The following is a 144179-nucleotide window of genomic DNA, read 5'->3' as shown; positions in this document are numbered from 1 at the left end:
TTTGGACCAAGCCTGAGAAAACTTGAGTGACCACCCTTTTCCTGACAGGAATATTAGCTCTACCTTCAGAGACTTGGGGCTTGACTTAAAAAATGAATTCAATCAGCTGTCAGACACCTGTACAAACAGGATGCACCAGGGTTCCTTCACCTTCTTTCTGGTGTCACAGATCGGGGGAGGACAGATAACAAGGACTAACAATGATTTGTACTTACTTATGCAATGGGTGGAGAACAGGAAGCCTGAATGCAACTGCCTCACCCCTGTCAGGGCTCGTAGCTGGAGATCGTGAACATCTGAGAGCGTGTAGTTTTCCACTGTTTCACAGAGGAACCCTTCGGAGTATATTGTGCCCCGTAGGTCATTTCATAAAGCTCCTATGGGTAGAGTGAGGCTATGAGGTCTGGAAAGCCACCTGCTCAGCACCCTCCTTATCCCATGCAGTTGGTAGGGGTGAGAGGAAGGGAGAGAGAGCTGGGGAAAGGATAAGGATGCTGTGGTTCCTAAAGAGAAACTCACAAAACAGCAGAGCACTGAGGATTTCATATTCTTTCAGGGTTTTATACGCCAAAACAATGGTGAATGAGAATGGTCAGGAATGAATAATAACTGGCTGCCAAGAGCCTTGTTAACCATGGTGATTATCTCCCAGCCAAAGTCAACAGGCAGCAGACTGATAAGAGACACATCAGTTCTTCTGTTCACAATTCATTCAGAGCTTTTTTTTTTTTTTTTTTTAATGTGGAAGCCAAATAATTCAGACTTCCAATCTAGGTCTCTAGTCAGAAAGAAAGCATTTTCCCTTATCCCTCACCCTCTCTGATGCTTCAGAACCAAGGAGGAAAAGGCACCAAACCAGCTGGTCAGAAAGGTCTGCATACAGGCAGGAGCTTCCTTCAAAGGCTCTGGAAGCAGAGTCCTGTGTAACTGTATCTGCCTGTGGCCAAGCATCTTCGGAGGCCCCCTTTCCCACCTCACCCCAGCTTTGGGCAGCGGCTTCTCAGCTGCAGTGGTTACCAACCCTCAGACTACAGAAAGGGTAATAAACGGTTGCCATTTATCACCTGTCAGATATTCAGCCACCATTAGTCCTGAACAGCAAAGTCAGACACAAAACGGCAACTACTAGTCTCTTTCGTGTATCTTGATGTCTTGGGGGTAAATGCTCAGGCTTTTGGCTTTCTCCTCCTACTTGTAATCCACCCCAGGAATGGTATTTGGATCTGTGAGGAGGGGGTTACACAGGTCCGGGGCAGCTGGGGAGAAAGGCCCTCATATGTCTTCAGGAAGTTCCTTATGCATCACCCTCATGTCTGGTCCCTAGACTGGTACACACAGAGGTGTTGTTGATGCCATCAGATCTTTGGGGATATCATATCAGTGTCTGCTGCTATTAAAGTTCAAACTATTAGTCATTTGCCCATGGTTGCAAAATTTCTATTGCTATCTGCCCTATTCTTTAGTCCATCAAGCTTCTCAACACATCTCAGCCCCATCACCAACCCAAGCAGAAACTTTTAAATTCCTTGTGTTCTTTACAAGCCAAGGGAACCAGCAGTACTATCTTACACCATCTATCTAGACCAGTTCTCAGGTACTGTTACACTGTACAGTTCCTGACTCTGGTATAGTACTAACCTAAATGCACAACTTCTCCTAGAGACTTGAAGCGTCCCTAGGCCCTGCACCCAGGCCACTAGTTCCAACGCTTACCGTTCCCTCATACCTATCTGAAGACTTCTGTGGTACACGTACACACTCATACACATACACGTGACATACACACACCTCAAGCTTGTACCCTAAATAAGCAGGGGCATGATGAGGACTCCAGTGTTTATCTTACCCTACCTCTTCCATGGTCTCTCTTCTTCCAACATTAACAATGCTAAGACAGGTGGAATTTCTTCAGTCTCATGAGTCAGAGCCTTTCCCTGTGTACTCTGACTGTTCCCTGGACTATGATTTATAGTAGCTATTTAAATTATGTTATAAATTATTAATTTGTTGTAAAATCAATTTAATGGGTCAAGACTAGCATTTTTGTAAATGAAATAAAATAGAATTAAACAGAATAGAAAATATTAGAGGGCATCCCCTGAAGTAAGAGTAATACTATTTTCTGAAAATTTTTTGAAGTATAATTATTTACAATATTATATTGGTTTCAGGTATATAACATAGTGATTCAATATTTTCATACATTATGAAAAAATCACTACAATGAATCTGTTTATCATCTGTCACCATACAAAGTACTGATTATACATATTCCCTATGTTGTACATCAAATTCCTATGACATGTTTATTTTATAACTGGAAGTTTGTACTTCTTAATCCCCTTCACCTATTTCACCCATTCCCATACCTCCTCCCTTCTGGCAACCACCAGTTTGTTCTTTGTATCTATGAGCCTGTTTCTGTTCTGTTCTGTTTGTTCTGTTGTTCTGTTTTGTTTTTTAGATTCCACATATAAGTGAAATCATACAGTGTTTGTCTGATTTATTTCACTTCGTATAATACCCTCTAGGTCCATGCGTGTTGCCACAAGACAAGATTTCATTCTTCATTCTTCCTTGCTGATACTTGTTATTTCTTGTTTGTTGATAGTAGCCATTCTGATAGGTGTGAGGTGATATCTCATTGAGGTTTTGATTTGCATTTCCCTGATGATTAGTGATGCTGAGCATCTTTTCAGGTGCCTGTTGATCATCTGTATGTCTTCTTTGGGAAAATGTCTATTCAGGTCTTCTGCTCATTTTTTTTTTTTTGCTGTATGCGGGCCTCTCACTGTTGTGGCCTCTCCCGTTGCGGAGCACAGGCTCCGGATGCGCAGGCTCAGGGGCCATGGCTCATGGGCCCAGCCGCTCCGCGGCATATGGGATCCTCCCGGACCGGGGCACGAACCCGTATCCCCTGCATCGGCAGGCGGGCTCTCAACCACTGCGCCACCAGGGAGGCCATGCTCATTTTTTAATTGTACTGTTGTTCGTTTTTATTTCCTGAAATTTTTGTTTCAATTTTACATGAATATAGGCATGTGTGTGTATGTTGGGTGATGATTTTAAAAATGTATTTCCTACCATGGGTTGTGGTCAAAAAGTCTGAAAACCATGGCTAAAATTAAATGTTCACGTTAGGAAATCTAAGCTTCACCTTTGATATATAAAGGTAGCTCAAGACCTTTAGAAGTCAATATTTTCTTTCAAAAATGCCTGATCCTCAAGAATATTCTCCTCCTAAGGATTCATCAATGAATTCAGGTCTGAAACTGAAAGCTGAATAATAGACAATTTGTTCTAGGTGGTATCTGCCGTCCCAGTGCTTTTGCCCTGGGTCCCGGAATACGCGAGACCTTTTGTGCACCCTCCAAGAGTGGAGTCTCTGTTTCCCCAGCCCTGTGGGGTTCTTGCAATCAAGCCCCGCTGGCCTTCAAAGCCAAATGCTCTGGGAGCTCTACCTCCCGATGCTGGAGCCCTAGGCTGGGGAGCCTTACGTGGGACTCAGAGCTCTCACTTCTGTGGGAGAACAACTGCAATATAATTTTTCTCCAGTTTGTGGGTCGCCCACCCAGTGGTATGGGACTGGATTATATAATGAGTGTGTCCCTCTTACAGTTTCACTGTGGAGGGTCAGTGAAACTGTCCTTTATGTCCTAAACTTCTTTATGTCTTTGGGTGTAGAATACCTTTTTTTGGTAGGTTCCAGTCTTTTTAATCAATGGTTGTTTAGCAGTTAGTTGTGATTTTGGTGCGCTTGTGAGAGGAGATGAGCCCAAGGTCCTTCTACTCTGCTATCTTGTCTCTCTGCCCTCCTAATGAAAGAGTCATTGAGTCATTAAGCAAGGAGCTACAAGGCAACAAGATTTATATTAAAATTCATCTGAATGTCCAAAAAGTATATTTTTAGAAAGGCATGTATACCATTAGCAGATCTGGCCCAAGGAACATATTAAGATTCAATGAACTGTTACTCCCTAGTGTTTTGCCAGATGTCTCAAAATCAAAGATATCCTGGCTCAGTTCTATCCTATCACAAATGTTCTATTTTAATCTAGTGATTCTCTTTAGCCAAATTGAGTTATTCATTATTCCTAGAGTCAAATTTAGGGGCAGGCCAACCAGGCCGCTTCCCAAGACCGCAATCTATCCAAAGAGCTAAAGCAGGTCTATATTATATAATATCAACACAGATGGTTTTAAAAAGTGACAGCAACCCAGTTTCACCAGAAAAATCCACCAACAAAGTCAGAAGAAAGCCTCAGAGGGACTTTCCTGGCAGTCCAGTGGTTGCAACTTCACCTTTCAGTTCAGGGGGTGCAGGTTTGATCCCTGGTCAGGGAGATATGATCCCACATGCCTCATGACCAAAAACCCAAAACATAAAACAGAAGCAATATTGTAACAAATTCAACAAAGACTTTAAAAATGGTGTGCATCCAAAAGAAAAAAAGAAAAAGAAAGCCTCAGAGTACCTTGTGCTTTATAAATGAGAAGAGTGCTTTGGAGGCTGGGTTGAAACAGACAAGACTGCCTCTCTCCGAATTCTGTGCTTCTGATGGGACCCTGATCTCCCCCTCCTTCCCCTTTCTAACACTCACAGCCTCACACCACTGTCTGCCTTGAGACCTTCAAGTTTAATCTCATATGCACTTTATACCTGTTTAAGTCAGACGCCCTGTGGTCAGGGCATCCTCATCCTCTGGGCTCTAATCCCCCACTTGGCTCTCTATATCTAAACTTCTGATGCCTTTGACTTCAGGAAATATCTGAGGAGACCCTTCCACTGTATCCATCTGGAAGTCAGAGCAGTCATCAGCAAATCCTATATATCCTCAATCTAGTACTGTCCCTTTGCCTTCTTATTCTAACAGAAATCTGACTCTCTTGGCAGGGCATTGCTTACCCATCAATGCTCTCAAGTGGTTTTTGTCTTATCTCCAAACTCCTTGTACCACAGACCCAGGTGAAGTAAATGTTCTCCTTTCCCATCCTAGTGTCTCTTAACCAACTTACCCTTTCCTCCTAAAACTCCCAACTTTGAATAATGTTGCCAGACCATACTACCCTCTACCCTCTCATTGTTGCTGTCACCTCCTGACCTTTAAGTCATGCTCTTTCATTTCCTGGAGACTGTATCTCACTTTTATTCTCAGTTATAATTCAATAATTTCAATAATCATATAGCTGTTCTTCCCCATGTCCTGGCTTTTGTGTTCCTTGACCTCATCTCCTCCAGTGATATTGTCTTACACCCCAACGTAATCACTCATCCCCATAGTCATATCCTACACCTTATTATTACCAAGAGTTGCAACTTCTACCTCATCTCAGTTCCAAGCATGCCAATTCTGATCACCACCACCTCTTATCTTTCCAGTTTGGGTATTCCAATTCCAACAAGTCTTTGACCCCACAAAGACCTACAATCTATAGATCCTACTCTTTTTCACTATTCCCCACTATATTTCCTTTTTTTTTTTTTTTTTTTGCAGTACGCGGGCCTCTCACTGTTGTGGCCTCTCCCGTTGCGGAGCACAGGCTCTGGATGCGCAGGCTCAGCGGCCATGGCTCACGGGCCCAGCCGCTCCGTGGCATGTGGGATCTTCCCGGACCGGGGCACGAACCCGCGTCCCCTGCATCGGCAGGCGGACTCTCAACCACTGCACCACAGGGAAGACCCAACTATTCCCCACTATAGCACCTTGCTGTGGCTTCCCTCCCATCTCTATCCAGCTTAGCGTCTATAATTCAACATAATAATTTCTCTCTTACATGCTCCTTCGGCTCTCTTCTCCTTTCTCTCTTCATTGTACTCTTCTTGAAAAATTCCAGCCTCAGTGAGATCCACCTCTTCACTTCTCCTAGCCGGCACCTAAGCAGCTGAACCTGGTTGGAAATAAACACACAACTATGCTGACTGGTCTGAATTAAGTTCATGACTCCTAAACTTGAGCAGACCCTCGGAGCTCAGGAATTGTCTCCCTGATCCATTCACTCTCCCACTTTCTCAGATAAGTATTTCATATGTTTTCCTCTCTATAACCTCCACCCCTCTTCCATCATTGCTGCCTTTCACATAGAACTTCAGAAGCTGCATCACCACATTTGCCCTCACACATGTGTCTGTGCCCACGTTCTCCACTTTCCCTCTCATTACTGTGAATGGACAGTCTCCTCCTACCAAAGGCCAACCTGTCTACTCCTATAGTGATTCTTTATCCTCTCCCTATAATCAAGGGCATCACTCCAGTAATTCTCTTCTCTCTCTTTTATGTCATTGATTACTATCTTTCTATAAAATCATCCCCATCTGCATAAAATCACCTGAAACTCTTCCATTTATTAAAAAATATTAATTTATTTATTTGCTGTAAAGCAAAATTCTTAAAAGGTTTGTCTCGTGTTCATTTTCTCCAGTTCCTCTCTTTGTGTTTTCTAGGGAATCCATCTCAAACAAGAATTCACTCCTACCATTTCATAGCTACTACTCTTATCAAGGTCTTTAGTAATCAACACTACCAAATCTAATGACTAATTCTTAATCATAGTTTACTTCACCAATCAGGAACATTTGATATATTTGGTTCCTCCCTCCTTCAAACATCGTATTTACTAGGAATCCAAGAAACTGAAAACCTCCTCATCTCACTGAATGTTCCTTCACAGTGTCCTTTTCTGGTTCCTCCTTATCTTCCTGACCTCTAAACATTGGCACACCCCAGGGCTTAGCCCTTAGATCTGCTCTCTTTCCTTCATATACTCATATCCTTGTGATCTCATCCAGTCTCACGATTTTAAGTACAACTGCCTGCCTGACAATTCTTAAATTTATAAATTCAGTCCAGACTTCTCACCTGACTTTCACACTTAAATATCCAACTGTTTTATCAAATAACTCTATTTAGAAGTCTAATAGACATCTGAAATTAACATGTCTGAAGCCAAACTCTTGATCTTCCCTTAAAACCTCTACTTCCAAAATTTTCTCTATCTCAATTAATGAAAACTCCAAACTTCTGGCTTCTCCTGTCAAAAACTTTGGAGTCAACACTGACACCTTTCTTTAATACCAGACATCGAATCCACCACCAAGTTCTGCCGTCTGTGTTTTCCAAATATCTACAATCCAACCTCTTCTCCACACCTATATTTTTAGCTCTTTTGTCCAAGACAACAAACCTGGTTTATTGCGATAAAACTACTAACCAGAGTCCCTATTTCCTCCCTTGCCTTGCCCTCTAAATCTATTCTCCAAACTTTTTAAAATGTGTAAGATTGTGTCACTTCTCTGCTCAAAACTTTTCAGCAGTTCCCATCGCACTCAGAGTAAGAGCCAAGGAGTTCCATGAGGGATAAACTAGTCTCTATTTCCTCTGAGTCCTGTATGTACCTGTAATAACACTTATCACACTGAATACTAATAAGCTTGTTTACCAGTCTGCCATTGCCTACTCTGTTAATTCCTTGAAGACGTGGAATGTGGACACTTTTTTTTACTTTCTCATTTCAGTATTCAGTATGCCTAGTACATAGAAGCAGACCAACACATAGCCATTGAATTCTAATTGCTCATGACCACAGTCAGTCCTCCTAAATACCCAATTTTTCTTGAAAAAAGGCCCAGGTACATTCCCAGATAGACTATAAGCTCCATGACGAGAGAGACTGCATCTCCCTCTTTCACAGTTCTGTCCTCAGTACCTAGTGTGATGCCTACTACACAGTGGGTGCCAGGTAAATGACTATTGAGTGAATAAATGAATAAGTAATACAATAAATGTCCCACAGCTCAGGCTGACTACACCTCCCCACAACTGTCATCTCCAGAACAGCTCCCTGTACTTTTCTGAAAGAAGGCTTCGAGCTGTTAGCTTCTTTCAGAAGTGCCGTGTTGGCAGAGAGAAACTGCTAGCCTCGTTTCCCCGGCTCAGCTGGCCGGGCTCTGAGCTGCATGGCTGGCCCTGGATTGGGGGAGAAAGGGAAGGGCAACTATAGATCACTGTTTCAGTGAAGTGAGCAACACTTGCTTCCGCAGGGAAAATATCTTCTTTATTCACTTTCACCTCGATTCCGAAGCGCTCCCGACCAGCCAGCTTTGTCCCCAGACACTTTCTCCTCCATCTCAGGAAGCCAGGAGCCAGGGCCCACTCTCTCTTTTCTGGTGTGTGGTCTGAGTTTCAATTCTGTCTGGCAGACAGTATGGAGGACTCCAGGTCAGCAGGGTCATCAGAATGCTAAGAGGAAATCTGATTGATGAGCAAGTGTCAGCAGGAATGAATGGGACCCTTAATTAATGACTTCTGCCCTGTTTCAAAGAAAGGTTCCCTTACACCCAGTTCTCTCTTTTCTCTGAAAAAAAATTGGGGTGGGGTAAGGAACTGAGGAAGAAAAAGAGGAAAAAGCACCCCTATAATCCAAAGTTTTCAAAACGACATAAAGGAGACTTCAAAGACAGACATGGTCAGTTTTTTATGTACGAGACTGGTTCAGTGATTCTCTCCTCTCTTTGTTTCCACGGACAGCTAGGCTCCATTCCAAAGCTAAAAAATAAAAAGCCACATTGTTCTGAGGGGAGCTCGCTTTTACAAGAAATTTCCTCCTCACCACTGGGGCAAATTAACTGCCTCGGGCCTGGGTGCTCCTGGAGCATTTCTTCCCAAGCTGGCTCAGCAGGCCAGCCTCCCACCCCTGCCCGCTCAGACCAGAAGAGGAGCGTAATCCATCTACTCGACTCAACAGACTTAGAAAACTGACCTGCCTAGTGGAAGATCACAAGTCAGAGTGATAAGGGTGATAACAGAGGATTGATCAGGATTTATGTGCAACAAAGAGGTAACATGAGGGTACAGAAGGGTACCTAGAACAGGTGGTATCTAAACTGAGGTTTACATTCAGGAACTTTAGCTTGCCACTCAGCAATGGACATCTGCCACATGCCTGGTAACTGAGTTGGATGAAACAACAGAATACAAAGAGGACATTTCCAAACCGCAGCTCAGCAAGTCACTTAAACTGTTCTGGGAGACCAGATCAGTGCTTTGTGACCACCTAGAGGGGTGGGATAGGGAGGGTGGGATGGAGATGCAAAAGGGAGGGGATGTGGGGATCTATGTTTACATATAGCTGATTCACTTTGTTATACAGCACAAACTAACACAACATTGTAAAGCAATAAATAAATAAATAAATAAACTTTCTGTTCTTATAATCCTCACCTCTAACCTGGACTCATAATATCTATTTCCAGGGGTTGCTGAGGAAACAATAAAATGAGATAACATAGGTACAATTCTTAAACAGTACTTGGCACATAGAAGTTCATCAATAAATGATAGTTTAAAAGGGGGGAGGGGAGTTAATCCCTGTTTGAAGGCTTTCCCAGCCTAGTGAGAACAACAAACATGAAAAACAAGTAATTACATTGTATCTCAGTTCTAGTTAACAAATTACCATAGACTGGGTGTCTTATAAACAACAGAAATTTATTTCTCACAGTTCTGGAGGCTAGAGGTCTAACATCAGGGTGGCAGCAAGGTCAGGTTCTGTGAGAGTCTTCTTCTGTGTTGTAGACTGCTGCCTTCTCACTGTGTTCCCATTCATGAGGGCTCCACACTCGTGACCTAATTACTTCCCAAAGGCCCCATCTCCTATCTCATTGAGGCTGAGGATTTCAACATATAAATTTGGTGGAGGACACATTCAGTCCACTGCACATTGTGATATTATGAAGGCTACAAGAGGTGTGTACAAAATATAAGTGAATATATATACAGATGGCCAACAGGCACAAAAAAAGATGCTCAACATCACTAATTATTAGAGAAATGCAAATCAAAACTATAATGAGGGGGCTTCCCTGGTGGTGCAGTGATTGAGAGTCCGCCTGCCAATTCAGGGGACATGGGTTCGTGCCCCGGTCCAGGAAGATCCCACATGCCATGGAGCGGCTGGGCCTGTGAGCCATGGCCGCTGAGCCTGTGCGTCCAGAGCCTGTGCTCCGCAACGGGAGAAGCCACAACAGTGAGGGGTCCGCATACCACACACACACAAAAAAAAATCAGGTAACACTTCACCAAATAAAGGAAGCTGGGAGGACAATCTGAGGAGCGGGCCCAGTGAAATCAGATCAAGCTGCTACTATGGGCTTTATGAGTGGAGATGAACAGATGAGACAGGTATTGGAATAACAGAAGAACTGACTTGGCAATGGGTTGGACGTGGGGTTGAGGTCAGAGAAAGAAGTCAAAGATGGCTGAGATTGGGCTTGATGGCGGGAAGCTGTTGATGCACCAAATTAGTCTCAAAAGGAACAAGGCACAGTCAGGACAAAAATGAAAAAGCAAATTGAATGGATCCAAAACCCAAACAAATGGGGTACTTTATATTCTCTTATGCTTCTGGAAGTGATGAGCTAGAGGGAGGACACTTGGCTAACTTTCGCTTAGCAGCCTCAAATGATAATAGACCCCATTCTACAATTCCATTACACTTATGAATTACTGATTCAGCACTGCTCCCTTCTGTGGCAACCGTCCCAGTGAGGAGAGAAGGGAAAACACACAATTAAAGGAAACAGAGCCAGCTTGGGCCAGACCCTCAGGGCTTCTGCTCCAGCAATTGGGATTAGATCACACCCCCAATGGAGTGGTGATAGCCAGAGCAGAGGGGATGTCTCACCTTACAAAGGGCTCCAGCTCTAGCACTTCCATCTCTAGTTGTGATAACTGCCATCACAACTTGAGGAAAGATGTGACTTGGGTCCACATCAAATCCAACTCTCTCACCAAAGGCATTGGGCACATGCAGTCTGTATATGAATGCTCCCACGTAAGAACACCGCTTCAAGACCACAATAGGTAATTGTTTCACCTAAATTCATAGAAGCAGAGAAAGTTAGGCAAAATGAAAAGTCAGAGTAACTGCTTTCAATTGAAAGAGCAAGAGGAGACCTTCAAGATGGTGGAGGAGTAAGACATGGAGATCACCTTCCTCCCCACAAATACATCAAAAATACATCTACATGTGGAACAGCTCCTACAGAACACCTACTTAACGCTGGCAGAAGACCTCAGACTTCCCAAAAGGCAAGAATATCCCCACATGGTAGGGCAAAAGAAAAAAGGAAAAGCAGAGACAAAAGAATAGGGACAGGACCTGCACCAGTGGGATGGAGCTGTGAAGGAGGAAAGGTTTCCACACACTAGGAAGCCCCTTCACTGGCAGAGACGGGGGGGGGTGGGGGCGCAGGGGGAAGATTCGGAACCATGGAGGAGAGCTCAGCAACAGGGGTACAGAGCGCAAAGCAGAGAGATTCCTGCACAGAGTATCAGTGCCGACCAGCACTCACCAGCCGGAGAGGCTTGTCTGCTCACCCTCCAGGACAGGTGGTGGCTGGGAGCTGAGGCTCCAGCTTCGGAGGTCAGATTCCAGGGAGAGGACTGGGGTTGGCTGCGTGAACACAGCCTGAAGGGGGCTAGTGCTCCACAGCTAGCCAGGAGGGAGTCCAGGAAAATGTCTGGAACTGCCTAAGAGGTAAGAGACCATTGTTTCGGGGCGCGTGAGTAGAGGGGATTCAGAGCACTGTCTAAACGAGCTCCAGAGACGTGCATGAGCTGCTGCTATCAGCACGGACACCAGACACCGTCATGAAACGTTAAGGCTGCTACTGCAGCCACCAAGAAGCCTGTGCGCAAGCACAGGTCACTATCCACATCTCTCTCCCGGGAGCCTCTGCAGCTCATCACTGCCAAGGTCCCGTGATCCAGGGACAACTTAGTCGGGAGAACAAACAGTGTGCCTCAGGCTATTGCAATTTCACGCTGGCCTCTGCAGCCACAGGCTCAACCCACATTCGATATCCCTCCCTCCCCCCAGTCTGAGTGAGCCAGAGCCCCCTAATCAGCTGCTACTTTAACCCCCTCCTGTCTGGGCAGGGAACAGATGCCCTCAGGTGACCTACACACAGAGGAGGAGCCAAATCCGAAGCTGAACCCCAGAAGCTGTGCAAACAAAGAAGAGAAAGGAAAATTTCTCCCAGCAGCCTCAGGAGCAGTGGATTAAATCTCCACAATCAACTTGATGTACCCTGCATCTCTGGAATACCTGAATACAAAATGAATTATCCCAAAATTGAGGTGGTGGAATCTGGAAGCAACTGTAGACTTGGGTTTTACTTTCTGCATCTAATTTGTTCTGGTTTTATGTTTATCTTACTTTAGTATTTAGAGCTTATTATCATTGGCAGATTTGTTTATTGATTGGGATGCTCTCTTCCTTTTATATATATATATATTTTTTCCTTTTTCTATTTTGTGACTGTGTAAGTGTATGCTCCTTTGTGTGACACTGTCTACATAGCTTTGTTTTTACCATTTGTCCTAGGGTTCTGTCTGTATTTTTGTTGTTGTTGTTTTTTAGTATAGTTTTTAGCACTTCTCATCATTGGTGGATTTGTTTTTAGCTGTGGTTGCTCTCGGCTTTCTTTCCTTTTATTACTTTTTTATTTTTTATTTTTAATACAAGTTTTTTATTTTAATAACATTAATTTATTATATTTTTCTTTCTTTGTTTCTTTTTCTTCCTCCCTTCTCTAATGAGCCGTGTGGCTGACAGGGTCTTGGTGCTCCATCCGGGTGTCAGATCTGAGCCTCTGAGGTGGGAGAGCTGAGTTCAGGACATTGGTACACCAGAGACCTCCTGGCCCCACATGATATCAAACAGCAAAAGCTCTCCCAGAGATCTCCATCCCAATGCTAAGACCCAGACCCACTCAACGACCAGCAAGCTACAGTGATGGACCCCTATGCCAAACAAATAGCAAGAGAGGAACACAACCCCACCCATTAGCAGAGAGGCTGCCTAAAATCATAAGGTCACAGACACTCCAAAACACACCACGGGACGAGGTCCTGCCCACCAGAAAGACAAGATCCAGCCTCATCTACCAGAACACAGGCACCAGTCCCCTCCACCAGGAAGCCCACACAACCCACTGAATGAACCTCACCCACTGGGGGCAGACACCAAAAACAACAGGAACTACAAACCTGCAGCCTGTGAAAAGGAGACCCCAAACACAGTAAGTTAAGCAAAATGAGAAGACAGAGAAATACACAGCAGATAAAGAAGCAAGGTAAAAACCCACCAAACCAAACAAATGAACAGGAAATAGGCAGTCTACCTGAAAAAGAATTCAGAGAAATGATAGTAAAGAGGATCCAAATCGTGGAAATAGAATGGAGAAACTACAAGAAGCATTTAAAAAGGACCTAGAAGAATCAAAAAGCAAACAAATAATGATGAACAACACAATAAATGAAACTAAAAATTCTCTAGAAGCAATCAATAGCAGAATAACTGAGGCAGAAGAACGGATAAGTGACTTGGAAGATAAAATAGTGGAAATAACTACCGCAGAGCAGAATAAAGAAAAGAAGAATAAAAACAATTGAGGAAAGTCTCAGAGACATCTGGGACAACATTAAACTCACCAACATTCAAATTATAGGGATCCCAGAAGAAGAAGAGGGGAAAAAAGGGACTGAAAAAATATTTGAAGAGATTACAGTAGAAAACTTCCCTAATATGGGAGAGGAAATAGTCAGTCAAGTCCACGAAGAGCAGAGAGTCCCATACAGGATAAATCCAAGGAGAAAAACGCCAAGACACATATTAATCAAACTATCAAAAATTAAATACAAAGTAAAAATATTAAAAGCAGCAAAGGAAAAGCAAGAAATAACATACAAGGGAATCCCCATAAGGTTAACAGCTGATCTTTCAGCAGAAACTCTGCAAGCCAGAGGAGAGTGGAAGGACATATTTAAAGTGATGAAGGAGAAAAACCTACAACTAAGATTACTCTACCCAGCAAGGATCTCATTCACATTCAATGGAGAAATGAAAACCTTTACAGACAAGCAAAAGCTAAGAGAATTCAACACCACAAAACCAGCTTTACAACAAATGCTAAAAGAACTTCTCTAGGCAGGAAACACAAGAGAAGGAAAAGACCTACAATAACAAACCCAAAACAATTAAGAAAACGATAATAGGAACATACAAATGTATAACTACCTTAAAAGTAAATGGATTAAATGCTCCAACCAAAACACACAGACTGGCTGAATGGATACAAAAACAAGACCTGTATATATACTGTCTACAAGAGACCCACTTCAGACCTAGGGACACATACAGACAGAAAGTGAGAGGATAGGAAAAGATGTTCCATGCAAATGGAAATCAAAAGAAAGTTGGAGTAGCAATTCTCACATCAGACAAAACAGACTTTAAAATAAAGACTATTACAAGAGACAAAGAAGGACACTACATAATGATAAAGGGATCAATCCAAGAAGAAGATATAACAATTGTAAATATTTAAGCACCCGAAATAGGAGCACCTCAATATATAAGGCAAATGCGAACAACCATAAAAGGGGAAAGCAACAGTAACACAATAATACTAGGAGACTTTAACACCCCACTATCGCCAATGAACAGATCATCCAAAATGAAAGTGAATAAGGAAATACAAGCTTTAAATGATACACTAAACAAGATGGACTTAATTGATATTTATAGGACATTCCATCCAAAAACAACAAAATACACTTTCTTCTCAAGTGCTCATAGAACGTTCTCCAGGATACCTCATATCTTGGGTCACAAATCAAGCCTTGGTAAATTTAAGAAAATTGAAATCATATCAAGTACATTTTCTGAACATGATGCTATGAGATTAGATATCAATTACAGGGGGAAAAACTATAAAAAATACAAACACATGGAGGCTAGACAATACACTACTAAATAACCAAGAGATCACTGAAGAAATCAAAGAGGATATCAAAAAATACCTGCAAACAAATGACAATTAAAACACAACAACCGAAAACTTATGGGATGCAGCAGAAAGAGTTCTAAGAGGGAAGTTTATAGCAATACAATCCTACCTCAAGAAACAAGAAAAATCTCAAATAAAAAACCTAACCTTACACTTAAAGCAATTAGAGAAAGAAGAAAAAAACCCCCACAGTTAGCAGAAGGAAAGAAATCATAAAGATCACATCAGAAATAAATGAAAAACAAATGAAGGAAACAATAGCAAAGATCAATAAAAGTAAAAGCTGGTTCTTTGAGAAGATAAACAAAACTGATAAACCACTAGCCAGACTCATCAAGAAAAAAAGGGAGAAAACTGAAATCGATAAAATTAGAAATGAAAAGGGAGAATTAACAACTGACACTGCAGAAATGCAAAGGATCATGAAAGATTACTACAAGCAACTCTATGCCAATAAAATGGACAACCTGGAAGAAATGGACAAATTCTTAAAAAAGGACAACCTTCTGACACTGAACCAGGAAGATAAAGAAAATATGAACAGACCAATCACATGCACTGAAATTGAAACTGTGATTTAAAATCTTCCAACAAACAAAAGCCAAGGACCAGATGGCTTCACAGGTGAATACTATCAAACATTTAGAGAAGAGCTAACACTGATCCTTCTAAAACTCTTCCAAAAAATTGCAGAGGAAGGAACATTCCAGACTCATTCTATGAGGCCACCATCACCCTGATACCAAAACAAGACAAAGATACTATAAAAAAAAGAAAAGTACAGACCAATATCACTTATGAATATAGATGCAAAAATCCTCAACAAAATACTAGCAAACAGAATCCAACAACACATTAAAAGGATCATACACCATGATCAAATAGGATTTATCCCAGGGATGCAAGGATTCTTCAATATATGCAAATCAATCAATTTGATACACCATATTAACAAATTGAAGAATAAAAACCATATGATCATCTCAATAGATGTAGAGGGCTTCCCTGGTGGTGCAGTGATTGAGAGTCCGCCTGCCGATGCAGGGGAAACGGGTTCGTGCCCCGGTCTGGGAAGATCCCACATGCCGCGGAGCAGCTGGACCCGTGAGTCATGGCCGCTGAGCCTGCGCATCCGGAGCCTGTGCTCCGCAACTGGAGAGACCACAGCAGTGAGAGGCCCGCGTACCGCAAAAAAAAAAAAAAAAAAGATTTAGAAAAAGCTTTTGACAAAATTCAACACCCACTTATGATAAAAACTCTCCAGAAAGTGGGCATAGAGGGAACCTACCTCAACATAATAAAGGCTATATATGACAAACCCACAGCAAACACCATTCTCAATGGTGAAAAACTGAAAGCATTTCCTCTGAGATAAGGAATGAGACAAGGATGTCCACTCTCACCACTATTATTCAACATAGTTTTGGAAGTCCTAGGCACAGCACTAAGAGAAGATAAAGAAATAAAAGGAATACAAATTGGAAAAGAAGAAGTAAAACTGTCACTGTTTGAAGATGACATGATACTATACATAGAGAATCCTAGAGATTCCACCAGAAAACTACTAGAGCTAATCAATGAATTTGGAAAACTTGCAGGATACAAAATTAATGCACAGAAATCTCTTGCGTTCCTATACACTAATGATGAAAAATCTGAAAGAGAAATTAAGGAAACACTCCCATTTACCACTGCAACAGAAAGAATAAAATACCTAGGAATAAACCTACATAGGGAGACAAAAGACCTGTATGCAGAAAACTATAAGACACTGATGAAAGAAATTAAAGATGATACCAAAAGATGGAGAGATATACCATGTTCTTGGATTGGAAGAATCAATATTGTCAAAATGAATACACTACTCAAAGCAATCTACAGATTCAATGTAATCCCTATCAAACTACCAATGGCATTTTTCACAGAACTAGAACAAACAATTTCACAATTTGTATGGAAACACAAAAGACCCCAAATAGCCAAAGCAATCTTGAGAAAGAAAAACGGAGCTGGAGGAATCAGGCTCCCTGACTTCAGACTATACTACAAAGCTACAGTAATCAAGACAGTATGGTACTGGCACAAAAATAGAAATATAGATCAATGGATCAGCATAGAAAGCCCAGAGATAAACCCACACACATATGGTCACCTTATCTTTGATAAGGGAGGCAAGAATATATAATGGAGAAAAGACAGCCTCTTCAGTAAGTAGTGCTGGGAAAACTGGACAGCTACATGTAAAAGAATGAAATTAGAACACTCCCTAACACCATACACAAAAATAAACTCAAAAGGGATTAAAGACCTAGATGTAAGGCCAGACACTATCAAACTCTTAGAGGAAAACATAGACAGAATACTCTATGACATAAATCACAGCAAGATCCTTTTTGACCCACTTTCTAGAGAAATGGAAATAAAAACAAAAATAAACAAATGGGACCTAATGAAACTTAAAAGCTTTTGCACAGCAAAGGAAACCATAAACAAGACGGAAAGACAACCCCAGAATGCGAGAAAAGATTTGCAAATGAAGCAGTTGACAAAGGATTAATCTCCAAAATTTACAAGCAGCTCATGCAGCTCAATATCAAAAAAACAACCCAATCCAAAACTGGGCAGAAAACCTAAGTAGACATTTCTCCAAAGAAGATGTACAGATTGCCAACAAACTCATGAAAGGATGCTCCACATCACTAATCATTAGAGAAATGCAAATCAAAACTAAAATGAGATCTCACCTCACACCGGTTAGAATGGCCATCATCAAAAAATCTACAAACAATAAATGCTGGAGAGGGTGTGGAGAAAAGGGAACACTCTTGCACTGTTGGTGGGAATGTAAACTGATACAGCCACTATGGAGAACAGTATGAAGGTTCCTTAAAAAACTGAAAATAGAACTACCATATGACCCAGCAATCCCACTACTGGGTATATACCCTGAGAAAACCATAATTCAAAAAGAGTCATGTACCAAAATGTTCATTGCAGCTCTATTTACAATAGCCAGGACATCGAAGCAACCTAAGTGTCCATCGACAAATGAATGCTTAAAGATGTGGCACATATATATATACAATGGAATATTACTCAGCCATAAAAAGACACGAAATTGAGTTATTTTTAGTGAGGTCTATGGACCTAGAGATTGTCATACAGAGTGAAGGAAGTCAGAAAGAGAGAAACAAATACCATATGCTAACACATATATGTGGAATCTAAAAAAAAAAAAAAAATGTATGGATGAACCTAGGGGCAGGACAGGAATAAAGACGCAGATGTAGAGAATGGACTTGAGGACATGGGGAGGGGGAAGGGTAAGCTGAGACGAAGTGAAAGAGTGGCATGGACATATATACAATGCCAAATATAAAATAGACAGCTAGTGGGAAGCAGCTGCATAGCATAGGGAGATCAGCTCAGTGCTTTGGTCCACCTGGGCGGGGGGATAGGGAGGTTGGGATGCAGACGCAAGAGGGAGGAGATAGGGGGATGTATGTATATGTATAGCTGATTCACTTTGTTACACAGCAGAAACTAACACACCATTGTAAAGCAATTTTACTCCAATAAAGATGTTAAAGAAAAAAAAAGAGCAAGAGAAAACCCCTGAATAATATGGAATAAAACAGAAATAAATAAATTACCATGTAAAGAATTCAAAGTATTTGTTATAAAAATGTTAACTGAATTAAGGAAAAGAGTAGATTTACACAATGATAATTTTAACAAGAGACTAGAAAATATAAAAAGACCCAATCAGAAATGAAGAATTCAATAGCTAAAATTTAAGAAATAAAAACGACACACTAGGAGGAATGGATAGCACAATTAGAGATGCAGAAGAATGCATAAGTAATCTGGAAGATAGAAAAATGGAAATCACCCAATCAGAATAGCAAAAAGAAAAGCAACTTTTAAAAAATGTAAATAGTCTAAGAGATCTCTGAGGAAACATTAAGCATACCAACATTTATATTATATGTCTCCAAGAAGGAGAAGAGAGAGAGAAGAAGATTAATTATTTATTTGAGGAAATTATAACTGAAAATTTCCCAAATGTGAAGAAGGAAACATATATCCAGGTACAGAAAGCACAGAGAGTCCCAAACAAGATGAACCCAAACAGACCCATACCAAGGCATATAATTAAAATGGCAAAAGTTAAAGAGAGAATTTTAAAGGCATCAAGAGAAACACAAAGAGTTATACATAAGGGAATACCCTAAGGCTATCAGTTGATTTCTCTTCAGAAAATTTGCAGGCCAGAAGGGAGTGGCATGATATATTTAAAGTGCTGAAAAGGAAAAACCTGCAATCTAGGATACTCTACCAAGTAATATTATTATTTAGAATAGGAGGAGAGATAAAGAACTTCTCAGACAAGCAAAAACTAAAAGTGCTCATCAATACTAAACTTACCCTAAAAGAAATGTTAAGGGGTCTTCTCTAAGAGGAAAAGAAGTAAGTATATATAAGAAAGGGAAAACCCCACAAGGAAAGGCAACTATAGAGTAAAGACCAAGGATCAAGCACCTAAATAAGCCACTATGAAGATTAAAAGACAAAAAAAACTGTAAAAGCAACTATAATAAACAGTTAAGAGATAAACATGAAGATGTAAAATATGACATCAAAAACACAACGTGGGGGAGGGTAATAAAAAATGTAGACCTTTAAAAATGTGTTTTAATTTAAATTCATACCAGTTTTAAACAAGTAGATATAGTTATAGTAGACATATATGAACCCATGGTAACCACAAATCAAAAACCTATAATATAGGGCTTCCCTGGTAGCACAGTGGCTAAGAATCCACCTGCCAGTGCAGGGGACATGGGTTCAAGCCCTTGTCTGGGAAGATCTCACATGCCATGGAGCAACTAAGCCTGTGTGCCACAACTACTGAGCCTGTGTGCCACAACTACTGAAGCCCGTGTGCCTAGAGCCCATGCTCCACAACAAAGAGTAGCCCCCACTCGCCGCAACTAGAGAAAGCCCACGTGCAGCAACAAAGACCCAACTCAGCCAAAAATAAATAAATAAATAAATAAAATTTATTTTTAAAAACCCTATAATATATACACAAAAAACTAAAAAGAAAGGGACACAAGCATACTACAAAAGAAAACCATCAAACCACAATGGGAGAAACAAAAAGAAGAAACAAACTGAGAAGAACTACAATAACAACTGGAAAACAAGTAATAAAATGACAATAAGTTCATACCTACTGGGACTTCTCTGGTGGTGCAGTGGTTAAGAATCTGTCTGCCAATGTAAGGGACACAGGTTCAAGCCCTTGTCCGGGAAGATCTCACATGCCGCGGAGCAACTAAGCCCGTGCGCCACAACTATTGAGCCTGCCCTCTAGAGACCGTGAGCCACAACTACTGAGCCCACATGCCACAACTACTGAAGACTGCATGCCTAAAGCCATGCTCTGCAATGAGAGAAGCCACCACAATGAGAGATGCCTGCGCACCACAGCGAAGAGTAGCCCCCACTCACTGCCACTAAATAAATAAAAACAAATAAATAAATTTATATTAAAAAAATAAGTACATACCTATAAATAATTACTTTAAATGTCAATGGACTAAATACTCCAATCAAAAGACATAGGATGGCTGATTGGATAAAAGAACAAGACCCGGGCTTCCTTGGTGGTGCGGTGGTTGAGAGTCCGCCTGCTGATGCAGGGGGACACAGGTTCGTGCCCCAGTCCGGGAAGATCCCACATGCCACAGAGCAGCTGGGCCCGTGAGCCATGGCCGCTGAGCCTGCACGTCCAGAGCCTGTGCTCCACAATGGGAGAGGCCACAACAGTGAGAGGCCCACGTACCGCAAAAAAAAAAAAAAAAAAAAAGAACAATACCCTTCTATATACTGCCTACAAGAGAATGACTTAAGAGGTAAAGACACACACAGACTGAACATGAGGGGATGGAAAAAGATATTTCATGCAAATGGAAACAACAAGAAAGCACGGGTAGCAATACTCATGTCAGGCCAAATAGACTTTTTTAAAAGGTTATAACAAAAGACACCATATAATGATAAAGGGATCAATAAAAGAAGAGGATATTACACTTGTTAACATATACACACCAAATACAGGAGCACCTAAATATATAAAGCAAATACTAACAGACATAAAAGGAGAAAGTGACAATACTACAATAATAGTGGGGGACTTTAACAACCCACTTACATCAGTGGAGCAATCATCCAGACAGAAATCAATAAGGTAATAATGGTCTTAAATGACACAATAGACCAGTTGAACTTAATAGATATCTACAGGATAATATATCCAAAAACAGCAGAATACACATTCTTTTCAAGTGCACAGGAACATTCTCCAGGATAGATCACATGCTGGGCCACAAAGCAGCCTCGGTAAATTTAAGAAAATTAAAACCATAACAAGTATCTTTTCTGACCACAATGCTATGAGATTAGAAATCAACTACAAGAGGACTTCCTTGGTGGTCCGGTGGTTAAGACTCTGTGCTTCCAATATAGGGGGCATGGGTTCAATCCCTGGTCAGGAAACTAAGATCCCACATGCCACGTGGTGTGGACAATAAATAAATAAATATATACTAAAATAAATAAACAAAATAATTTTTAAAAAATCGAATACAAGAGAAAACTGCAAAAAATACAAACACCTGGAGGCTGAACAATATGCTACCAAACAATAATGGATCACTGAAGAAATCAAAGAGGAAATTTAAGAATACCTAGAGACAAATGACAATGAAAACATGATGATCCAAATCCTATGGGATGCAGCAAAAGCGGTTTTAAGAGGGAAGTTTACAGCAATACAATCTTACCTTAGGAAACAAGCAAAATCTCAAATAAACAACCTAACGTTGCACCTAAAACAACTAGAGAAAGGAGAACAGACAAAACCCAAAGTTAGTAGAAGCAAAGAAATAATAAAGATCAGAGCAGAAATAAATACAAGAGAGACTAAGAAAACAATAGAAAAGATCAATGAAACTAAAAGCTGGTTCTTTGAAAAGACACACAAAATTGATAAACCTTTAGCCAGACTCATCAAGAAAAAAAGGGAGAGGGCCCAAATCAATAAAATTAGACATGAAAAGAGAAGTTACAACTGACACCACAGAAATACAAAGGACCATGAGAGACTACTAAAAGCAATTATATGCCAATAAAATGGAAAATTCTAAGAAAGGTACAATCTCCTAAGACTGAACCAGGAAGAAATAGAAAATACAAACACATCAACTACAAGTACTGAAATTGAATCTATGATTTTAAAACTCCCAACAAACAAAAGTCCAGGACCAGATGTCCTCACAGGCAAATTCTATCAAACATTTAGAGAAGAGTTAACCCCTATCCTTCTGAAACTATTCCAAAAAATTAGAGTAAAGAACACTTCTAGAGTCATTCTAAGAGGTCACCATCACCCTGATATCAAAATCTGACAAAGATATCACAAAAAGCGAAAATTACAGGCGAATACCACTGATAAACATAGATGCAAAAATCCTCAACAAAATACTAGCATACCGAATCCAACAATACAATGAAAGGATCATACACCATGATCAAGTGGGATTTGTCCCAGGGATGCAGGGATTTTTCAATATCAGCAAATCGATCAGTGTGATACACCACATTACCAAACTGAAGAATAAAGACCATATGATCATCTCAATAGATGCAGAAAAAGCTTTGGACAAAATTCAACACCAATTCATGATAAAAACTCTCCAGAAAGTGGGCATAGAGGGAACCTACCTCAACATAATAAAGGCCATATATGACAAACCCAGGGGTAACATCATACTCAAGAGTGAAACGCTGAAAGCATTTCTGCTAAGATCAAGAACAAGACAAGGATGTCCACTCTTGCCACTTTTACTCAAAATAATTTTGGAAGTCCTAGTCACAGCAATCAGAGAAGAAAAAGAAATAAAAGGGACCCAAATTGGAAAAGAAGAAGTAAAACTGTCACTGTTTGCAGATGACATGATACTTTATATAGAAAATCCTAAAGACACCACCAGAAAACTACTAGAGCTCATCAATGAATTTGGTAAAGTTGCAGGATACAAAATTAATGTACAGAAATCTGTTGTATTTCTATACACTAGCAATGAAAGATCAGAAAGAGGAATGAAGGAAACAACCCCATTGCAACAAAAAGAATAAAATACCTAGGAATAAACCTACCTAAGGAGGCAAAAGACCTGTGCACCAAAAACTATAAGACAATGATGAAAAAAATTGAAGATGACACAAACAAATGGAAAGATATACCATGTTCTTGGATTGGAAGAATCAATATTGTCAAAATGACTATACTACCCAAGGCAATCTGTTTCAATGCAATCCCTATCAAATTATCAATGGCTTTTCACCGAACTAGAACAAAAACTTTTTTAATTTGTATGGAAAGACACTGAATAGCCAAAGCAACCTTGAGAAAGAAAAATGGAGCTGGAGGAATCAGGCTCCTTGACTTTAGACTATACTACAAAGCTACAGTCATCAAGACAGTATGGTACTGGCACAAAAACTGAAATATAGATCAATGGAACAGGATAGAAAGTCCAGAAATAAACCCACACACCTATGGTCAATTAATCTACAACAAAGGAGGCAAGAATACACAATGGAGAAAAGACAGTCTCCTCAGTAAGTGGTGATGTGAAAACTGGACAGCTACACGTAAAAGAATGAAATTAGAAACTTCTCTAACACCATACACAAAAAAAAACCTCAAACTGGCTTAAAGACCTAAATGTAAGACCAGATACTATAATTCTCCTAAAGGAAAACATTGGCAGGACAGACTTTGACATAAATCACAGCAATATCTTTTCACCTCCTAGAGTAATGGAAATAAGAACAAAAATAAACAAATGGGACCTAATTAAACTTAAAAGCTTTTGCACAGCAAAGGAAACCATAAACCAAACAAAAAGACACTGGCTTCCCTGGTGGCACAGTGGTTGAGAGTCCGCCTGCCAATGCAGCGGAGACGGGTTCGTGCCCCGGTCCGGGAAGATCCCACATGTCACGGAGCGGCTAGGCCCGTGAGCCATGGCCGCTGAGCCTGTACATCTGAAGCCTGTGCTCCGCTATGGGAGAGGCCACAACAGTGAGAGGCCCACGTACCGAAAAAAAAAAAAAAAAAAAAAAAAAGACAACCTAAAGAGTGGTAGAAAATATTTGCAAGTGATGTGACCAACAAGGGATTAATTTCTGAAATATACAAACAGCCCATACAGCTAAATAACAAAAAAACAAACAATCTAATCAAAAATTGGGCAGAAGATCTAAACAGACACTTCTTCAAAGGAGACATACAGATGGCCAAAAGGCACATGAAAAGATCCTCAACATTGCTAATTATTAGAGAAATGCAAATCAAAACTACAATGAAGTATCACCTCACACCAGTCAGAATGCCCATCATCAAAATGTCTACAATTAATAAATGCTGGAGAGGGTGTGGAGAAAAGGGAACCCTCCTACTCTGTTGGTGGGAATGTAAATTGGTACAGCTACTATGGAGAACAGTATGGATGTTCCTTAAAAAACTAGAAATAGAATTACCATATGACTCAGCAATCTCACTACTGCACATATACCCTGAGAAAACTATAATTCAAAAAGTCACATGCACCCAATGTTCACTGCAGCTCTATTTATGTAGCCGGGACATGGAAGCAAACTAAATGTCCATTAACAGAGGAATGGATAAAGAAGATATGATATATATATCACATATATATCACAACAGTAATGGAATGTTACTCAGCCATAAAAAAGAATGAAATTCTGCCATTTACGGCAGAATGGATAGACCTAGTGAATATTATACTTGGTGAAATAAGTCAGACAGAGAAAGACAAGTACTATATGATATCGCTTATATGTGGAATCTAAAAAATAAAACAAAGGAATGCATACAGTAAAATAGAAACCGACTCACAGATTTGAAAAACAAAGTAGTGGTTACTAGTGGGGAGAGGGGAGGAGGAAGGGGCAAGATAGGGGTATGCGATCAAAAGATTCAAACTATGAGGTATAAAATAGATAAGCAACAAGGATATATTGTATAGCTCAGGGAATTATAGCTATTATCTTATAACAACTTTTAATGCAGTATAATCTGTAAAAATACTGAATCAATCTGCTGTACACTGGAATCTAATATAATATTATAAATCAGATATACTTCAGTTTTTTTAAAAAGGAGAGAAATTGGGAAATTGGCTTAGAAGAGATCAACCTGCTGTCATCTCACAGCCAGTGAATCCTTAGGCCCGGGGTAATTTGCATGCATCTTGGAATCCTTTGGGGAATGCTGATAAAAGGGGCTTCACTTATCCAGATATTTTAATAGGAATCTGGAGGCAACTGGAACTGCTGTCTTTTAGAGAATGTGCTCTTGTAGGCTGCTCTTGCTCTGGCCTTTCCCCCTCCACCCTCTCCCCAACACGCTACCATCAGTACATTTTATAAGAAAAAGAACTGAGAGATTTCATTTCCATAGGACATAGAATTTGGAGAAATAACTTGAATCTCAATCAAGAACCACCTTCCACTTGCCCATCAAGATTGGGAAATCAGGGCTCCAAACAGGAAGTGACTCTATACATCTTCTTTCCATAGTGAGCAGACCTCAAAACTTTTACCTTGGTTCCCACTTCAGTACTTTTTATACTGTTGGGGAAATATAACTAAAAACAAAATCTCTTCCCAGCCCAGAAATCTTCACAAAGGCCAAAGAGAAAGAAAACAATTTTATTAAATTGTTTATTGAACAATTTAAAAATTGAATAAGTATTAAACCAGAATATGATGCAAGAACAGGCAATCCCCTGAGAGATTACAAAGACAGAAAGAAATCTCACCCTTTTATACAGCTGTTACAAGCTGAATCTTTTCCTCTTCAAAATTTATATGTTGAAGTCCTAACCCCCAGAACCTTGGAATATGACTGTATTTGGAGATATGACCTTTAAAGAGGTGATTAAAAGGAGGGCCCTAATCCAATCTGACTCGTGTCCTTATAAGAAGAGGAAATTTGGACACACAAAAAGCCACCAAGGGGACTTCCCTGGTATCGCAGTGGTTGAGCATCCACCTGCCAATGCAGGGGACACAGGTTCAAGCCCTGGTCCGGGAAGATCCAACATGCCGCGGAGAAATTAAGCCCGTGCCTCACAACTACTGAGCCCACGTGCCACAACTACTGAAGCCCGCATGCCTAGAGCCTGTGCTCCGCAACAAGAGAAGCCACCGCAGTGAGAAGCCTGCACACCGCAACAAAGAGTAGCCCCCGCTCTCCACAAATAGAGAAAAGCCCGCAGGTGGCAATGAAGACCCAACACAGCCAAAAATAAAATAAAATTTAAAAAAATAGATAAATAAAATAAAAGCCACTGGGGTGTGTGTGCACAACAGAAAAACCATGTGAGGACACAGCAAGAAGGCAGCCATCTGCAAGCCAAGGAGAGGCCTCAGAAGAAACAAAACCTGCTGACACCTTGATCTTGGACTTTTAGCCTCCAGAACTGTGAGAAAATTAATTTCTGTCATTTAAGGTGCCCAGTCTGTGGTATTTTGTTATGGCAGCCCTAACAAACCAAAGCAGATGCAATCCATTTCAAACACGTTCTCAAGCGAAAAAAGAGCTAGTCCTCAGGTAAGAGGACTTGTCCCATATAGTTTATCCTATATTCACCTGGTAACTGAGGGGGCCATCTATGTCTGCTAATTGGTTTTATCCAAAAGAAAAATAAACTTCTCATATCTTTATGAAAGGAGGAAGCTTTACAACTTGGAGCAGGTCACCCACTGAGGTTAGGCTCCTACCTTCTCCCAGAAACTGGGATATAGGTGTTCTGTCTCCCTTAATGGTTACCTTTCAAAGAGAAGTCTCCCAGGATGGATGGTGATTCAATTGTACAACAATGAGAATGTATCTAATGCCACTGAACCATTCACTTTAAAATGGCTAACATGGTAAATTTTATGTTATATATATTTCGCCACAATTTTAAAAAGAGAGATGGTTCCCAGGTCCTTGAAAGGCATTCCTGGGTTGTAAAACTGGCAAGATGCTTTTTAAAAGACTTATATACATCTCAAAGGGGTAGAGAAAGAATTTGTAAGTTTTCTTTTAAAAATGCTGTAAGGAAAAGGAGGGGAGAAGTCTCTTTTCTTATTCTCAACAGTGCTCTTACAACTTAAATTCTATTCCTTAATTTCATACTTAAGGAAACTGAGGTCCAGAATGATAAAAGAACTTGCCTGAGGTCACACTTGGTGAATTGCAAAGCCTTAAGTTGAATTCCAATGTCCTGATACTCAGGCTAGTTCTCACTTCTGAGATACCTCCAGAGAGAGTAGGGCCCCTATACCTATACCTGGACAAGCAGCATCTTATCTTGAAGCTCACTGCCTGGCTGCTGTGCATATTAAGAAGTCAATGTCCTTTGGCAATGTCTGTGTGGCTAGAGACAACACAACAACTCATCTCAGTTTAGGCCAAATACAAACCACCAAGAAGCCTCTCCGGGCCCTCACTCCCTGCTGCAAGGGAGTACCTGCTCACAGTGCTTAGGGAAGTGTCCCTGCCTTCCTTTCTAATCTGTCTTGACTTGGATAGATGGTATAAATTCTATACTCCCCCTCTGCTTCTAGGCCAAGGAGAACCCCTTTGAAGGCAGGGCTTTGAAGAAGCAAAGCTTTGAAGGGGTTAGGAGAGAAAATCCTGGTGCTTGGCCCAACGTGGTGCCACTTCCAAGAGGCTGGCTTAGATTGTTCCAGGCACTAACAGTAATAGCGACTACATTTCTACAGCACCTAACAGTTTCTAAAATCCTGTAAAACCGCCTTTATCATCACAATAACCTTCTGAGTAAAAATGGAAGGCTTTATACACATCCACTACCTACCTTCTCCTTCCCCTAATACACACACACACACACACACACACACACACCACCACCACCACCACCACCACCACACATACCACTTCACCCTCCTGTCAAAATATACACATACATCTTTTCCCTCCACACCCAACCTATTATTTTTTAGTTAAAAACCTTAAGGACAGGGTTTCCCTGGTGGCGCTGTGGTTGAGAGTCCGCCTGCCGATGCAGGGGACACGGGTTCGTGTCCCGGTCTGGGAAGATCCCACATGCTGCGGAGTGGCTGCGCCCGTGAGCCATGGCCGCTGGGCCTGCACGTCTGGAGCCTGTGCTCCGCAACGGGAGAGGCCACAACAGTGAGAGGCCCGCATAACGCAAAAACAAAAACAAACAAAAAAAAACCTTAAGGACATTCAGGAGTTTGACCAAGTTGCTGACATAGGAGGCTCCTGAACTCCTGTTCTCCCACGCACACTCCAAATATACAGCTATAGACAGAGTAGTTCCCTCTGAAATAAATACAGAAACTAGCTGAGAAACTCTTACATCAGGCAAATGAGAAAACACCCATATCAAAACAGGTAGGAAAAACTGAGACACACTCTCACCATAGACTCTACTACCAGCACAGCATCATGTACTTGGGAAGGAATTCCCAACATCCAGCTTCTCCCTGAAATGCAAAGGGTTTGGATCCACATTTTGTGATCTAACTTTTAACCTGAGGGATAGGCCCCCAGAACACCAGGCTCTGAAGGCCAATGGGGCTTGCATCCACAAGTCCCACAGGACTGTAGCAAACAAAGACACAGTTCTTAATGGTTTCAGGAATACACCGCCCTGGTTACACACCTCAGGCCAAGCACAGAGGGAGCAGGCAAAAATGCTCATCTACCAATTTCTTCCTGAAAGGGACTTTAATACATACCTTCCCAGCTGCTGCCTGAGGGGCCAGCTTCCAATCAGTCTGCATCTAGGTACTGAATGCATTCCTCCCCTTTGGCACACAGACAGGTCTTGACACGCCTACTACTAAATAGTCATTAAGAACAAAGAAGGCACTTTAGACAATCACAAAGGTTTGTGAGACAATTAAGAGTTAGGGCTGGGCTGAGCAATAAGGTTCATCTCCTACATGAGGCCACTCCATCAAGACTGGGAGAGTTGGCTCTTTTATCTAATTTACATAAACCAACACAAAGAGTCAAAGAAAATGAAGAAACAGAGATATATGTTCCAAACAAAGTTAAAAGATAAAACTCTAGGGGCTTCCCTGGTGGCGCAGTGGTTGGGAGTCCGCCTGCCGATGCAGGGGACGCAGGTTCATGCCCTGGTCCGGGAAGATCCCACATGCCGCAGAGCAGCTGGCCCTATGAGCCATGGCCGCTGAGCCTGTGCGTCTGGAGCCTGTGCTCCTCAACGGAAGAGGCCACAACAGTGAGAGGCCCGCGTTCCGCAAAAAAAAAAAAAAAAAAAAAAAAAGATAAAACTCTAGAAACAGACCTTAATGAAACAGAGATAAGGGATTTACCTGATAAAGCATTCAAAATAATGGTCATAGTCTCTTCAGCAAGTGGTGTTGGGAAAGTTGGATGCTGCATGTAAATCAATGAAGTTAGAACATTCCCTCATACCCTACACAAAAATAAACTCAAAATGGCTTAAAGACTTAAATATAAGACATGACACAATAAAACTCCCAGAAGAGAACATAGGCAAAACACTCTCTGACACAAATCAAAGCAATGTTTTCTTAGGTCAGTCTCCCAAGGCAATAGAAATAAAAACAAAAATAAATAAATGGGACCTAATCAAACTTATACGCTTTTGCATAGCAAAGAAAACCATAAAAAAAACACACACACAACGTATGGACTGGGAGAAAATATTTGCAAATGATGTAACTAACAAGGGCTTAATTTTCAAAATATACAAACAGCTCATACAACTCAATAACAAAAAAAACAAACAAACCAATCAAAATATGGGCAGAAGACCTTATTAGACGTTTCTCCAAAGAAGACATACAGATGGCCAATAGGCACATGAAAAGATGCTCAACATTGCTAATTATTAGAGAAATGCAAATCAAAACTACAATGAGGTATCACTTCACACCAGTCAGAATGGCCATCATCAAAAAGTCTACAAACAATAAATGCTGGAGAGTGTGTGGAGAAAAGGGAACCCTCTTGCACTGTTGGTGGGAATGTAAACTGATAGAGCCACTATGAAGAACAGTATGGAGGTTCCTTAAAAAATAAAAATAGAGCTACCATATGACCCAGCAATCCCATTACTGGGCATATACCCTGAGAAAACCATAATTGTAAAAGAGTCATGTACCACAATGTTCATTGCAGCTCTATTTACAATAGCCAGGACATCGAAGCAACCTAAGTGTCCATCAACAGATGAATGGATAAAGAAGATGTGGCACATATATACAATGGAATCTTACTCAGCCATAAAAAGACATGAAATTGAGTTATTTGTAGTGAGGTGGAGGGACCTAGAGGCTGTCATACAGAGTGAAGTAAGTCAGAAATAGAAAAACAAATACTGTATGCTAACACATATATATGGAATCTAAAAAAAAAAACTGGTACTGATGAACCTAGGGGCAGGACAGGAATAAAGACGCAGACATAGAGAATGGACTGAGAGGGCTTCCCTGGTGGCGCAGTGGTTGAGAGTCCGCCTGCCGATGCAGGGGAGACGGGTTCGTGCCCCGGTCCAGGAAGATCCCACGTGCTGCAGAGCGGCTGGATCTGTGAGCCATGGCCGCTGAGCCTGCGCGTCCAGAGCCTGTGCTCCGCAACAGGAGAGGCCACAACAGTGAGAGGCCCGCGTACCGCAAGAAAAAAAAAAAAAAAAAGAAACAAATCAACAAAATGAAAAAGCAACCTATGAAATGGGAGAAAATATTTACAAACCATACATCTGATAAGGGGTTAATATTCAAAATATGCAAGAAACTTTTACAAATCAATAGCAAAAATACAAATAACCTGACTTTAAGATGGGCAAAAGACCTGGACAGACATTTCTCCAAAGAAAAAAATATTTGAAGATCATAATAATGAGTTCAACTAAAACACAAGCCATAGAGACATGATGCACGGCAACCTTTTTCAACAACAGTCCCCCGATAAAATTAAATCTTACAGAAAATATTTCGAATTACTTTTTTTTTTAATTCTCTTAAGGATGGTGCCATTTCTAGATGCAACGGAGAAAAGTTAATTCATTACACACAATAGATACTTTAAGCATTGGGGCATAATTCCTTCACTGAATACACAAAAAAGACTTGAATTGAGAGTCTGAGAAAGAGAGAAGGGACAAGAAGGAAGCCTGGGCTTCAGGCTTGGCACCTGAGAAGCTGGGAGTTCTATTTACTGAAACTAGAAACACAGCACTCCACCCCCACCACTCTGGTTGTAGAGAGTTCTGCTGCAACTATGGTGATATTTCTTGTCCTTGCTGTCCAATCTGCTTGGATGTCCCACAAGCAGAATCACTCCTCATGTCCTGAAACCAAGTTCCCATTTTTCATTCCCCTACATTCCCTCTCTACCCTCAGTTGGTTGGACTTTACCCTGGAGATGACAGAAAGTCAGTGTTTTGCAATCATCAGTTCAAGGGCAGGCTCTATGCAGATGTATCTGTGCAATCTCACAGTGCCTGCCACAGGGCAGGTGCTCCATATATATTGAGTGACTAACTAGTTATGCATTTATGATGACTAAACCATTTGGAACTTCCTAAGCAAGAAAGTGACTCAAGATTTGTCTTTAATAGGATTACTCTGGCTGCAGTGTGCAGAATCTCCTAGAGCAGGTTTTCTCAACCTCGGCACTACTGATATTTGAACTGATTAATTCTCTGCTGTGAGGGGCTGTCCTGTGCATGGTAGGATGTTTAGCATCCTACATCCCTGGCCTCTACCCACTAATTACCATTAGCTCTCCTGTCCCCAGTTATGAAAGCAAAAATGTCTCTTCAGACATTGGCAATGTTCTCTAGGAAGCAAAATTGTCCCGGGATGAGAACAACTGCCCTGAAGGGAAAAGAAAATGAAAAGATCAGTCAGGAGGCCATTCACCACATAATGTCATAGGAGGAAGAAGAGGGAGTACAGTCACATTGATTGAAAATGTCTACTATGTGCTGGGCACTTTGCATATGTTATCATATTTTAAAGAGGGATATGGGATAAGAGAGCTCTACTCCCATACCAACTGCCCCCTAAAATCCCTTCAGGGTTACCTGAGGTCAAGCTCCCAAATGATTAAACCCTAAAACAGACACCATCACTTTCCCTGGCCCCATATGAACGCGGTGGAGTCTAATTCCCACGCCATGTCAAAGAGAAGTGTTTGACATTGCTCCATGGATATTAATTTAAGTTATTCTGGGGAGGCCTCAAACTCACTTTCCAGTCAGGTCCAAGGGGGGACAGGACAGAGGTTCTTTGCACAAGGTGGTCAGACTCCAGAACTTAGGTATCTTATTCCTTTGTCCAAGCCCTCAGCCACCCTTGGGGAGCCTCTCCCTGGGGACCACACAGCAGCTGGGCAAAGAACTGAATGTTGGAGCCGACCAGTTTCCCTGGTGAGGTCCAGCTCAGAGGGCCCTGGAAGGTGCCTCTGCATTCACTCAGCAGCCTGGGGACTCGGTTTGCTCCCACCAACGCCCGCTGATTGCTGCTGGTATTAATAACATAAGCAGCAGGAGGCTTTGCACCAGAATCAGGGCTGTCTGGATAATTATCTAGTGGCCTAGGACCAGTCAGTAAATTACTCTGTGACCTGAGAATTCAGCAGGTTACCACCATCACTCAGGCCTGCTCACTTTATTGCTCTCCCCTCCTGCTGCACTGACATTTATTTGTCTCATTTACATTCAGAGCATTGATTTCATGCCTTTTGTTTTCTGTCTTAGAGGTGAGAAGTAGTTTCTTTAGGAAGGCTGGTTCTCAGGTCAGTGGGATAGCTGTAGTGACACAGGAAGGGGGGAATACTGGAGTTTTTGTTTTCTGCAATCATTTAGTGTGCTCCCAGCACATCAACACCTGCTCTCTGTGGTACTCCCAAACGCATTTCTATCTTTTTTGTCAGAGTTGTGACACTCTCTAGTAAACTGCCTGTATATGTAAACTTGCATATTGGGGAAGGGGAGGTCAAAGAAGAAAACTCATATCACTCCCTCCTCACACACTACACTTCAGCTATACCAAATGGGAATGGTACATTCAAGTTAATTTTCCCAAATTACTTGGGGTATTTGCATAAACTGTTCCCTTTATCTAGAGCACTCTTTGCCCTCTCCTGCATTGCACTCTTACTCATCTTTCAGGTCTTACCTTAGATGTCACTACCTGCACCCCCCCCCCCCGACACAAGGAAGCTTTTTCTTGCCCATGCAGAGCAGAACAGTTACTCATGCCCCTTCTGGGCTGCCATAGCATCCTATACCTTATTTTTATTACTAAATTCAGTTGGTTGCAATTACCTGTTTTCTTGTCTGTCCCATCTTTTAGACTGTGAGCTCAATGAGAACAAGAACCAGCTCACATCTGTTCCAGGTCCCCATTTAAAGTGGCCAAAAAAATGTAATAAGTAGACGTAGGAAGATATACCTTAACTCTGTTTTCCAGGCAAACTCATTTCCCAGCTTCAGCTCAGCCAAGACACTCACTTACATATCCAACACCACTCTTCAAAGAGAGCTGTCGTGAAGTTTCCCAGTGGGGAACATACAGCTTCAGCTAAGGACTTTATTCCCATTCCCTTCAATTATCTACTTTATCTATCCCTCTTTTCAATTCATCAATTTCTATAAATGCACCTGAAGATAATCCTGTAACTATCATTTATTGTTCACTTAAACTCCATAATCCATCAGAAAAACACAGATATTCCTGGCTCAGCTGATTAAACTGCTCTATAACCTTGATTAAGACATTTACATGCATTCAACCTTGATTTCCTCTTGCATAGAATGAGTCCACGATCTCTTAAGTGCCTTCCATCATGAAAGTTTTCTGATTCTAAAATTTGAAGTATATTTTGATTCTGCACCATAAAAGTGGCTACCGTTCCCACTTTCTGCAAAACCCTTCTTAAAAAATATTTTTTATTATTATTATTTTTGGCTGCATTGCATGCGGGATCTTTCGTTGCGGCACGTGGGCTCCCCGTTGCAGTGCATGGGCTTCTCCCTCTAGTTGTGGCACGTGGGCTCAGTAGTTGTGGCATGAAGCCTCTCTAGTTGTGGCACTCAGGCTCCAGAGCATATGGTCTCTATAGTTGTGGCACACAGGCTCCCAAGTTGTGGCACACAGGGTCAGTAGTTGCAGCACACAGGCTTATTTGCCCTGCGGCATGTGGGATCTTAGCTTCCTGACCAGGGATCGAACCAGCGTCCCCTGCATTGCAAGACAGATTCCTAACCACTGGACCACCAGGGAAGTCCTGTAAAACCCTTTTTGATAAACAAAATATAAATCAAGTAATTAATTAAAGTAAATAATTTACATACTTTTTCCACAAAGGTGCAGTGTGAAAGATCATAATCTGGCCCCAACTTACTCATCCAACCTGTCCACTCCATTATCATCACAAACTGCTTCTAGTTCCTCTCTGCACAAATGCTTTTCTAGCCAATGTGCTCTCTTACCTATGCTATTCCATCTGCCTTTCTCCTCCGTACACCTGGAAAACTTCTAATTCTGTTTTGAAACCCAGCTATGGTTAACTCCTCAGGGAAGTCTTCCTTGATTTGAGATGCAGCATAGCACAATGAATAAGGGTTTAAACTGTAAAGTCAGACAGATTTGGGACTCTAATTTGGCCCACCACCTATGGTGGTGGAAAAGTGACTTAATTGATCTGACCAAGCCTCAGCCTCCTCATCTGTGCAATGGGCATAATAGTTCCTACCTCATAGGGCTACAAGGATTGAATGAGGTAACCTAAGGAAAACATTTGACTCAGCTCCCGGCAAATAATAAGTATTGTATAACATTTAGCTATTATTATTGACTCCAGGTTAAAATTAATCACTTCTGATGCATACTTATCAAGCTGAATTTTACATGCCTGTCTTCCCTACAAGATTATGACCTCCTTAAAGTTCAGAGACTTATTCGTATCTGTATTCTCAGAACTGTGCCCAGCACATAGTAAGTAATGAATAAATGTTTTAAGTTAAATTGAATTATACATTTAGAAAAGAAAGGTATTCTTTTTTTTTTTTTTTTTTTTTTTTTTGCGGTATGCGGGCCTCTCACTGTTGTGGCCTCTCCCATTGCGGAGCACAGGTTCTGGACGCGCAGGCTCAGCGGCCATGGCTCACGGGCCCAGCCGCTCCGCGGCATGTGGGATCCTCCCGGACCGGGGCACGAACCCGTGTTCCCTGCATCGGCAGGCGGACTCTCAACCACTGCGCCACCAGGGAAGCCCCAAGAAAGGTATTCTTAAAAGAACAAGAATTTGGGCTTCCCTGGTGGCGCGGTGGTTGAGAATCTGCCTGCTAATGCAGGGGACACGGGTTCAAGCCCTGTTCTGGGAAGATCCCACATGCCGCGGAGCAACTAGGCCCGTGAGCCACAACTACTGAGCCTGCGCGTCTGGAGCCTGTGCTCCGCAACGGGAGAGGCCGCGATAGTGAGAGGCCCGCGCACCGCGATGAAGAGTGGCCCCCACTTGCCACAACTGGAGAAAGTCCTCGCGCAGAAACGAAGAACCAACACAGCAAAAATAAATAAATTAATTAATTTTAAAAAGCAAACATTAAAAAAAAAAAAAGAACAAGAATTTAAAATAATACTTTAGGGCTTCCCTGGTGGCGCAGTGGTTGAGAGTCCGCCTGCCCATTCAGGGGACACAGGTTCGTGCCCCGGTCCGGGAAGATGCCACATGCCGCGGAGCGGCTGGGCCCATGAGCCATGGCTGCTGAGCCTGCGTGTCCGGAGCCTGTGCTCCGCAACGGGAGAGGCCGCAGCGGTGAGAGGTCCGCGTACCAAAAAATAATAATAATAATAATAAATAAAATAATACTTTAAATAAAGTAAGGTAAAATAAAAAATAAAAGTGTACAACATGTTATCTGATCATGCTCTAGATTGGTTGTGACACTTTCACATTCATGTTCAGGTTTTCACTTTGATTCTCACAGTGAATTTATGTGGCAGGTATTATTATCCTGAGTTCACAAATGAGAGAAAGGACTTTGATTTTGCTTCAAATTCACAGAGCAATTTGCAGAACCCAAACCTATATCACTTTTCTCCCCTCTTAGGCTTCTCTTGCCCACCCCCACCCCCCAAAAAGGAGCAGCTCAACCACTCTTGAAACTCAGGTGTAAGATTTTAAGCTTCCACAAGTGATCCCTCACCCAGCACCCAATGAAAGCAGGCACAAAGAACAGGGCCCTTCTCCGAGATGCCATTCCCGCTGGTTACTGCGGCCCCTACTTCTTCGCACGCTGATGGAGAAAGCATGCATGGGCTGTACATTTTGCCCTCAGCATTCAGGAGACACTTGGTTTCTGCCAGTGCTTTGGGCTCCTCCAGGCTTTTCCTGTACTTTTGTGCAGCTGAGAAGGTGAAGCATAAGGGTATCAAAAGCTGCAAACAGTCCCTACCTCTGGAGACAGGCATTTACTAGAAGAAAGAACGGACCAATGGCTCCCCAGAGCATTGTTCAGCCACATTAGAGAAAGGATTAAGCAGATACATTCAGCTATTCTAACAGATTTTCTTTAAGCTTTGAATACGCCTCTCACCCTCACTCAGATAATCACATTAGTTTTGTCATTAAAAGCTCCCTTTTGTAGAAAGTACCTAAACCGCTTAAACCACCCAGAGAGGTCGCATACATTATCAAACACCAAGACAAACAAAAGGGATTTTCTGTTCCACATCTCAGTTTTCCTCATTCCTCAAAAAATCTGGGAAATCAAGGTAGAAATTATTTTGCAAATGGATAGTGGCAGGACAGCAATTCTCACTCCTTCCTTCCCTGGGGAGTCCCTTAGCAATCGGAACTGGGAAGACTGAAAAACTTCTTCTGCGCTGGGGCCAGAAGAAAACAAAAGTTTAGCCAGGGATGAAGACAGCAGAGAGAGGGGGGTAGAAAGAGTGTGCTTGCCTCTCTGCCACAGGAAATTGCATTTGGAACCAAGGAATGGTAGAAAAGCACAGGATTTGGGATCAGACCACGCCATTTACTAGATCTGTGGCTAGTGGTTGGGAGTGGAAGAGTTTCTTCATTTTTCTTGGCCTTATGGTCCTCCTTTATAAAATGGAGGTAGGTAATATCTGCCTTGCTTCCCGCACAGGGATGTTAAGGGGCTCAAAATGAGAAAAAGCAGGCAGCAGAGTTCACGTAAACTATGATACAAGGATTACAGGGGAGGTTTCTTTTGGCTTTCTTTTTATAACCCCCATGATGATAGGAGCTATGTCTATCTTTTTCACAATAACATGATGGGTGCCTAACCCTTGGTACATGATGAGTGCTTAATTTTTTTTTTTTAATGGTGCTTTTATTGCCTTCCTCACCAAGCTCCATCCACCCTGCAAACTTCCATCCTTCAAGTCTCAGTTCAAATGTTACTTCTCCTTTAGAGCCTTCCTCAAAGTTTCAGGATGAATTCATCACTTCAGCTTTCATGCTCCCACAGCATTCTGAATGCAACCCAAATTCTTAGCCCAAAGTATTTAATTATCTGTCATTGTGACCGTCTCTCCCCTTTAATAGTGAGCTTCTTGAAAACAACAGGGCTTTGCCTTTGAATTCTTACTACCTAACACTGTACTGCATAGAGTAGCCATCCAATAAGCGTTTGAATGAACAAATGATAAATGAGCAAACAATCCAAAGAATTGCAGTTATTTGGCCCAGTGAAGAGAAATTCAAGGAGTAACTTAAGAATCAGACTGCAAAATAAAGGTTATTAAATTTTAGAGAAGATAATGTGTCTGTACTATACATTGTGCTATTGTGTTTTTTTAGAGTGTAAGACTATTGGATGAGCTGAATAAACCATCAGTTTTTCATCTTCTTTGCTGGGTAAAACTTGAGGAAAGGGCCTTAAATTATAATGGAGAAGATTTAGGTTAGACTAGAGTTTCTCAACACCAACATTATTGCCATTTGGGGCCAGACAATTCTTTGTTGTGAGAGGCTGTCCTTTGCACTGCAGGATGTCCACTAAATTAGATGCCAGTACAACCCACTCACTCCCCCCCCACACACATACACACCGACTTGTGATGACCAATAACATCTCCAGACATTGTCAAATGTCCCTGGGCGGTAAAATTGACACCAGTTGAAAACCACTGCCTTAGACCTAAAGAATAAACTCCCGCAGGTGAGGGTTTTGTGGCATCAGAAAAGGAGACAAAAGAGGTGGTATAACTGACCGTGAGTTCCTTAGAGATAAAGCAGATGATTTACTTTACTGCTTTATATTGTACCTTCCATTCTGAAGGTAGACAGATTAACTAAATGAACTGACATCATGATAACATATGAAATGTCTCCTGTCGACCGTGAGATTTCTGAAACAAGAATAATCTGATAGCCTGTGTCAATGAAAAAGGAGGCCATTTATGAAATCATCTGGCTATTTCCACCATACTACACTTATTCAAGGGCACTTACTATACATCCTCAGTGTCATAGTACCTTACATATCACCTGAGCAAAAAGTTTCACTTGGAGTTTAATATCTTGGAGTTATTGATGGATGGTTTTCTGCACGCCTTTCTTTGGCTCTTTGCATCTAGATTTCAGGGGCTACAAAACAAAGAAAAGCAGTTAAAACCACTCTCCCAAAGCTAAGGAGGAAGTTTGTTAACAGATGCAAACATCACTGCATAGAAGTACCTGATTCCCTATCTCTGCTCTGCCTCCACATGGCTGGTGAGCTGCCACTGGTCCCATAGTTCATCTGTGAGCCAAGTAGGGTAATAGTAGATATAAATGTCTGAGTAGATTCAGAAGCAGTTTTTCAAACTACTTCATTTGTGTTACAAAACATCATTCCTTCCCCTTATTCAACTATCTACAATGACATTTAAACTGGCCAATGAACATCCATTCAGAAAAATTTTGACTGAGAGTGTTCCTCCATACACTGTAAAATCCATATATTTCTAGATTAAGTCAGATCAGCAAATACACACACACACACACACACCCCAAATATATATACATACCAGTAGTATATTTCATTAGCTCATTACAGTTTAATCATTATACTTTGGTGTTATGACTTTCCTTTATACTGAAAGGTCATATAAGAATGAATACAGTGAAATTTAGCAACATGTATACAGAAATTGAAAATCTTATTCATTACATTTTTCCACTTTCTGAAGCTTTTTCAGGAAGTTCCTGCCTGGGACTCTCCAGGCTGACTGATCTTAAGTACAGTGTGAACTGTTTAACTTTGTTTTCCTCTTTGCAGATGGCTGATAAAAAGCTTAGAGCCAAATTTTCTTGGCCTCTATCATCAGAAAATGTCTAGAATTCCATGGCAGCATTTTCCAGTGTGTGTTTGGCAGAGCATTAGTTCTTAAATGTTGTTGAAAAAGGGGTTCGAGATCAAATAAGTTTGGGAAATGTCACATTCTTGTTGATTTCACAATGAACGTGGTATATCAAAGTTTTGAGAGATTCTGTAGTAAAGATAATGTTTAAATTTATTTTAACCATATTCAAAGTTTGATCACGTACCTCATTTTTATGTAACACCCACTTACATCTGGTCTTACTAGCATTCTGTGGAAACTGTTTGATAAATGCTGCTTTATGGTTTGCATTCCTAGATCCATTTTACATCCCTATCCCTTTTAAATCTCTTCTGTCCCACTTATGCTGTGCTTACTGTATATCTTTAGATCACCTGAAATCCTTTCAGAACCAGGTGTGACAAAAATCTTAAAATAAATAATAAATAAACATGTGAGCTGTATGACCTTGGGCAAGTAACTTTCACATGCCAGGCCTGGGTTTCTTATTAAAGATGTTAGCCATGTTAAACACACATGTAGAACTAAATGATCCCAAGACTGCTTTTCAGCTCTGCAATTGTACGTGTCTCCACTATTAGGCAGCAAAATCTGTTAGAACCAGCCCTTTCCTTCACCCCCCTGCATTGAAAAGTGGCTCCAGAGAAATCTGTCCACCTGAATGGCTATTTCTAGTCAGTGTTCTATTCCCACCTAACATCAAGGCAGAGTTATATTCAGCTCCCTTGATAAAAGTGCCAGGCTGATGGAGTAGGAAAGGGAGCCTGGGGCATGAGTAGTTGAAGTGAGGGAAAATCAATGAGTCCAAGTTTTAGAGGTATTGAGTACTTGGAGACCCAGGGAAGCCCAGGGCAGGAAGTACTTTCCAAAATCCAGGGGAGCCTAGGGCAGGAGGTCATGTGAGCACATCAGAGCTGTGAAAGATACTTGGCTATAGAGATGGACAGAAAGCTTGGCCTTTCCACCCTGGAAAGTATCCATTCCTATAAATTTACCAAGGGCCTACTGAGACCAGCTGCCCAGCGCCATGCCATTACTAGATGCTGATTACTAGAAGTAAGGCATAGTCCCTGCTCTCAGATAGGTAATCAAGTTGATCTGGGCTTTGAAGGATGCAAAGAAGTTTGCCAGTGAAAACACACTGGAGGGTATTGATGAGAAGGGAATCAGACAGAGGAGCAGTATTTTATTTTATTTATTTTTTTAAATAAATAATTTTTTATTTTATTTTATTTATTTTTGTCTGTGTTGGGTCTTCACTGCTGTGCACGGGCTTTCTCTAGTTGCGGCGAGCAGGGGCTACTCTTCGTTGCGGTGCGTGGGTTTCTCATTGCAGTGGCTTCTCTTGTGGCACACGGGCTTCAGTAGTTGTGGATCGCAGGCTCCAGAGCACAAGCTCAGTAGTTGTGGTGCACAGGCTTAGTTGCTCTGCAGCATGTGGGATCTTCCCAGACCAGGGCTTGAACCTGTGTCCTCTGCATTGGCAGGCGGATTCTTAACCACTGCGCCACCAGGGAAGCCCAGGAGCAGTACTTCAGAATAATAGAAATTTTTGTATTTGAAGTGCAGGTTATTAGGAAAGTGAAAGGCAGCAGTAAGAATGGGAAATGAGTGCAGAGAGGTAGATGCCAATTTTAGCAAAGGCTGTACCAGGGATCAAGTGATGGGTTGGCTCAGTGGAGTCAAATGTACTACAGTTGTAGGAGAATTAGGATGTTTGGGTCTTCTTAAGAATGTATTGTGGTAAGTACAGTATAGTAGCAGCTCCTGAAGTATATTTCCTGAACACTAGTTCCTTGAGCTCACATCCCATGCTTTGATTATCATCTATTCACCATGGCTCTCCAGCCCAGACTGGGTTCCAGATCTTTACATCCAACAGTCCTAGTTGACAGCTAGCTCCACTTGGTTACTTCAAAAGTATATAAAACTCAGCATGACAAAACTGAACTCATAATCTTCCTGCCAAACCTGGTCACCCAGTGGGGCTTTCTTTCCAGTTTATGGCACCACCATCTATCCAAGCGCACAAGTCAGAAATCATCAACCTTGACACCTGCCCAACTCATATCTCATATAAAACTCATCACCAAATCCCACTGGCATTCCTTACCAAATCTCTCAAATTCATCCACTTCTCATTTCCACCTCTACCACCCTAGTCAAAGCTCTCTTTCTCTTACTTGGACAACTGCAACTGTGGCCTCCTATATTATATGCTTACCCCCTCCAATACACTCTCCAATTTATAGCCAGAGTGATCTTTTTTTTTTAATTTAATTTATTTATTTATTTATGGCTGTGTTGGGTCTTCGTTTCTGTGCGAGGGCTTTCTCTAGTTGCAGCAAGTGGGGACCACTCTTCATCGCGGTGCGCGGGCCTCTCACTATCGCGGCCTCTCTTGTTGTGGAGCACAGGCTCCAGACGCGCAGGCTCAGTAATTGTGGCTCACGGGCCTAGTTGCTCCGCGGCATGTGGGATCTTCCCAGACCAGGACTCGAACCCGTGTCCCCTGCATTGGCAGGCAGATTCTCAACCACTGTGCCACCAGGGAAGCCCCAGAGTGATCTTTTAAAATGAAAATCTGTTCATGTCATTCCCCTGAATAAGGACAGTCAACGGTTTCACATTCCTTATAAAGACTCCTTATCATGGTCTACTTGAATGAGCTTCCTCCCTGCCCAGGTCCCCAGATTCATCTATGTCACTTTCTCTGTGGTCATGTGGTCATCTGCTGTCCCATACAGAGGCCTTCTTTCAGTTCCTTGAGTATACTACACTCAGGGCTTTTGCGCATGCCGTTTTCTCCACTCCTCTTCTAGCATAGCCCCCATTTACCGTTTAGATAACCTAAAACGTCACCTCTCAGAACAGCATTCTCTTGCTCCCACAGACCAGCTCAGACTATTCCCTGCCGAATTTCCTAATAACCCCACTCTTCATAACACTTATAATTGTACCCTCTGTCTGTATAATTTGACATTTTGTGTCTTCCTCCCACTGGAATGTAAACCTTATTAGTAGAGACATTGTGTTTGCTTTTTCACCATTATATTCTCCAGGTTCCAGAACAACATCTTATGCCTTGTAAATACTCTGTAAGTAAGAGCATTTCTGTAAGCAAAAGTTGTATTCTTTTTTTTTTTTTTTTTTTTTTTTTTTTTTTTGCAGCACGCGGGCCTCTCACCGCCGCGGCCTCTCCCGCTGCGGAGCACAGGCTCCGGACACGCAGGCCCAGCGGCCACGGCTCACAGGCCCAGCCACTCCGCGGCATGTGGGATCCTCCCGGACTGGGGCACGAACCCACGTCCCCTGCATCGGCAGGCGGACCCTCAACCACTGCGCCACCAGGGAAGCTCGAAAAGTTGTATTCTTGATCACCATTTCGGAAGGTCACAATGCATATTTACAGATTAAAAAAAAAAACTATTTAACTTTGTTTAACCCATCATTTTCCAACCTTGCTTAACTATGGATCTTACTATTACATAAGTCATTGGCATTTGGTTGAACACCTGTGTTCCAAGAAACACTGTTTGATAGATAAACACTGAATTGCTTGAGCTGCTCTTCCTCCACCTCATCCTAAATAGTGTGTCTCTGAAGCCATGCATTTATGATCTTATCCCTCCCTAACCATCTGAGAGTTGCGGGCTTGTGAGATGGTACAGCCTCAGGGGCCTGAGGACACCATTCTGGGAAGTCGTCACAGGCCTTCTGCGAGCAGAGAAGAGGAAGCTGATCTGCTGAGATGAAGCAGCCATGTGAAGGAAGCGTTCGGCAGGGCTCCCCTACTCAAATGGGATCAGGTAGGACAACAGGAGTGAGGAGAACTGAAGGCACATGCCTTGTCTGAGGAATTCAAATTCAGAATTCTCTTAACTAGTGGTGCTCAAGGTGTGATTCCCCAGCGTCATCTGGAAACTTGTTAAAAATGCAACTTCTCGGGATCCACCCCAAGACATATTACAACCTCTGGATGGGGCTCAACAATCAATGTTTTAACAAGCCCCTCGGGTAATTCTGATGCACATGCACACTTTAGACTGCTAACCAAACTACAAATAAGAGAAGCAAATCGCATGCACTGGTTGACAACTGGTGACCTCTGCTGTAAGCACAGAAAGTAGCAGTCTTGACTTTTAATGACTTTCCAGACCCTAATTCCATTCTTTCACAATTCCTCATTACCCAAGTCCTGGAGCTATTCCTGCATAGCTTCAATAAATTCCCTCTTTTGCTTAAGCTGGTTTAATGAGGTTTTGTTGCTTGAATTCAAACAAAGATTCAAGCTACACCAATAAGGTGAAAGCAACAAAACAACAACAACAAACAAACCTGAATGCAAAGCTGGGTTCTGCTAAAAATGAGCTGTGAGGCCTTAGACAAGTCCCTTCTCTCTGGGCCACAATGCCATCACCTATGAATGATGTGGTTGGACTGGATGACATCAAGTTGCCTTCAGAACTCTCTAATATACTAGACTAGACATTGGCTCCTCTGGATAATCTCTTGACTCTACAGATCCCTTAAGAAAGATCTCTAAATTTCTTTAGTTCTGCCCATTGACTCTAGGTAGTTAGAGTAACAAAGACACAGAATAAAAAACACTCCAACTCTCTGTGTCTCTCTTTCCTGGTCTTCAAAAGCATCATCTAATAATTAGAGGGATGCTTTAATTAAGACTTATTTGATGCTTCAATTCTTTTTCAATTTAAAATTAAATTTTAGCATATTATAATTAGGCCAACTTTAGTTAAGGTTGCTATCTGTCATGAAATGTACATAGAAAAAACATGTACATAAAAAACAGTCATTTTTTGAAAACTTGTCTCTTCACAAAAGTGCAACTCATCCAAACAATCAATATTAAGTGAGTGGCAAAGTATTTTAAAGATTTTAAGTAAAAAAGGTTTCAATGAAAATATCCTAAAATCAATATAGCCTAAAATAAATAGTAAGAATATCCTCCATTAAGCCCATAAACCCTGCAGTATATAACTTCTTAGTTGACAAAGAATAAAACTAGTATTGTCTTGACCCTTAAATTCCCACCCCAGCAGACTTTTCTCTGATGCCGAAATGAAAATAGTGACCAAATGCTTTGATGAACAACTTATTACAATGAGAACTGAAGGCTTCCAAAACCAGACAAAGATTTTTCTGTATCTCCCAGATGCCAGGGAAAGTAGGGGAGTATTTCAGTCTCCCACCCAAGAATGAACATTATATCTGCATTTTATAAAAAAAAAAAAAAATAAGTGCTTTAGAAATACTCAAGCTCAAGATACAGTTTTTAAAAAGCAGAAAATGTTCCCAAGGCAGAGTGAAGAAAAAAAATACTGAGAGAAAATAAAAGGAAACAAGGGAAAAGAAATCTTTCAACAGAGTAGAAACTGTTAGTCTCTCTCTCTGTCCCTGAAAGGTTTTGATCCAACCCTATTTGTTATCCTAGAAAAGCTCTTCTGAAGAAAGGTCTCAGTGTAAGAACTGCTTGAAAGAAGCCAACCCCTTGGAAATAGGAATGGCTCAGCCATTTATTAATGTCAAATATGCTGCCTGCATGAATTAGTCAGCTTGTCTTTTGGAAGCCATACAGAAAAGTTCTGTGCACCTGCCTCTTAGTGTCCTGACACTTCTGGCTTTAATGACAGCATAACAATCACCAGAAAATAAAATTTAAAAACCAAAATGTTGAACATAATTATATTCTACCTTCTGAATAGCTGATTCATCAGTTTTTAAAGGCTTCTTACTGAAGTATCATCAGTAACCACAGAATATAACTTGCTCAGATGTAAAAAGAAAAGGAAAACAGAGTCATTTTCCTAAACTGGCAAAACCTGACCAAACGACCACAAAACTGACCTCAGAAACAAAGCGAAATGGAGCAGAAAAAGGCCAGATTTCTTACTGGCAGTACCATGGTGGCAAATATCCCAGAACTAAGAAAAGCTGCCAAATAGAAGAGAGAAAATTAAAGAACTTTACAAAAACAGCCAAGCCCAGTGCACACAGTATTCCCAACAGCTGGAGTGAGCTTCAGAAGCAACACACAGGTATAAGGTCCAGCCCTATTCTTTATTTACAGCACAGTTCAAAGTCATTAAATCAAGCACAAAAGAAATGGTTCCCATTTCCTGGTTTGGCACTGGATATCCTTCCTACCAGCTGCAATTACATCATTTTTATCCATCTTCTGCTTTTCCTTTTGGGAAAGTAGAGGAGGGGCTAGTGACAAATGGGCCAAAGAGACTTCAACTTCGAAACCAATAAATCCCTGCTTTCAGAGAAACCAAGGAAGTGACTCCCCCTCTTGTGAAAGGCAGTCAATACTCTGCTCCAGTTATCAAGGCCACTGATGGTGTGGGAAAGCTGTCATGAAGAGATTCTTCCTGGAGGTGGCACAAAGATGGCAAGGACTCAGGTCATTGGATGGCTGTTATCACCACCATCACGTTCTCTTCTATCTCAACCTTCACCACACCAAATCTAATAAACAAGGGAAAGTAATTATGTACAGAAAACCAAAGTGAATGGAAGTGCGGGTGGAATGAACTTAAAAGAAGAAACTGAAAATGATCGAACGTTACTCAGTGCATCTTTCTCAGACTTGCATAGAAATCTTTGATCCACTGCTTCATGTGTCTAACTTCCAAGGAGCGGGCTAATAGCACAGTGACGGGATCAAAGGCATTGTTGGCTCGGAGATCTAGATGATGCGCTCCCTCTGGGATGACGATCGCAAGTAAGGTGTCTGTAATATCCTTAGTTACTCCACCTCCTGACCACGGGTCTATTTCCCCATTGCTAAGTGAGGGAAAAAAAAAAAACAGATTATTAGTTTTTTATACCTACACAAATATAAGATAGGAGAAATCTACTATATGCATAACACCTAAAATTATAAGCTTATAACCTGGTGGATTTGATCTGAGGATTTAATCTGTCATATAGAAAGGTGCTTTATCCTGGAGTTTGACAATATTTCTGCAAGCAGGTACAGAAATAGGACCAGAGAAGACTGAAGGTGATGTCCCATGAATCAACCTAGATTGTACTGGGACTTGGAATTTAGAAGACTGAATTCCAATCCTGGCTTCATCACTCAAAAGCTGTATGGCCTTACACAAGTTACCTGACTCAGTCTCCTTATCTGTAAAGTAGAGTTAACAAGGCCTACCTCATAAGGTTGCTTCAAGGGTTAAATCAGATGCTACATGTGGATATGTTTAATAAGTGTCAGGCACATAGGAGTCCTTCAATTAAAGCCAGTCTCCTTCTTTCCTAAGACCCAAATACCAAAGTGATACAGAAAAATTTCCATATTTAAAAATGTTAATTATCTCTTGGCTCTTTAAAAGAAAAACAAACCTTCATTTTTTAAAAAAAATGTCCCTCTTAGTATAGTACTTTGGGAAATAGGGTGGTAGGACTGAAAAAAACTGCTCTGAATCTAGAATCAGAACTTTTGGGCATTACTCAAGATACTCATTTTACATTAGCTTTAAAATTAAGGAAATGCTATTAGGTTATTAGTCCTGGCTGGTTCACATAACACATTTCAGAATGATGTAAACAGGATCAGTTATTGAAACAGGATATTTAGTTTAGCTGAAAAAAAAGCCAATACAAACACAGACAGCATCCCTAATAATATTTGTTAACAGCTTTGTTGAGATATAATTCATCTCCCACAAAAGGGACACATATCGTACACATTAAATGGCTTTTAGTGTATTCAGAGATATGCAACCATCATCACGATCAATTTTAGAACATTTTCATCACCCCCAAGAGAAACCTATACTCACAGGCAGTCAAATCCCCATTCCCCTCTACTACTTCCCCTCACTCTCAGCCCCAGGCAACCACTAATCTACTTTCTATCTCTATAGATTTGCCTATTCTGGACATCTCATATAAATGGAATTATATAATGGGTGTTTTCTGTGATTGGCTTCTTTCACTTTGACATATTTTTGTTTCATCCATGTTGTAGCACGTATCAGTACCTTTTTCCTTTTTATTGCCAAAAATATTCTATTGTATATGGATATGCCACATTTATTTATCCATTCATCAGATGCACATTTGTGTTGTTTCCACTTTTTGGCTATTATGAATATTACTCCTATGAACATTTGTGTACAAGTTTTTACATGGATGAATATTTTCATTTCTTTTGGGTATATAACTAGGAATGGAATTTCTGGGATATATAATGACTTAACCTTTTGATGAACTGCCAAACTGTTTCCCAAAGTGAGTGCACTATTTTATACTCCCACAAACAACATCTGAGGGTTCTAAATTCCCTGTATCTTCACCAACATTTATTATGTGTCTTTTTTATTATAGTCATCCTATGTGGGTGTGAAATGGAATCTCATTGTGGTCTTGATTTGCATTTCCCAAATGACTGATGGTATTGAGAATTTTTTTCATGTGCTGATTGGCCATTTGTATATCTTTTTTTGAAAAAAATGTTTACTCAGATCCTTGCTCAATTTTAAATTGAATTATCAATTAAATCATTTGATCCATCTTGAGTTAATTTTTTTGTATAGTCTGAAATAGGGATCCAGCTTTATTCTTTTGCCTGTGAATATCCAGTTTTCCCAGCATCATTTCTTAAAAAAAACTATTCTTTCCTCAATGAATTGTCTTAGCATTCTTGTCAAAAATCAATTAACAACACAGATAAGGGCTGACTTCTAGACTATCAATTCTCTTCCACTGATCTATATGTCTACGTTTATGCCACTATCACACTGTATTGATTACGGTAGCTTTATACAAAGTTTGAAATCAGGAAGTATGAGTTCTTCAAATTTGTTCTTCCTTTTCAAGATTGATTTAGCTATTCTGGGTCCCTTGCATTTTTAGATGAACTTTAAGATCAGTCTGTCAATTTCTGACTGGTTTAAAGTTCACAAAGCCTTTCATATTTGACCTCACATTATACCAACCATGTGAGGTAGGTTTAATTACAACTCTTAGAGATGAGAAAACTAATGCCTAGTGAAGTTAGAAGGCTTACTCAAATCAAGCCTCTGAGATACAAACTCAGGTCTTTAGCTCAAATCAAGCCTCTGAGATACAAACTCAGATCCTGTAACCCTATTCCAATGCTCATTTTATACTACATTGCATTTCATGGACACATGATTGCTGTTGGAAATCAATAGCACATACCATCTTGGCTTGTGTGGTGCAGAGTAAGAAGAGCACAAACTTCGGGATCAGACACACCTGGGTTCCAGTCCCAGGTCTGCCTCTCATCTTCCTAATCTCATGGAAGCTTAGATTCCTCAGGATATAACAGGGGCTGAAACACCTGGATTTAAGTACCTGGCCCATGGTAGGTATTAGGTCACTTTTCCCCGTACAGCACCTCTTGGTATGTCTATCTATAAATCACTTGAAATCACTTACAGAACATTTTAATGTGTGTTCTGACATTTGTTTAATGCACATTCTATTTTGCTGATATTGTTACAAAGCCTGGAATAACAAATCTTCAAGGTCATATTATCAGACATATGAAATTATTTCCGTAATTTGCATAATCATTTAAGAAAAACCCTCTCATCTATAAGTACGATCTATACACAAATGACTATCAAATAATATCTTTAGCCAGGACCTTTCCCCTAAACTTCAGGACCAATATTCAATTATATACTTGACATTTTTACATGGCAGTCTAATGAGACATCTCAAGCTTTCAGGTCCGAAACGGAGCTCTTTATACTCTCCAACTCCCAGCCAGCCCTGCCACTATCTTCCCAATCTCTGTCAATGGCAACCTTATCTTTCCAGTTGCTGGGCCAAAAACGTGTTATTTTTTAATCTCTCTTTCATATCTAATCTGTTGACAAATCCTGTCAGCTATAAATTCAAATATACCCAGAATTTAAACTCTTACCACCCCACTGCCACTGCTCTGGTCTAAGTCACCGTTATCTCTAGCCTGAAGAGCCTTTTAACTGATCTTCCTACTTCTACTCTTGTCTCCCTGCAATCTAGTATCAATACAGCAGCCAATTTGATGCTGTTAAAATCTGAATCAGATTCTGTCACTCCTCTGCTTAAAACACTCCAAGTTTTCCCATTTCCTTCAGAGTAAAAACCAAACATGCAGGACCTACAAGTCTCTAAATGATCTGGGCCCTCTGCTGCGTCTCTGATTTCATCTCTTGCTACTCTCTCCCTCCTTAACTCCACTCCAGCCACACTGACCTTCTCACTGTACCTGGAGGAGAACATGCTGGGACATTTACCTCTCAAGGCCTTTGCCTCTGCTTACCTCTCTGCTTGGAGTATTCTTAGCCCACCGAACTCGTGGCTAGCTAGCTCCTTCCTCCACATCACTATTCAAAAGTCACCCCTTGGTGAGGTCTTCCTTACTCATCTCATCTAAAACTTCAAACTTCTCCCCACCCCCACCAACATTTCATAACCCTCTTCCCCTTATTTATTTTTTTCCCTTAGCACTTATCTCCTTCTAACATGCTTATAAGTGCTATCTTGTTCATTATCCATCTCTCAAACTAGAACTCCCCAAGGGCAGGGCTTTTTACCTGTTCTATTACTGTATCTTCAGCACCTGGCACACAGTAGGAGCCATACAAATATTTATCGAATGAGTGAAAAAAGAATGTATCTAGTTATTTGTGGCCTTACATCAGATGCCCTACACAAAAGAGATCTACAAATACACGCATGCAAGTTTAGGAACATGTAAATCACTTCAGTACTTTTTACATGGGAAAGCAGAGTTCACCTAAGTGATTCATATAAATAGATAGAGACTGACCTTCAGCTATGTGTAATACTGGCAAGAAACAATGAACTAAGTCAGCAGACCTAAGTTTTATACCTTAGTAAGCCACATGACTTTGGGCAAGTCACCTGACCCCTCTGAACCTTAATTCTCATGTGTATTACCACAAAAAAAATTTTTTTAAGATAATGCCCCTCACTTACAGAGATATTGTGAGACCCAAGTTGAATAATTTATGTGGAAATAAGGTATAAACTATAAAACACATGAATGTGCAGCATTATTATAGTTATTATCATATTCTATAAGCATAAGAAGTGTTAATACTTCTGAGAGGTAAAAGAATAATGAAAAGGGATGCAATAGCATTTCTCACAGAAATTTGGTCAGAAAACTAATGCAATCAATTTTCTAGGTAAATGTACAAATTAAAAAAGAAATAAGCATTTAGGTACGTTAAATACATGTGTATTTGAAAAGCAAGTTTAAAACCCCTGTTCTACCCTCACCACACTTTTAACCACATTTTTCTTCTTAAAAAAAATTAATTCAATTGCAACTTAACAACATCATTCTTGGGGAAAAAAAATCACTCCAAAAATGTACTTTTTTTGGGGGGGTTTGCTAAAAACAAGAGGAAAAACTCACATGCAAAATAGGAGCCTTATTTTTCAACTATGAGATAAATTTTTAAAGTAAACTACACAAGGGGTTGGATTCTCTTAAGTGAACAAATGGCCTTTATCATTATTGCAATTTGACAGGACCAACCCAGATAGGAAACTCTCCATTATTTGCAAAACAAAAAAGCTATCCCAACAGCCACATAATAAGCAAACTGCATTTGATTTAAAAGGTCATCTGAATCAGCCTAGTGGCTTAGCAACAGTGTTTGGAGTTGCTGAGAGACCTAAGATGCACATGGACTTGAATTTCTTGGTCCTAGACATGTGAAAGCTAAACCAGTCACTGGGAAATTTACAGGAAAAAAGAAATACTGGCTTTCATGAGAGAATCTAGATGCCTGGATAAAATTCCCAACAGTGAGCCTCACTTAATTGCTGGCAACAATTAATTTGCCTGAGAAATGATGTTAAAGTAACCAGTTTCTCAGAGACTCCTTTTTGAACTTATATTTAAATAACTGAAAATGACCACTTGTGAGATAATTTCTTACCAACTGGAGTTGGGGAAAAAATAAATCCAACAAAACCACTGTGGAATAAGAAAATTGCTGAAATGGAACTATTTATAGCTACTATTAAATCCTCATTCATTCAACACATTTACTGAGTGCCTACTATGTGTCAGGTACTGACTGGGTACAGGTGACTTAACCATGAACAGACAAAACCTCTGCCCTCACAGTGCTCACTTCTATGATTATCTACTCCTCGAAGTAACTCTGGCAGGTAGTCATTATTTCTAACTCATAAAAATTGGCAATTTGGGCTTCCCTGGTGGCGCAGTGGTTGAGAGTCCGCCTGCCGATGCAGGGGACATGGGTTCGTGCCCCGGTCCGGGAGGATCCCACATACCGCGGAGCGGCTGGGCTCGTGAGCCATGGCCGCTGAGCCTGCGCGTCCGGAGCCTGTGCTCCGCAACGGGAGAGACCACAACAGTGAGAGGCCCGCATACCGCAAAAAAAAAAAAAAAAAAAAAAAAATTGGCAATTTGCCTGAGACCATGCAGCTAATTCAGGGTAGAAGCAGAATGGCACCCAGGTCTCCCTGACTTCAAAGCCCAAGCTCTTAACTGGCAAATCTCTAATCCGACAATTAAAAACAGACTGAATTTTCTAACCAGAAAAGCAGTCACAGTTGGATTTGTGTGAGGTGACTTGAGAGAAGCATGAACATAAAATACACTTTCCACATGGTTCCTTGGACATTTTCTTACTCATCAACCAGTAATGTTTTCTAGCTGATAGCCACTAAGTAGACAGAACAGAGACACCTAAAACTGCTCTTTTACTTTCAGAATATGCTTTCTTCAGAAAAGCAGTAGAATTTTGAATTTTTAAATAACTTAAGTTTTACATAGAATTCTTCACACCTAGAAGCATATGGGAAAAGATTTCTTTTTAAAAGTAGACTTGCCACTGCACAAAGATAAACCAGCATTTTCATATAGTTCTGCCTTTAAACTTCCACATGCCTCTGAAGCCTTTCTGAGCTTTATATCAGTCCTCATCCTTATCAAACATATTAGGCATTCACTATGTGCCAGTCACTGTAGCAGGTGCTAAAGGCACAGAGATGATTAAGACAAAGTCTCTGTCTTTGAGAAGTTTACAGTCTCATGGGGCAGATAAAACACAAACAGATAATTTCCACACAGGGCGCTAAAGGATAGTCACAGGCCTTAGCGGAGCTAAGTGTGTGGGGGAAACCTAACCTCCCTGGAGGTGTCAGGGAAGGTTTCTTGGAGGATGCCCGAGCCTTAGGAAAAACAAAAAAGAGGAAGGAAAGGACATTCAGGGACAGATAGTCCCCTGTTGGCTAGAAGGTAAAGTACAGGCTGAGAGTATACTTCCATTTATTCATTCAACATACATTTTTTGAGCATATATATTTGCTAGGTTCGGGCCAAGTACTTCACTAGGTTAAATTTTTTAAGCAACACAACAACTCTGTGGGTGACTTTACAGAAGAGAAAACTGAGGGTCAAAGAGCTTAAGTAATTTAAGACAGCTCATTCTGCCTTTGCACAACTCTGTTAGGAAGTCCTTTCTTACACTGAGCTAGAAGTTTTTAACACTGAGCCATAATTTCCACCTACTGGCTTCAGTTCTACTCCCCAACCTTTTTTCACAAAATCTATCCTTTCCCCCGATGATGATGATGATGATGATGACGACGACGATTGTTATTTTGATACCCTGAGGAAAACAGTATAAAAGGACAAGTGGATCACTAAAATACTCATCTGTAATGGTTGAATCCAATAAAAAAGGATAATGTATTTGACAAAAACTCAGATATTAAAACCTTTATACAAGGATTTAAAGACTCCACTTTAAAATTCAACTTGAACTTCAGCTTTGAGCTTACAGCATCAGCACGCTAGAGAAATCCAGATAAATACTATATGGAGGTAAGGTCCTAAAGAAAAACAAGAACATGACAAAGTACTTCCTCCTCTGAGGCAACAAAGATGACCTTGGACACCCAAGGCTTATACGTAAGCCTTTTTCAGTCCTCTCAGTGCTTTCATGTTTTCCTGATTTCAAACATCCTAACTTGGCAGTTCCCTTAAATACCTTAAATATACTTATTTGCTCAACTGTAACTTCATAAGGCTGAGATGAAAAGTATAGTTTTGAAGACTCCTATTGAGGACAAGGAAAACAATTTCAGGAAATTAAAAAGAATCTTTAAACTTTCCATATAGTGGGGGCAGGTACCCTACTGAGTGAGAAAATAGCATGAACCCAATAAGACAGAGGCTCTTTTGCAAAATGGGCAGTGCCACTGGCCTAAACCCAGAGAGTGATCCTTCAGTCAAAAAGCATTCCTCACTCCTAAAAGCTATTGGCCATGTCTAGAAGGTCAAATGTGACTCTGTTTAGAAGAGTTTGTAAAAGAATGACATTTACAATTTAAACAATAGGTCCAGGTTAAGGGATATGTACGGGTAACTCTCTGCTATCTCCATATAGATTTGGGGAAATTTTTTAATTAAATGATTGCTATTTTAATAACTAACAACCTAATATTCAAGCCAAAACATGGAAATTTTGAAGTCGCAATCAGACACATAGAGTCTACTCAATTAACTCCAATGTGAACCAATAGCAAATATGACACTACTAGTGCAGCAGTGTAACAGAAGAACAAACACGGGTTTTGTAGTCAGACATGCCAAGGTTGAAAACTGACTTTATCACTTGGTAACTAAAACAAAGCTGGATGAGTTTTGGCAAGTGACTGCTCACAGTGACCTTCACTTTTCTCCTCAGTAAAAAAGGGACTATAAAAACTGCTTCCAAGGGTTGTTGTGAGAATTGAATTAAGTAATTTATTTAAAGCGCCTCATACAGTGCCTGGGACAGAACAGAGTGGGCACTTCAAAAGTGTTTGTTAAATATATATTAAAATTTTTTATTATCATTGATAACAATGGTAACACAAATTGAGAACAACAGATGATGCTTCATTTTGTGTTGGAGAGTATTTTTTCAATATTTTAACTTTGTTGCTGTTGTTTTTAAGCCTTTAAGCATACTGGTAATAGAGCAAAAATTCATATCACCTCTCAGCATCCTCTGTCTTTCAAGGAGTAGAAAAACATGATGGATACCATTACTGTATTCTATATCGTTGTAACTGTGCAGCATTTTCCTGGTTCTCTTTTCTCAGCTATTCTAAAAATGTCTCCGTCAACCAAAGTTTTCTTTGGATCAGCAAAAATTCACCTGAAAATGATGTTCGTGTGTGAACTGATGTTTTTGCCTCCATACATAGTAGGGATCCAAGAGGGCCTCGGTCTCACACCCCACTGTTTAAAACAGTCATCAGAAAATTCCTTAAAGTTCCACGAGTGAGGTTCGAACATGTCATCAATACCATTAGAACAGAAGGGCATGACCATTTCTGTGCAGGTCTGAAAAAGCAAACCAGGAGAGATTCCAGTGAGAAGATGAAGCATAAAATGTTAAAGAAATTGACCAAGGTCGTACAGCTTGCAAGCAGTAAAGCCAGGGTTTGAACTCAGGAAGTCTGGCTTCAGAGCCCCTGTTCTTTATGCCATACCACCTCTCATTATTCCTGGAAAGGCTCAGCTGAGAAGTCACAGAAGTTGGGGCTATACATTCCTTCTTTGCAAACTGCTTCATTTCACATCTATTATCATATTTAATCCTCAAAACAACTCTGGAGGAAAAGTATTACTATTTTTATTACTAGTCTCACTGTACAGATGAAGGAAGTAATGGAGGATCAGACAGAATCAAGTTAGACTTCCCCTTCTTTTCTGTGTCCATAAAATGCTACCTTTATAGGACTTACCAAGATCTATTGTAACATTGGTTTAGTTACCTATCATTTCCACCAAGCTATAGTTGATGATTAGATCGTATCTCATTTACCTTTGTGTCTCTGGAGCCTAGAAAAGTGCCTGACTTGTGGTAAGTACTCAGAATATATTCTGTGATGATTAAATACCAAACTGAACTAGTATATATAGTATATATAAGACAGATAAACAACGAGGTCCTACTCTATAGCACAGGGAACTATATTCAATATCCTGTGATAAACCATAATGGGAAAGAATATGAAAAAGAATATATATATGTATAACTGAGTCAATTTGCTGTATAGCAGAAATTAACACAACATTGTAAATCAACTTTACTTCAGTAAAATAAAAAAAAATGGAATTGGTATTTAATGAATGTATGAATGAGGAAACTTATCCATAGTCTCAAAGTATAAGGTAACAGAACTCAGATTTGGATCCAGGTGATAAAATCTTGCAAATTCTCTGTTATAGCACAATCATATCAGTGAAAACTAAGTTCCACTTGGGGAAATACACACACTTACCTGATAGCTCCAACCCAGGGCTCCCAGACTGCTGGTTGCTGTCTCTGATATATTCAGGCATCTCGCCTGGCCTGAATAATTGTAATATACATTCAGAGCTTGGAAAATATTCTGCAGCAGCCATGTATCAGATACATTGGGATTTTTCAAATACTGGCACACTACCTGTCATTTTAGAGAGATAAAAGGGAGAAGAGTCAAATATAAATATAAAATTACAGTTTAATAAAACGAAGAAATATGAGTTTGATTTGATCATAAAACAATCTTAAGCATCTAACGGCATTGCCTGACAATTTCTATCTATTGCATATAACCACCTTCATAAATGAATAAACCTTTCAAATTACTCCCCAAACTATAGAAATAAACCAAAGTAATTTGCATGGTATGCAAAGTCCTCCCCACTTACCACTCTAGGTTTATCTTCTGCAGCCTTTGCTCCTGCCTAGCAAAACCATTCCCACCACACCAACTTCTTTCCCTCCTGCCTTCGCTCACACTGAAATGCCCTTTTCCCACTCCACTATTGCCTGGCAAACACCAACTCATCTTCTTCAACGCAGCTCAAGTGTCACCTCCTCTATGAGGCCATTGTTGCCTATGCCCTCAAGTCAGGGAGAACTAAATCACTCCCTTCTTTGTGCCTCCTCATCCTGTGCTTATTTCTATCAGAGCTGATAGCGCACTCATTTGATTCCAGAATGTCTCCTTTGGCACTTAGCAAGGCATCTGGCAGCTAAATGTTTGCTGAATGAATGACTATATTTTTATGAAAATGCAAAATTTATGAAATTTCTTTTAGAAAAACTACACCAAGCTCCTACATCTGTAACATTATAAGAAGCATATCAGGCAGCTCCCCAGTTCAAAATACTCCTAACCCTCGACTATAATCAGAGCTAAAAGTCACAGGTAATACTTGGGGTTGGGAGCGAAGGCAGGACTGACTAGTCAGGGACATGGGGAAATTTCAAGGTTATGAAAATATTTCTTATCTTCATAGGGGTCTGGATTATACAACAAACAACACACAATTTGTATGTAAATTTTACCTCAAAAAATTATAAACAAATATTGAACTCTAAATAGTGATGTTAAAGCTGAAGTATTCAGTCTATATTTCATTTATTTCTGCTCTAATCTTTATTTCTTTCCTTCTACTGACTTGGAGCTTCACTTGTTCATTTTCTAGTTCCTTGAGGTATAAATTTAGATTGTTTATTTGAGACTTTTCTTGTTTCTTGAGGTAGGCATTTATCACTATGAACTTCCCTCCCAGAGTGCTTCTGCTGCATCCCATAAATTTTGGTATGTTACATTTCCATTTTCATTTGTCTCAAGGTATTTTTTAAATTTCTCTTTTAATTTCTTCTTTGACCCATTGGTTGTTCAATAGCATGTTGCTTTATCTCCAAATATTTGTGAATTTTCCAGTTTTCTTTGTGTAATTTTATTTCTAGATTCATACCACTGTGGTTGGAAATGATGCTTCATATGATTTCAATCCTCTTAAATTTACTAAGACTTGTTTGTGGCCTAACATTTGATCTATCTTAGAAAATGTTCTATGTGCACTTGAGAAGAATGTATATTCTGTTGCTTTGAGATAGAATGTTCTATAAATATCTGTTAAGTCCATCTAGTCTAATGTGCTGTTTAAAACCAATGCTTCCTTATTGATTTTCTGCCTGGATAATCTATCTATTGATGTTAGTGGGGTATTAAAGTCGCCTACTGTTCATGTACTGCTGTCTATTTCTCCCTTTAGGTCTGTTAATATCTGCTTTACATATTTAGGTTCTCCTATTTTGGGCACATAAATACTTACAAATGTTATATATTCTTGTTGAATTGACTCCCTTATCATTATGTAACACACTTCTTTGTGTATCATTATAGTCTTTATTTTAAAGTCTATTTTGTCTAATATAAGTATAGCTACCCCAGCTTTCTTTTGGTTTCCATTTGCATGGAATATCATTTTCCATCCCTTCACTTTCAGTCTGTTTGTGTCCTTACATCTAAAGTGAGTCTCTTATAGGCAACATATTGATGGGTCTTGGTTTTTTATTCATTCAACCACTCTATGTCTGTTGATTAGAGAATTTGGTCCATTTACGTTTAAAGTAATTATTAATATGTATGTGCTTATTGGCATTTTGTTCATTGTTTTCTGGCTGTTTACGTAGCTCTTCTAGCTCCTTTCTTTCTTTTTCTCTTGCTCTCTTCCTTTGTGGCTTGATGACTTTCTTTAGTGGTATGTTTATATTCCTCTCTCTTTATCTTTTGTATATTTACTATAAGTTTTTGTTTTGTGGTTACCATGAGGCTTACATATAACAATTTATATCAATAAAAGTCTATTTTAAGTTGATAACAACTTAAGTTTGATCCCATTGAAAAGCTCAACATTATTACTCCCCCATTTTATAATTCTGAAGTCACATTCTACATCTTTTTCTCTTGTGTATCCTTAACAAGTTACTGTAATCAGTTATTTTTACTACCTTTGATTTTTTTGGCCTTCATACTAGCTTTGTAAGTAATGAATCCACTACCTTTACTATATATTTGCCTTTCCAGTGAGACTTATTCTTTCATATGAGTTCTTGTTACTACTTAGCGCCCTTTCTTTTCAGTTTAAAGAAGTCCCTTTTAACATTTCTTATAAGGCTGGCTTAATGGTGATGAACTCCTTTAGCTTTTGTTTGTCTGGTAAACTCTATCTCTCCTTCACTTCTGAATGATAAATGCCAGGTAGAGTATTCTTAGTTGAAAGGTTTTTTCTTTCAGCACCTTATATACTGTGTCTTTCCCTTCTGGCCTGCAAAGTTTCTGCTAAAAAATCTGCTCATAGTCTTATGGGAGCTCCCTTGCCTGTAACAAATTGCTTTTTCTTGTTGTTTTTTAATATTTTCTCCTTGTCTTTAACTTTTGACATTTTAATTATAATGTGTCTTGGTATGGGTCTGTTTGGATTCCTCTTATTTGGAACTCTCTGGGATTCCTGGATCTGGAAGATTAGGGAAGCTTTCACCTATTATTTCTTCAAATAAGATTTCTGCCCCTTTCTCTCTCTCTTCTCCTTCTGGGAACCCTATGATGTGAATGTTAAACCACCTGATGTAAATGTTAGTCTATAAGTCCCTTAAGCTATTTTCACTTTTTTTCATTCTGCTGCTCTGACTGGGTAAGTCCTACTGCCCTGTCTTTGTGTTGACTGATCCTGTCTTCTGTTTCATCTAATCTGCTGTCAAACCCCTCCAGTGTAATTTTTTTCAGTTATTGCATTCTTCAGCTTTGTGACTTCTACGTGGTACTTTTTTATATTTTCCATCTCTTTGCTGAAATTCTGTGTTCATCCATTCTTGCTCCCCAGTTCAGTGAGCATCCTTATGACCATTACTTTGAACTCTTTATCAGGTAAATTAACATCTCTCTCATTAAGATTTTTTTCTGAGGTTTTATCGTGTTCTTTCATTTGGAATATATTCCTCTATTTCTTCATTTTGTTTGACTCTCTGTGTTAGTTTCTATATAGTAGAAACAACCATCTCTCCCAGTCATGAAGGAGTGGCCTCGTGTAGGAGATGGACCTTGTTGTTCAACCCTGCCTTAGTTCTTGGGTGTCTTTCAAACCTTTGTGCTTATCCAAACAGCCTATTATATTTTTAATAACTCCAAGTAGTTGAGGACATGCCAAAACCTGTCAGCATCCCAAAAGGGAGGATCTTAGCCCTTTCATTCAGGATGACTAGAAGCCAGGCCCTCAAGCACCAGCTTTTAAAAGTATGCAAATATATACAGTGCTGTGGGGCTGCAAGCATGAGCCCTGTTGGCCACCAGAGTCAGGTGATCTGGAAGTGTCCACTGGGCAGTCACAAAAAACAGGGCTCCAGATGAGTGTATAAGCTCTTTTCTAGGTGATATCAGCAAGCTGAAGCAAGGCAGAGGGAAAGCACCAAGATGGCATCCATGGCTTATATTCCTTAAGAGCAGCTTTGCAGGCCACTAGATACGTGTTAAACCTGAAGCCTGCCCCTCAGGCAGAAGCTCCAAACAAGCAAAGAAGTCTCCTTCACAAAAAGACTAGGGGGTGTACCTCAGTCTGCTGTCTATGCAGTGCCCTGAGGGTGGCAGCCTGACAAGAACCATATCTCCAATAGCATAGTCCCATGGGACTCAGGAATGTAAGCCCCACCCCCCCCAGCAACCAGAGCCAGGTGATCAAGGGGTGTCCCCTGGGTGGGAGCCACAAAAACTGGGGTGCCAGACATAAAAACCAGGGCACCAGACAAATGTAAAGCTCCCCTCCAGGAAACACTGGCAGTCTGGAGCATGGCAATAGAAAAAAAATTAATAAAACTAAGACCTGGATTTTGAAAAATAAAATTAGCAAATCTTTAGCCAGAGTGACCAAGAAAAAAAGAGAGAGAACTCAAATAAATAAAATCAGAAATGAAAGAGGAGATACTACAGATACTACAGATCCTGTGTACTTCTGATACCACAGAAATACAAAGAATCATGACAGAGTACTATAAACAATTATATGTCATCAAATTCAACAACCTAGAAGAAATGCATAAATTCCTAGAAACATGCAGCCTATCATGACTGAATCATGGGGGACTTCCCTGGAGGTCCAGGGGTTAAGACTCCACATTTCCCCTGCAAAGGATATAGGTTCAATCTCTGGTTGGGTAATTAAGATCTCACATGCCGTGCAGTACAGCCAAAAAAAAAAAGACTGAATCATGATAAAACAGAAAATCCAAACAGGCTGAATACTAGTACGGAGATTGAATCAGTAAACAAAAACCTTCACAAAAACCAAAAGTCTAGGACCAGATGGTTTCACAGGTGAATTCTACCAACATTCAAGGAAGAATTAATATCAATCCTTCCTAAACTCTTCCAAAAAAATAGAAAAGGAGGGAACACTTCCAAGTTCATTTTACAAGGCCAGAATTACCCTGATACCAAAACTACATAAGAATGCCACAAGAAAAGAAAATTACAGGCCAATATCCCTGATGACCATAGATGCAAAAATCCTCAACAAAATATTAGCAAACCAAATTCAATGATACACTAAAAGGATCATACACCATGATCAAGTAGGATTTATCCAGGGAAGCAAGGATGGTTCAACATCAACATATCAGTCAATGTGAACCACCATATTAACAAAATAAAGGATAAAAATCATATGATCATCTTAATAGATGCAAAAGAAGTATTTGACAAAGTTCAACATCTATTTATGATTAAAAATAAAAACTCTCAACAAACTAGGTATAGAGGGGACATACTTCAACATAATAAAGGTTGTATATGACAAGCCCAGAGCAAACATCATACTCACAGTGAAAAGCTGAAAGCTTTTACTCTAAGATCAGGAACAAGACAAGGATGCCCACTCTCACCACTTTTATTCAACATACTATTGGAAGTCCTAGCCAGAGCAATTAGGTAAGAAAAAGAAAAGGCATCTAAATCTGAAAGGAATAAGTAAAACTACCTCTATTTGCAGATGACATGATATTATATGTGAAAAACCATAAAGGCTCCATCAAAAAACTGTTAGAGAAAATTCCCTGGCAGTCCAGTGGTTAGGACTCCACACTTGAACTGCAGGAGGCATGGGTTCAATCCCTGGTCAGGGAACTAAGATCCCACAAGCTGTGTGGTGTGGCCAAAAAAAAGCTGTTAGAAAAATTAATGAATTTATTAAGAAAAATTAATGAATTCAGTAAAGTTGCAAGAAACAAAACCAACATACAAAAATCTTCTGTGTTTCTATATACTAATAATGAACTATCAGAAAGAGAAATTAAGAAAACAATCCCATTTAAAATTACATCAAAAAGAATAAAATACCTGGGAGGAGGTATTTTAGACATGTAAGACCTATATATTAAAAAATACAAGACATTAATGAAAAAATTGAAGAAGACACAAATAAATGAAAATATATTTCATGCTCATGGACTGGAAGAATTGATATTGTTAAAATATCCATACACAAAGCAATATACAGATTCAATGCTATCCTTATCAAAATTCCAATGACATTTTTCACAGAAATAAAATTTAAAATTCTAAAATTTGTGTGGAACCATAAAAGACCCCAAATGGCCAAAGCAATCTTGAGAAAGAATAATGGTAAAGGCATCACACTCTCTGATTTCAAACTATATTACAAACCTGTATTAATTAAAACAATATGGGGCTTCCCTGGTGGTGCAGTGGTTGAGAGTCCGCCTGCCAATGCAGGGGACACGGGTTCGTGCCCCGGTCCGGGAAGATCCCACATGACGCGGAGCGGCTGGGCCCGTGAGCCATGGCCGCTAAGCCTGCGCGTCCGGAGCCTGTGCTCCGCAACCAGAGAGGCCACAACAGTGAGAGGCCCGTGTACCACAAAACAAAACAAAACAAAACAAAACAATATGGTACTGGCATAAAAACAGACACATAGATCAATGGAACAGAACAGAGAGACCAGAAATAAACCCATGCATATATGGTCAATTAACTTATGACAAACAAGTCAAGAATATACAATGGAGGGCTTCCCTGGTGGCGCAGTGGTTAAGAATCTGCCTGCCAATGCAGGGGACACAGGTTCAAGCCCTGGTCCGGGAAGATCCCACATGCTGCGGACCAACTAAGCCTGTGTGCCACAACTACTGAGCCTGTGCTCCAGAGCCTGTGAGCCACAACTCCTGAAGCCTGGGCGCCTAGAGCCCACGCTCTGCAACAAGAGAAGCCACCACAATGAGAAGCCCGCGCACCACAACGAAGAGTAGCCCCTGCTCACCGCAGCTAGAGAAAGCCCGCGTGCAGGAACAAAGACCCAATGCAGCCAAAAATAAATAAATAAAATTTTAAAAAATATACAATGGGGAAAAGATAGTCTCTTCAATAAACAGTGTTGGGAACATTGGACGGCCACATGCAAAATAATGAAACTGGATGACTATCTTACACCAGACACAAAAATTAACTCAAAGTGAATGACTTGCATGTAAGACCTGAAACCATAAAACGCATAGAAGAAAACATAGGTGGTAAGCTCCTTGACATAGGTCTTGGCAATGATTTTTTTTAATCTGACACCAAAAACAAAAGCAACAAAAGCAAAAATAAACAAGTGGGATTTCATCAAACTAAAAGCCTCCTGCATAGCAAAGGAAACCATCAACAAATGAAAAGGCAACCTACTGAATGGGAGAAAATATCTGCAAATCATATATCTGATAAAGGGCTAACGTCCGAAATATATAAAGAACTCATACAACGCAACAGCAAAAAAAAAAAAAAAAAATCCGATTAAAAATGGGCAGAAGATCTGAATAGACAGTTTTCCAAAGAAGACATACAGATGGCCAACAGTTATATGAAAAGTTGCTCTACATCATTAATCAAAAGGAAAATGCAAATCAAGAGTACAATGAGATATCACCTCACATCTATTAGAATGGCTATTATAAAAATGACAAGTGTTGGCAAGAATGTGGAGAAAAGGGAACCCTGTGCACTGTTGGTAGGAATGTAAACTGGTACACCACTTTGAAAACAGTATGGAGGCTTCCTCAAAAACTTAAAACTAGAAATGCCATATAATCCGGCAATTCCACTTCTGGGTATTTACCCAAAGAAAACAAAAACACTAATCCAAAAAGATATATGCATCTCCACATTCATTGCAGCATTATTTACAATGGCCAAGATATGGAAACAACCTAAATGTTCATCAATGGATGAATGAATAAAGGAGATATGGTACATGTATACAGTGGAATATTATTAAGCCATAAAAAAAGAATGAAATCTTGCCATTTGTGACAACATGGGTAGACTTTAAGGGCATTATGCTAAGTGAAATCAGTCAGACAGAGAAAGACAAATACTATATGATCTATCTCTCTTATATGTAGAATCCAAAAAAAAAATTTTTTTTTTTAATTTAAAAAACCATGCTGGGATTTCCTTGGTGGTACAGTGGTTAAGAATCCGCCTGCCAATGCAGGGGACATGGGTTTTATCCCTGGTCCGGGAAGATCCCACATGCCGCAGAGCAACTAAGCCTGTGCGTGAAAACTACTGAAGCCCATGCACCTAGAGCCCGTGCTCCGCAGCAAGAGATGCCACCACAATGAGAAACCCGTGCACCACAACAAAGAGTAGCCCCCGCTTGCCGCAACCAGAGAAAGCCCACGTGCAACAAAGAAGACCCAACACAGCTAAAAATAAATAAATAAATTTATATGTAAAAAAAAGAAACAGAACTGAACTAAACTGAAAGCTGCAAAAACCTATCAAGCCTAAAGCAATAAGGAAATGCACGTTGAAGAAAAAAGGCAAAAGATTGTTTTACTATTCTGACAACTCTCAATTATTCATGGTAAGTCAAAAATACCTAATTGCATAGCCCTTTTCTCAGAAAATGTTCCTAAGAAATATGCCAATTAGATATACTCAAGAATATATGGAAATCAAGAACCAATCATAGAATTTATTCAACTATCTAATGCCAACAGTTGATCAGCATTCTTTCCTGCATGTGGACACCCCCACTGGACTTAGCTCTTTCAAAATGCAGCACAAAACTACGGAGTAGACCCATGCAATGCAGAGAAGAGCATTATGTTCAAGCACAGCATGGTAGATGAGGCCGGGTGACAGTGCAAGCTGGGCAGGGGGAGAAGGGAGTGCTGATATGCAGCAACAAGTGGCCTAAAACTCTCGAAGAGAACAGTAACAAGTGAGTGTGACTCACATGCTGGCATCAGATCCCCTCTCAGAGCTAGAACACTGGGCCTCTGTCAGGCAAAGAAAAGGAGTCCCTATGAATAGCCATCTCTGCAAACAGCAGTTACTGTCACTCCCTAAGAGACACAAGCATGGCTGGGGACTGGCACCAGCTGACAATACTTGGGTTTTGGCAGCCCCACTTACACAGAGAGAACATCCTGGTCAGAAACTTGGCCTCTGCTGATAGAAATTCCATGTCCAGATTAAGGGCAATCCTGGGCCCACTGTCCTCTGTGAGGTCAGAGCACCCTTGGAGTACTGTGTCCAATTCTGAGCACCACACTCTAATAAGGTCACTGACCAACATGAGGAAATTCAGAGGGGAGCAGTCAGGATGGGGAGTTGAGGAATAGTTGAAGAAACTCTATAATTGGTCATTTGAATCATTCCCAATCTTTTACTATTGCAAGTAAGGCTACAATAAATATCCTTGGGGCTAAACCTATCTATCTATCTATCTATCTATCTACCTATCTACCCTTGTCTTCCTGAGATAAATTCTTAGAGGAATTACTGGTTTGAAGGAAATAAACATTTTTAAGGCCTTTGCTACATCATGTCAAACTGCCTTATAGGAAGGAAGTACCAGTTGATAATTCTACCCGTATGATAGAGAGAAGGCCTGAAAAATATCACTTAAAATTTGTTTACAAATATTTAAAATAAGAGAATTTTGTTATTTTAGGTGTTTCTAAATTTCCTCTCTAACTCAAAGATTCTGTGAGTCTAAGCATCATCCTCTAGATAAAAGACACACTCTCTACATTTCTCTATGTACAGTTGACCCTTGAAAAACACAGGTTTGAACTGGGTGGGTCCATTTATACAAGGATTTTTTTCCATAAATATATAGTCAGCCCTCCATATCCACAAGTTTGGCATCCATGGATGGACATTTCCACCTGAGGTTGATTGAATTCACGGATGGGAAACCCATGGATACAGAGGCCCACTGACTATACTACACCGTTTTATATAAGGGACTTGAGCTTCCATGGATTCTGGTATACACAGGGGCTCCTGGAACCAATCCCCTGAGGATACCATGGATACTGAGGGAAGACCGTATTCCATTAAGAATTTTAGTAGCCAAGAGTAAATAAAGTTTTCCCCAAAATACTTAAATTATACTAGCAAAACCTCAGCACTATTCCCATGCTTATTCAAAGACTAATAATTCAACAGGATATATTCATATACTTTTATTAAAGATCTATAGGATACACAAAATACTTACGTAAATATTAAGCTGAACCATATGAAATTGCCATGTTTATAAGTCAAACACAAATACTGGCATTTTTGGTTCAACCTCATATAATACTTCAGCTTAAGCCTGATAATTTGCAGGTATTACCCATCTGATGAGGGCAAGCACTTAGTCTGTTGATTATTTACTTAGGGACTGTGATCTAATCAGACAAGGAAAGATTCTCTGCCAACCACTTCCATCCGAAATACTCAGCACTAAGGTAGGCCCTGTACTACACTTTCCATTTATTTTGTAGACACTAGCAAACAGTGTCTTCTAAACAATTTCTACAAAAGGCACAGCATTCCTACTTAGACTATAAATCTACTGATAAGGGGGCAGCTGGGGCTGAGTCTGCTAGTAAAACTATTGACTATTCCTTGAGGTCAGGTGCTTTCCCTACAATGACCCAGGGAGAAACATATAATAACCATCTGCATTTCACAGGGAAGGAAATAAGCTCAGAAAGGTCTGCTACAGATACACAAACTTAAAACTGTGAATATAAGTTCTGAACCCAAACTTTGGCTACAAAGTCCTGGTATATGAATGTCTCTTTGACATCATATAATAACAATTATATGCATATAACTAGCATCAACTTAGTACTTACTATACACCAGGTCCTATTAAATCCTCATAATGACCCTAAGAAGCATTATAATTACTATTATCCCCATTTTGCAGTTGAGGAAATTAAAGCACAGAGAGGTTAAGAAACTTCTCCAAAGTCAAACAGCCAGGAAGTAGCAGAACGGGGATTCAAATGCAGACCCACTCTGAAGCTTCCATTTGTAACCACTACACTACACTCAACCTAGAAGTTATAATATAAGAGACAAATAACAACACGAACAGTACCTAAACATACCTGTAGCCTCATGCTTAATTTTTTAAACAAATATTTTTTTATTCTTAGATTATATTTTTCTAAGTTTATTTGTTTTAGGTAGAAACTTAGATAGAAGGGATTCTGTGGCAATATAAAATTATAAAACTTCTTATTATGCAATAGTGAAAAGGAAACTGTAAAAGAGTAGAGCAAAATGAGGTTCAGGAAATGGACAGACTTAATTCACTTTCTACTTCCTAGAACAAATGTGAACATTCAGGAAAAATGTAAAAAGAGCCTAAGAGGTCCATTTTAATAATTCTGTTTTAAAGAGTGTAGAAATTATGGAGATAGTAGAACATTGTAATCTTAGTACCAAACTAATCAGCTCTGTACCCAAATATTTAGGTTCTGCCCTTTGACGCATGTACACCAGAGAAAGTGAAGATAATGAATTGTTTAAAAGCTTTAAGTGTCCCTCTACCTATGAGGATAAGCATTTGAATAAGAGAGAAAAAGAAGGCAAAGAAAATGTTTTTAAAGAAGAAGGAAAGAAGATAGGTTAAAAAAAAAAAAAAAAAGACCAATCTCTTCTCAGAGAGTATGGTCCATCCACATTAGAGAAAGGATTAAGCAGATACATTCAGCTTTTCTAACAGATTTTCTTTCTCTAAGGCTTCAATACGCCTCTCACCCTCACTCAGATAATCACATTAGTTTTGTCATTAAAAGCTCCCTTTTCATAGAATGCACCTAAACCGCTTAAACCACCCAGAGAGGTCGCATACATTATCAAACACCAAGACAAACGGAAGAGGTTTTCCATCTTATATCTTATTATTTCACTGTATCTATCTGCATGCTCAGGAGGCTAAGCCAAAAGATTTGGTGAGTTATCAGCTGAAAATGATTCCAAAATAGATAAACTCTACAGTATCCTTTAAAACTGGTCTTTAAGCTGAGAACTGAGAACTAGCAGTTTTTATGCTGACAGAGCAGTCAAATGACAGAGGGGTTTTCTATTTCCCTTTTCTCTTCTTCCTTGTGTTCTATCAGCCAAGTCCATGATTATTTCTGCATGAATGTTGCAGCTTCTGTTAACAGTAAACAAAAGCAAATGGAGTCTGAGTGTGCATGGCTCAAAGATAAATTAGAAAGAATGATATTTGAGTTGACATGGAAAATGGCATTCAGTTGCTGCATGTGGATACTTCAGAACTGTACAAGGTCCAGGCAGAATTGGAAATCACCTGCTTTTTTTCATAACCCAACTACTACATATTATCTCACCATCCTAAGCCTGAGTTACAGACTCAGAAAAGGACGACTGTTTGTCAGCCCTTTAAAAAGGAGGAAGTGTATCAGAGGGAGGAGGAGTCCTGGTTAAATGGAACTATCCAAGTGAAAGAGCAGTCCCCAACTGGGTAGTGTTCCAGGGATTAGGGGGTTGGGAGAACAGAGAGGGGGTCAAGAAAGGAGAAACAGAATGAACAGTGAAAGAAAGTGATCTGAAGCTAAGAGTTGGGAAGAGAGGCATGTAGTGGAAAAATTCTGAAATCAGATAGGATAAAATTAGAGATAGATGTAGGCAATGAAAGTTTCTCAAGCAAAAGTCAAAGAGAGATTACTTTTGGTGGGGTGCAGGCAGGAAACAGCATTATAAATATATCATAAGCAATCAAGAATTCCTTAAAATGTCAAAAGAAAGGATAAAGTTGGTAAAAAAAAAATTAACTGGAGGAAATGACAAGAACAAGTCCTAGATAAAAGAAGTGAAAGGTGATTGTGAGGCAAAGACACAAAGTTATCTTGCCTTAAAAACAAACTTTTAAAACATATATGTACACAAAAGATAAAAGAAAGATTGTGCTAAGTCAAAAACAGATGACAAAATATTTGAGATATACTCCACTAATTTTGAGTGATTATTTAGGAGAGAGATAGGATAGAATATATATTTACGTTTAAGACTCAACAGCAAAATATCTCAAAAGGAACATTAAAGAAGCAGAGATAAAACCAGTTAGACTGTTCACTGTTCCAAATCATAAACAAATGAATATTAAAAAGCTGTATTGGGCTTCCCTGGTGGCGCAGTGGTTGAGAGTCCGCCTGCCGATGCAGGGGACACGGGTTCGTTCCCCGGTCTGGGAGGATCCCACATGCCACGGAGCGGCTGAGTCCGTGCGCCATGGCCGCTGAGCCTGCGCATCCGGAGCCTGTGCTCCGCGACGAGAGAGGCCACAGCAGTGAGAAGCCCGCGTACCGCAAAAAAAAAAAAAAAAAAAAAAGCTGTATTCCTCTGGCATTTTTTCTGAGTCAGGGCCGCAAACTACAGGCCAAAGCCAGCCCACTGCCTGTTTTATAAATAAAGTATTGTTGGAACATAGTCTTCCTCATTCATTTAAATATTGTCTACAGTTACTTTCTGCTAGAACTACAGAATTGAGTAGCTGTGACAGAAACTACATGGCCCACAAAGCCTAAAATACTTACTATATAGTCCTTTACACATAAAGTTTGCCAACCCCTATTCTAAGTAATGAGGGAATTGCCCATATGTTTTTATCATCTGACAACTCAGTTGTTCTCCAAGTGGGCATAAAGATGCAAATGTAATTCTCACTTTGTACACAGAGTTCAAAGTTAAATCTGATAGTTGTCACACTGTGGCCAGCAATCTACCCAAATCTTCAGTCAAGTCTTCTAGTTCAGTGCAATGTGGGAGAAGATCAAAGCCTCTGAACAATGGTAGACCCGAGTTCAAATCCCACTTCCACTAGCTCTTAGTTGAGCTTAAATATCCTCTCCATAAAACTGGAATTATAACTCTTTTTTCCCACAGTATTTTTGTGGGGATTAAATGAGATAGTATATATGAAAGTGCTTTGTAAATAGTAAAATAATATAGAAAGATAAGACATTATTAGCACACAGACATTTATGGAGACTAATCGGTTCAGATTTAGTTTTTTCTCATTATTTTGATCTAGGTTTTCTTACCATGAGAGAGATCTGCTCTTTAAAATAACTTTGTATTGTCAAAATTCAATTTAATTCAATATGCATTTACCTCTGGCTTGCTATGTGCAATATACTCACTGGTCATCCTACTTTTTAGATGAAGAAAAATATCTCTAATAGCAAATGATCTTGTTCCATTTCGGTTACAAAGTTTTAAACAAGGTGTGCATTTAATAATTCAAAGGGACAGTTAAATTAAAAGTGCTTTTGAAACCTGGTTCTTGTATTACCAATTCTATCTACATTCACAGCATTCATTCTAGCTGTAGAGTCTGCTGTATTCTCTAAATTTAATAACCATCAAGTTGGCCAGCTTTTGTTTTTAAAACTAAGAGGAATGCTCTTTACAAAGGAATGCTTAAAAAGAACACATACAGTAAAGAATTCTGGCATGAAAAGAACCTTAAAATTTATTGTGTCAAGTGTCTTTAAATTTTCCAGAGTGTTTTCACATCCAATATTTTATTTGATCCTCAGCACATCCCTATTGAGAACATAGGTATCGTTATCCCATTGTGCAGAGGAAGACATGGAGGCCCAAGAAGAGAACAGACTTGCCCAAGATCACGCAGCTGGTAAATGGTAGTTCTGAACAAGGAACCAGAGTCAGTGCTCTTTCCACTCTACCTTGCTGTGTGGGGATCATGCCTTTATGATGTATGTAGCACTTAGAATGTGTTAGCAGTTGACTGAATCATAGCACTTTGATAGCAGCTGCCATTTATTAAGTACGGACCATGTATTATATAGCTCTATGTGTCTCACATATATAAACTGTGTATATGAAGTGCAGAGCACAGAATTTGGTACATAGTAATTATTCCATTAACAGCAACTTTTTTTTTTTTTTTTTGCGGTACGCGGGCCTCTCACTGTTGTGGCCTCTCCCGTTGCGGAGCACAGGCTCCGGATGCGCAGGCTAAGCGGCCATGGCTCACGGGCCCAGCCGCTCCGCGGCATATGGGATCCTCCCGGACCGGGGCACAAACCCGTATCCCCTGCATCGGCAGGCGGACTCTCAACCACTGCGCCACCAGGGAGGCCCAACAGCAACTATTGGTCTTAGTTCTAAGAGTTGGTTCTTAGTTCTAAAAGTTGTAATTTATACAACTCTGTAATCTATGCATTTTATCTCCATTATTCAAATGAGAAAACTGAGGTTCAGAAGAGCTAGGTAACATGTCCAAGTTTGAGGAACCAGAAAGTGACAAAAGCCAGGATTTGCCTAGGTTTGAGGTTTGACTAACTTCAGAGCCCCTTTGTCACTGGGACTTCCTCTGATGCTGAAAGTCAGAGAATGCACCAAAAAAAAAAAAAAAAAGTGGGAGGAGAGAGAGAGAGAAGTATGTGATTAAAAGTGATGAAAGGACATTTTCCTATTACCTTGATAGGCCAAGCAGGCAAAGGCTGTAAAAAGTTGGACTCATAAGGGTAGTCCACCATTGCCAGATTCACCCAGGTTTCAGAGATCCAGTCTTTCAAACGCTGAACATCCTGAGATTCTGTTAATGGAGTGCATAAGTGAAGGGCTTCAGAAAGCCAGTGCAAGCCAGTACCTGAGAATAGAATCAAATTGTTGGAATCTAGTAAGCACTGCTCAACAGAAGGGCTTTACAGATCATTCATTCTTCACTTGGTATTTTAGAAAACTCAGTCTTCTATACAGTTTCTCCAAAAATGCTTTTACAACATTGAACAAAATATTTTTAGAACTGGTTAATCTCGTGATAGATAAGTTGCCTATCTCATGAAGCTTACCAGAATTAGTATTCTGAATCATTCCTTTTTGCAAATAAACAAATGGAACATATAGAGCAATGAGAATGCATAAACTACAACTAAAGAATACAAATGGATTTATCTGACAGTGCCGAGCAAAAGACAGCAGAGACAAAAAATACATACTATGCAATTCTGATTACTAAAAAATTCAAGAGCAAGCAAAATTAATCTATGGTTCTAGAATGAAGGATAGTGATTAGCCTGATAAATGCAGAGGTAGTATCTGAAAAGGGCTTGAGGGGATTTCTGAGGGAATTTCTTGATCTGCATGCTGATTACACTATATATTCACTTTGCAAAAATTCACCAAGCTGTGTATTTTGATTTGTGTACTTTTCTGTATGTTATACTTAAATACATATGTTATAATTAAATATATAAAAAGTTAACTTAGAAAGTGGGAAGTGTTAAATTTTACACTTAAAAGGTAAAAAATCCCAAGATTCCATTCTTTAAATTAAACCTTACCCTTTTCTGTGAGTCGGCTAATGGCATCCCAGGACCTGCGGATACTCTCTGAACAATTTGGGCCACTTTTCCTAAAATCTGTAGTTACAATCTTCATAAATACACCACAAGGTACCATATTCTCAAACTGCCAGATGGGGGCAGAGGATGCAAGAGCTCTAAATGGTAAGAAGTCCAAGGAAGGAGAAAAGAAAAAAATGTAACTCATCGAATTCAAGTTTTAAAATTGAAACTTATATTGAACAAAAATGGTGAGAAAAATAACAGCTGTTAATGAAACAGAAATTAGAACTCTCAGTACAACAGAATAGAACATGTTTTACCCAAAACAAATCCCTACGTTTGCCTTGACAATTATTAAGAAAGTGCTCACATCCAACATAAGTGCATTTACCCAACCACCAAATGAGGATACTTCATCCTGAACCAGGCTGCAAGCATGCCACCGTAAGAGCCCCCTAAGGCAATGACAGGTTGATTTCTAGCTCCTGGGATTGTTCTTTTCAAGTATTTGATTAACTCTGCAAAATCAGCCAGAGCTTGTTCTGTTGTCAGAAAATTCAAGTGCCTGGAATCCTAAAGAAAAATAACAAAGAACATGGGTATAAATGTGCACATAAATAGCAGCTTAGGCATAGCATAGATCCAGAAAAAAGCCAGATAAGCTTTTCTCCAAATAGAATTTCTAGGTAACTGAGTTAAAACGCCCAGTCAAAGCAATAGCAATGCTGATTTAAACTCATGAAAAAGTGACTTTAAGTTTGTGGGAAGAAGATAATGTATTTTGCATTCAAATGTAATTTCTATTAAATGCTATTTACCAAAGACCTTGTTGAGGTAGTAGAAACAGCAGAGACAAACTGCAAGTAACACTTAACAACAAATGTGATAGAATACAATACTAATCTTAACAGACAACTACTCTATTCTAACTTTTATTTCAAATCTTGAAACATTTACAATGGCTACCATATAGGCAAAGGTAAAGTAAACCCTGTGGAAAACTGAAGTAAGAATCATCAGTAAAAATAAAACTCATCCTTCCTCATCAGAAAGATGATTATTATGTCTGACATACCAACAACTGGAACACATCAGCCTGCCTGATGTACAAGTATAAAATTGGAGTTAAAAAAAAAAAAAGAAAAACAGCAACCTATGGAACAACTATTTTCAGACATTGGAAAACAAGCAACACAAGACTTTGAGCCCTGAGAGAAGGATACTCCGCAAGTAAGTTCCACGATCATCTAGTTCTCTACCTAGGGAGAATTTCCTCATTGCAGTATAGGGAGGTGGAACTCAGAGTCCTGCTTAGCTGAGAAGGCTAATGAAGTGTCTCCTTTGAAAAGGTGAAAACTAACTCTTCTCCTTTTGAACTTGGGCTGGACTTAGTGACTTGGCTCTAACACGAATAGAATGTGGCAGAAGTGATATGTGACTTCCAATGTCAGGTCATAAAAAGCACTGCAGTTTCTACCTTGCTCTCTTGGATTGTCAAATTTGAGGGAAGGTAGCTGCCATGTCAAAAGGTCACTCAAGCAGGCCTTTGGAAAAACCCAAGAGGGGATACACCGAAGCCTCTTACTAATACCCAGCATCAGTTTGTCACTCATGTGGATCTTCCATATGAGCAGAGAGTGTCCTCCAGCCTCAATCAAGTCGTCAGATGACTGAAGCACTAACTGACATCTTAAGCTCATGAGATCCCCTGAAACAGAACCACCTAGCTGAGCCACTCCTAATTCCTTACCCACAGGAACTGTAAGATAATAAATGTTTTAAGCCACTAAGGTTTGAGGTAAACTGTTATGTAGCAATAGATAACTAACACACCTACATACCCATATCAGACTATCCTATTTGACCTTCACACTTTAGTCTCACCACTCTGACTACTCCCATCACCTGGTATATTTTGGAACCAGAGTTCCATCTTTCCTCTTTCCTACTCCTTTAACCTTCCCTCTTATCCAAGATGTATGCTTTCTGGCTTCTTACCTTCTCTCTCATTGTCTGTCACTATTCTTTACTTCCAGTTTTCATGGCACTATGTATAGCTGAGTGCAGTTTTTCCCCAATTCTCACAATATATCTGTAATATTCCCCTACGCTACTGACAAATTCTGTGAGCACATGAAGGGAAGGAAGCATATCAAAGACAGCCCTTACCGCCATTTTGCTAGCAACGTATGAACCACAGCGACCTAGGAGAGGAGGTTATGTTTCTATCTGCAACAAGCTGACTACCTCCCAATGGTTTCAGGACCTGTCAACTCCCCTAATCAGATAATTATGCAAAATAATAAGCTAAAGGATAGAGCTTCCCACATAGCCTAACAAATATCAGCAAATTGCTCTGCTTTTCATTTATAAAACAAGGACTATTTATTTATTTATTTATTTATTTATTTATTTATTTATTTATAACATGAGATAATAAAACCTCTGAAAATAAAAATTAAAAGTCCTTTCAAAACAGGAAGCCTAGAAAATGATTAACCCCAATCATTTCTAACTCAGATTTTTCCAAAAGCATGGTATGTGTATAATGGTGGTATGCATGATGATCTTAGGTAGTGAGTAAACATTTTTAATGTAATACTTGTTTTATTTCAATGTAATTTAGAGAAAAATAGTACATAAAGCCTTACTACGGTAACACTAAGTTTGAAAAGTGAGTTGTGGGACTTTCCTGGCAGTCCAGTGGTTAAGACTTCACCTTCCAATGCCGGGGGTGCAAGTTTGATCCCTGGTGGGGAGCTAAGATCCCACATGCCTTGGGGCCAAAAAACCAAAACATAAAACAGAAGCAATATTGTAACAAGTTCAATAAAGAATTTAAAAATGGTCCACATAAAAAAAAAAGTGAGTTATTTGAAGAAAAATAGTCAGTGAATAATAATACAGATGGCAAATTCATATAGCCAGAATCACAAGGGTAGTACATGAGTGACTCAGTTGAGGAAAAGGTGTCCTGGCTTATTAAGTGTAGATTTGTGGCTGAGGCCAAAGTTCCTTGTGAGAACAGAAAGGCCAGAAGGGAATCCAAGTGGCCAGTTGGCCTCACTGAATTATAGCGATGATTTGTCCTTATTTTATTGAAAAACACCTTACTAAGCAAACATATGCGCACTCATTACATTTTTTCCAGTGGTAGACCCAATAATTTAAGTGTATAATTTATAAAGCAGATTATTTGCTGACATTTTTTTTTTTTTTGCGGTACGCAGGCCTCTCACTGCTGTGGCCCCTCCCGCTGCAGAGCACAGGCCCCGGAGGCGCAGGCTCAGCGGCCACGGCTCACAGGCCCAGCCGCTCCGCGACATGTGGGATCCTCCCAGACCGGGGCACAAACCCGCGTCCCCTGCATCGGCAGGCGGACTCCCAACCACTGCACAACCAGGGAAGCCCTACTGACATTTTTTCAACACTGAAAAGTTCCCTCCAATCTCTGCAGCCATAGATTAAGATTTGCCTGGTGAAGGCTAGCCTCATCACACTGAGTTAAAGACTGCTCATTATACATAAAAAGTAAAGATTAAATACAAATTACTGAAATTTCAGGCAGTTCAACTTAAAGCTAACATTTCTTTCTTACAGTGGGACATGTAATTAGAAAATGTTCTAAACTTAAAAGTAGAAAATACACTTACCTTGAAGGAGTTGGCACCAAAGGGTAGGGACTCTCCATAATATCGATGTTCAGCAAACACCAACATAGCTTTCAGTTCCTCAGCCATGTCCCACATGAACCCCTAGGAGGAATTTACAAATTCACAGGATAAAATCAGGTCATGAAAAAGAGTCTGAATCTTTTTGCAACTCATGAAATGGACCAAAAAGAGTTCTCTGAGAAGCTGCACAATTCATATTTGTTCCACAGGTAAATAATATAATTGCTGTTTCATTGTTGCACATCAATCTCACACTGCATTAGAGTGAAACAATTAAAAATAAGCCCAAGTTGCTCAACTACCAGTCATTCCAACTCTCCTTATTCTGACACTCTAGCCTCAGAATCAACATTATGTCTAAAATAGCCTTCAAATTGCACTGTGTGCCAAAGAATCTAGGAAAGAGCTGTGGATAACTAAGTTATCTGTCTACTCACAGATAACTTTTATTTATAACATGAAAGAGAACTGTACAAATAAACATATTGGACTCCCTTGGGTTTTATATTAATCTTATTTACATGAAGATAAATAGTAGCTAACCATAGCTAATATTAATTGAGTGCTTACAACTTGTCAGATACCCTTCTAAACACTTTATATGTATTCACTTAATTATCACAACAATCTAAGAGATAGGCATTTTGATTATACCCATTTTACAGACAAGGACACTGAGGCACAAGAGTTTAAATAACCTGTGACAGTCACACGGCTAGAAAGTGGTAGAGCTAGGATTCAAGCACAGGCCATCTGGCTCCAGAACACAATCATCAAGTGCAGTAAGACCTCCTATTTCCACACATAATGCTGGTCATTAATCAACCATTGCATTTTTTCACTTACCTCAAATTGTGCCCTCAGAATCCTTCTTAACAAAGCATTCTAGGTGCCCAACTTCAATCAACTAGATTTAGATTTAGCACAGATTAAAACTACTTGTCATTCCCAGTGCACATTATTGCTTTTTAATGAGCTGTTGCTCCCTAACAAAGACTAAGAAACTCTAAGTTTTTTTTGTTTGTCTTGACCAATAAACAAACAATTAAAAGAGCTGTATGCATGTGAGGACAGAGAATTTAACCTGGTATCTGTGATGGTTTCAATAACCCCCATTTTCTCTCTTAACACCTTGCTCATTCCCTGCCATGAATCTACAGATTCTGTAACACCAGCTCAAGATGCCCTCCTCTGCCTGCCCCCACTATGGCTTACTGATCACACCCTCCTCTCAATACCACTGTTCTAGGTATAGATCTCTATTACTTTGTTGCAATATTTGCTTACATGTGTGTCTGACCCTACCAGACTATGAGCTTCTTAAGGGTAAGGATCATCCATCAAAGTAGCCAGAGGAGTTGACCTCAGGGTTTGAGAGGAAGCAACTGTATTAAGTGATTATGTACCTGTACCTATTTCAGGGTGTTTTATTTTTCAAAAGAGGTCCATGTAACATATTAATATCAAATAACATTATGTGCCAGCATTGTTCTAAGTTCCTAATTCTTATTTGCCCTCATAACAACTTGATTAACTAGACATTATTATAACCATTTAATATATAAAAACTAAGGCACAGAATAAGAAACTTACTCAAAGTCACAAAGCATAGTGGCAAAACCAGAATTCAAATCTTATCACTGGCTGACATCTTCACTCTTGACCACTATGCTATACTGCCTCTCAATAAATAAATGTCCAGAATATGTAAATATGCAACCCAAACATTTTAGTATGTAAAGGAAGGTGTGTCTAGGGCTGAGAAAGGGCCAAGATCTGTCCTTCTAGGATCTGCCTCTATCAGGTACCTGGAACTCTTCCTACCCTGAGTAGCTCTTCCTTTCTACCACTTCAGAGGTCAGAGGTTCCCAGCAAGTCTTATTAAATTATGCTGCAGTGCCTGTCAGAGCAGTGGGGTCTGTGGAGGCAGGAACAGTTGCCTACCTATGATAAAGAACAAGAGCTGGGAAAATAACTGGATAGGAGAAGCTGCCCCGTGGCCTTGGCATAAAAGAGGAATCACATTAGAAAGAGAAAGGGAGACAAGGCAGCCTCAGTTGTTTCACAGAATAACAGAGCAGGAATCTGATGGAAAATAAGTCCTGATTTCATCTGTCACTCATCTAAGAGAGACAGATATCTAGGATCTCAGCTCTTAGGGAATTATTTTATTTTCAACTAACATATTTAGACTATTAGCATTCCTAAGGAAATAATCAGAAATGTGGAATGTGATAACACAGTATAATTGGGTTCATATCTTTGCTTTCAGTGCAGTTCAGTTCAACATTTACTAAGACCTCCTGAATACCAGGCACCATGCCAGACATTGGCAGTGGAGAAAATATGATTCAGTGCCCACTTTAAGGTAATTCACAGACTAGCTTTTTGGTAGAAAGTTGCCATTTTCTAGTCTTAGCTCTGGAACATTAAAAAGGAAAATTTCTTCCCTTCATGTGTCCTCCTAAATTAAGTTTTGTTAACAGATTCAAGCATTATTATAAAAGATGATAGAATATATAGTCAGGGAAGCAAGATAACAGCTACATTTTTTTACCCTCACAAATATAAGAAAAATGGTAGAACAGGAAAGCTAAAATATAGCTACAGTTTTACCTTTGTCCATTCCTATTTGACAATCAAACTTGTATTATTTTTTCTTATTTGTACTGGCTTTGTTTAGATTTTATTAATTCATTCATTTAACAAATATTTATTGAGTACCTACTATATGCCTAGCACAGTCCTGGATCTGAGCATACAACACTGAACAAACAAAAATTCCTGCCCTTGTGTTCACATTCTAGAGACCATAATAATAATAATAAACTATAGGGCTTCCCTGGTGGCGCAGTGGTTGAGAGTCCGCCTGCCGATGCAGGGGACACGGGTTCGTGCCCTGGTCTGGGAGGGTCCCACATGCCGCGGAGCGGCTGGGCCCGTGAGCCATAGCCACTGAGCCTGCGCGTCCGGAGCCTGTGCTCCGCAACGGGAGAGGCCACAACAGTGAGAGGCCTGTGTACCACCAAAAAAAAATAATAAATAATAATAATAATAATAATAAACTATATCCATAACATTCCTACTCCCATTTCCCTCATATCCTTGTTCAATCGTTAAATAAGCTGGGATTTTTTTTTAATCTTTTAAAATTCAATTGTCCAAAAATAGTATTTCATTCTTTGCATGTGTAATTCTTTAAGGCTGAACAGGCTTGTTGGATATCTGTATTTATTCTTTTGTGAACTGCCTATTCATGTACTTTTGCTGTTTTTCTATTATTCGTGAGTTTATCTTTTTGTTATTTTTTAAAGAACTTCATAATACAGAAATAGTCATATATACTGCAAAAGATTTTTTCCAGTTGATCATAATAAAAAGGAAATTGAGCCCAGAGTTTCACAAATCTGCACATACCGTATTATTGCAAAACCAGATAATGTCCCCTTCATTACCAGTGTAGAAAAGTATAGATCCACCATCTTCCTTCCAATGTTTATCAGCTATTAGGTACCGTTGTTTAAAAGTTTTATCAGTATGAAATCCAAAATGATCAACCTATGACAAAAAAGAGACAGACAAGACATATTTCAAAGGAAAGTAATTAAATATCAAACAAGTATTTACATTTATTCTTCCATTAAAATCAATCTATGCTACAAAAATCACAAAAAAAATTTAAACTTCATTTGGTTTCATTAGTAGTAGTAATATTGATATTGTTATTTTGAAATTATTTTCTTTATATTTTAAGATAAAGCAATGTTATTGGTGGTCAAGATTTTCAGTGTAAGACAAAAGATACAATTATAAAATCAAGTAGCTACTTAAAAACACAATAATGTTAAAATTGAATGAAACAGTAGAACCTATTAATTGGAACCTATTCATTTTTAAAATACAGACATTCCTTACTACCTGAATTTTCATTATTGAAACTTTTAATATCAAAATTCAAGGACTAAACAGACCACTGAAAAGGTCTATAAACATTGTCACCCCAATAACAATTAACATTCCAAGGGTCAGGATTTTGGTATCTAATACTATTCCCCACTAAAAGGAATAGGGCTTGTTAGTGAAATGGCTGCCTGACATTTGGGACAAGAAAGCTACAAGATAAACCAATGCATCTTCCTGTGCAAGGAAGCACTCAAAAATTAATGGAGTTATATCTAACAAATATAGGAGCCAACTACAAAGGACTATCATTAGCTAAAGTTTTAATAAATTGAACATAAAACAAATTGAACATAAGAATAATGATTGTAGTTGATTGAAACGTTCAATTCATGAAAATCCATTACTCCATAAGGATATCAAAAAAGAAAAAGCAAGAAAAATATTCATTCGCCACCATTTAAGTTATTTATTAAACCAACTCCTCACTTAGAAGTTGTAAATAAAAAAGTAAAGAACTCAACATTTAACCTGCCTTTCCAATAGAATTATATTTCAGGGTACCAAATAGTTCCAGTTGATGAAAAAGAGCTCTGTTTTACCAAATGTCAGCTAATGCAGAAGGAATGACAGAATTAGAAAAATGATATTTGGCAAACCCTAGTGAAGTTACTGATTCAGGCAAGAATTACCAAATAGTGTTAAAAGGATTAGAAGAATGGATGACAGGAAAATGAACATTCATATTACTACCAAAGTAATACCATAGAGAATACTGTCACAAGATCAGGCTGTCATCACCTTAACCTAGTAATCAAAGTTAGCATCACTAACAGTGGTGTGAGCAGGAATTATGTATCTCCTCACATGGTACAACACAAAGCACATTTCACCTATGATGAATTCTTGCCAAAAATGTTCAACTTCTAGCTTAGTCCAGTCTTTACATCTAATTTCCAGTTTCTGGGAAATACAAAGGGTAGAAAAACAAACTGAAGATACTCTGAAGAAGCAATCAGACAAATCCAAAGGTAAGACATTTTACAAGAAAAAGGCAAGGCAATATCCTCATAAAAGGACTGTTTTAGATTAAATAAATTTTAAGGAACATAATAATCAGATGCAATGCATGATTCCAGATTGTATCTTGGTTTGAACAAACAAGATATAAATGACAATTTAGGGACAACTGGGTTAATTTAAATATGGACTAGGTATTAGGTGAGACTAAGGACTTGTTAATTTTTTTTTTTTTTTTTTTTTTTTTGTGGTACGCGGGCCTCTAACTGTCGTGGCCTCTCCCGTTGCGGAACACAGGCTCCGGATGCGCAGGCCCAGCGGCCATGGCTCACAGGCCCAGCCGCTCCGCGGCATATGGGATCCTCCCGGACCGGGGCACGAACCCGTATCCCCTGCATCGGCAGGCGGACTCTCAACCACTGCGCCACCAGGGAGGCCCAGGACTTGTTAATTTTGTTAAGAGTGATCATATTGTTTTGGCTACATAAAAAACTTTTTCTTTTTCTACAGCTGTACATTGAAGGATTTAGAGAGAAAACGTCATGCAGTCTAGAATTTACTCGAAAATACTTCAGCATAAAAAAGTAAAATGAATTTAAAGGAAAAAATGTAATCTACACTGAGAGAAAAAAACACACTGGATACTGAGACTTTGTGAGATACAATATAAAACACGTCAGAATGACACAATTTTAAGCTTACATTGAACTTTAAATATATTTTTTGAGTTTTTTCACCCTTTTCTTAATAAACTCACCATTTAAAAAATACAATTATTAAACCCTATAATACGGTAAAGTTCATATACAACTATCTGAATTCAAAGAGTTACCCAACAGTACAGAGCCCACTGAGCCTTTAGGGTCATAGTGTTTGAATTCTTCAGTGCTTTGGAGGGACAGGAGTGAGAATACAGGGTGCTCTGGGGCACACATAGGCTGATCCAGTGCTGCTCCAGCCTTCCTGGGGCAGGAGCTGGTTCTGACCTAATCCAGATCTTGTAAGATTTCCCTTGGCCATTCTAAAACAGATGGAACTTCCTGCACCCACTCCATCTACACACACACACACACACACATACATGCACACTTCACATTCATACCAGAGGTCCCAAAATGCAAGTTTCTCAAAACTGCACCTAATGCACACTTCCCAATGTCCACGATCATCACTATATATAGTCCTAAAATACAAGCTATTCTAATATAAAGACTATCTACCTTTCAGTAAAATAAGCAGTCTGTATGGAACAGGTATATAATAATGATGTCCATGTGCTAAAAAAACCCTCCTATGACGTATGTTAACTCTCTCAATCACTTATTCAACAAGCATCTATTGAATGGGCCAAGTACTTGTTCTAGGCCAAGTAGTAAACTAAGCAACAGGATAAAGAGTTAGCTGAGCCACAGCTCTTTGATTTAACGTAAACTAATTCAATTATACCCACTAAGCCTAAAAGTAAAAAAGAGCAAGAGAAACAGGCAAACAGTGAAGGGAAGATAGACAAGTGATTCCACTTGCTTCCATTCAAATTAGTAGTGTTTCTCCACATGAGGTCCCCAGATATCAGTATCAGCTTCATCTGGGACTTGTTAAAAATGCAAATTACCTGGCTGAATCCCAGGCCTACTGAATTAGAAACTGTGGGGAGTAGAACTCAGTAACTTGTGTTTTAACAAGCCCTCCAAGTAATTCTGATGTACAGCTAACATTTTGAGAACCAATGAGTTAGCATAAGCCCCCAAATAAGACAAGAATCTGCTATTCCTTCTCTTGATCTAGGTTTCAGAATACTTCTAATATGTAAGCATCTCACTATGCTGAATGAAACTCTGATGTTTAAAGATGTGAATTACCCCCCAACACAGCCCCTAAATACAAGCCAACTGCATCACTTGAAGCTCAACAGGAAAAACCATCACCTGTTTCAACAAAGGAGGAAGGACTAGCTGTGTTGGACTTAAAGGAAGGACGTACACAGCTCTCTAACAAGATGCCTTCCCCTGGTATTCTCAAAGATAATTCTGCCATAGTGATTTTCAACTTACCCACTGACTTTAGAGCCTAGCCTTGTAAAATGAGATATTGCCATTCCCTTTAAAAGCAGCCCACAAAGAAACCTATTTCAATAATACAGTCTAAAGGTTTCAAATTTGAAAACATGGGTATGTGTTTGCATATATCATGTTAAATGTATATGGTAAAAAAATTCTCACCAGAGGAAGAGCTTGTGTCTAGAATTACAAGAGCCACAAGAACTTTAGACAGAAAGCCAAACCTTCTTCTGTGGCTGCTCTCAGGGCACTCCTGCTCCTAGCAATCCCTAACTGTTTAGCTTGGGGGAAAGCGGGTGGAACTCTGGTATGACAGAAAGAAAGCAGGTTAGAAGTCAATAGATCTGAACTTGAATTGCTACTGTGGGGCCTCAGGCAAGTCACTTAACCTCTGTGAGCCCTGCTGGTGTCCTATATAAAATAAGGATAATAACACATAACTCAAAGGATTGCTATGAAGATTAGAGAAAACATATCCAAAGTATTAGGTATAGTCCCTGGTATATAATACATGCTCAGTGAATGTTAGCTCTCCACTCCATCCCATCTGCATACCAATCCTAAGCATGGAGTACTTAGATGGGGTAAATAAGGCAGAGAGTGATGAAGCTCTTCACAGAATTATAGGACATACCCTTAGAATGTCAAAATCTCCTATCTCTTGAGTGCTTCACCTAAATATTAAACAGCTAGAAAGAAGTAGTGAAATATCATTTACAAAACATTAATTTGCAGAATTTTCTTGACTCTTCCTAATTATCAACGATATCAAGTTTGGGCTACACAACTATAGATATTTTCCAATACCTAACGACCCAGCATACTAGGTACAGTGTGCCCTCTGCTGTTGAGAACTGAGGCCTGCATGCCACTTACAGCCCTGTGCTCCTGAACAGAGATTTTATAAATCACAACATAAAAGGAGACAGGGACGTAGAAGCCATTTGATCTGCATTGTTCAACTGAAGAAACCAGACTCAAAGAGGTCAAGTGCCTTGGTCAAGGTTACAAGTCAGAGGCAAACCTGGAATTTTTAATTGTTTTTTCAATTTGGTGTATTGAGATAACTAAAATAATTAATAGCACTGTAAAAGCCACACAGGCATGACCTCAAAAAAGTAAAAATACCTCTAGTCACACACAGCAGTCCTTTCTAGAATGTGGTCCTATAAATTTCAGGAGATGCTTCCCTTCTTCACCTTGAGGATAAAGAGATCCATGAGAATGGGTAGGCAAGAAGGAATAAAGAGAACAACATCCTTTAAATAGTTTATTGTGGCAAAAATAACTATTTGGACTTTAAAACTGCTCAAAAATAAAATTTACACACAGAAAAGCCTGTAAGAACACCACATCTATTAGAAACAGTTTTGGTGGCAACTTGGAGTGAGGATTAACACAGAGCACCTGCTCGGTGTCTGGTACTGTGCTGGTGCTTTACACAAATCACCTCACCATCCTCCCCATTACCCTCTGGGGGCATGTTCATTATACCAGTCTTATAATAAGGACACTGAAGCTCAGAGAGGTCAGATAGCTTGTCCAAGGTAATATAACTAATAAATGAGTCAAACACAATTGTTTTTCATGTGCTTTATCCACTACCCAATCCTACCTTTGACAAAATCCAGCCTGCTTTTTTTCACTGTAACACACTATGGCAGATAGGGCTGGCTACAAACTTCAACCTTCAGCAGGGGACACTAGAGTATCTTCATTTGCAAAATGAAGTACATATCCCCAAACACATACTAACAGTTATACTAAAGCATATGGTCTTTTCACTGACCTGACTCAAGAACTGTTACTATATTGTTTTTAACTCATTTAATCAGGTGGCTGATAAAAAAAAATCACGTTGACTCTTAGTAGCTTTTAGTTTTAAGAAACTCAGTATACAGTTGGTTTCATTTACATACCCAGATATATGATAATAGTTAACTGAAATTTTACTAAACATATGAAAAGTATACTCAGAGATATACAAGACAAAAAAATAGACTCACACCTCCAATACATCAAAGCACCTTGAAAGAGGGCTCTCTGGTCTCCAATTCTAATCCAGAGATGTTAAAATGAAATAAGATGTCCTTTCTTCTATTTGATGTGTGTACCCTGTATTAATTATGGAATTATGGCATTACATTCTATTAGAGTTCCTAAATGGAGACTGACATTGTTTCTGCGCACGCTTGATCTCCCCTGAAGGGGTAGACACCTTCATGTTAGAAGGACACAATTTCTCAAAGAAGGAACCAAAACCTGAAAGGAAGGTAGGGTTTAGGCAGGATCTAGGTCTATAGTTGGAGGAAAGTCTTATGAGTGGGGTCCTACTAAGTTGTCCCTCACACAGGAGTAGCCACAGAACTGGGTCAAGATGGGAGAGCAAGCCATATCTTATGAGTCAGATCATGGGTGACTAGGTTTATTTCTACTTTATTATGTCAGAACCTTTCAAGAATCTCTTGAATGTTCTACCTTTGTTCATCTGTACTTCAAAGATACCAGGAAAGATTGGAGAGTAAATCTGACTTAAAAGAATTAACAGGGAAACAGTATCCCTTGATGACAGAGTGGTGGTGGCGATAAGGAAAAGAATCACAAGTCCCTCCAAGAGGAAGGTGAGTTCAAGAAACAGGAATGTCATTCCCTTCCCACAGGGATGCTCCCTTCATTGCCAACCTTAGCAGGTCTAGTTTCCATTTTAAAAGGAAGGTGGAAGTTTCCTCAGAGATAACCTTCAAATGAAATCATCCTCCTATGTAATAATAAGATGCTACATATCTTCGCACATCTTTCTGTCCATATTAATATAAGAGAGAAAATTGTATTCCTTCCTTCTGTATATTATTTGTAACCTACTCCTAGTCTCAAAAAAGAAACTCTTAGATATAAATTATTTACTTAAAGATAAAACAAACTGGGAAGGGAATAAAAGGATATGAGAGAGTCCGCCGTGGAAAAAGTTTGGCTATCCAGCTTCCTACACCTACAAATGAATTGTTAGAAAGGCAAGAACACAATAGCTACCACAGTGTCCCTGTACAAGATAGATACTTTATAAATAATTATTAAATGAATGCAGTCCAAATCTTCCCAATGTGGTTCCCCACATTTCTGTGTAAAAGGTCCTCTTGTTAATGTTAAAATTCTCATAGACACTTTATATCATGTTATATCAAGCCAGTGCTTGAGAAAATATAAGAGAAGCTATTATAAATTCAATAGTGGTATAAATAAATATCACAACAGCATCTAAAAATAGTATATACTATTTTTAATAGTATATACTTGGTAGGAAAATGGATTCAACACAATTCTACAGTGTTCAGGAAGCCTCCTTTCCCCTGACCAAAGACTTTGGACCCCAAAAGGAGAATCCCATTCTAAATTACCAAAATTCTATGACATCAAAATATTCTCTGCTCTACTACTAAAACAAAGGTGAAGATATCCTGCCCTTAAGAACACCTAAAACATTCCAGTAAATCAAGAAATAACATGTTTTGTCAAACAATAGTCAGATGTTTCAGCAGAGGAAGATTCTGGCATCACCTGTTGGCTAAACAGCTCTGTGAGAGCACCACACAATCAATAACTTCCTGTGGCTTCAGGAAGCTCTGTACCACTAGAATTGCCTGACCACAGTTTAAGCTCTAAAATTAGAGATAAAGTGTCACTGCAATTATTAAATATCTAAATTTTAGTAAATGTTACATCATCAGAGGGCACTGTTGTATAAATATTGGGTTGGCCAAAAAGTTCGTTCGGGTTTTTCCATGTTATGGGAAAAACCTGAATGACTTTTTGGCCAATCCAATAGTAAAGTAGGAGAACCGTTAGGTTTTAAATATTAGATTCATAAAATTTTAGGACAGTAAGGGAACTTAAATCTCAAGTCCAAACTCTTAAATGAAAAAACCTGAGATACAAAAATGTCAATTATTTCACATCTTCCTTTTTAAATAAAGATATATTCACATAGTTTAAAGTCAGGGTTCAAAATGCATGCTATTAGAAGTCAGACTAGTGATTACCCTTGCGGGAGGAAGTCACTCTAAAAGAGAATGAGAGGATTCTGGATTTAGGATAGTGCATTTTTCTATACCTATAAGACAATTAGCAAATAGATTTGTAAACACTTAAGATTTCCTTTAAGATACATGTATTATGTACATATGATGTTTATATTTCTATTTCACTATAGTCCTATGTAAATTATATTAAACTAAATCACATTTATATTAAATTTTTCTTCAGACTATACTACAAAGCTACAGTAATCAAGACAGCATGGTACTGGCACAAAAACAGAAATATAGATTAATGGAACAGGATAGAAAGCCCAGAGATAAACCCAGACACATATGGTCACCTTATTATTGATAAAGGAGGCAAGAATATATAATGGGGGACTTCCCTGGTGGCACAGTGGTTGGGAGTCCGCCTGCCAATGCAGGGGACACGGGTTTGTGCCCCGGTCCAGGAGGATCCCACATGCCGCAAAGCGGCTGGGCCTGTGAGCCATGGCCACTGAGCCTGCGCGTCCAGAGCCTGTGCTCCACAGCGGGAGAGGCCACAGCAGTGAGAGGCCCACATACCACAAAAAAAAAAAAAAAAAAAAAAGAATATATAGTGGGGAAAAGACAGCCTCTTCAATAAGTGGTGCTGAGAAAAATGGACAGCTACACGTAAAACAATGAAATTAGAACACTCCCTAACACCATACACAAAAATAAACTCAAAATGGATTAAAGACCTAAATGTAAGGCCAGACACTATAAAACTCTTAGAGGAAAACATAGGCAGAACACTCTGTGACATAAATCACAGCAAGATCCTTTTTGACCCACCTCCTAGAGAAATGGAAATAAAAACAAAAAAAACCAAATGGGACCTAATGAAACTTAAAAGCTTTTGCACAGCAAAGAAAAACATAAATAAGATGAAAAGACAACCCTCAGAATGGGAGAAAATGTTTGCAAACGAAGCAACTGACAGAGGATTAATCTCCAAAATGTACAAGCAGCTCATGCAGCTCAATATCAAAAAACAACCCAATCCAAAAATGGGCAGAAGACCTAAATAGACATTTCTCCAAAGAAGATATACAGATTGCCCACAAACACATGAAAGCATGCTCAACATCACTAATCATTAGAGAAATGCAAATCAAAACTACAATAAGGTATCACCTCACACCAGTCAGAATGGTCATCATCAAAAAATCTACAAACAATAAATGATGGAGAGGGTGTGGAGGAAAGGGAACCGTCTTGCACTGTTGGTGGGAATGTAAATTGATACAGCCACTATGGAGAACAGTATGGAGGTTCCTTAAAAAGCTAAAAATAGAACTACCATACGACCCAGCAATTCCACTACTGGGCATATACCCTGAGAAAACCATAATTCAAAAAGAGTCATGTACCACAATGTTCACTGCAGCTCTATTTACAATAGCCAGGACATGGAAGCAACCTAAGTGTCCACTGACAGATGAATGGATAAAGAATATATGCAATGGAATATTACTGAGAAACGAAATTGAGTTATTTGTAGTGAGATGGATGGACATAGAGTCTGTCATACAGAGTGAAGTAAGTCAGAAAGAGAAAAATAAATACTATATGCTAACACATATATAGAATCTAAAAAAAAAAAATGGTTCTGAAGAACCTAGGGGCAGGACAGGAATAAAGATGCAGACATAGAGAGTGGACTTGAGGATACAGGGAGGGGGAAGGGTAAGCTGAGACAAAGTGAGAGAGTGGCAATGGACATATATACACTACCAAATGTAAAATAGATAGCTAGTGGGAAGCAGCCACATGGCACAGGGAGATCAGCTTGGTGCTTTGTGACCACCTAGAGGGGTGGGATAGGGAGGGTGGGAGGGAGACCCAAAAGGGAGGAGATATGGGGATGTATGTATATGTATAGCTGATTCACTTTGTTATAAAGCAGAAACTAACATACCATTGTAAAGCAATTGCACTCCAATAAAGATGTTTAAAAAATTTTTTTTTCTTTCACTTAAGAATGTGTATTGAGTATTCATTAGTGACAGGCATTAGGAAAGAGAACGGAGTAAGATACAATTCCATCTCTCAAGTTTTGAATCTAAAAAAAGTGATGAGCATACTAATAAACAATCACAAGATGGTGTGGTTTAAGTTCTATATACAAAGTGCTGTGGGAGCTTAGAAGTTACATTCCGACCTGCAGGAATCATGCAAGGCTTCACCAAGGAAGTGACATCTGAGGTGAACTCAGAAGAGTAACAAGAATTTTTCCAAGTACAGAAAAGCATGTCAAGCAAAGGGAGCATGAGGAACTCTGCAGAACAAGCATATTCAGGAACTGTTGTTGTTTGTGGCAGAAGATATACAGTTCATGAGGAGAAGAGATGGGAGATGAGATTAGATTCACCAGGCTGCCACCTGATGTACATAGGAAAATCTCCCTATAAAGAGAAACCTAACTGAAATCTGAGATTGCCTCTCTAAACCAACAGTGAATGAAATAGGTACGCTAGAAATAGAGCCTTAATGAGGCAGAGACTTCCATCTGTTGTGTCCACTGCTAAGTCCCCAGTGACTAGAATAATGTCTGGCACATGGTAGAAGATCAATGACTATACACAGAATAAATGCACACATGCATACATCCTAGCTCTGCAGTTGGTATTAAAACAAACCCAACACAGCTTCAGAGAACAGCATGACTCAAAGCAATGAGAATGGAAATCAAAGTTCCCAAGATCAAGTTTGTGAGGATTCATTTATTGCATGGGTCTGTTACTGGCTTTGGAAGAGTTGCAGAATGCTGTAGTCAGATGTGCCTTTTGCCCAGTGACAAATCACGTGCCTGAGGAAGAACCCAAGAATAAAACCTAAACCCGACTCATAAGAGTTTAGCTTTATCCAGGCTGCTGAGGAACCAGGAACTGCATGCCCTCTGCTGGGAGGAGAAACAGGAAGATAAATACCTACAAATTAATATAGACAAAAGGCCAGCATCTAGGTGGAGGGGCAGGGGAAGGACTAATCAGCATTTTACTGAAGTATATAACCTAAAAGGTCAGGTATGACCTGTGACAGGGTTATAGTCACAGTTTTTAGGGCTGTAAAGGACTTAAACCTGTGGCTCTCTGGCAGTGCACAGTTATTTAACCTGAATGACAACTTCTTGTAAAATGTATATTATACTGGATCATTCAGCAGCATACTAGTGTTCAGTATACCCAAATGTGCTGCAAAATGTCGATCTGATCAATGTATAAGATACGTTTTTCCACAAAGAGTTTTATGAAGAAGAAAGAAACATGGTAGAGGTATAATGCCCAAAGGCAAAAAGTGATTAGAGGGAATAGCTGAGACTGTAGGTGAGAGGGGGATTAGTGATGCTGGGAGATTCTGAGGAGACAGGAGAAAATGGGGTCAAGACACAGATGAAGGGATTTGATTTGGACAGGAGGAACCCCTCCTCCGTTGGGAAACAGTTGGGTGCAGAAGGAACTACATTTCTAGGTGGAAAAGGAGAACATTGACGGGGTTCTGGCTAAAATGCCTCTTGTACAACAACTAAGTTTTTTAATCAGTGAAGTAGGTGGCAAGGCTACCTACTAAAAGAGAGTAAAAGGACATAGTGTGGCAATGATTTGAAGATAGAGGTGAAAGTGCAGCATGGAAGAAGGAACTGATGCTCAGGCCTTCATAGGATCCCTGAGTTTAGAGACTAAATTTGCAGGTACAACCATCTACCTAGTTGTGGGTTTGCTTCAACAGACATCCACCACCCAGGATAGGAGTAGAGAAGTTTAATGGCTGGATAAAACTAGGATAGGAATTTCATAAAGAGGCTGTGACAGAGAACAGGAGGCAAGGGAGTTGAGGTCATCCCTGATGTCCATGCATCCCCAAAGCCATGAATACCCAAAGCCATGAGGTCCTCTCTATCACAGGCAAATGCTGCCGAAATCTGCTTGCTGAATTGCAAGAAAATCTAAACTATGTTATATTTGTTCCATTTTAAAAAGTGAAAAATCTTGCCAGAACTCATATACAGTAATCCCCCCACATCCATGGTGGGTACATTCCAAGACCCCCAGCAGATGCCAGAAACTGTAGGTAGTGCTGAACCCTATACGGTCAGCAAACCCAATATAGTCAGCCCTCCATATTCTTACCCATATATTTGGCTGCGGAACCTACAGGTACAGAGAGCCAACTGTATTATGCCATTGTATGGTACGATATATAAGGGCCTCAAGCATCCATGGATTCTGGTACCCGCGGAGGGGTCCTGGAACCAATTCCCTGTGGGTACAAAGGGAACATAGTCTATGTTTTTTCCCATGCTAACAGATGGGTAGCATATACAGCGTGGATACGCTAGACATAGGGATGATTCAGGTCCTGGCAGGACAGAGCAGAAGGTGTGAGATTTCATCACACTACTCAGAACAGCACATAATTTAAAACTTATGAATTGTTTATTTCTGGAATTTTCCATTTAATATATTTGGACCAAGGTTGACTGCAGGTAACTGAAACTGTGGAAAGGAAAACCACAGATGAGGGGGACAAACTAATGTTTTTCTTCCTTTACGATGGAAGAGATGGAGGCTGGTATCTGGTAAAAGGTAAAATGATAAAGACCCCCACCCCCATCCCCAAAAAGGCAAAACCATACTTCTCAAGTACAGGATACAGACCTGTGTATGTATGTAATTTACAATCCAACCTTCCGTATTCCCCCTCCTCTGAAGGGATGGTCCTCCTGCAGAGGGCTGTGATGACTTCCCAAATCTACTCTTCTCCAACTGAGCAAAACCCCAGTTCTTACCCATATAACATGATTTCTAAAATCTTCACAGCCCCATTCACATCCTCATTCAATTATCTTCCCTTTCATGGATGGTGTACCCAGAATTGAGCACAATGCATGAAATGTGGTCTAATGAAGTGCCTTGCTCACCAATGGCTAGAAATAAATAACTTGTGAGTATGTTTATAGATATAGCTCCACTAATGCAGCCTACTTTAAAATGAGAGTCAGGGAAGGTGTACTGCGTTGAATAACGTCTCCCCCAAAATTCATGTTCTTCCTGGAACCTCAGAAAGTGACTTTATCTGGAAATAGGGTCATTACAAATATGATTAATTAAGATGAGGTCATGTTGGAATAGAGTTAGCCCTTAGTCCAATATAACTGGTGTCCTTATAAGAAGAGAAGAAACACAGAGACACATACAGAGAGAAGGCCATGTGAAGACACAGATATACAAAAGAAAGACAGCCACGTGATGACAGAAGACGACACTGGAATTATGCAGCTGCAAGCCACTGAGGATTGCCAGCAACTACCAGAAGCTAGGAGAGAGATGGAACAGATTCTCCCTAGGAGGAATCAATCACACCGACACCTTGATTTTGAACTTCTGGCCTCCAAAACTGTTAGAAAATAAATTTCTGTTGTTTTAAGCCTCCCAGTTTGTGGCACTTTGTTACAACAGCCCTAAGAAGCTAACATAGATGGCCTCTCCATGGAGGTGGCGCTGGGGGTAAAGCCTGAAGAAGCCAGCCAGGGGAAGAACTCTAGAAAGAAGGAACAGAAAATACAAAGGCTCAGAGACTTGGCATGTTGTAAAAACAGAAAGGAGACCACAGTGTCTGGAACATGGTGAACAAGGGGAAGCATTGTGGTATGGGATGAGGCTCAGGGCCAGGTAGGCCACAGTAGGGAGTTTAACACAAAGAGCAGTGAGAAAGCCTTAAAGAGCTGTAGGAGTTATTCTGATCTATGTTTTAAAGAGATCACTCTGGCTGCTCTGTGGAGACTGGCCTGGAGAATGAGATGATAAAGAAATGGAGAAGAGTAAACAAAAGGCTACTGAAAGGTCCAGGTAAGAGATCATGGCAAGACTGATAAATAAGCCAGGTTTCTTCAGTCACTATATATATAACATATATAACATCATACACCACTTTCTAAAATCATAATACACCCAGGAAAGATCACAATGAAAAAAGACCCAATGTATGACATCAGTAGTATTTGCATAACAGCAATCAACAAAAGGAAGTCTTTTGAATAACTATAACCACCACTATTGTCCTTTAATAACTGATTCTGCACTGACCCTGACTCTGGGCATTCTAAATAGCAAGAGCCCCACTAAAATGGTGAAAGAGTTCCAAGGCCATCAGGCTCCCAGTAGCATTTAATGGACGTGAATAAAGCAGATTTTACTGCTACCCTTTTCATCCAGAAACTAAAGAAATTATACAACGTGAGAATGTAATTGTTCTCAAACCTGACGGTCTCTGTTCCTCTCTGGTGTGGCAAAAGACATCAGGGACCACTATCTTTACCTGGTTACCTCTGTCAAATCAATAAACTACATTTTTAAAAAGTAGTGTATACAAAGAAGATACTACTACACAATGCTAAAATGCATCTCTTCCTCCCCCACAAAGGACCTTCTGTGAATCACACTGTGAGAACTGCTGAAACAGAAAACTTACAGCATTCTCTCTTTAGAGACTGCTTTAAAGAAATAATTTTTTATTACACTAATACATGACTTTAAAGGCTTTTAGCATTCCAAAAAATTAAACATTATAAAATGCCCACATGAAGATCATACACAAAAGGAAGCAACTGAAGAAAGTAGCAGCCTGAGCTTTTTCCTTCTGGGGAACTCCAACATCCAATTTTCAGTCCTGGTTTCACTATAAAATGGCCTCTAGAAACTCTTAATCATCATCTTAAAAATACACTCTATAGACTACTCATTGTTTTCAGCATTCATCCGGTCTGAATGATAAGGGCGCTGTAAGAAAGATAAAGGAAGGGAAAAGGATATCCTCGGCTGAAACCGAAAAGCTCAGAACAATAGCAGCAAGTTCAAACAGGACCAAGTTGCTCCTTGATTACTTTCAGGTGCTTTTGTCATTAGGCCACAGTCCTGCATAGCAACTGCCCAGAGCTAATACGATATATAGATAAATGACAGTCAGTGTTTACAGTCATTCATTCATTTAACAAGTATTTCTTGAGTGCCTACCAGGGGTTAGTGCTAGAGATACAATAGTGAACAAGCTAGATATGGTCACTGCTCTCACACTGCTTATAGTCTAATGAAAGAAGCAGATAATAAACAAGCAAATACACAAATAAAGAAACACTTAGAGGGACTTCCCTGGTGGCTCAGTGGCTAAGAATCCACCTGCCAATGCAAGGGACTCGGGTTCAATCCCCGGTCCAGGAAGGTCCCACATGCCACAGAGCAACTAAGCCCAGGAGCCACAACTACTGAGCTCAGAACAATAGCAGCAACTACTGAGCCTGCGCTCCAGAGCCCACAAGCCACAACTAGTGAGCCTGCAAGCCACAACTACTGAAGCCCATGTGCCACAACTACTGAGGCCCGCGCGTTCTAGGGCCCGTGTGCAGCAACCACTGAAGCCCGCACACCTAGAGCCCGTGCTCTGCAACAAGAGAAGCCACTGCAATGAGAAGCCCGTGCACCGCAATGAAGAGTAGCCCCTGCTCACCACAACTAGAGAAAGCCCGTGTGCAGCAATGAAGACCCAACGCAGACAAAATAAATAAATAAAATAAAATATAAAATAAAATAAAATAAATTTTAAAAAGAAGAAACTGTAATTGTGCAGGTTTGACTCTGACAGAGAATAACAGAGATAGACCTAATTTTAATAGGGTGATCAGAGAAGGGGTCTCAGAACAGGCAATAGTTAATTAAGCCTTTAATCTCCACAGCCTTCTAGTTAGGTATGTCAACTGTGTGAAAAGGGGATTCTATTCAATGCCACTTCTTCCACAAAGCATTCCTTGGTCTTCCTGCCTTCTTTGTGCTTCCATGGTAATTTCAGCTCTATTATAGTGCTTTTCAAATGTAGCCTTTGCACTGTATTTACCTATTTACACATGTCATACACATGCTATACTATTATAAACTCTAGACTAAAGTAACCCTATATAAGATGCTAGAATCTATTGATCAAAACCATGTGTATTATTCCCACCTGCCCTGTGAATAACGTAAGGCCTGCACAGGAACCCTATGAAGTGAAGAGGCTGCATTTTTTCCACCGTGCCATACTGCCTCCCCTTTCCTGTTCATGTCTGAATCCCCACAGCACAAAGTACAATGGGCACAGGACTTGCTCCATCAATGACTGCTGAGTTGAACTGAGCAGAAGAAGTGAGAAGTGTGATGTGACACCAGGAGACCAAGTAACCCAGGCTGGACTTGGGCTATACCAGTTAACTCTACTCCCGGCCCTTGGGGCCACCAGTGAGGCTCTGTTAGCTTTCTATCAGGTGTGTTAGCCTCAGGAAATGTGAAGAGATCCTAAAATTACCAAGTTAAAATCCTACTCAACTGTGAAAGAGTAGAAGAGTCGCAAACAGAGGTGACCATGATTAATACTGATTCTCCTTAGCAAGGACAAGGCCCTTTCATACCCCATCACTTCCTGAGTGCCTACTGCATGTGTCTGGCTATACTGGATACAACGATAAAAAGCACAGTCTTTGCTCTCAAAGAGGACACAGTCTAGTGGAAACAAGTGAGTAAAGAAACTATTTCTACACAAGGGATGCACATTATGCACAGGATGCTTGTTATGGCAGCCAAGAGGAAACACAACCCAACTAACTGCTGGTACAGGAGGCTAGAGAAGAGGCAAACTCAGAGAAGCTGACAATGCCTGTGCTGGGACCCTGCCCACCTCTTTTCCAACCTCATCTTCTGCCACTTGCCCCTCTCATAATTCAGAAATCATTTGGATATAATATGTTTTCTCTCTCTTTCTGGTGGCTGATTCTGAAGACGAGTAGAAATGGCACCTCGCAAGGGGAAGGAAAAGAAGGAAGAACAGGTTATCAGCCTTGGCCCTCAGGTGGCCGAAGGAGAAAATGTATTTGGTGTGTGCCACATTTTTGCATCCTTCAATGACACTTTCGTCCATGTCACCGATCTTTCTGGCAAGGAAACCATCTGCCGTGTAACTGGTGGGATGAAGGTGAAGGCTGGCCGAGATGAGTCATCTCCATATGCTGCCATGTTGGCTACCCAGGATGTAGCCCAGAGGTGCAAGGAGCTGGGCATCACTGCCCTCCACATCAAACTCCGGGCCACAGGAGGAAATAGGACGAAGACTCCTGGACCAGGGGCCCAGTCAGCCCTCAGAGCCCTCGCCCGCTCAGGAATGAAGATTGGGTGGATTGAGGATGTCACCCCCATCCCCTCCGACAGCACCCGCAGGAAGGGGGGTCGCCGTGGTCGCCATCTGTGAACAGGACTCCTCAAATTATTGTTTTCTGTTAATAAATTGCCTTGATGTAAAAAAATATATATATATGCTTTCTCAAGTCTTCAAAATTCAGAAATCATCTGGATATAACATGCTTTTTCATATCATCTGGATATAATATGCTACACACAGATTTACCCTTGCCTGGAATGTCCTCCTCCCTCACGTCATTACAGAAAACTCCTACTTCACCCTCCATCCATCCAGGTGTTCACTCAAGCACTGTCCCCTCTGTAAAGCCTGCCAAGACAACCCCAGGCCCAGAGGAAAGTGCTCCTTATCCAGTGGAAAAAGCCCTGCTTTGTAGTCTGGCAATCCTGAGTTGAAATGCTGATTGTACCACTTTCCAGTGAGGTAGATTCCCGCAAATATTTTCACATCTATGAACTTCAGTTGCCTCATTTCTAAAAGGGGCTACTAATATCTTCCTGACAAGGTTGCCAGGATTCAAGTATGTATACAAATCCCTGACCAGAGTAAAGGCTCAAAATTTATTGAATTATAGCAAATAACCCCTGAGGATTGATGGCCATCAATAATTTTCTTTTTTGTATTTAAAAAAGCACACAAAAGTACATTACAACCATATGGATATTTTTACAACATTTAACATGTGACCCTGGGGAACCTAAAAAGCAATTTGACAATGGATTTTCCCCGGGTATAATTCTGTCTTTACTAAGGCAGTAAAAATCATGCAAGATAGCCTTTACATAAAGGATCTTCTACAAGAGAAAAGAGCTGCCAGAAAGTATATAACCAAGAAAAGCTTCACCTCAAAGGCTCATTTCATTTAAAAAAGAAAGGAAGGAACAGAGGAAAGAAAGGAAGGGAAGGAAAAAATCAGTGGAAAAGAAACAGCACATTCTTAGGAAAATTATTCAGGGGTAAGAATTACAGTCTGTCAACACTACTTACTATAGGATATCCCCTCCCTTGGGACTTCCCTGGAGGTCCAGTGGTTAAGACTCCACACTCCCAATGCAGGGGGCCCAGGTTTGATCCCTGGTCAGGGAACTAGATCCCACATGCTGCAACTAAGACCTGGCGCAGCCAAATAAATACATGTTAAAAAAGAAAAAAAAAAAGAATATCCCCTTCCTTTAAAACTATAATTCAAGAAGCCTACAATGAAAAGGTAATTACCACCATTTGTAAGTGATGGTGTTTTCATCTCATAGCATAGTACCTCTTAGAGTTCCCCATTTTAAAGTCTTTTTTGTTCATTCCCAAAATGGATGAGTATTAAACAAGAAATAAACCTTCTCCCTTACAGTATCCTGCTTTTGCTCCTTAGTATTTAGAAATACAATCCAAGTCAGGAAATCTCAGTTACAAGCCCTGCTATTATGCAAGCACATAAACACTAAGGAAGAAAACAAGTAAAGAGGAAATGAATGTGTGTTATTCCCACCTGCCCCTGTGAAAGGAAAAACCCCTGAAAGGAATGATTTAACTACCAAAGGAAAAATCTGTAAGACTACTAAGGGATACCCAAGTCCCCAAGTCCCTTCTTCCCCAAACAGAATCATCTTCCTACAGTAGGAATAGTTTTCACCGTGCAGGTCTCTCTCCTCTGAACTCTTGTGCTATATACCTCTCCTGCAATACTTTACACTCACCCTTAGTAAAGATTTTTGCTTCCAGGACTTAACCTCTCCATTACAGGAGAAAGGTTCATCTTTGTAAGGTCCATCTAGTCTAGATTAGTGTTTCATAAAATGGAGGTTGTGATCCATTAGTGGGTTATAAACTCAATTTAGTGGGTCACAGTCAGCATTTCTCTTTAACAAAATTGCACATTATTCAGCAAGCTAGCTACAGAATCTATGTCTACCAAGAAATTTTAAAAATCTAATAGCCTGAACCATTATGCTCCTATGGGTGTATTAATTCTAAGGCTTTCTACTTGAGGGATAGCTACCTATTAAATCACATTCCAAGATGTAATTATAATTCAGGCAACAAGAGCCATTTCACAAAGGAGAGCACAGTTAACAGCCAAATGAATGCTACAGACATTAAGTACTAGGGAAGCCCAGGGAAGGATAGCTCATGCTAGGCTAGGTCAGTTGGGGAAGGTTTCCCTGAGAACTGAGGCTTAAGCAGGGCCTAGTAAGATCTGGATTGGAAAAGAGGAGAAGAGAAAAAAACACAGTGCCAGCTGGCCTGGACGGAGGCCTAAAGAACAGAGGAACTCAAGAGGCTACTGTAGTAGTTTACTTTGGGCCTACACAAGGTAATAATTCTGGGAATGTAAAGGAAGGGGCAAAAACTAGGAAGGAATCATGGACAGTCTTCACGATTGACTGGATTTTTGGCATGAAGGTGAAGGTGAGGGAATCAAATGATTCTAAAGTTTCCTATTCTGGGTGACCAAGAAGAGAGTAGTGCCATTAACAGTAATGTGAAAAAAATCAAAGGCGTTTTAGAAGGGAGTCTCATGCAAGATGTAATAAAACATTAATATTTGTTATAAAAGTTTATCTTATTCTGAATGCTTATACCTCTGAGTTGTACCTAGGTAGCCATATGAGGGATACTAGGCAATATAAGTAGCATCCTATTCTTAAGGCACTCATTACCTGGAAGAACCAAGGCTTGACACTCAGCCAGTTCTTAAAATATTAAAACACTTCCATACCTGTTGGCAAATAATTACCTTAGCACCTTGAGTGACACCATCCCCTTCTCTGTGCCTAACTTCCCAGCTGCCCCAGTCCCTTCTCCACACCTACAGACCTAAAGAACTAACCTACAGCACTGCAAGAGGCCTCAGTTCTATGACCAGTTTCTGCTTAGACTGGGCAGTGTCTATGCCACGCTGGTAGCACTAGGCAAAATATAATAAAAGCAAGTGTTAACAGCATTCAGAAGACAGAGTAATCACTTCAGCTTGGGCCACTTATTCATTCAAACAGCTGTTGAGTGCATACACTGAAGATATAATGATGGATGTGGTCCCAGCACTCAGGCTGCTCACAGGCTAATGGGAACACAAACATATAAACAAATCATTGCAATCAGAGTAGTAGCACAAAAGTGTCTGTAGAGTGCAATGGGAGACACAAAGGGGATGAAGTCAATTACCCAGCCCATCGGAAAGAAGAAAAGCAGTCCCATAAAGTTTCACAGAGAAGGTGGTGCAAGACATGAGCAGCAAAGGATGGACAGGAGTGTGCCAAGCAGAGAAAGGAGAAAGACAAACCATTCCAAGCAGAGAGATACCAGCACTGTATAAACCACATCCCAGCATAGTGTGTACAAAACAATGAGATGACCAATGTGTAATGAATGGCACAAAGTGTCAATAATAAATAACAAATATTAGAGATTTTTTTCCTAGCAGATTTATGTTTGTAAAGGTTGATCCTAAAATGTATTTCCATTGTCTAAGCCTACACTAGCTAAGCCAGGGATGGGGCAGTCAAGATATCCTGAGAGGCATGGATTCAGTCAGTTTGGAATTAAACGAAGTACATGGAATCTGCACGTCAACTAGAGTTGCCTGCACTTGTTAGATATGTGTAATCAAAGGTGAAGGAGAGGGCTTCCCTGGTGGCGCAGTGGTTGAGAGTCCACCTGCTGATGCAGGGGACACGGGTTCGTGCCCCGGTCTGGGAAGATCCCACATGCCGCGGAGCGGCTGGGCCCGTGAGCCATGGCCGCTGAGCCTGTGCGGAGCCTGTGCTCCGCAACGGGAGAGGCCACAACAGTGAGAGGCCCGCACACCGCAAAAAAAAAAAAAAAAAAAGGTGAAGGATGAATTAGGAGCAAAAGACCAACAGAAGACCTCACTACTTTTCCAATTAACAAAAAAGGGCTTCCTAGAGGGAGACATTTTTTAACAGAAGGGAACAAGCGAGCGTTAAAACAAGCCAGACACCTCGAAAATTGAAGTATTTAAAGAATAAAGCTTTGCAGGAAGACCAACAGGAAAAAGTGTACATATATATTTGCCTTGAGTGTGGAGTAGAGAAAGGTCACATGAAGAATAGACACTACAGATAAATGACTATAAATTCAAATTAATAAAAGAATTTGGCAATGTTATAGAATTTGACTGCAAAAGCCTTTCTGGAAATCTTTAAAAACCATGATCCATATTTTTTGGAAAGTAACTCCCCTAGCATCTCAGCCAACATCCATTTCACCATGGTAACACTCACATTCTTCAGAGTTGGACCAAAGCACTGGGGGTATATAAGTAACAGCAATAGGCTCTTCTATATCTTGCCTAAGGTCAGATATTTGCATTTAATGTCTGCAATAAAACAGGACATAATATGCAGTGTCATTCCATCAGCTCAGTCCCACATATACAGAGCTTGGTGCTGTGGCCTCCCAGATCCACAGATGAGTGAAACCCAAGATTGTTGCCTTTGAGGAGATCATGGAGAGATGCTCAGTAAATATGAATTCCCTTCTCTTTTAAAGTGTGGTCATTTTCTAGATACTTATATAGTCTAGACTATATAAAAAGGCAAACAAAAAGCCTGTTTTGGTCTGCACTGGCTGCACCGGTCATGGTCATTTAAAGCCAATTGTTCAAGAGAAAGGAAGCATCCGACGCCAAGGAGAAGGGAGTCATCACCACTGCTTTCCAAAATTGTTGTATGAGCGGCTCCCTCAAAGGAAGAGGCCATCAGTGCTTAGGAAGTGACAGAGGTTTCCGACAGTTTTAAAGCACAGTGTCTGCAGTGTGACCCATGGTTCAAACTGCATAAAAATAAAAATTAACTGACAAATGATAACAAGTACTTCCTCACTTTCCTATCTGATGAATCAGCCATTGTTTGGGTTGCAGTTCCTTGTTTAAATTAGGTTATTAAATCACAATGATGCTGGCCAAACATGCTAGTCATATGCTATTAGCAAAACTTATCAAAAATGCCAAAGTGTGTCAAGGCTTAAATACACACACACACAAAACACACACATGCTTTTACACTAATAAAATCTAACCAGTACCAAGGGCATCTTTCAAACACTTTGTTTTTTGTTTTCCTCCTGAAAACCACAAATGTTTTGGGATGTAGTGGAAAGAGGTGGGAATTTGAAGACAGATTTGAGTTTGAGTGCCAAATCTGCCAGCTATTAGAGCTATCTGAACTTGAACAAGGTACTTCATGTCTTTGGGCTTGTTTTCTTATCTGTAAAATAAAAAATAATAATAATAATGATACCTATCCCAGATGTGTCTTGTGATGATTAACTTGGATAATACATTCATGCAAGTGCCCAGCAAGGGCCGGCAGGAAGTGAGAGCTTGGTGTATTATTAATATATTTTTCAGTGTATTATTAGCATGCACCTCCCAAGTCTGAAACCACTTCCAAAAACACACACGAACATACACAATTTATATTACGTGTTTAATATTGCCACTTAGAAGGAAGAAATTAATATATGAAACCTCAGCAATTTGTTCTGAGTGTTCACTTAAAAAGCCATAACCTTGTAAAGTAAAATTTAAAATAAAAATTTTTTCAGCTCTTTTAGGTAATGACTTGGTGACAGTGAGAGCATCTTACACACCAAATATGTTGTGGTCTAGTATGGGATATGCTTTTGTTTTTGATTTTCTGTCCAGTTACCAGTAACCAGTGCTAGGACAGTGCAATATATTTTTGGTACACATTCATTGCTGTATAAATTACGTAGCTCTAAGGAAAGGTACATACTGCAGCAATGAAACACGGTGGCTTTGGATATCTTATTTATAAAGAAATTTAAAATAATCTGTGATATGCCCTTCATCACTTCATATGCTGAAGATTATAAATCCACATCTCAAGGAACTACTTATTTCCTCTTAGGTGGCAAAACAATGGTTCAAATAGCCGGCCTTCCCATAAAACTGGTTAAAGAGATTAGCTTAAATTTTCAGTCTAATATCCTTTAAAACAATAACACTTTATTAAATAAACAGGAGCCTAGTACTATTATTCTAAACAGCGTGTTTAAAGATGAGACCAATATCCAGACTTCTAAAGAAAACAAAATACATGGGTAGAGTTAACTAGACTTGACTCCCTAACCCAGGGACTGGGAGACTTTCATAAACAGAGTGCCAAACAGTGACCTCTGTCCTTTGGAGTTACTGGGTAGGAGGGGGAACATGCAAGGCCCTCTGCAAGTGCAGTGGAAGATGAAGATATGGCAGGGACTAGTCCATGCAGCATAGATTAGGGACCTTTATATGAACTCTTATTAACTTAGTCCAAGCCAAATTTTGTACATGGACTGCTGGGAAAGCTTAAAATGGAGGATTCGCTAATGTATTTATGGTAAACTGTATTAAGCACCAAGCTTAAGGGGACAAAGTTCCACAGTAGTGACCTCATTACTTTATTCCCCGTGGAGAGTGCCTTTTTGTGATCATCAATGGAGGTCTCTTAACATCCTTTACTCTAGAATGTACAGAGCCACCCAAAAATATCTCACAGTACATTTTGTCTCAGGTGTCATAGTCCCCTTCTGCTACTAATGTAGTTCCCCTTCATTTTTTTAAATTAATTTTTATTGGAGTAGAGTTGATTTACAACGTTGTGTTAGTTTCTGCTGTACAGCAAAGTGAATCAGTTATACATACACATATATCCACTCTTTTTAAAATTATTTTCCCATGTAGGTCATTACAGAGTATTGAGAAGAGTTCCCTGTGCTATACAGTAGGTCCTTATTAGTTATCTATTTTATATACAGTAGTGTATATATGTCGATCCCAATCTTCCAATTAATCCCTCCCCCCCTTCCCCCCCATAACCATAAGTTTTTTTTCTACCTCTGTGACTCTATTTCTGTTTTGTAAATAGGTTCATTTGTAACATTTTTTTTAGATTCCACATATAAGCAATATCATATGGTATTTGTTTTTCTCTGTCTGACTTACTTCACTCAGGATGACAATCTCTAGGTCTATCCATCTTGCTGCAAATGACATTACTTCATTCTTTTTTATGGTTGAGTAATATTCCATTGTGTATATATACCACATCTTTAACCATTCCTCTGTCAATGGACATTTAGGGTGCTTCCATATCTGGCCATTGTAAATAGTGCTGCAATGAACGCTGGGGTGCATGTATCTTTTTGAATTATGGTTTTCTTTGTGTATATGCCCAGGAATGGGATTGCAGGATCATATGGTAGTTAGAGCTACCATATAATCCTACAATCCCATTCATTTAAATTCTTCTTTCCATAACACGAAACCAAAGCCAGAAGAAAGCTCTGTATTGTTAAAAACTCTGTTATGTTTCTTTTAACTGTCTGAAATCACCCAACTTGCTGTTAAAGAGAATTGAAACTCCTCTTATTCCTCAACTTTATTAATGTGTAATCTGGATTTCCTTAATATAATGTGACTTCCACAACTATCTCTAAATCAGACCATAAATTACAAAATCTTCTATCTATTCCAGAAATACAGCTATTACAGAGGCAACATGGAGTATGGGTTCTGATGACACCAAAGCTCAGTTTAAATCCTGGTGTTATCATTTATCAGCTATGTGGTCATGAATAAAATGACTTCATCTCTGAGCCCTCTATTCCTCTGTAAAAGAGATGTAGTACCTCCATGCAGGGTTAAAGATAATTATATGAAGAGCACATATGCAGTACCTGTCACAAGGTGAACATGTCGTACTATGGTGAACAGAGCACTGCTCTGCCCCAGGACCAACTCAACACCAAGTTATGTTCTTAAAGTCAATGAAAGCTTCAAAGAAGGAATACCAACACCATGAGTATGTAAGTGGAAATAGTGACAACACTGACTTCACAGCGTTGATCGCCCACCTCCTGCCTCATCATCTCTGCCCCCTGTCCCAGTCTTACTGACCTCCTTTCAATTCCTCCTACTCTTTCCTAAATTAGTATCTTGTACATGATACATCCTCTACCTGGACAGAAATCTCCATCACCTCCCTTCTCCTTGCCAACTCCTACTCAGCTTCTTGTCTCTGCTTTAACACCATTGCTGACCAGAGGAAGCCCTAATACCCAAGACTTAGGACCGTACCGTAGATTCTGCAGCAAACTACTTCCTTAAAACACACATCACACTTGTAATTACTTGTCACTATCTTCTTTCCCATGAAACTGTAAGCTTCATGATGTTCGTTTTTGCTTTCCCCTTATCCCTAGCTATTGACACAGTATACGGCACATAGGGAGAGTTCAATAAATATTTGTTGAATGAATATATAACTGTGCTGCTTTACTCTATAAATGTTAGCTATCATAACTTCTATAATAGTTATACTTTCATACATATAAATTGTATCATATAACCAAACTGCAGGGCTGCTCTGGGAAAAGTTCCTAAAGAAATCTGACTTTAATAAATCTGCCTTATCCTAACCCCACGTGGGCAGTCCTCACAATACAAGCAGCAAGAAAGAGATCATGAGCCTGACAGAGACAGGGCAGCTGCTTCTCTCCAGTCACAGCACCGAAGGGCAACTTGGAACTAACTGACTCATACACAATAGACAGCAAGGATTTACAAATACACATAGTTAATTAGCCTCTGTTTACAAATGAAAAGCCAAAACCGTAAAAAGTGCTCCCTTTACTTTAGCTCTCTAATAAACAAAGGCAGTACACAGCCACCACAGAAGCAGCTTTTAAGGAGATATTGTTCCTGATACATTCATTCTTCACCCTTCCCCCAGCCCACATCCTCACACAAAGCAGAAAAAACAGGGGCTGCTGCACTCCCTCCCACGACTCCTTCTATGTAGATACTTTGGGAGAAGGGTCAGTACAGACAACCAGCTTCCAGATCATCCAAATAAGAGGATAAGAACAAGTAAGCCTGTTTTTATTTGCCTGGCTTCCTACCTTGTTCCCCCAAAGCCTTTTAGACAGTTGAGAATCAAGTTTCCACACTCTTTCCTACCCTATACATACACACCCCTTCCTTACCACAATGTGCAGAGAAGCAGAAAAAGGGAAAGGGGGAGATATAGATTCAAAAAACGTTTGTGCAGATGACACTCTAAGTAAAACAGTGTGCAGTATGCTGTGGAGGGGTATGGATCCTTCAAGACAGGCTTCCTGCTTTAAAAGGGGAACAAAAGGTTTTAACACAAGGCTAGAGTAAGACACATGCCATGAGAGGAGTACAAAGAAAGATCTGACCAATCACACACTTTCTGGGCGATTAAGAAATGGCTCCTGGAGGAGGCAGTGTCTAAGATGGGGCTTAAAAAATGCAAGGGGTTGATAAAGGAGGGAAGGGCCAGAGGAGAGGCATTCCAGGCAAAGGGACAATGCAGGTTAAAGCATAGAAACAGGAAAGGAATGGGCATGTGTGGAGAACAGATTAGCAAACTGGAAAGGTGGGTTGGAGCCAAAGGGTGGAAGGCCTCGAACATACAGGATTTTGTTCTTAATAAAGAAAGCAAACAATCAGGAATCGTTGCAGGTCCTGAGCAGAAGAGTGGTTTAACTGGAGGGGAGGTGATTAATGTGGCCCATGGGGACTGCAGTGGAGGGAGAACTGTAGGTTGCAAGGAAGGCCAGTTAAGAGACTCTTCCAGTCCAAGAAGGCAGTAATAGAAGCTGCAACAAAGCATGAGGGCCATACAAGTGAAAATAACAGATATACTCTGAGAATGGAATCAACCTAACTTGTTGTTACAAAGAATATGGGAGAAAGAAGAGACAAAAATACCTGACATTTCAAGCTTTGGGGACTTTATACTTTCTGATCCCTCTCTGATCCAGTGTCCCTTCCTCCGGGGAACCTTCCTGAGATAAGCCTTTCCCATCCGCTGTACCCCATATTTACACATACATATCACCTTGCTTCTTTCCTTCAAGGCAATTATTACAATCTATAATTATCTTATTTATTTAATGTTTCTTTGCTTATTATCTACTTCCTAACCAGGAAATAAGCTCCACACGAGCAGTCCAACTATTGTCTCAAGAACCATGCCTGGCATATATGTAGTCCTCAATAATTTTTTTTAAATGATAATAGTGCCACCAGGAGAAAGTCATCACTTAAGCAGATAAGTCTGGTTTTGAGTTAGAACTACAGATCCAAGTGAAATATAAGGAGGTAGAATGAGGTAGTAATTAAAACGCAGTTGGTGCCTCAGTTTCTCCATCTATAAATTGGGGATAGCAGTACCGAGACCTCGTGAGGTCACTGTGAGAATTAATTAGCTAATATGTGTAAAGTGTTTAGAACACTGCCTTGTACATAGTAAGAGCTCAATAAATATTTTATATTATTACTCTTATGATTATTCTTAGAGAAATATGTCAAAAGTGAGACAGAGACAGATTGATCTACAATTATGGATTTGGGAATGATCTGCAAAGCAGCCGTGAGAGGAATCATGGGCTCCTATCTGTGAAAAGTACAGATAGGAAGGGTTGGAGACTTAGGGAAAATATATGCCTTGGTTCTACTTAGGTGGCCTGAATTCCTCCCCCTCTCTTTGAAACATGTACAATTCCTCTGGAAACCTTTCTTCTTTCCTGTCACCCTTTTCTCCCCTTTCTTTCAGTAAAACCTTAGGTTGAAATGGGGTTATAAAGGGCCATTTTTTTTTTTCCTCTATCTCCACTCAAATGAGTTCTTCATCCTTGTTTCAGCTGTGTATGGAAGATAAGGATGTAAAATATTCAAGGAAAAAATGGCAAAGCAGCCATAGCCAGGCAACGAAAGAGAAACAAGAGTAGTCTGAGCGTTTACCCAGAGATGTGGTGCTGGGTAGTGCAGCCTGGAGTCCTGAGGCCCAGGTTCTGACACTGCCACATACTGCCTGTGTGAGCCAGGACAGGGCAACTGCTTTTTTTTTTTTTTAAATAATACTCTTTTTAAATGGATTATAAAACAATGCAGATTCATCACAGATAATGTGAAAAATACAGAAAAGTATAAAGAATAAAATGAAACATCACACATCTTTCCACCATTGTTACTATTTTAGTATATTTTCTTCTACTCTTTCTCTGTGCAGCTATAAACATATTTTTAAACATATCTGACCCTCTCAATTGGTAGTTGATTTTTCTCTCAAACCTCTCCCACCACTGGGCCTGGAGGTGGGATAGGTATTTCCATTGTTCCTAATTCTTCCTCCGTCTTCCCCAATTCACTACCTTTAAATATTATGTCATCAAACTATAACACCCCACTACCCTTCTCACTACAATCATCTACTGACCCCTTGAAGATTTTAGATTTTAGCTCCTTGTTCACTGTCGCTCCAACATAACTCCTTTCAAAACTCTTAGTGACTTCAGTATCTTGGCCCTTTAGTTCCTTTTGCTCCTCTCCTCCAAGGACCTTGTCCTTCACCTATGTTGGTCACTAACCCATGGTCAAACCCTAGACCTTGTCACTCCCAGTAACTGTAATCCTGCCACACCCTCAATTTTAAGCATTCTACTTCCTCTATCTTTCCAGCTCATTCCCTCTTCTACTATGATTGTCCAAATCCTTCAACCTCACCTTATCCACCTTTTCACTGTCCCTCACCCCATCCTCACTCGCCTCCCTACTTGGCTTAAATTCTGTGGTCCATAACTCCTTTGCATACACCCCTCAGCTTCCATGTCTCTCTCTCATTTTGTTTTACTCATTTGGCAAAAGGGCAATCCTAGTTGAAAAGAATTCTCTACCAACCCCACACCCATACCCAAGAAACTGAATGTAGCTATAGAAACATACACCCATGTCATGTGGTCTTACTAACTTGCATGAGACTTCACAACTGCCCTGCAGTCAAACTCTATTTCCCTAGTTTATTTGCCTTCCTTCTCTACTAGAGGAGTATGTACATTCTCTCTCCTCCTCACTGTCCTCATCCCCTACTACTCTCTCCCTTGGGCACATCCCTCCAGCCATACTGGCCTCCTTGCAGTTTTTCCCATCAGGCACACACCTACCTCATGGTTTTTGTACTTGCTCTTCCCAATGCTTTTAATGCTCTTTCCCCACTGCCTAGAATAGTGCCTAGCACATAGTAGGCACTTAAAAAATATTGAGTAAATGAATCTGGAAATACATTGTACATTCAGTTTTCTATTTTGTTTTTTTTACATCATTAATTCATGACTATTTCTCCACATCATCAGATATACTTCAAGATCATCATTTTTAACAGCTAATAATATTCCATTTAATGGATACACCACAAATCACTTACAATGATATATTTACAGTGAAAAACCAGTAGATTTACAAGTAGGATATTTTGGATGTTTCCTTCTTTGATCTTTTTGAACTTTGGTAGTTTCACATCTAAAAATGAGGATGATATCTACCTCACAGGATTGTTGTAAAGACTGAATGTGGAATATAAATAGATACAGAGATGTCAGTTTTGTTACTACTGCTTACAACACAGAGGCATCATGGTGTCAACTGAATGAAAGGTCATAGATCTCGGAAGCAACAGATTAAAATATAACTCACAATATTGTCCCTTAATAGCTTGATCGAGACATTTAACCTACATGAACCTCAATGAAGCCATCTATTTTTAAAAGTGATTGTAATAAATAACCGGTATGTAAAAGATTTTAGCATAATATCTGGCCCAGATTAGATAATCAATAAATTTCATTGTTCACTGCTCATAAACAATAACTAGAACTTTTCTTAAATTGTGAACTAGAAGAAAAAAAGATTTTTATATATTCCCAAATAAAATATATATTATCAATGCAGTATTTTCCTGTTTTGATGAACAATTATCTAATACCTACAAAGCACAAGTGAGATTTTTTATATAAATCTATATATTGTTTCTTTTATTTAAAAAAAAGCAAAACAATTATTTTTAATTACTGAATGACAATATGAATAAATTAATTCCCTTTTTTATTATGTGCTTCAATGTGTACATATATATGTATATGTACATATATATGATGATGGTAAGCTGAGCAAGAAAATACTAAGTAGACCAGCCTCACTTTAGGGCTATTTTTTGAAGCAATCTGTGAGTTGCAGCCATATATTGGGTTGGCCAAAAAGTTCGTTCGGGTTTTTCCGTAACATCAAATAAATGCCAAGACATTACAAATTTGTTAGTGCTTTTCCATATTTTTCAGATACAAGTTAAGTATGTGCTATTGGAATGGTCAAAAAATGTAATGTGAAGTCCTTCAGGATGTAATCATCTCTGTCTCCCCAGGACCTAGCCTGGTGCTTGAAATATAAAAGGAATTAGATAAACATTGAGTAGGTGGGATGGGTAGGTGAGTAAGTGACTGATTAAGTATGGCAGTCTTTAGTGCCTTCTCTCCTTCTAGGCACTCCAAAGTCAATACTTTTTGTCTCCCCACCCTGTGGTTAGAGAGCAATGTAACCTGTTCTGGCCAATGACTTATGAAAGGAAGTGACCTGTCATTTCCAGGCGGGAGCATTTACATGCTAGCAGAAGCCTTCTATGTTCTTTCTCCACTGCTACGTTGATCGTGAAAGCATAAATTGAGAGGAAGCCTCTATCAGACCCTCAGTCTCTAAGTGAATGTAATGAGCAGAACCCTCTGCTCACCTGAATGGAAATACACTGTGAGTCATAAATTTTTGTTGGGTTAAATCACTGAAATTTTGGAGTTTTGTTACTGCAGCACAACCTAGCCTATCCTGCTTAGTACAACAAGCAGGGTAATGACATTCATTTTAGAACTCGAAACTCATGAGTTTATTTTTAGAAAAACAAAATGGTACAGATAAGTGGTTTATCTTGAACATGTAACTTAACCTCTCTGTATGATAGTTCTCTCACCTATAAAGCTGGAATAATAGCATCTACCTTGTAGGATGGCTATAGGGATTAAATAAGTGAATGTCTATTAAGTATTTAGCAGAGTATCTAGGGCATATAAAGCTTTCAATAAATGGTAGCAGATTATTATTATTATTAATGCATTAGACACTTATGCACTGCATATTTCAATTTACTCTTCCCCCCTTACTCCATATTCATTTTAATTTATAGCCAATTTTTTCCATTCAAAAAAATCTTTATTAAGAAATACTATGTAGAGGGTACCATGCAAGGCACTGGGAAGGAAAACAAATAACACATATCATCAGTTATTCTTCTTACCTATGATTCTTCTTTCTTCTCCAATCCACCTTCAACCAAGCAAACTTTAAAATCATAAACATAAATACAATGTTCTATGTTATAAATATGGTGTCAGTGGGAGAGCTAATTTTTAATTTATAAAACATTTTACATGATTTGAGTCTGTATCTTATTCAAAGTTGACATGGAAAAATTGTTTAGGTCTGATTTACCAAAGGCAATTAATGGGTAGGGCAAAAAATAGAACTTGTGCTCACATCCCCACAGCTCCTGATATAATGCCCTATAGACAGGAGGCAGTTGTGAACAGAATTACAGATGCATCAGAGATCAGCAGATCTAATCTTTTTATCTTACATATTAGTACACTGAGATCTAGAGCGAAGCAATTTGCCCAAGGTATCAATATTAACACAAGTTAGTGGCAGGGCTGACAATAGCACTCAAATTTTGAAAATGTGTTTTATGTGGCTAAAGCACAAAGTCCCTGTAATATGCTGATGGATACAAACATGACAGTACAAAATCTAAAATTTTTGCTGAAATTACATCTTAGCATTAACTGATAAAATATTCAAAACTCTGCTATCAGAAAGACAGGTTAGATTTAGTATTATTATCAAGAGAAGGTATTTGCAAAAACCTAAAAGGATACATTTATTATCATATATTTTCCCCTCCACAATTTACCAAAACTCAAAATAGCATAGAAAAAAAATAGAAATAGCTTCAGATGACTTTCTTTATATATCAGTCTTATGTGAAAGAAAATGATTTCAAGTGAGGAAAAAAATTAATTTCTATGCCTTATTTACAAGTGTACTATATTATATCCCACTGGTAAAAAGACACAATGTACTACTTATGTAACAGAAAAGAATCCACAAAGATTTTCATATTTTCCAGAATAATTATTTTAGGTATGACAAGGAATGACTTAAATATTTTATTCTGAGTGGAGAGGAGGTAAGTTAAAAGCCATATTAAGAAACTGCAAGATAAAATAAAAATAACATTTACCATTTACTGAGTGTTTACCAAGTGATCTAAACTGTGCCTGATAAGCACTTTACACATATCAGCTCATTTCACAAGAAATCTGTGAGATGAGTAGTATAATTATCCCTATTTGGCTGGTTATAAAAATGGAAGCTCAGAGTAACTTGTCTGAAGTTACTCAGGTAGTGTTAGAAACAGAATTCATTCTCAAACCTGTATGGTATTCAAGCTCTATCAAGTTCCTAACCCTCCATAATTTTGATCACAGTCAATTCATCATATTTAAGGGGTGGACTACAATGACCCCTTCTGACAATGATTCTGTGAGCAAAAACAGAAATCAGTTCAGAATTCACATAATATTTTTGACGGTATGCTCCAGGCCTCAGGGGAAGGCCATCAACAGATGAACCAGTAAGAAAAAGAGAAGAAGGAAAAAATGAAAAGAAGAGGAAGAGGAGGAGAAAAAGCAATAGGCCCTTCCAAGAGGCCTGACACAGTTCCATTTTACTAGACATCAGGGCCACCATGACAAGAAAGGGAAACCCAGAAAAGGAATTGAAAGTAGAACTGTAAGGGATGTACATAAATCAAAATAGCTTAGTCCACTGTGATGGTCTCACAGTAGATAAGGAAGGAGCTGTGGGAAGGCCCTGCAGGAGTCAGCAGCCATGAGTTCAATGCTGGGCCAAGATGCAGAGCTCTCACATAAACACTGTTCAGTAGTTAAATAAGAATAGCTGAGTGTAGATGACTGACCACTAGGTTTCTTAGAAGAGACATTACCACAACTGTCAGCATCTGGGTCAACCTGAAAGGTATAGCACTATGGAGAGTGTGGTTTTAAGAGAGAGCAGGGGAGGAACCAGCATTTACTCTATTAAGTTCCTTAATTTCCTAATGTTCCAGGCACTATGCATGCGCTTTCCTGAATTACCATATTTAACCCTCACAACAACCTTGGTAGATGTAATGGTGAATTTTACATGTCAACTCAGCTGAGCCATGGTGCCCAGAATAGTAAAACATTCTAGATGTTTCTGTGAAGATGTTTTTTGGATGGGATTAACATTTAAATCAGTGGACTTCGAGTATAGCAGCTTCACCCTCCATAATGTAGGTGGGTCTCATCCAGTCAGGTGAAGGTCCAAATAGTAAAAAAAAGACTGACCTCTCCTGAGCAAGGAATTATGCAAATTGACTGCCTTTGGACTCAAACTGAAACTCTTCCCTGGGTCTCCAGCCCACTGGCCAACCCTGCAGATTTTGGACTTACAAGGCTCCACAATTATATGAACCAAGTTCTTAAAACTAATCAATCTCTGGGGAGGGTGGGAGGGAGGGAGATGCATGAGGGAAGGGATGTGGGAACAGATGTATATGTATGACTGATTCACTTTGTTATAAAGCAGAAACTAATTAAAAAAAAACTAATCAATCTCTCTCTGTGGAGAAACAGATACATAAACACACACACACACACACACACACACACACACACGGACACATCCTATTGATTCTGTTTCTCTAGAGAACCCTGACTAATTCAGTAAACACTGATTTCTATTTTCACCAGTGAGGAAAATGACAGCCTGAAAGGACCCATTCTCCTTCCTCACTACATCACATAGTAAAATGCCCTCAGCATTCACATTCCAGTCAGAGGGGCTCGGGTGGGAGTAGGAGGGTAATGAGGAGCAAGGAAACCTCATAACCACAAGCCATGCATCCCAAGGAGCCTTTTACAACACTGGCATCACACATGTACCCAGAGCCTTGATGTGCCCGAGTGATGTGCTATCCTTTGTCTGGTCTCCTGATTCAGTTATTTTGGATAAAAGAAATCAAATATTCCTACTAAATCAACAACATTTGAAGACTCTGAAAGAAGAGGAAATATAATTGGTAAAGAACAGAAGTAAAAGATAAAAAGGAAAATAAACAAAAATTGATTTGTGTCAATTAAATAATGGTAGACTTCGCTTTGTTTGGGTTTTCATTGGATAGTCATCCATTCACTCCCTCAACAAGTATTTATTTTGTATTTTATATTTTTATGGGCTCTTCTGGGTACTGGACAGTGCTATCTAGATGAGGAGACACATACAAAATAGTACATGTGAAAAAAGACCAACTAAAGTCAAGAAAGTTGACATTTCAGCTGGGATAGAGGTATGAGTTTAACTAGCGGAGAAGAGGGATGGTATTCCAGACAGAAGAGGTGACAGAAGAGGTGACATTTCAGCTGGGATACAGGTATGAGTTTAACTAGCGGAGAAGAGGGATGGTATGCCAGACAGAATTTCTGACACAGTCAACTTCAATTCTATGTTCTATGTTGCTAAAAGTATATGTGTACAGGGAAGGCGCGGGGAGATGGGGGCCTATGGCAGGATATGAAGCTGAAAGACCAGCTGGGGTTATGAGATGAGGAACAATACCAAGGACTTGGCCCTTCATTCTGCAAGTAATCAGAGTTATGAAGGAGGGCTCAGCTTTTTTACCAAGACCATTCATGGAGCTTATATGCATATAAGGACAGCTGGGAATCGCTTGGTCAGCTGGACAGATATAACCACAGGTAAATAAAATTATTATAATGTTTCATGAAAATTAAACCTTGAATAAAAACTAAACCTTAGTTACAATAATAACTGTTTATTATTAAAAGGCATAAAAGTATTTCATGTGCTCTAACTAAAAAAATTAAAGTTGAGTTTACACATACTTTTCAGTCCCAACTAAAAACCTATGGTCCAGAAAAGTTGGCAATTACTATAAAACCATTATTATGCAACAAATACATATGTGAAAGTTTTTCTCAAAAAGAACGAAATAAAACTCAATTGGAGTTGATGTAAAGAAAATTATCATGGTAATAAAACATTTGTAGAATCTGTGTCCTAAAATATGAACTAAATATAAGCCAGAGGGCAAAACATGGCTAAGGCCAGATCTTATAAATCACCAAAAATGGAAGAAGAACTGGCCTCAACTTATATATCTAAAGAGTGAAGTGGTCAAGAAAGGAATCTACAATGAAGGAATATAAATTAGGACCTAAGAGATCATTCAGTCTCTTCTACCCTTTCATTCCCTACCCCCCCTTTCTGCTGATAGTTCTCTCTCATCATTCCTAAAAGGATTGTAGAGCTCTTCATTCCAATAGTTCCCCTTCAATTTAACTTTAATTATGGAACTCTGCAATATCCCAGTATATAAAACAGATAAAAACATAAAGTTCAGGCTGAAAGAGGTCAGGGAGAGAGGGGGTTCTGGGGTACCCTAACTTGGATTCCACTTGGGCCTTCCCCATCCCTTTGAGACAGCTCCATAAAAAGAGCCCTTAATTTTCCTCAGTAAAATGTGAAACTCATTGGTCCTTGTCCTGATCTCTCAATTTACAAATGAGGAAACTGTAGCCTAGAGAGTTGCCTAAGAAAAAGACCCCTGTTTCCTAGTACTCCTGCTAAATCTAGAATGCTTTCTCTTCCTCATAATCTCTAAATTTCTGGGTTAAAAACAATTTCTTATAAATTATTCTATAAGTTCACACCATCCCTCTATCTCAAATTCCTATTCAAAATTCATAGGTCAGTAACCATGAGTTTAATAAGTGCCTACTTGAGGCCAGGTACTCTCCTATGGACATGTGATCTGTTCTCATTTAACCATCACCAAATCCCCTGGAGATCTAGAAATTGGGCACAGAGAAATACTTGAAACTTCCCAAGGTCACAGAGGTAGTAGATTGGAATCCTGGTCTATTTGACTCCTAAAGCCAAACCTCAGACTCTTGCACTTCTAATCCCAACCTTTCCCAAATCTTTGCCTATCTTTTCACAGGCTCCCAGAAATACAGAACTGTAAGGGATCCTGTCATTTCACACAGGATGTACTTCTTCATTCAGGCTTCTCAGGGAATACCTACCTCATGCTTCAGCCAAGCACAAAGGCATTAGGCCTACCTTAAACCCCTAAACTCAGGCTTCAGAACTATAGAGATGCTCACCCCCACCCCCCTCCACAAATCTTGAGAGACTCCTACAACTTCCTTTACAAGGGTGAGCTACATATATGTTCAGTTTCACGGAGAATAGGGAAGGTTAAAAACTCTTAATAAAAGGGCTACACGGGGCTTCCCTGGTGGCGCAGTGGTTGAGAATCCGCCTGCCAATGCAAGGGACATGGGTTCGAGCCCTGGTCCGCGAAGATCCCACATGCCGCAGAGCAACTAAGCCCATGCGCCACAACTACTGAGCCTGAGCTCTAGAGCCCGCGAGCCACAACTACTGAGCTTACGTGCCGCAACTACTGAAGCCCGTGCACCTAGAGCCCGTGCTCCGCGTTGCAGAAGCCACCGAAATGGGAAGCCCGCGCACCACAACAAAGAGTAGCCCCCGCTCGCCGCCACTAGAGAGAGCCCGCGTACAGCAACGAAGACTCAACGCAGCCAAAAATAAAATTAATTATTTTTAAAAAATAAAAAAAATTTAAAAGGTCCACAAAATCAACTCTGAGCTGAACATGAGACAACAGGCTGGCAATTTAGGTTGAATAAATATTAGATAGTATCTAATAAGATATTGGAAGTTTGAATTTAGGGCCTGCTTTGGGACAAAGGATGACTGTCACCTTGAAGTAGGTGCCAGAGTTGGGATTAAATAATTTGAATTTGGCGGAAGGCCAAAGGAATTTTCATTAGGGCAGCCTCTGGGAGCAGAAGGCGTTGAAGTCACTGCTGTGGCCAATCACAGAAGAGAGTGTAGAGCCAGGACTGATAATAAATCATTGGTAATGGGAGGACAGAATTTAAACAGCCTGGGGACCTGGGGCCACCATCTGTAAAGTGTAAGCCAAAGTTCGGACAAGTCCTAGGCATTAGGGGTCCGAAATTTCGGGTGAGCTCCGGTGCCTGGGAACCACGAAGCCAGTCCTCACCACCCGCTCCGCCACCCCAAACCCCTTCCCCCTTACCTTCTGTTGGATGTAGTGAATCGAGTACTTCATGGCAACAGCGGGGCGGGATCTGAAGCTGGTTGACAAGTGCAGGCTGCTGAGGGCCCTCAGGGCCGGCGGTACGGGTGTGGCGGCCCCAGGAGTCAGGAAAGCTAGGAGCAGGAGCAGGAGGGAGCGACGCCCCATGGCTCAGGCCGGCTGCTGCAGGGAGGGTAAAACGGAGACTGGCAGATGCGCACAGCCCGAGCCGGGCCCCCCGCAGCTCCGCCCGCGGCAGACAGGCTCCTCCTCCCCGGGGGAAACCCAAAGCCACCCCGCCCCTCGGCAACTCCGCGCAAACCCGGGTCGCCCAAGCCATACCGACCCCGTCCCCGTCCCAGAGGGTGCCGCCAGATTTTACTTCTCTCTTGTACCATCCCCTCTTTAGAGTCCACCTTTATTCCGGTCGCACTCTAATTCCATTGCCACAGCCTTGTCCATATAATTGCCACAGCAAATTCCATATAACAGTAATAATATCGTTAATAGGACAGCCAACTAAAAATTGCTACTTGCCATCAGCCTCTACAAGGATTAAGTCACTAGCCACTGCAGCCTTGACCTTTAACACACCCTAAAAGGAGTTCAGGGTGGAGATCAGGAATGAGGCACTCTGTGTTCTGGGAAAAACTGGCAGAACAGGCCTTTCAGATATAGTTTCAGGAGGTTTTATGAGCCCAAATTCTTGCATCTTCTCATATCTAGAAAAGCACTAAAATCATCAATGGTGACATCTGCTCCTTGTGACTAGCAGCTAGCCTCTGCCAAAATGTGTGCTTGACTGTGCATTCCCCCTTTCACTAAAATCATATGTAACACTGACCTTCCCCCCTACCTCTTTGGAGCAGCTCCGCAGAGCTATCTAAGATGCTGTCTCTCGGCCTCTAGTCCTCATTTTGTCCCCAGTAAAAGTTAACTCACAACTCTCACGGTGTGCTTTTTTTTTCCCCCAGTGGGCAGTACCATAACAATTTATTGATGGTTCACTACAGCACTAGGCTTAGTGGCACACCATCTCATCTAACTCAACCATCCCACCTATTTTGTGGGTCCTGTATGATTGTTATTCCCATTTATAGCTGAGGAAACTGAGGATCGAGAGGTGCTGGGACTTGCACTAGGTCACTCAGGAGGCGGTGGAGCACTGGCTTCGCAGACCGCTGGGTGTGGCTCCTTTGCACCCCACCTCCATGATGTCAGCCTAACCACCTCCTATGGTACTCTGTCGGTGGGTCACCCCAAACCTCCGTGCAGCCCACACAGGCCATCCCTCACCGACAACGGAGTTCGCCCGGGAATCCCACTAGATCCCGGGCCCTTCTTCCACGTTACGCCCCCTTTCTTCTTCCGGCAACCCGCAGCCGCTTCAAGCCCCGCCTTCCCCCTCCCCCCGCCCCCCGGCAGTGCCATCCCCAGCCGGCAGAGGCCCCTTTTGTCTTCGCGGCTCCCCCAGCACCCACGTCCGCTTCTCCTTCCAGTCAGCCCGCAGAACCCCGGTCCGAGGGGCGGTCCAAGGGGCGCTCCCGCCCACCCCCACCCCTTCCTGGGGTCCCTACGCCCAGCTGGCTCAACGCTACCCGAAAACCAACTTTACAGACTGTACTAGTGCTCCACCAGTCGGTAAAGAACCTTCGTCAAACCCTGTCTGACAAAAACGGTCATCCGCAAAGGCTCACAGGCTGTTGCGCCAAATCTCCACCATCGGCGGCTCCTTCTTCTGATTGGCTCTGAGGAAGGACGGCCATAGCGTCACTTCCGGCGGAAGGAAGCGCGGGAGATTCGATTGGAGGGCGCTCGTTTGCCGCTGAGTCTTGCGGGTCTGCGTCACTGTGCTTCGCCCGGGCAAGGATCCCCGTCCTGAGCCTCAGGTGAGGAGCTGGGAGAGGAGGTTCTCGGGGAGCAAGGGCCGGAGACTCCTAACGAGACCCTTAACGTCGTTCTGAGTGAGACTCAGTGCATTCTGTGTTGTTTTTTCAGGAGTCAGTCTCTTCTAGAAAAGGGCGGTTATGAGCGTAAAAGAGTAAGAAGGTCAATTATTTTAATTTGAGACAGTGCTGCTGCAGTCACTCAGCAAGCTTTTGTATGTGCCATCAGGTGGATACGGGTGAGCGTCTGGAACCGGACATACAGGGAGGAAAAGGTGCTACTTGGGCCTTTCGAGGTGCTCGGAGATAAGTAGGCAGCTGGCTTTTCCAAACTGCTTTGACGACCCAGAGTGAGAGTGCTTAACCGAGCAGTGTGCTCAAACCAGAAACTTGAAAGTTTACTTTTTTAAAAAAAATTTATTCAAGTATAGTCGATTTACAATGTTGTGTTGATTTCTTCTGTACAGCAAAGTGACTCAGTTATACACATATATTCTTTTCCATTATGTTTTATCACAAGGTATTGAATATCGTTCCCTGTGCTGTACAGTAGGACCTTGTTGTTTATCCATTCTATATATAATAGTTTGCCTCTGCTAATCCCAAACTCCCAATCCTTTCCTCCCCTATTCCCCCTCCCCCTTGGGAAACTTGAAAGTTTTCTAGGTGCCTTTCTTATCTCTCACATCCAGCCAGTCATACCAGCCTATCTCAGATCCATACACTTCTCGCCACTTTTACTGTCATTACTTTGGTTCAGCACGACTACTACATAACTAGGCCAGTAGCCTCCCAGCTGGTTCTCCTTCTTTCAATCTTGTTACATTTCAATCCAGACACCACACTGGAGGCTGTTAAAGCACAAATCTGATCTGGGCATGCCCCATTAAAAACCTTTCCTTCAGTCCCTCCTATTTGCCCTCAGGTTTAAGTCTAAACTTAACATGGTTCACAGGGCCCTTCTTGTCTTTCTGAGTTCCTCAAATGCACCATTATCCCTCACCTCCAGACCTCTTCTAAATCCCATCCCCAACACAGCTAATTCTTACTCATTCCTTAGGTCTCAGTTTATGAAGCCTTCTAAGTTAAGAACCCTTTCCTAACCCTGCAAGATTGGGTCACAAAGCACCCAGTAGTTAGTTACTCATTCTACAGATAGTTTTTAAATGCCTCCCCTCTCTGTTCCAAGAACTGCTAGGTACTAGGATTACAGTGGTGACCAAGATGTGAGATTCCTGTTCTTTTTTTTTTTTTAAGTTTATTTTATTTTTATTTATTTATTTTTGGTTGCATTGGGTCTTCGTTGCTGCGTGCAGGCTTTCTCCAGTTGTGGAGAGTGGGAGCTACTCTTTGTTGCAGTACACGGGCTTCTCATTGCAGTGGCTTCTCTTGTTGTGGAGCACAGGCTCTAGGTGTGCGGGCTCAGTAGTTGTGGCGCACGGGCTTAGTTGCTCCGTGGCATGTGGGATCTTCCCAGACCAGGGATCAAACCCATGTCCCCTGCATTGGCAGGCGGATTCTTAATCACTATGCCACCAGGGAAGTCCGAGATTCCTGTTCTAATGGAACTTAAACCTTTTATGGGTGGACTTAAGAAGAGTAAAGTGGAATTTGTTTGATTTAGGTTGGTCTGAGAAGGCCTCTCTGAGGAGTTGACAGCTAAATTGAGGCCTAAAAGACAGCCATGCAACAGAAGAAAGGAAGAACATTCCAGAGTGAATAAGTTATGCAAAGACCTTAAAGCAGGAAAGAGCTTGGCATCTTAGTGTTTAAGAACCTAAAAAAAGACCAGTGTTGCTGGATCATGTTCAGAAAGAACAGTTTTATGAGATGTGTCTGGAGAAATGGTCAGGGACCAGATCACACAGTTAGGATTCTAATACAGCAGCATAAGCAGGAGATGATGGTGGTTTGGATTAAGCTGGTGGTAGAATATATTAGGGGAAGAGTGAATGACGGTTCTTATTTATTTATTTATTTATTTATTGCTGCGTTCGGTCTTCGTTGCTTCGCGTGGGCTTTCTCTAGTTGCAGCGAGCGGGGGCTACTCTTTGTTGCGGTGCGCAGGCTTCTCATTGCAGTGGCTTCTCTTGTTGAGGAGCATGGACCCAAGAGCATGCGGGCCTCAGTAGTTGTGGCACGTGGGCTCAGCAGTTGCGGCACACGGGCTCTAGAGTGCAGGCTCAGTAGTTGTGGCACACAGGCTTCATTGCTCCGCGGCATGTGGGATCTTCCCGGGCCATGACTCGAACCCGTGTCCCCTGCATTGGCAGGCGGATTCCTAACCAATGTGCCACCAGGGAAGTCCCAGAATGATGGTTTTTAGATGCGGAAATAGACACTCAAGGGTGTCAAAAAAGACTGATGAATGTGATGTGGGACTTGAGGGAAAGAGAAAGGGATGAAAGATGACTTGACTCCTGGGTATCTGGCTTGAATTACTAGTTGGAGAGTACTGCCATTTACTGAGATGGAGAAAATTACTATTAAAGAGGTTTGAAAGGAAACTAAGAATTCAGATTTTTTTTTTTTAACTTATTAAGCCCTGAGATGACTGTGAGATACCCAAATACATTTGGCTGTCAGATAAGCAGTTGAGATATGGAAGTCTGGAACTTACACATATTCTGTACCTTTGTGTCACTTCGTTGGTAGTTCTACATTGTCTGTCTTAGCCAATAGATTATAAATTCTTTGAACATAGAGCCTGTTTTTTCTATCTGTAACCCTGTTCCCTTCCCAATCCTTAGAATAGTACTTTACCTATCATAAATGCAGCGGACAAACTGTGTATTATACTCACTAAGATTTTCCTGGCTAATGTTTTTAAAATATTTTCCACCAGTATTTCTCCAAACAAAAGAGGTTTTGTCTGGTTTTTGCTTATTTAATTTTCTTATCTCCTGCCTGCCTCTCCCCTTTCCAGATTTTTCATGTTAATGTCAGAAAATCATTTCTCAGGGACTTGTTATGACTGCCTTTAGAAAAATTAGACAAAATATGCACCCTTCGAGGAGGCCATTAGTTAGTTTTTTTTTGTTTTTTTTTTTTTGTGGTACGCGGGCCTCTCACTGTTGTGGCCTCTCCCGTTGCGGAGCACAGGCTCCGGACGCGCAGGCTCAGTGGCCATGGCTCACAGGCCCAGCCGCTCGGCGGCATGTGGGATCTTCCCAGACCGGGAAACGAACCGGTGTCCCCTGCATCGGCAGGCGGACTCTCAACCACTGCGCCACCAGGGAAGCCCCCCATTAGTTAGTTTTAATAAAGCAACTCAGAATACCCACCGTTTCCATGGCTGAGGACTCTTTGTCCTGTAAAATGTGAAACAGGAAATCTGAGAGCAGCAAAGTGACAAAGATTTTCTTGCAAAGCAAGAACAGTTTGGGAAGGAGTGAAGAGAGGGAGAAGAGTTAGTCATATCTCCTTTTCTGTATGCCATTAGAAGTGGGAACTAGTTTTTTAAAGGAGTGATTTCATCCTTTGGTCACAGTCTTGAAACAAATACAAATAGTTTGTGTGAAGCTTGAGCAAACAATGTAATGGACTAGAAAGACCGGTGAGCTACTCATCAGAAGGCATGAATTCCAGACCTGATGCTACCTGCTTCTTGACCTTTAATTAGTTATTTAATTTCTCTGAGTGGATCAGATAATCATATAAGAGAGAGAATTGTAAAGCATCCAGAAGAATTTATGAGCCCAACCAGATTATAAACTTCATTAAAATAGAATCCACATCTTACACTTCTCTTCACCACCCTCCCCATAGGCTAATTCACATTAAATACTTAATTAATTTTTTTTCCATGATCTAACACTTAAGAAGAAGTATTCTAGATTCTCTGGTCTAGCCCAATTATTTTGGATTTTCTAATCTAGTCCAAAGGAGGAAAAAACTGCATCAGTTTGTGTGCATATATGAGCATGATTTTTTATAGGCTATTAAGGTACCTTCTAAAAACTTGGTAATGAGGGAATTAAGCTGAAAAGCTTTAATAGTAGTTTTCAAGTGTAGGCAACATAAGCCTTATTTGGAAACTTGTGAGACGTGCAAATTCTCAGGCCTTCATCACAAATTTAATGAAATGAGACTCTGACGTTGGGGCCCATAAATCTGTGGTTTATCAGTCCCTCCTGGTCATTTTGATGCACACTAAAGTTTGAGAACCCAAAGCATCTCTAGTGTTGAAAAGGATGCATCACCTGTGTTAGCATGATTCCATAAATATTTGCTTCACCTAATGCCCCTTCTTCAAATAACTTTGTTTATAATTTAGCTTAATTTTTTTTTAACACCTAGTTTTATCCAAAAGAAGATATGGGCTTAAGATGAGTTCCTTCCTTGTGACAGTAATTTTTTGTGATAAATTAGTAAAGCATCTTGGATTATAGTTCATCTCCCATGACTAGAAACAGAGAATGCAAGTATTCCAGAGTATTCCATGTTAAATTAAAAATGCACTATATTATGTCCACCTGGACCCAGCATATTTTCATAAGCATAAGTCTATCAGAGTCTTCAGTTCTGGACATTAACTTGAGCAATCTCTGGCCGTCAAAACAAAAGCCAACTGAGGTCCTAATTAATTCCCTAACATTTATACTTTTCTCCCTCTCTCTCCATCTCATTCTCCTGTTTCTACTTCTAGAGGACCCAAGGTTTTTATTATATTTATTGATTTGTCCAGTTAAAAAATAATACATTTATAAAATATTTAAATAAGAAATATTTAAAATATTTAAATAGGAAATATTTAGAAAATATTTAAAATGGAAATAAAAATCAACTTTAATCTGACAACTCTGAGAGAAAGTACTTTTTAAAAGAAGGTTATCTGTGTGCCTAACTATTCTCTTTCTCCCCATCCCCCCAAGCTAAGACTAGATCAGTCCCCTTGTTGTATTTTCTCATGGTATTCTGTACTTTTTCTTTATAGAATTTTCCACAATTTCAGTTTTTTGGTGAGATTATTGGTCACTATAAGTCTAGTGACCAGGTAGGGACCTTGTATATTTTGTCCATCTCTTATATTATTCCCATCACCTGGTATTTATCAGCTGCACAATAAATGATTGATAAATAAGTAAATATATTGGACTTATTAAATTGGAATATGGTTTGCTGACTGTGATGGAACTGAAAGCAATGTAATGCAATATCACCATCCTTCCCAATAAAATCAAGAAGAAAGATAAATTGCAATAGATACCACATACGGAATTGTTCCTAAGTCTGTGATCATGTTTTCCTAGCTTTAGTATTCGCTCATTCCTGATGCTTCATTCAGTTATCCATCAAACATTAATTCAACATACTTTAAGTCAGGCAGTAGAGAGAGAGGCAAAACAAACTAGATGACAAGAATCATAAGGAAATACTATGAAAATAACAAAAGGAATAACTAATAGTGACTGTCTAAAAGGATCTCATTGCATTTTTTTCACCAGCCAATGAATGGAAAGTCTTTTTGCCATTTGCTGGAATTTACCAAGTGAAACACAAATAGTAAAAATACTTCAATTACCTTTTTCATTTCAGTTCTCAAATTTGTTTATTTCTCCACTAGAGGGCAATAAACCCTTAAATAATGACAATTTAACCATCCTTCCTTTAAGAATAACAGCAATTAGTGCTTGCACAATAATTTAGAAATTAATTCGCAAATATTTCTGCTTATATATGTTTTTCATTTATTGGTGACTTGATAGACCAGGTCTCCATCTTCATGAAACTTTAAGACTAATGGGGGTAGAACCAACAAAAACAAGTAAGCATGTATCATCTGATATATAATTTTCATGATTGCATATATCACGAGCACGATTAGTACCATGAACGAGTAAAATGGGTGATATCATAGAAACTAAGAGGAAGGAAGTATTTACCTGAGATGAAATGGAGCTCTCTAAGGGGTAACATTAAAGATTGAAGGATGAGAATGAGCCAGCTATTTGAAGTACTGAGGGAAGAGCATTTCAGACAAAGAGAAAGGTAAGCACAGAAGCCTAAGAAAGATTATTTGGTGTGTTTGAGGAGCAGAAAGAAGGCTAGCATGGCTTGAAGTGCAGTGATTAAGGGGGCGAGTGGTACAAGGTGAAGTCAAGGTGGGGCTAGATGAGCTAGGGCCTGACAGGCATTGTGAGGAATTGAGGCTTCATTCTAAACTGCAAGATTTTAAGCAGGTAAAAGACAACATTTTCTGGAGGGAGTTTGCCCTATTTTATCTCCCCTAGCTCATAGGCAGGTGTACCACCATGTTACACCCTACCCCAAACTGGATTTTAGAGGAAATGTAGAGGGAGGATGCCTTTGCTGACATACATTCCATCATTTGTTGCATTGGCAAGAAGGAACTTGAGGTAAGTAGCACTAAAAATAGCACTGTTCTCTGGCCTTTCTTTCTGCCTTTTCCTTGTATCCTGTATCACCTCCTCTACCTTGTCCTTAGAGATTGCCATGTAGCCTAAAGTGACAACCAAATCTAGGAAGGCATATCTGCTTTTGGTAGAACCTTATTAGTCATGTATACCTAAGGGTATACAAGGATAACAACAAGAATTAAGCAGAGTTAGATTTTTTTTCTATGCCCCCTTTAATGACATAGATCGCTGATTTATGTAAATCCATTTATCTATAATCTTTGTAAGTTTCCATCTTACTGCCTTAGGTGGCAAGATTTTATTTTCACATGAATATTTTGATTGTTGGACAGGATTAGTAACATTTTAAGATACCCATTCCATAATCACATTTCTAAATTTGTGATCATGCTCAGGAGGAGCTATACCTAAAAGATTTTTTTTATGATTTTTAAACTGATGACTTCCACTTTGTCAAAATTTGCTGATGCCAGTCTCAGAAACAGTTTCACCCATTTGCAGAAATTGAAAGCTTTTACCGTGTGTTTACAAATGAAAATTTATTGGTATAGCTTTATATTGAACGTGTACAGAGATTTTTATTTCAGAGCATTTATATTATGCTGTAAATAAGCTAATCAATTAAAAAATTTTTGAAAAACCAACATTTGAGTTTTTAAAAGGAAAGTATAAAAGAGGCGAACTGCTATTTTATTGTTTTACTTCTCTGATGTGTTTTACACAAGGTTCATAAAGCACTTTGAACTCTCATTTGACCATGCAACATTTTTATTTTTCTATCTGTACACTCTAAATTGTCTTTTTTTCCTCTTCAAGCTGTGTAAAAATGTACATACTGAAATCTAATGAAGTGATTTTTTTTTCCAGCTGAAAAGAACTATTTCCCACCAATTTAGGTTCTTTTAAACATTCCTGTAAGTTCATTTACATTCCTTTCTATTAATAGTGGAAACAAGTTCTATATAGCTCTTCTTATAAAGATGTTGAAAGAAGTTAAATGATACCTTTCTTGAATTACTGGGGTGGAGCATTTATTCAAAAACAGAATATTTGCTTGAACTACTCTGTTTTAAATCTTATTTTCTTAATTAAACAGAAAAAGAAAATTAGTTTTCCAATACACTAACATTTACTACAAAGAAAATATCTATTGACTTTGCAGTGAAGTTTAAGTGATTTTCCTAAGAAATAAATTACACACATGCAATTAAAGATTTGCCATTCATCCCATGGCTATTTTGTTTTGCAGACCACAGCAAGGACACATGAATAGAAGAAGAAAATTTCTTCTTGCCTCAGTTCTTGCTCTTCAGAATTCTAGTTTTATATATCCTTCATGTCAAAAGTGCTTCTCTCGGATAATCCTGGTCTCCAAAAGGTAAAAATAAAGCCTGAAAGTGTGAGAAAGAAAATGCAAGTGTACATTGTAGATTTCCTATGGCTCAAAGGCAAGTAAGGATTAAATTTGTACCAGGACATAAGATTCTCTTAGATTGGTTCTTCTGTAAATCCTAGAATAGAATTGGCTGGTAATCCTCTATTACTAGAGGGATGTTTCAAATTATCTCCAAGTCTTTACTAAGTACCTGCTTCAGAGAAGAAAACTGATTTCTCAGAGAGGAAGTCACGAGCCTGATGCAAAAACTTAGTACACTTCTGGGATATCCCTGGAAATAGTGTAGGGGTTTTTTGTTTGTTCATTGTTTGCTTATTTTTGCATAATCTCCAGATTATTTTTTAATAAATGAATAAACTCCCTGAGAACAGGGACTATGTTATTGTAACCTCTGTATCTTTTAGCACCTAGAACAGTGCTTGGCACATAATACTTTATTATGGTGCCCAGATTCAGGCCAAGTAGACCTGAGAGCCTAAGATTCTTCTCTGATCTTTATAGAGTACAGGTGAGAGGTTAGGGTTGGAGTTCCTTAAGAATACATTCTCTCTTCCTAGGGGTGAGAATAAGAATATCTAGTAAGTACCTAGTAGTATGTAAGTAGAGTGGTAGGCCAGCAATATTCTTAGCTAGTCTTTTTTGTCTAGTTAGCATTGTATGGGGAGGAATTGACAGTTCCAACCCACACCTGGACTCTAAGTCATCCTTCCAGTAGTTTTCACTATTTCTTTATTAAGCCATTCTTTCCAGTACTCATTTGTAAACTGAGAGAAAGAACCTATTTGTGTTATTCATCATTAAATCCTCAGCATTCAGCCTATGGTTTAGTTCTTAGAAAATACACAATAAATGTTAAATGAATGAATAAATGACAATGTGATAGTGTCTAGGTTGTCTTCGATCTAGACTTAGCTTCACTCATTTTCAGGGACTGTTTGCCTTTGATCAGGACCTATTCTTAGAAGCAGTGTGGTATAATGGAACAATTTCAAGCTTTGGAAAACACAACAGGGTTGTAGATAGGCTCTGACACTTGATAGTTGTATGATCTTGGGCAAGTATACTTTACCTATTGCATTATATCCTGGTGATTAAAAAGCACATAACAACCATTTAGGTTGAACAATACTGCCATTTTTACCTCTTTAGACTGGTAATAACAATAGAATACATTAATGAATGTTTACTATATGCTACACATGGTGCTAGGAACTTTGTAAGCATTATATCTTTTAATACAACAGCCCTGTGAGGTGATGCTACTGTTAATGCCAACTTTCAAAGGAGAAAATTAAAGCTTAGAAAAGTTAAATAACTTGCCCCAAATCACAAAGCCAGATAGTTAGTGGCAGAAACATATTCAAGCCTAAACAGTCTGACTGCTATCTAGATCCATAATTACTATATTACCTCTAAATTAACAGTGAAATTTGTATCTAGAATGATACCTCCCCCTCTCTTTCCCAGAGTTTAAGATGCCCCCAGAAAACTGAGCTCTAATTGGACCATTTAGTCACATAAAATCCACAGCACTTTGTCCTTGCCTGTGGAAATGTAGTCCACAAAAATATAGCCTCTCCTCTACAGATATTACATTGACAATGCTACACAAAGTCTATTCCCATAATTTCCAGTGCTTATCTTTTCTACTTTTATCTCTGCTTTCCTTTTTTTTACCTGGGGTCAGTTGTAAGCCAGCACAGGAAACAGAAGTTCCTCACTGCTGCAGCACAGCAAGTTTATGACAGAGGAATCCCACAGTATAGCCTTTGCAGAAGATTTTAGAGACAGTGAAGAACAAAAGACTGCTCCCTAAAAGTTTTTCATTGAACCCCAAATCCTTAGTGACAACCACCATAATAGGTTTTGTGTTTTATGAGATTAACTTTTTTCTCTTGCTAACCTTCAAGATTAGAGTAGTGGTGGTTTTCAAATTACTGTTCTGCAGAGCCTTAGGGTTCTATGCTTCTAGAAGGAGATAGGATTAGAGAAGTAATAGTGGATTGTGCTGACTAGTAGGTAGGGCTTTAGGGCCCCCACTTTAGTTTCAACAACAGCTCCATTCTCAGCCTTGAATTAGGGTTCCAAATTAGATTTCTTTTCAAAAAAGATTCCATGACATAGATAAAGATACAGATAAATACATAAAAATGTAAAAAGTATATGTACAGTTGACCCTTGAACAACACGGGGTGCCAACCCTCTACATAGTATAACTTACAGTTGGCCCTCCATATGTGCAGTTCCTCCATTTATGCAGGTCCTCCATACCTGTGGTTCCTCCATATGCACAGTTCCACATCCAAGAATTCAACCAACCACAGAATATATAGTACTATATAGTATTTACTCTTGAAAAAATCCATGTATAAGTGAACCTGTTGCAGTTAAGACCTGTGTTGTTCAAGGGTCAGCTGTATAAAAGTTAGTTTGGTCCTTCATTATCGTATTCATATGTATATATGAATATGTATATATATACACATTTGTATATGTGAATATGGTAATCTCATATGAAGGAACAAACATATATATATATATATATATATGATTTTATATATGTATGGGGGAGGTGTATGTACTCCCAAAAATTATGAGCAAGAAAGGGGACTCATTTGTCCATATAAGCAATCCAGCCAGCCCAAACATGTAAATTGCCCTTCTGATTCACTTAACGGGACCCATTATCCCTTTGGTCTAGAAATCTGTCTCTAGCACTAAGAACTTTCTTTTCCTATGTTATTTTTTAATATTTTTCATTACCTTTACCTGTGAAATATGTAAAGTATTGTGTGTTATGGTTATGTGTGTGGTTTTCTGGGAGAGGGAGAGTCCATTGCTTTCATCAGATTTTCAAAGGGTTACTAATCATCAATTTTTCTACTTTGGGGCCAAATATAAGTACACTAACCTAGAAAAATAAAATGAATGAAACTTAATGTTTTAACTGGTATCAAACAAAAAAGGTAGCAAATACAAATATTATTTTAGATCCTTTCAGAGGCTTCTTGGGGTCAAAACTTTTCATAATAATTCTAAGGCATAATTTGCCTTTTCACTCTCATTCTCGTAAAAGTGCATAGTGGCGTTTTCCAGAGGCTCCATGACATGTAATATCACAGCAGAGTGAGCAGAGAAGGAGGTATGAGAATCCAGCTGTCTATTAAGACAGACATTAAACAGGTTTGCAAAATATAAAACAATGCCACTCTCTTCTCACTAATTTATTTTGGAACACATAGTTATTTTTTGTAAAAATATGTTCTTTTTGTTAACTATGCAATGGATCTATTTTTTAAGGTATTAATAAGTATTTTTTAGAATTCTCAATTTCTCACTTTCATTTAACTTCTCATTTTCAATTGGAAATATAGATAGATATTACCCACATAAGCGAAAGCTCTTTGGTATTCTCAATAATTTTTAGGAGTATAAAGGGTCCCTGAGACCAAATATGTTTGAAAACTGCTATTCCATAACAAATGACGTTTTGGAAGTAGGGGTGCCTCTAGAAGTTAAATCAGAGGACTGTGATTTGAATGTGTTGTCTCTACCCTTCTCAAAATGTGGTCTGAGGAACAGCTGCATTGGCATCACCTGGGAGCTTGTTAGAAATGCAGAATCTTGGGCCTTGTCCCAGACTTAATGAATCAGGATCTTCATTTTAAGAAGATCCCTAGGTGATTGGTATGCATACTGAAGTTTGAAAAGCTGTGATCTGTATTACTCCACACTAACATTTATTTCAATTCAGACTTACTCCCAAAAGGATTAAAGTAAAGTACATAAATATCTTCATTTTATATATAACATAAAAGTATAAATAATTTAGTGTGTATATGCATTAATGCTAATAATGCATTAATACTAGTCTTTCATAGGCTATCATTGATGCTCTGTATTTGTAAGATAGTTCATTATTAACCATACTGTTCTTATAGTTATACAAGAAAACTCCAGGCAAGGAATCCAAAGCCTTGGATTTGGTCATAAAAATCACTAACTTTGTCACATTGGGCAAAAATTCATCCCAATTTCCCAGTTTGTGAATGGGAGTAAATGCCTTGTTTATGTATCAGAAGGTAATAATGTATGTTGAAAACATTTGTAAACTGTAAAACACTGAGGCACATTAATTCTAAGATTTGCTAAGAATTTTACATTAGATCTGAATGCATTCTTAGTACATAATTTTTAAAGAAGTTCTAATATATATTTAAAACACTTAATTCATTTCACTATAGCTTGGTACTAATGAGGTTTTATGCCCTGGTAAGTCGATTACCTTCACTTCCTTCTATGGCCAGACTACACCACAAGCTCCAGCCAATTTGGTTAAGATTATATGAATGGATTGGCACAGATCCATCATCAGTGTGGAAAAAAAAATAATTAGCACAGATGTAATGATGGTGAATCAGTAACTTTTTTTAATTTATTTACTGTTTTTATTTATTTATTTATTTATTTTTGGCTGAGTTGGGTTTTCATTGCTACGCACAGGCTTTCTCTAGTTGCAGCGAGCGGGGACTACACGGGCTTCTCATTGCGGTGGCTTCTCTTGTTGCAGAGCACAGACTCTAGGCACACGGGCTTCAGTGGTTGTGGTTTGCAGGCTCTAGAGCGCAGGCTCAGCAGTTGTGGCGCACGGGCTTAGTTGCTCCGCGGCATGTGGGATCTTTCCGGACCACGGCTCGAACCCTGTCCCCTGCATTGGCAGGCGGATTCTTAACCACTGCACCACCAGGGAAGCCCCAGTAACTTCTTATATGAAGGATTAACCTTTGTTCAAAAGAGTCACTTTGTGAGCCATGGAATTCAGGCTCCCCCTAGTGGCTGTCTGGCAGCAATCAAATTTATACAACTGTCTCTAACATTATTTTCTATTCACATTTTTAAGCCAGGTCATTAGCGACATGAAGAAAAAACAGTTCTAGGATTAACCATTACCATAAGATGTTTTAAGGGGTCAATTTGTTAAATTAAGAATGTGAAAAATGGATAGCAGAGTTCTAAGATTGCAAACAACTAGAAAAGAGGAAAGCATAGTAGAAGTGACGGTAACCATCACAATACTGAATATAATTATGAGGGAGAAGCAGACTAAACACATTAACTTGACAAGAATTGTACTAGATTCTTTCTTTACTTTCTTTTCTTATACTTTGTCTCATTTTATCCTTCTTCAACCCTGGATTTCACAGATGAGGAAATCTAAATTTAAGGGATTTAGTATCTATCCCAAGACCAGACTGCTACTACATAACAGTAGTGTTATACTTAACACACCGTAGTTTTTTTTATATATATAAATTTATTTATTTTTATTTTTGGCTGTGTTGGGTCTTCATTGCTGTGCATGGGCTTTTCTCTAGTTGTGGCGAGCAGGGGCTACTCTTCATTGCAGTGCACGGGCTTCTCATTGCAGTGGCTTCTCTTGTTGCAGAGCACAGGCTCAGTAGTTGTGGCACACGGACTTAGTTGCTCCGCGGTAGAGGGATCTTCCCAGACCAGGTCTCAAACCCGTGTCGCCTGCATTGGCAGGCGGATTCTTAACCATCGCACCACCAGGGAAGCCCATACACAGTAATTTTTTTTTTTTTTTTGCGGTACGTGGGCCTCTCACTGTTGTGGCCTCTCCCGTTGCGGAGCACAGGCTCCGGACGCGCAGGCTCAGCGACCATGGCTCACGGGCCCAGACGCTCCACGGCATGTGGGATCTTCCTGGACCTGGGCACGAACCCGTGTCCCCTGCATCGGCAGGCGGACTCTCAACCACTGTGCCACCAGGGAAGCCCAGTAATTTTTTATAAGAAAGGCTTTGGCAAAAAAAAAAAGTGTTTGATAGAATTCAAACTTGAAAAAAATAATCAACTAACATCTAAACATGACCTAGGCCATCTTCACTATTAAACATGAACCACCACCACCCCCAAAAAAAACAATGCCTTTGGCCATAATTGCATAGTTGCCTTACAAACAAGTTAAACAAGATGTTTTGTACCTAGTTTTTGTAATCTAATAAATTCTCAGCATATTTCAATGAATTAAAGAAAGTAAAGTTATTCTTATAATAGTGAGAAAAATATGACTAGGTACTTTGTGTATAAATATTTATTAAATGTTTTGAGATTATTCATTGTCCTTTTAACAGAAGATAGACTCAGGTCTTCTGCTGGTGTGGTGCTCGCTTCATTATATCTAGTTTGCCCCCACCCCCAACCTCAGACTATACTATGCCTCATTTGTTAACGATGATTTAGCTACCCAGTAACAACCAACCAGCCAGCCTCCCTCCCCACACCCCTCTCTCTCCCCACACACGCACACACAGTTTTCCTTCAATTTCTATCAATTTGGTGCTACTTAATTTAAATCAGTAAAGTAACTTATGAATAGAGAAAATTCAAAAGAGGTTGATCTGAAATCATTTAAGAAGGACGTAACTTGTACATTTTGTACACAAAATATTATTTTTAATCTTTACTTTTCCAGATTTGTTTTACATCATATTAAAAAAACGTAAGTGAACATCTCTATGCTTTTTTCCTCCACTTTTCCAGGTCTAATTGTCCAAAATGTGGCTCTACTGGTGAAGCTGAAAATGCCAGTTACAGATATAAGCTTGCCTTAAAAGTTGCAGAATCAAACAAATTATTTGGTATTACTGTATTTGGAAGCTGCTTAGATGCATTTTTTGGTCTTACAGCCACTGGTTTGCACAGGTAAGAATATTTAAAGCATTCTTTTTCCTAGCTACTACTTTAGTACATCAATAGAATTTGAAGACGTGGGGTTTTTGGGGGGGTTTTTTGTTTGTTTTATTTTTGGCTGTGCGGGGTCTTTGTTGCTGCTCGTGGACTTTCTCTAGTTGCGGTGAGCGGGGGCTACTCTTCGTGGCGGCACGCGGGCTTCTCACTGCGGTGCCTTCTCTCTTCTTGTGGAGCACAGGCTCTAGGCGCGCGGAATTCAGTGGTTGTGGCATGCGGGCTTCAGTAGTTGTGGCTCGCGGGCTCTAGAGCGCAGGCTCAATAGTTGTGGCGCACGGGCTTAGTTGCTCCGCAGCATGTGGAATCTTCCTGGACCAGGGCTCGAACCCCTGTCCCCTGCATTGGCAGGCGGATTCTTAACCACTGAGCCACCAGGGAAGCCCCCGAAGATATGTGTTTTTAAGGTAATATGCATTTAGTAAAAAAGATCACTTGACCTCAGATCATCAGTTCATTTAAAAGATAATCAAGTGAGAAACAAAGATTTTTATTTACTGAATACGTATTGTGATGACGTTAAACCATGCTCCAACCAAACTGTAATTAGACTATTAAATTACAAAACTCTAATCCAAGTTAGAGAAATATATAATAAGAAAGTAAAATTGTTTCAAACTGAAGGATTATTCAAATCAAGTGGCTAAGGTTTCTTGAGGTGGAAGAAGCTATTTGAAGGAATATTTGCATATCAGAAATTGAATTTTGTCATTTATTTCATTTGCATTGCAAGTTCATCTGCATAGTTTGACCTGTTAAGATGTTCTGAGAATGTAAGGATATATGTAAGCAACTGAAGCTTTTTCTCCCCTTCAATCTTCTGCCTTCCTCCCTTAATACTTAACAGAGGAAATTTCTGTTCATCTCCTTATAGTTGAGAGCAAAGTGATTTGAAGAAAGGGAGGGCCAAGGGACCACAGCCAGGATTGCCAGCAATGAGGAAAGACTTCCCCCTCTGCTTTGAGGAGAAGGGTTAAAGATCCCAGCACTACTCCCACTGACACTTTTAGAATAATTGCTGGGCTTGATTACTAGGCAGGCATCTACTTTATTCACACTTGATCAGTTGTTTTTGTCTTTCTAGGCTATAGGAACCTAGAGGGAACAAAAGGCGTAGCTCTTAAAGTCACTTTTTTTTTTCCCTATATGTAGCTCAAAAGTTTCATGCTGTGTTTTCAAACTAATTGTGTCTTCTGACTTTATGGAAAGTTAAAATTTCAAAGCTTATCTCTTCCCATTTTTTGTTTTCTTTCCAATCAAGGTACATTCAAGATCCTAATGAAATTCCAGAAACACTGGACAGTGATGCAACTCAGACCCTATTAACTAAAGCAGTTGAAACTTGCTTTGTTGGACAAAGCTTTATTTTTGGAGTGACGGTAATTGAGGCTAGCTTTCTTTTTATTATTATGCTAACATTTCCATTGTAATGAAATGATTTTAATTTTCTAAATAGTTTTTAGGAGTCATAAGTGTGAGAGCCTGTGGAAGCACTTTAAGCTTTGTAAAAATAGGCTATAGGTGATCTGTTAAAATACCAAGCATAACAACTTCCTCTTTCAAAAGTTAGAAGAGCCCCATTCAAATGCATTCAGAGCTTTAAAAATCTTTATAAATTCACAAGTGTTAGATATTTTGTTTTGATATCTGGTATTTACTGTACCCTCTAAATTCAGTTCAGTTTCTGTAGTAAAACTTTCGTCAACTCTGGCTTTTTAATCTTATCTATCAAAGGAGAAAGAGGGAACTAACATTGAAGGCAAAGTAACTGAGTGTTGATAACTATAAGAATAGGTTAGGAAGGATCATTTTTAATAATTATAAAAGTGACTATAGAAAAAGTCAAGAGAATGTGCTGACTGAAGGAGTAATCGTTTTTCTGTCTCTTATATGCTAAAGGGAACAAATCAGTATTTTGCCTACACTGCAGTCAGGGTTTTAAAAAACGGAATACAGCACTTCACAGCTGAACGTGAGAAAACCCAAAGGGAAGATGAAACCAGGAGCTACAGAGGTTTTCTTTCTTAAAATCTCAGACGGCTCTTTTTTTTCTTTTTTTTTTTTTTAAGTGAGAACATTCCTTTAAACACTCAAAGCTTATGGAAGCTAATGAGAAATATAATACTAGTTACCATTTATTGAGCAACTACTATTTGCTAAGCACTATAGTTTTTTGTGTGTTATTGCTAATACAGTAATCCTGCATTTTTATCCTTATTTTATAAATGAGAAAACTAAGGCTCCTAATAACTTGTCCAAAGTCCCAACACTAGGAAATTTTAGAACCAAAATTTAAAGACAAGTCTCTTTACTCCAAGGTTTACTTCCCCATAATTTCAATTCCTCTAGAGTTAAACCCTATAACGCTAGAGGAATTGAAATTACAGGGGTGGGGGTTATAGTTGCATCTGTTTTTAACCTTTTAAATCCCTGTTTTGTTTCACATTTGAGTCAATGGAAGAAAATATTATTCTGATTTAAATTCATTTACTTCTTTCACAGAATTTTGAAAGCCAACATGGACAAGGTTCAGGTTCCAGTAACCTCTTAGAGCAGTGCTCAGACCACAAGAGAGAAGTTAAAGCGCTAGTAGCTTGCCAGATTGTTCTACCAGACCCAGGTGTCGCAGGCTTCACTGTCATTGACTACTTCCATCGGCTTTTGCAGCTTTCTGATATCAGGAAACTTCGCTGTGGCTCCCAGGCACCTAATAGCCACTTACTTGCTTTAGAAAATTCAAATAGCGATGTCAGCAGCATATGTGGCCCTGACAGCAGTTCTTGTTGTTTTGAGTCCCATGGCAGTGATGATTTTTCAGGATTCTGGCAGCTATCACTTGAACTCACTTCCGTTGTTTCACAGCTAACAGATGATGATGATTTTTCAGCTTCAGAACAAAGCAAGGCCATTGATACTCTTCACCAGAACAGAATGTGCATCTCCTCTGCAGAGGCCACTGGTTCCAATAGCTGCCACGATACCATACAGGGTTTATGGAGCCCTGTTTCTTATATGGATAAAAAGAGTGCAGCACAAAAGCTGGGTGAAGAACTTGGCTTACAAGCTAATCAGCCAAGTGCGGTTCATAGCAATCATCATGAAAGTGGAGTTCCTGGTTCTAATTTATTCCCTTTGAAAGTGCAAGAGCCCCTTGAGCCAAGTAATACAAAATCCTTCCACAGTGCAGTGGAAGTTAAAAATATATATTCCCAGCGTGAGCTAACATGTCACCAGTATCATGATATAGATACCCCCACTAGCTTTCAGGAGAGATCTATGTGTTATCCACCTTCATCACTCAGACTTGAAGAGATAGCTGGGGGTTCTCAGGACTGTGACCCTGAGATCTGGGCTGACCTTCCACTCTCTGAAAGCCTAAACAAATTTCTGGCAGCTATCGAAAGTGAGATTGCTATAACCCAGACAGATGGCAGTAGCAGGAAATGTCATCTAGATAATGACGTCAGTAAATTACATGCAGACCACAGCAGGTTATCCGTGACTCCACAGAGAACTACTAGATCCTTGCATACACCACCTATAGGCTTAAGATCACCACAAGCAACAGTCAAAGCAAACTCCAGCAAAAATAACTTCCTTTCCGACTGTGAAGCAAATCCAAGTCCTAGTGTTCATAAGGAGTCACAACCAGAGAACACAGCAGAGACTGCCTCTATAAGTAGTAGTGAAAGAGGCATTTCTGAAAATCTTCTACCAAATGTTTATCTGTCAGCTCTGTTTCCATCTTCAAAAGGCTCAGGCACAACAGTTACTCTTAAGTCTACCAGAATTCCACCACATGAGGCTGAAATTTCACTTAAGCACGATACTTCAGAGACTGACCATTCTTGTCTCAATAGCAAATATTTTAATGGATGTGGAGAAAAATCACTGTCCGAAATGAGTGAAAAGTTGACAACTTTGAGTTCTAGGAGGTATAATGATGTTTCCAACCTTCACAACTTAGAAAATAAACAATACTGTAGGCGGCCAAAGAACCAGGGTGACAGTTTGACAATTTGCAGGAAACTCACATATCCTTTAGAAGCTCTTTGCAGTATGCCAAATAGAAGTATGAACACATTGAAAGAAATGTCTTATGAGCACACTGGTAATAACCTAACAGCAAACTGTTCTACTGGTCATGAAGGTGGCTACAATGCTTCTGCTGATCTCTTTGATGATAGTCCTAAAGAAATGGACATGGCAACAGAAATGACCAAAAAGTCACAGGATATTTTGTTACAGTGGAGAAAGTCTTTGGCAGAAAGTCATCATACAGAATCTGATTTTTCATTGAGATCATTCTCTGAAAACTCCAGCCAGTCTTCACAAAAATTATCCTTGCAAAACACATCTGCCTCTCTGTATCTAAAAACATGTCCCTCTCCACCTCATTTTCAGTCAGATTCAGAATATGATTTTGAAGATAGCCAAGACTTTGTTCCATGTTCACAGTCAACTCCAGTTATAGGATTCCACCAAACTAGAATTCATGGAATGACAGGAGCTTTCAAAAAATTACCTGCCTTTTATTTGGACCTTGATGCTAACTATAAAAAGACAAGGATTTCCACTGTAAATGATGCACAGCAAGCCACCCCTAGCTGTCCAAAAAACATAAAGACACCCGGTCAGAAATCCAGAAGCCCTACTATATCTAGTATTACACAACCAGAGATCTACAACAACTGTCCTGTTGCTAAGTACCTTGAAACTGATGTTGATGAATGGGTCCCTCCTACCACACAAAAAGTATTTCCTTCAGAAATGCTTAGATTCCAGGCCGTGGGTCTAAGGAAATGCCCTGCTGCTTATAATTCTCCTGATCAAAAAGAGTTACCAAGAAAAAAACTGAAATATGTCAAACAAAGAACTGATAAATGCTTAATTAAGAAAAAGTTAAATTTGAAGAATACGCTTACAGCAGTAGAACAGAAATCTCCTGATTGTAACAGTGCAGGGTTAGGCTGGATTTTCAAAGAGTCGGTTTTGGGACTTGGTTCCCGTTCAGAAGTCAAATGTTGCCTTCCATTTTCAGAAGGTTGGTCACCTTCAGTGCCTGAAACTAAAAGTGCTTGGTCTCCTGAATTGTTCTCATAAAATGTCACCTGAAACGAGTTTCTGAGCTTTTAAAGGTAAGTGTTTGGAAACTCTTGCCTCCAGTGTCATGGAAAGCGTTCTTACCATTTTGAACACTTGAAGAGAAGCAAATAGAAAAGAGGTGCTGTTGTGCCTTTTTAAATGGGGGGAAGCCATTGTTCTTCCCAGTGTTCTATCCAGAATACTCTGATTTCAGATAATTTGGCACTTTATCTTATATTACTGATTGTACTTATGTAATACTGTCAATTTTGCTTGTTGAAAGTATTTAAAATCACACATACATTCAGAAATAAAGCCTTTGCAAACCAAAACTTAAAAGTCTTTCTTAATTGTTCAGCTTAGATCAGAAAATGTCTACCATGTATTAAGCCAACTATTGTTCTGAGTTTGTGATACAAAGCTACAACGCCACTGATCTCAAAAGATTTTAGTCTACTGGGTAAGACAGAAATATAACGGACAATTTCAATACAATGCAGTAAATGCAGTGATAGAAGTTTTTAATGGATATTAAATTTATGTTGCTCTGGGAGCATGGCAGAGAATCAGTTAACCCAGCAGCATCTATGGGCTGGGGATAAGAAGAAAGGTCAATAAAAACTTACAATTTAGAGTTAAATGTGAAACTCACTATTTTATCCAGTAATTATTTGTTGAATGCTTACTACATGCCAGGCACTATGCTAGGTGCTGGGAATTCAAAAATGAAAGTCAAGCTCCTTACCTCAGAAACTCATGGTCTAGAAGAGTAAACAGTTCTCTGATAGGGAGATAAGCTCGAAGGGCTAATAAGGAGCAAAGATGAAGAATAGTTTCTAGACATTCACGTCCTTAGCAGCACCTCAGCTGCACCCTGTAAAATCTTTGTGTGTCTCTGGTCAGCTCCCTTTGCCATTCCCCACAGCAACTATTCCAAATCTTCACTCTTCGTGCCACCGACCTACCTACTCTTGCCTCGTACTTCATGGAGATCACCTGTATCTCCTTACCTTCCCACACCCATACATACCCACTTGTCTGTATCGACTGACCCACAACTCTTCTTCCTCTAACCTCAGAAATAATGTACACCTCCTATTTAGTGCTAAGCTTTCTTTTTGGGCTGTTGATCCATTATACCCATCTTTATTGTCTCGCTCTACTGGCTCTCTCCCCTTCCCCCACTTTTAATTTTGAAAACTTGCCAAAAGTTGAAAGAATGATACAATGATATAGCATCTATACATACGACCTAAATTCAGTCATTTAACATTTTGCCTTTTGTGTATGGGTGTATTTTTTCCATTGTGTCTATAGATATATATAGTTTCTGCTGAACCTTTTTTTTTTAATCAGCTTATTTTTGGCTGCATTTGGGTCTTCGTTGCTGCGCACAAGCTTTCTCTAGTTGCAGCGAGCGGGGGCTTCTCTCCATTGCGGTGCACAGGCTTCTCATTGCGTTGGCTTCTCGTTGCAGAGCATGGACTCTAGGCACATGGGCTTCAGTAGTTGTGGCACACGGGCTCAGTAGTTGTGGCTCACGGGCCCTAGAGCTCAGGCTCAGTAGTTGTGTCACAGGCTTAGTTGCTCCACGGCATGTGGGATCTTCCCAGACCAGAGCTTGAACCCATGACTCCTGCATTGGCAGGCAGATTCTTAACCACTGCACCACCAGGGAAGTCCCTTTGCTGAACCTTTTTAAGGTAAGCTGCAGATACGACATTTTACCTTGAAATACTTCAACGTGAGTTTTCTTAAAATAAGGACTTTCTTCTACATAATTATTGATACAATATCATTATCACACTAAAAACTATAACAGTAGTTCTACAATATTGTCTAATGTTTAGCCCATATTTAAGTTTTTCTACTTGTCCCGAAGTTGTAATTATTGTCGATGTTGTTTAACCAGGATTTCATTAAGGTGACTCCATGGTGTTTGGTTATGTCTCCTGTGTCTTTTTCTAGAAGTTCACCTCTTTTTTTCCACCACATTGGGTACATGAAAATATCAGACCATTGTTTTGTAGGATGTCCCACATATAGATTTTTGTATTTGCTTCTTTATAGTATCACTACTTTGTCTCTCTGTCTCCAGTATTTCCTGTAAATAAGGTCTAAAGACTTGATTAGATTTAGGGTTTGGGCAGAGATATTTCATGGATTTATGTTGTGCACTTCATATTGTATCAATGGAGACACAGTATCAAGTTATCCCACTATTAATGATGCTAAGTAAGATTGTTTGCTTAAGATGTTGCCCACCAGATCTCTCTAGTCTACAGGTACTTTTTTTCTTTTTTTTCCTTTTTTTAAGAGTAAAGATTCAGTATTATAGTTGCCTACCAGTGGTGTTAATGAGTTTCCATTTCCTGCTCTCTATCACTATGTACTCAAGAATTTTTACTTAATGATTTGCAGTTGGTTTCACTCATTCTTTTTGTTACTCCATGTAATACTTGCTTCCTCACTTCTAGCTACTGTTGTTTATAGCCAGTCTCCATCAAAATATAGTCACTGTCAACTTTCACATCACTCACTATTCAACCTGCTGCAATCTATTCTCTCTCCCCCACCTCCAGTGGCTATGGTGTTGGTAGTTTTCTAACCCTCAAATCCAATGGATTTGTCATTCCTTATCTTATTTGATCTCTTTGCACTCTATATACAGGTAACATTTTCATGGATTCTGGTTTCTCCTAGTCTCTGATCAGGTATGCCTGCAGGACAAATTTTTTTTTTTTTTTTTTTTGCAGGGCCCTATATAAACAATTTGATTTTAAGATGTATTACGAAATTCATGGTCCCATGTAAGGTAGAGTAGTTCGTCAATGAAGATTTAGAATAATGGATAAGAAAAAGATGTGCGTTTATTGCCCAGTCAGTGCATGTGAAGATTCTTTATAATATACAGGCAGCACCCCTTTCTCAAGCCAAGGATATAGTCTCTTCATGTTCTTTATTGTCAAATGTGCCATTCCTGGCTAGTTTCATATCTCCCACTGTGATTAAAGAGTAGTAATGTAGTTACTATTGTATTGAACTGTATAGATCTTACCTCTACAGTTCCCTAATGTCATTTATTTAATGCTGGTTGCATCTTTACTCATGATGCTGCATCCATTGTGCCACCGTGAGTACTGGCTTCCAGTAACTCTCTCAAATGTCGTTACTCTGCTTCATTGATGATTACCAAAAATGCAGGTCTTACACAGAGTATGCAGGAAAATGTGAATAATAATTCATTTTCTGGTTATATTATATTTAGCATTTGGACTTTTCTAGCATAAACGTAGAGCATATATTCTAACCACATCTTCTCTTGAACTTTTTAGGCTGTAATTACTGCATTCCCAAACTGTGATCTCTTAGCCGCACCCAGGAAGAATAGTCAAGAGGCCCACGGATGGAGCAAGAAGAGTAGTTTCATTTGTGCAAGGAATGCCTACTCCTCCATCAGCATGGCTTAAGCCCATACCTAGAGAGCACAATGTCGCTGTCAATTTGGAAATGAGAGGACATTGATTGGAAGAGCCAGTTGGCATAGCAGAGCAGCAGTCTTAAAAGGCCTCAGATTAGATGGGCCTGTCCTGACACACAGTGCAGAACCTGCAGAGAGGGTAAGGGGACCTCCCTGGTGCCAGTGGTGGGAGGTGGACAGAATTTAAGAACAATGTCACCATCCTCACAAACTTGGTGGTCTACAGACCAAAGACAGTCCCATAGTTGGAACACAGACCAGTTGGAGCCAATGCACAGACCCACACATACAACTCAATCTCAAGGGTCAATAGTTTGGTAACCCAAAACCCTGAATTCATTCTGTGTCCAATATGAGAGTCACCTAAAAGCACCATTCTGGCGGCTCAGTTTCATACTATTGTGTGAAGGAAATATTGCTTCGGCCAGTAGAAATGGTCCACTCTTCAGACCCAGGGAAATTCCATAGGCACAAGACCCAGAGCTCCTTAGAGCATTTGTTCCACATGAAGAGTAGGTGAATGGGTTAGAGGGTCAGAGAGTACCTCAAATGGGAGAAATGGCACGTGTCCCACCATCCAAGTGGGACTTGAAAATCTCAAGAGAGGCATTCTGGCGACCAAGTCTACGTGGGGACCAGATCCAGGCTCGGTGTCTTCCTTAGTCCCAGGAACTGGAGGTGAATTTAGAAAATCTTGAGGAAGACACTCCAAAGCATCAGTCTCCCTGAAGCATGGGGCTGGGGCAGGGTCCTTTCTTACTCAGGTTTTAGAGATACTGTCTGATCATCCCCTCTTATTATCCTTGACTGCTTCATTTGCCTGCTTTTTAAAAGATGGTGCCTCTTAGTGTTCTGTTATTGGCCCTTCTGTCGAAAACCCGAATGAACTTTTTGGCCAACCCAATACATGTACTCTTTGAATTTATCCACTCATCTGTAGTTACCACCCATAAGCTGTTTAATTCAAAGTGTGTCTTTTATCTAGACTCTCCTGAGACCAAACTTGTATGTTAGTGCTTTATTATTCAGCTCAAAATGTTTTATAATTTCCATGTGAGTTCTTTGACCCCTGAACTTTTTACAAATGTATTTCTTCATTTCCAAACAGAAAGGATTCTTTCCCTAGCTACCTCTTTATGAATGATTTCTACCTGAATTACACTGTGGTCAGAAAAATTATTCTATATTATTTCAGTCCTTTGAAATTTGTTGAGACATTTTCTGGCCCAATCTATAGCCAGATTGTAAATGTTCTAGGTGTGCTTGAAAAGAACATATATTCTGCAGTTATTGGGCACAGAATTTTATATGTGTGTATTAAATATATTAATCATGTTCAAATTATCTATATCTGTACTGACTTTCCCCTTGTTTTATTAATTATTGAAAGAGGGATTTTTAAATCTCCCTCTATGATTATGAATATGTATATTTCTCCTTTTAGCTCTGTCAATTTTTATTTCATTTTGAGGCTATGTTATTAGACACAAATTCAATCTTGTGTCTTCCTGATGGACATGGGGAAAGTCCCGTTTAATTGCTATTAATGCTTTTTGTCCTAAAATCTAATTGTCATTACTGTACTACATTAGTTTTGTCTTGGTTAGTGGGTTTTGTTTTTGTTTTTCATTTCTCTTTTGTTTATTTATTTATTTATTGGCTGCATTGGGTCTTAGTTGTTGTGCACAGGCTTTTCTCTAGTTGTGGCAAGCAGGGCTACTCTTCATTGTGGTGCACGGGCTTCTCATTGCAGTGGCTTCTCTTGTTGCGGAGCATGGCCTCTAGGGCACGCAGGTTTCAGTAGTTGTGGCTCGCGGGCTCTAGAGAGCAGGCTCAGTAGCTGTGGCCCACAGGCTTAGTTGCTCCGTGGCATGTGGGATCTTCCTGGACAAGGGATCGAACCCGTGTCCCCTGCATTGGCAGGCGGATTCTTAACCACTGTGCTACCAGGGAAGTCCCTCATTTCTCTTTTAAATCTTTCTGTATCTTTACGTCTTAGAAATGTTTCCTGTAAACCTCATATAGTTTGGTTTTGTTTTATTGTCCAGTTTGACAGTCTTTGTCCTCTAGCTGGAATATTTCATCCATTAACAATTAATGTAATAATTTAAATATATTTGAGTTTATCGTATTTCATGCTTCCTGTTTATCCTGTCTATTCAATGTTTCATGACTTCTCCTTTCTTTTTCCTATAATCCTTTCCCAAAGACCTTAAATCTTTTTAATCCGTTTACTATTTCTTTTAATTATGTTTGTCATAAGTTTTAATTCTATATTTTTCACTCCACAAGATATAGTTTCTATACTCAGTTTTTTATATTTGTTTTTTTGTTTATGTTTTAGATTTACCCACATATTTACCATTCTCTTTGCTCTTCAATTTATGTTTTATCCCAGATCTTATATCACTTTCCTTTGGTCTGAAATATACCCTTCAGATATTTTTTTTGATTTTTTTTTTGCAGTACACGGGCCTCTCACTGTTGTGGCCTCTCCCGTTGCGGAGCGCAGGCTCAGCGGCCATGGCTCATGGGCCTAGCCGCTCCACGGCATGTGGGAAGATTGTTTGGATCTTCCCAGATCGGGGCACAAACCCATGTCCCCTGCATCGGCAGGCGGACTCTCAACCACTATGCCACCAGGGAAGCCCAGAATTTTTTTTTTAAACTTTTATCTATGTAGTTTTTTCTTTTAATCCAGAGTTGTTTTTTGAGTTTTGAGTGTCCCAGCTTTAGCAGTTTACTGTTTATTTATTTATTTGGTTGCACCGGGTCTTTAGTTGGGGCAGGTGGGCTCCTTAGTTGCGTGTGGTATGCATGTGGGATCAGCAGCAATCAAACCCAGGCCCCCTGCATCAGGAGCATAGGGTCTTAATGACTGTGCCACCAGGGAAGTCCCCAGAATTATTTCTTCTGTTGAGATTTTCTTGATGGAAAACTCAGGTTTTTTAAATTTGCATATTTATTTATTTGTTTGAAGATGTCTTTATTTTCACTCTCAATCTTTTTTTTTTTTTTTTTTTGGCCACTCCACACAGCTTGCAGGATCTTAGTTCCCCAACTAGGGACTGAACCTAGGCCACAGCAGTGAAAGCACCAAGTTCTCACCACTGGACCACCAGGGAATTCCCAATTTTCACTCTCAGTCTTGAAAGATATTTTCTCTGGGTGTAGAATTCTAGGGTAGGGGTTATTCTCTTTCCACTCACAATGCCATTCAACTGTCCCTGGCTCTCATTGCTGTTGACAAATCAGCTAA

At 39.8% G+C, this 144179-nt stretch overlaps 3 protein-coding genes across 3 annotated transcripts; 2 read left to right on the top strand and 1 right to left on the bottom strand.

Annotated features, from left to right (window-relative positions):
* Window positions 1-45423: 45423 nt before the first annotated feature.
* Window positions 45424-116093, bottom strand: PRCP (prolylcarboxypeptidase; the record flags this gene model as incomplete). The annotated part of the gene is made up of 10 exons (XM_079707635.1): window positions 45424-45841; window positions 45943-46159; window positions 54556-54743; window positions 55688-55852; window positions 71002-71174; window positions 71869-72026; window positions 72263-72444; window positions 75525-75626; window positions 78963-79103; window positions 115926-116093. The coding sequence occupies 9 exons, from the start codon at window positions 116091-116093 to the stop codon at window positions 45943-45945; spliced, it is 1494 nt and encodes a 497-aa protein (XP_079563761.1). The 3' UTR covers window positions 45424-45841.
* On the top strand, window positions 95390-95908 carry LOC307056021 (small ribosomal subunit protein uS11-like). The gene has a single exon (XM_079708401.1). It carries the CDS (start codon window positions 95398-95400, stop codon window positions 95851-95853), a length of 456 nt encoding a protein of 151 aa, XP_079564527.1. The 5' UTR covers window positions 95390-95397; the 3' UTR covers window positions 95854-95908.
* A 9339-nt stretch (window positions 116094-125432) lies between the features above and the next one.
* On the top strand, window positions 125433-137760 carry DDIAS (DNA damage induced apoptosis suppressor). The gene is made up of 4 exons (XM_079708758.1): window positions 125433-125569; window positions 132151-132312; window positions 133616-133733; window positions 134857-137760. The coding sequence occupies exons 1-4, from the start codon at window positions 125457-125459 to the stop codon at window positions 137455-137457; spliced, it is 2994 nt and encodes a 997-aa protein (XP_079564884.1). The 5' UTR covers window positions 125433-125456; the 3' UTR covers window positions 137458-137760.
* The last annotated feature ends 6419 nt before the right edge of the window (window positions 137761-144179 follow it).

Source organism: Hyperoodon ampullatus (assembly GCF_949752795.1).
Source record: "Hyperoodon ampullatus genome assembly, chromosome: 7".
In the NCBI taxonomy this organism is placed as follows: domain Eukaryota; kingdom Metazoa; phylum Chordata; class Mammalia; order Artiodactyla; family Ziphiidae; genus Hyperoodon; species Hyperoodon ampullatus.
Note: the sequence above shows the minus strand (reverse complement) of the source record. Positions and strands in the feature narration are given on the sequence as shown.

Excerpts from the sequence above, each read along its gene's own strand:
- LOC307056021 (XM_079708401.1), top strand. The coding sequence starts at position 95,398 with ATGGCACCTCGCAAGGGGAAGGAAAAGAAGGAAGAACAGGTTATCAGC.
- DDIAS (XM_079708758.1), top strand. The coding sequence starts at position 125,457 with ATGAATAGAAGAAGAAAATTTCTTCTTGCCTCAGTTCTTGCTCTTCAG. Across the intron at positions 125,570-132,150 it reads ATAATCCTGGTCTCCAAAAG|GTCTAATTGTCCAAAATGTG; the intron begins GTAAAAATAAAG and ends CCACTTTTCCAG. Across the intron at positions 132,313-133,615 it reads ACAGCCACTGGTTTGCACAG|GTACATTCAAGATCCTAATG; the intron begins GTAAGAATATTT and ends TTTCCAATCAAG.